This window comes from Xiphias gladius, chromosome 22, assembly GCF_016859285.1.
Source record: "Xiphias gladius isolate SHS-SW01 ecotype Sanya breed wild chromosome 22, ASM1685928v1, whole genome shotgun sequence".
NCBI lineage: Eukaryota > Metazoa > Chordata > Actinopteri > Istiophoriformes > Xiphiidae > Xiphias > Xiphias gladius.
The window spans coordinates 7,419,203-7,563,381 of record NC_053421.1 but is presented as its reverse complement, the minus strand read 5'-3'; the positions used below and the strand labels follow the sequence as shown (position 1 = coordinate 7,563,381).

Here is a 144,179-nt window from a genome sequence, read left to right as displayed (position 1 = left end):
GTGTTTTCCGTTGACTTTGCAAGTCAAAGTATGCATTTTGGGCCTAATTTGTCCTCCAGCGGGCCAAGTGTCCAGACCAGTGAATGCCATTGTCCAGCCAATAGTGGTCAACGACCCTCCCTCTCCTCTCCACAAGCCTCTGCGGATGTGAATTGGCAGCGAGGTCATGTCCTTGCCTTGCTCCCAAACATAAGCATTGTCAGTGTTAACTGAGTAAATTTACTTTTGACTCAGGCTCTTTCAGACCCTCGCACGAACACAAAGATACACTTGACAAAAAAAAAAAAGATGGACTACAAGCATACAAAAAGACAATCTTCCTTTCTGCAGAGATTTGCAGGAGAATCTGAAGGTGTGCTTGTTAATCAGGGGCGGCGAGGACCCGGGTCACCATCTGTAACATAGACCAGGGGCAGTAAATGGATGAGGAGGGGTGAAAGGGCAGCCTCAGACATTCCTTTAGAAAATAAACAGAAGAAAAACGGGCTTCTCTAGACAGGTATTCCAAGCAGATATATCAAGTTGACTTAAGTTTTTGCTGTTTTCTGACTTTAAATGCATTTAATGCCAATTCTGTAGAGTTTCTAAGATACAAAAACCATAAATGACATTTCTACGGCAAAGCACATGAAAGAATAGTTTCTACCACAGTTGTAATAAGCTACACTGGCTTCATCCTCATCTTTCAAAAGCTCAGTTGGGAGTGAGTTTAATGTAATTAGCAGGTTATCTGTAGTGAAGTGGAGGTGTCTGCTGTCTTCCTGTTACCGTATGGTCTGACAGGAGGGAGGGAAGGCTTTCTCTAGGGCCACAGAGGAAGAAGCAAAGGAAAAGACAGACAGATGCTTAGAGGAAAACACCCCACTCTTTTGTTACACTTTGGGTACTCTGTCTGGAATTTATTATCTGTCTCTGCTTCCACAACAGCACCAAGCGCGACCACCATTTTTACAGTTTCTGTTCTCGTCTGGCAAATTATTTCAAAAATTTCCACAAAAGACGTTTTAATTCTTCAAAAAGAGTTGAAGAAAAAGAATCCCAGGGGGGAAAAAAGTAGTGACCTCTGGCATTAAGGCACAAGCAAGTGTATTTAATGTTTGGGTCCGCCCCTGCCTTTGTGTTGAAGCCAGTGGTTCAATGAAAGGCAGCAGTAGGGGTCACTTCAGGCATCTGCTGCTCTCCTGCACCACTCATCTGTCCATCTGTGTTCGCTGCTGCCCTTCTGTCCACTGATACACACTAACAGACACGCAAATACATACAGAAGTCCACACTGCATCGACTTAGTGCGGAGAAGCAAAATCCTTGCCATGGCCCTATTCTCGGCCGAAGAAAAAGGTGTCGAGCTTTGCTGTAGAGGGAACCACGGTATCTGCGAAGCTCAGTGGGGCAAGAGGAAACCAGAGAAGGAGAGACCCCTCTAGAGGCAAAATTAAAATCTGTGAGCAGAGAAACGGTCATTGACAAACAATAAGTTGGATAAAAAATAAGCTGGATTTTATCAGTAGCAGTTTGAAAGTCAGGCCTTGGCAGTTGCCAAGCTCCTCTTTTCTCTTTCCCTTTCTAAATTTAAATTGTATCCATTCACCGAATCAAAGGACAAGATCTAAGTCTCTACGATAAATTTTCTAATGCTCCTCAACAAATTTCTGCTTACTTAGAGGTCCTTGCTGTCTGAAAGATCAGTATGATTTATGCCTTTCCTGTCACTGATGAGGACATCACTGATACTGGAGAGGTTAAGTATGAGAACATTTATGTCTCTATACGAGCCAAGATGTTTTTTTGTTTTTTTTATCTTGGAGGCGCTCCCGGGCTTTCCACTCAGAGCAACACCTACTAGATCTTCACTATGCAGCCTTACAGATCTCTAAAGAGGAGCCTCCACACACAGATGTGGGGTGTCAAGACTATTTGTGTTATACATTCTCCACATTTCTGATGAAAAGGACCCGTCGCTTAGCCATTTTCGGTTTGCTTAGACTAATATATTAGGACCAAGTTTCAAATAAACACAACTCTTTTTCCTGGGTCTCTCTTCCTCAGTGTGGAGTGGAGGGACAATAAGGCGGTTGTGATGAAGAACTTTATTGGAACATTTAACTTGAGAGTGAGGGATTGAAGCGGGTAAACAAAGCATTCCTTTCCCTTTCATCACCATTTAACTGTTCCCTTAACATTCAGTCTCACCTCTAAGCCAGTGCCCACCAGACCGGGGAACTTGTCAAATAAATATAAATCAAAAAGTAAAGCTCTATCTCGCTAGTTACTGTGCAGCTGCTTTTCTAATCCAGAATCAGCTGCAGAGCCCTCATCTCTGGCACTGAAGAGAGACTCATGCTGGTGCATAGTATCTCCCAAAGTGCACTTGTGAGCAGGAGGCATAGCACGGCTCGTAGTGGCATCCCGGCGATGATGTTCCAGACATATAGCCTGGAGGGCCATTTGGTTATACTCAAGGGAATGGTTGTTGTGTCAGTCATTTGCGGTGACCGCTAAAGAGTGCACTTAGCATCCTCTGTTTCCCCCTAGCAAATATGTGGGGAGTGACATGATACTGTACAAGAGCCTTGACAACATATAACATTTCAAAGCAATTTCCTAATTGTTTCCAGGCCAAGGTCGATAGCCTATATGGAAGCAATCCTTTCTTTCAAACTTCTTCTTTTTTTTTTTTGCATCCACAGATTGGGAAACATTAAAGTGTTAAGTAAACTTGACCCAGGCGGGGCTAATTCATTGGGAAATAGCTGGGGTTCGTACATTCGGTGCCATATCAGTGACAGTCACTCAGTGCATTTCCTTCTACTTGGATGGTCACCATATGTTTACAGGTTTTTTTGTGGTGCAATCCTGAGCCAGCCAGTCACTGAATAGTCACATTTGTTGTCTATGATGAGAGACTGTTTATAAAGAGGATTAGCTAGCATACCTGAAGGCAAAGGTATATGTGCTCCATATGCACTGTACACATCTTGTTGGGGTATTCTAGAGTTGATTTGGATTTTGAAAAAAAAAAAGTTTTAAGCTTAGAAAGTCACCATCAATGCAATAGTCTAAAATTGTCACAATATAGTATTTCCTTCATTTTCATCATTCTGTATCATCTTAAAACCAACAGGCAATGTGTTATCGAAGCTAGTTGTGTGACTTCAGCATGTTTAATCACTGGGAAAAAACATATTATACATATATTATACATATTATAAGTTTGAGTGAGTATGGTTGTAGGCTTGAGATCCAGTCTTTAGAAAGTTATTCATGCCTTCATAAGTTAAAAAAAACAAAACAAAAACAAAACACCAGTAATGTGATCACCTTTTTCATTTGAATGATCAATGGATGAAATTTAAAAAAAAAAAATCACTGGCTTCTTATTTCAGACATAAAGAAATACTCTACAATGTTCCTATTTGATGAGTTTACTTTAGTTTTACAGGAAAGTCAAACCCTCTTAAAAACACTTGAAATGGAGGAAATGAATGAAAATAGGGTGGAATTAATCATCAGAAGTACCAGGCTGGTGAACTTTGTTTTGAATTTTATTTGTACAGTAATGGTGTGGAATATTATCCAGTAATATATGTATATAAATGATCTTATATATCATTGTAAAAGCTCTTTACACTCTAACTGAATGCACCTCAAAACTCAGATCCTATATGCAATTATGAGGTAGACATTAATAATGGTATTTTCCACCCTCTGCGAAAAAAAAAAAAAAAAAATATCGAATACACCTTAAATTACTCTTATCAATGTAAGAAATATATGATTATCATGAAACTCTGTACATCACAAATAATAAAATAATTATAGAATAGAAATTATACCGATTTGAGTGCATTTTGTATATTTACAAAGAAATGCCTTTTTGTCATTTCTTCATTCGTTGCACTTTACAAAGTTTTCGACTGTACAAATATTTACAGCTCAAACAAAATAATGAACAGCAGTGCATTCAAAGCTAATGTGCATTTAAATATCGTCTCGTTTCGCGAGTCTTTTTTGAATATTTTCGTCGTCGGAGAGGACAAACTTTCTCGCTGACCGCGTGTCCTTGGCGCAGTCAGTTGTGGAAGTGCATTTCGTAAAGATGCAGACTTTTGAGCAAAGAGTTCGCCTCAGTAATGTGTGCTTTTTATACTTTTTTTCTTTTTTTTTCTTTTTTTTGGTTTGTTTTTTTGTTTGTTTGTTTGTTTGTTTGTTTGTTTTTTTACAACAGACCCCCGACTCAGGCACAAGTCTGGTTTTGTGTCCTTCTCTGTCCGCAAAGGCGCACGACGCATCTCCCAGCGCCTCTCAGCTGGTCTCCAGTAAGGCAAAAAAAAAAAAAAAAAAAAAAAATCTCTTGAGGGCATTGCGACCACCATCTTATCTCCTCCCATCAGACCAGTCTCTATGTGTGTGTGTGTGTGTGTGTGTGTTTAGTAGAGTAGACATTCACCCCCTTTATTTATTTATTATTGAACTTTTTTTTTCCTTTTTTTGTCCATCCATTTTTTTTTTTTTTTTTTTTTTTTTTACGTAATTTGCTAAAACAGGCACTTGGTCGGGCCTGTAATGACTCCAGCTGGACAGTGGCAATTACAGCCTGGATGCACATACCCAAAAGAATCCGGCCTGGCAGGCAGGATCACACGGCAGAGTTGCGACAAAGCGCTGACAGGCAAAGCCCACTGTCCTCTGGCCTCGGCACGAACAGGTGCACAGCCGGACTCAATGGGCTCCCGTCTCGCCTTCAGTCAGATCACACACACACACACCATGGACCCAATCCTTGCGCCATATGGACACGTCTCACTCGGGGAAACAAAAGCCTGTTTGTTGAGTGACAACTTGTTGCATGGATGGGAATGTATGTGCGTTAACACTTTAAGGCAGAGAGCGTAGATTAATGTGACCGTACTGAGTCGAAATAAATAGCAGACATCGCCTCTTGTGTGCATCCCTTTTGAACAAAGACAAGGCGCGTCATGCGTCAAAGCATTTCAGACCTGTGACCTGGGACCCATCAAGACATATCTTTGATTTTTCTGTCTCTGAAAGTTCGTTCGTTCGTTCGTTCGTTCGTCCGTTCGTTTGTTTTTGCCTCGACAAAGAGTGGCCGCTACCTGCACCCACACTGCTCCACCACCATGTCCTCGTACTGTTTGTACACCACGTTATTGCCCGAGTCTATGTACAGGATGCTGATGGGGCTGAGTTTGGTGGGGACGCAGCAGCTGGGCGGGGTGCTGTTGGGGTCCATGGAGTTCATGAGTGTCTGTATGATGGCGTGGTTGGTCGGCTCCAGGTGCGACCGCAGGGGGAAGTCACACACCCCCTCGCAGTGGTACGCCTCGTAATCCAGGGGAGCGATGATCCAGTCGTCCCAGCCCAGCTCTTTGAAATTCACGTGCAGCGCCTTTTTGCTGCACCTGGATTTTGACTTCTTCCCGTGCCTCTTCCCGTGCCGGTTGCTCAGCGCGGTCCTCCGCCGACGCCGGGGCCCCTCTCCCCTAACCCCCCTCAGCGGCACCCTGTCCTCCTCTGCACCCTTCGCCGCCGCTTCCTCCTTCTCGCCGACCGACCTCCGCGACTTGATCTTCTCCTTCATCTCGTTGAACAGGTTCTCCCTCTTCTTGGAGCGGGTGTAGGCCACCAGGATGGCCTTCTCCTGCTGGGACCGGGCGCTCCTCTCCAGACCCAGCTGCCTCAGGTCCACCTCGGTGTCCGACTTGCCAAGAGTGACCCTGAGCTGGAGGCAGAGCTGGTTCCCCTGCTGATAGTGACGGTGATGATGGGGGTGGTGGTAATGATGCTGGTGTGCTTTGAACATTTCCCACACGTCCAAAACCTCCCAGCCGGCCTTGGCGGAGTCCAGCGGGTCCAGAGACCTGGAGTCCAGCAGTCGGTCCGAGCGGCAGGGGTAGAGTTGGAGGTCGTAGAGGCCCGTCGTCTGCGGGGAAGTCTGCAAATCCCCGGGCGCTCTCCTGAATATCCTTAATTCCGCCCCGACCAGCTCCTCTCTGTCTGAAAGGGTTGAGACATCAAACAGATACTTTTGTCTTCGCAGAGGAGAGTGCAAAAGATCGTCTGCAAGGATAAGAGAAGAAAATAATTGCAGTCAGATTCACTTAGGGTGTACAGTGTTCAGAGGGATGGAGAGAGGGAGGGGGACTCGCATTCTCCCACAGAGGCCTTCTGCCCCCACCCCACCCCCACCCTCTCTCTCTCTCTCTCTCTCCCTTCCTCTCTTTCTTGTTTTTCAAATGTCCACCCTGAACCTGCCTCAAACAAACTACAGCTGACAAGTCCTCAGCTTGGAGAGGAATGGGAAAACTCGCAGCTAACACCACGTTGGTTGCTAGTAAAGTCTTAGCCTCACCAAGAATGAACAGACTTCCTCGGGCGTGACTACATCCTACTTTCACATTGAGTCATTTGTCACTGTGATTCTAACAGAATTCTCTCGCTAATAAACCCTTGTGCCTCGTGTATAATGCTACAGGTTAAATGAAGGGTTACGTTTACCAAGCCGCCTTTAAGGCTTCCTCCCTAAAACCGTTGCTCCCCAAAGTTTCTTCATTCCATTTCCTGCACGATTTGTAGCACATGAACAATGTGAAATCACATGATGCCAAGCAAACAAACTTCATGTCACATGCGGGAAGTATATAATCTGGCTTGTTCCAAAAGCCTCGTATAATTACATATCTATTTTTTTAATCATCTGTCATATAGGTCAAACTTTCATTCTTGACATTGCAGCAACAATAATCCAATAAAATCTGGCCATGTTCTAATTCCACGCCACTTTTAATCAAATTCAGTGTGTTTTAATGAAAATAGTTCTGCTTTCATTTTACTTGCTGACAGATTGATTATTAATTTCCACCACTTTGGCAGTGGGAGTGGACTTTTCCTTCTTTGCAGCTTCAGAAAAGTCCTAAATCTGAGCAGCAGTCGGGACAGCAGAAACTTGCTCAGCTTTCTTGTTGCAGACCTCTTGCAGAGTAGTAAGGCAAAGAAAGGAAGAAAAAAAAAAAAACAAAAAAAAAAACAAGGGGCCTAGTGATGTGAAGGCCCCTGGGTGCTGCCAGACACAACGTACCAAAGGCGACATACTGTACACTCAACCGAACAATACACAATTAATGCATTATTCCCTGCTGGAGACCCAGGAGGCCTGCAAATATTTCATCAAGGCGAACCAATGAGACTGGAATATAACACTGGCAGACAATGCGTGAAAAGGCGTCAAACAGATAGAAAAAGAACCGGGGCTCTAACAAACAGGGGGTTTCAGCTTCCCCGAGTGTTTGCTGCGTTTCCTAAAAATACATCTTGGATCAGACGGATTTATGTTTAACTTACAGCACTTTAAAATATGGACACGATTAGGTTTCGTCATTCTTTTGCTGCAAAAAAAAAAAAAGTCCACCAGAACAAGTTGTTTTGAATCAGCCTCCGCTTTAAATCAGATTTTTTTTTTTTCATGAACAAGAGGAAATCATTCTGCAAAGAGGGGTGAAATCATTCTCTTACTTCCTTATTTCCTGCAGTTTCCCCCTTTTTTTTTTTCCTTTGACAATTTTCCCAAATCGAGTGTCAGTGGTTTGAGTAAAGGCAAAACCCAGGGCAGACGTTTTACGAGGAAAGCACATTTAATTCAAGAAAAGCCCTGAAACAAGTAGCTACATTTGCGTTGAGAGCAAGTGAAATCCTGCCTTTTAAAGGTCAAATTTTCCACTCGCTGTGAAAAAAAAAAAAAGCCTTTAAACCTAAAAACTGAATTTAATTGCTTGTTGTGATGGATGCTTTGTGGTGTGTCTTAAAATATATAAGCTCAGTGCCTCTGCTGATTGTCTCCATTTCTGTCTGAATGGTTTTTTTTTTGTCTGTTTTTTGTTTGAATAAACGTTACATGTCGACATCCAAACATGCCCGCGATGGGCCATAGTTTGTGAAACTTGTCCTAAAGAGACATTTGAATGCAGTTGTCAGTTTCCCTCCCTGAACCCTGCCGAGTCGAACAGTAAAAGCAGATTGAAACCTTGTGCTCGTTTCAGTGACTTTCCGCGTATGGTCCACATTAGCTCTCTGTTTTTTATAAGACCTCAAACAAATCGAATACAAGTTCACCAAATAATTAACAGTTCTCAATTCCCATCATCCTCATTAAAGCACTTCCCCTCTTATATTTCATCTCATCCTGCCAACGACAACATTCCCCTTCATGTGCGCCTGCACGGACTGAACAGACTGTGGATGTTATTAAGAGATAAAAATTCGTGTTGACATTTAAAAATGTACAAAGTTGTCTTAATTTCATTATTATGTAAAACGCCATGTTTTTCCATTACGCTTGGATGCTTGACGGTGGATAATTGGTGGAAAAGGCGGTGGATTTTTTTTATTGCTTGGTTAAAGCAGCATCCTGTGCACTTTTGTTTGACCTTGTTGGTTGTATTTGAAGAAACGCAAAACATGTTTTTGTCATCTATGCCTCTGTTTAGAGACGGGAGGGGGGGGGGGGTTAGGAGAGAGAGGCCGGGCTGCACCATCTGCGCTTTAATGAGTTACCCCAAGTGCCAAAAGTAATTTTCAGATTCGGGTTATTCTTTTCTGATCTTGCCTTTTCTGACCTCCAGGAAACACCCTGCCTCGTTTTATAAGCAAATTTCATTTACCTAAAAAAGGGTATGAGCCAAAAAAAAAAAAAAAAAAAAGGAAAAACAAAGCCGTAGATCACATAGGTGCACTCAGTAAAACCTGTCTCCTCATGGATGGATTATGCGTAAAAGACGCAAAGCCTGTTGGTTTAAGCGTCGAAAGCTGCCCCCGTGTGTATTTTCTTTCCCGGTGGCGGCGATTTAAACAACGAAAACACCCAGCTGAGGCCGCTTCGCCAGGTGAAATGCAACGCAAACACTTAGGGGATGCTGGGAGGAATCCCAAAAGAGAGCAAAGGCGTTTGAGCTGAGAAAACGGCAAGAAAAAGGATTTTCCGCAATTAAAGTAGCGGTGGCAAAGGGAGGTTCGAGCTGTAAAACAAGAAAAAAATTAAATAAATTAAAAAAAAAAAAAAAAACACCAACCACTTCTCAGCAGAGGAAGTGCTCTTTCATTTTTTTCCCCCCTAGTCGTTTTTTTGGTGATGTGCCCATCGTGGCCGAGCTGGGTCATTATGGGAGAATAGACAGTGTTTGATATGTTATGACATGAACACTCAATTAGATCACCGAGTTCAAATACTCCAATCAGCCGTTCGATGCCAAGCAGCTCTCAGAGGGTCCAGCTCGGGGTCAGAGCCAGTGACACATCACATCAAAATCACAGTAGAGAGCGAGGCGTTTCTCCTATCAAATCAGTTCCCACTGCAAGAAGTGGCCGCACGGATGAAGAACTTTAGTTTTATATTCACCGTTCAACAGTCTTTTTCTTTCTTTCTTTCTTTCTTTTTTTTTTGTCTGAAAACGAGCAAATGTGTGGGGGGATGTCGCATATTTTCAGTGCGGTCAAGTTTTTCGAGGAAAAAAAAAAAAAGCAGTTGCAGTTGTAAGTTTTTGTTTGTTTTAATTACACCTCACTGAGCATAAGCCTTGAAAAAAAAAGCTGCTGTGCGCTGGAAAGAGCTGAACCTACACCTCACCGCATCCTGGACTAATAAGAGCAGGTCTTGATCAGCCAACTCTGGACCCCACAGCTCATCACGATGGACATTTTTTGCAGCGCGCACTCCGCGTCCCGGAGCCGAGGCTCGGGAGTGTTTGAGACAGGAGGGAACGCAAACAAAGATAGCTTTTATTTCTCCTGCAAAGATTAACTCGGCTTATGTCCCCTTGTGTGTGTTGGATGTGTTTGTGTTTATCAGATTGTGTTTGTCCGCGCAGGCCGGTCAAATCACTTGGTTACACACGTTAACTGACCCAAACACCTGCTCCTCACACCGAGCAGCTCTGCCCCTGGCCCCCAGCTCCCTTTGTCAGCACAAGTTGGCCATAACGGGCACCGTAACGGCAGCAGATTGAAGTGCTGGTCGTGGGATTAAACTGCGTTTGTATATTTTAAAATGTACGGGCTCATTTCGGAATGTTTGGGTTTGGAGACCAGTGAAAAATCGAAAATGAAACATCCGCAGCAAGTGCTTTAATACCCTAACTGAAAAAAAAAAAAAAAACAACTTTCCTGCCTATTCACGTGGAGGCTGGGAGCCGAATAGTTTTTGCTGCAGCCTGCACTGACAGTGATTTACAGCCTTCATTTAGGGGGCGCCTTAATTAGCGTTTTACTGTCGCGTTACCCGGAGGTTAATTTAAGTGTAATATAACTTATTCGGACAAAAATTGCACGTTTCGGCGACCGCGCGGCAGCACATCCCAAAGAAAACCCCAAAAACACTGCTCACAACTAATCCTGCAGCTTCCGAGATTTTTGCTTTGAACACTTGTGCCTGTGATTTATTGATATTATCTGCTCGTAAAAGGGCATCTGCGCATTCTTTTTTCTCCTGATTTAAAGCGTGCGTAAAGGTAGCTGGGAGCTTGTCGGTTCCTATGCGTAACTGTAGTTTTTTGACCACGCTGTAGCAGGATCTAAGAGGAGAACACTAGACCAGTCAGTCGAGAGAAGAAAAAAAAGTGTGCCACAGAATAATGCGAGACTGGAGGTGGCAGCGGACTGAAACCAACCTGTTCCTCTGTCCACAAAACTTGTTATGGTGTTGGCAGATTTAGAGGAGCGGAAAAAGCTTGCGTTTAGTCCGAGCTTTTCTGCAGCCGAGTATGTCCTGTATATGGAGAGCATGTATTCATGCGGCACAATAGCGTCCTTCAGGTCTTCTTTGTGGTGGCCCGCGGTAGGATGCGAAGATGCGAAGATGTCTTTTAAGAATTTTGATGACCTTTGCCCGTCCTGGTGAGGGACCCTGGCTCCCCTGTTCCGCCTCGGCGCGGAGGGAGAGATGATAGCAGCAGACTGGAAGCACGGTATATTCCCAATGAAAACAAGGAGCAGGCCCAGATATAGCATTACCACTCGAGATGCGTCCATGGCTGGAGGAGTGACCGGGGAGATGTTAAGACACTCTTCTTTTCTTTTCCCCCCGCTCGGTGGAGTCGGATTCCGGGGGAGCCGCCGGAGCCGGAGACGGTGTGCGCGTCAGGGTCGGAGAGCTGCTACTTTTGCGCTCTCTGGTCGCACCAGAAGAAGTGCGTTTTGCGCTCTGGACTCCACACGAGAGCGGAGACTGTTGGGCCGAGAGAAACACGCCCACATGGTCGCTCAGTGCGCGGCTCCCCAGGCCAATTCATGTCACAGACCTGCAAACAGAAGCGCACTAGAGCCAGCGGACCGCCACAGGATAAAGACAAGCGAGTCCATGTGGGGAGGTTGTCGTTGTTGTTGTTGTTGGTTTAGCAGCCAATTTGCTGATCTGTCTTCGCCGCCCACAGAGAGCAATAGTTTCATTTATTTCGGGCGACAATAACTTAAGGTTAATTATGATATTAACCGGTGCATCAAATTAAAGGGGAATGAAACTACTGTCAGTGTTGCCTCCTTCGAGGACTCACAGAGGGAACTGATTTGGGACTACGAGCAACACACACGCTGTGTCTGAGCAAGCAGAAGGGATGTTTCCGTCCCGACCGAGTTTGTTGACCGGAGTAGGTGTACGTCCACACAGCTTCCAGGAAAAAAAAAAAAACGCACACAACAGAGTTGTAGGGCTCCTTATCGCAGAGTCTATGACTGTCTGAAATCTTCCAAGGACACGTCAAATCAGATGAGATTAGACAGACTGAACACACAGGGGGGTCATAAAGTTGTGACATTTTTTTCCCTGAAGAACCATCGTTTTGAAGCTGAATTTCACACGGTATTAGGCGGGAGATTTCCGTGAACCGTATGAGCGATGAAATAACACGGCAGGCGGAATTTCACGGGCTGACTTTGTGTTGAGCGGAGGACACTTGCGCTCGGTTATGGGGGAGAGAGAATCAGCCCTCGAGAAACGTTAAAGTGGTTGAATAAGCTGAAGGCAGAGGCCTCGCGTTTTCAATGTGACTCAGAGGTGTGAACGCAGGAAACCCGAAACATCAAGTCCGGACGCGGAGTCGGCCAAACCGCACCAGAAGCGTCTGAAACAACACCAGTGACCTCTAGTGGCCACCGCCTTTTATTACAACGAGATGGCGCCCGTGTGCAAAGAAACGAGGACAGATGCTGCGTTCAGGTCATCTGGGAAAATCTGGCTTTTTAGCCGGCGGAGGTCAAAAGCGTCGGCCGTACAAAGCAAGCCGGTGCTGCCGCGTTCAGACGGTTTTGAACCTCGCCCGAACGCCAGCCGATGTTAAAGCAGCCCACCGGTCCTGGTAGGGAGAGGTTGGACACTGACTCTTTAGAGTGACCGTAACAAATACAGTCATTCGTCGTTGCAGTCCACGTAGTGTGCATTTATTCTGTTTACTCTTTTAGCCTGAGCAGACTTTTTGTCTGATCTGACGGCCTTGTCGGACCCATAACTCTCAGTGCACCTTGAAACAAGGCACCGTAATGCAGATGCGTAAAAGGCCAGTGTACTTTAAAAAACGGTTGGATATTTTTTTTTTACATTTTTTATCATTGAGAATAAATAATGACTAAATGATTAGACAGGCATGAATATCAGCTCGGTGTGGAGGACTGGGACTGAGACGCTCCAGGCCTAAATGAGCCTGTTCGACGTGAGCTGTGTCAAATTTAGATAATGATGATTGATCCTATTAGCTGCAGGAGGTTGTAAATTGTACATGGAATGAATCACAGTGCAGTGCACGACAGTAGCTCAGGTCAGAGGGATTGGGATTTTTAGGCCCTCGTCAATGCTCCAGCAGAGGGCCCCAGTGATGAAAAGACAAACCGCTGCTCGCAGGTCACATGCCAACGTTTGATTCAGTGCCACCCGGCGTCCATTGCTCCCTCACAGTCCGGCCTGTAAATGATGAGCACCGGTCCAGGCGAGGACAGATCAAACGGGCGTATGGCACTGTTTGATTCTGACTGTCGATCCGGTTTCTGCACTGGGCACCGCAGAGGGGCACAAACACTGTGTTTTTCTTTTTACTGTGTGTGTGTGTGTGTGTGTGTGTGTGTGTGTGTGTGTGTGTGTGTGTGTGTGTGTGTGTGTTTTTCTTTTTCCAATAGAATCTGTAAATGTAATCGTGAGAACCTGACATGACCTGGACAGAAATGAGGCCCGGAGCAGCTGTTACGTCCTCTCCCTGATTTCAGCACCATGGAGAGCCAACCCCTCTCTCGTACTGAGAGCAGTTCGACAGGCTGCGTTCGGCTTCGTGTCGCCGCTGTAGACACGGACCACATGTGTGTGTGTGTGTGTGTGTGTGTGTGTATGTGTGTGTGTCCAACGTGTATTAGGCCTGTACGCCGCGTTGTGCATCGTGGCTGGCCACCGTTATAATGTGAGCCTGTCAACAACATAGCCTTGAGGAAATATCCCATAAATCCATGCGAAGGGGTTGTGCATCATGGTGGGCCGAGTTGTTTAGAAATGTAGAATGTAGTTTGGAGATGAGCACCCATTTATACCTCATATATTCGAATGTGTATTTATGAATAATACATCGAGGGGTATGCCATGTGTTAAATGTCACTCTTTGACGACACATAAAGATGACACATATTTAAAATGGGATCATACGTTGACATTTCAACGTTGAACATGTGCCAGATTTTCCCATTGGCGGCTGCCCACCATGTCAGTACCCGCAGCCCGTGCTATACCACAGGCTGCAGCTTCTGTTCCCATACGCTGGAGGGGGAGCCCGTGGTGAAGTAATGCCTGACGCGTTATGTAACATCCTTGGGAGGGTAGTCATATTGTGCGTGCACAGCCAGCGGTCTCGCTTCTTGTCCAGTCGTGTGTGTGCTCAGCCTGCACGCAGCTCCCCCCCGCCCCCGCCCCCCCCCACACACACATACACACACCACCCCACCCCACCCCCCCTCCCCAGCCGACATCCAAACAGCAGAGCAGCGCGGAGGAGCATCAGCGGCGGAACGACCCTTTGTGCTTCACCGATAAACGCGCATCCTTCGGAGAGGGACCACCATCAGACATCCAGGCAAGGCTTGCATTTATTTTACTTTAAAAAAAACAAACAAAAAAAAAAAAAACAGTAACAGCAACAGTTTCAGCCATTTGGATTAAAGAATGAAACTGAACTATTCGCAGGATGGGAGCAGGTGGCTGGCGCGTTTCTGTTTACAAGTTCAGGAAGGAGTCTTTTTTTTAAATTATCCGAAATTTTGCACAAATCATACGTGTTTTGGGTGGTGCTGGGTGAAATCGGGATTAAAGTTTGATGTTTACATCGGCCTTGGTTACACCCTGTACCCTATTTCGCATGTCTTTATTCTAGAAAAAAAAAAAAAAACAAACATTCCCAGTAACTGTGGGGGCGCCAGATGAAACAAAAACAAAATCCCACGGCTGGATACAACATGATACAATGGAAGATTAGCTATTTGATGGCAGTGTGCAAAGAGATGCTGTCATTGTCAAGAGATATCAGGACACGAAAATCCTTTAGGCCCATGTAATACTCACTGAAAATGGCTTTGAAGTGAGATGTGTTAAACAAAGGAGGCATGTAAACACATGGGAGGGTATTTTCATGGATTCCTTGGTCAGAGCAGGGGTTGTATTCAATGACTGAGCCCAATACAACTTTCCCAAAATGGTTCCCTGATAGTACAGACGATATCTATCAGGATCCTACCCTAAAAAGGCAGAGTTAACTGCTCTGATAATCCCCAGTAGAATCATTGACTATATTGTAGCACCCTATGGTTTTTTATGGTGCTTTTAAAACCCTTTAAAAATGTGTGAAATTCTCACAATAAACTAAAAGTAATACTTCTTAAGAGTTTCAATTTGCTTCATCCTCCCTGGAACGATTGCCGAAAGTGAAAGAGATTACCCAGAATGACATCATGCAGTGATGATGCAGTTTGTCTAAAGGTCAGTGAGCCCAGTGTAAGTGTTGCAGTTGACGTGCTGCTCAGAAGAGAATGAAATTGTTCTATTTTTAGAGTATAATTATTTCCTGCGTGGTGCAATAGCTGGACATATGAACAGCATATGAACATCTGGTGCAGTTGAGGTGACTCCTTCCAGAGCTGTACAACAGTCTGCGGCTCAAGAGTTCGTCATCATGCGGACAATTGTTGTCATCTCTAAAATTACACTTAAAACTTCATTAACAATTGCATCGGAACAGAACAAACGGGCTGAGTGCATCGTGGGGTTAATGTCAAAATGGAATAAAGAGCTTCACATTGGTCCATGAGCATGATCAACATTAGACTGGGATGGATTAAGGGAATTATTATTCACGCCCACTCCGTGCTGTTTGAAAAGTAGGCTATCTGGATGAGGGAAATAGCTCAGGTGGAGGCTTAAAGACTTCTTTACCAGTCATGTACACATTCCCTCAGCATCCCACTGACAGCTTCTTTCAAAGTCTTCCTTTCCCAATTCATGTAGCTTGTGAATACGTGCACTCCCTCCAGGCTTATGTTTGGGTGAGTTTTCAGAGTGACTGTTGACTGCAGGCAGCTTGGCTGTTTGTTATGCTTAAGAGAGCTGAAAATCCCGTGTTTGCAGCTTTGACAATGCTTAGCCTGTTGCTCAGTAGGGAGCCAATCAACATTGTCTAAGGGAGCATATGCACGATCCTACTTTATAGGGTCTAGTGCAGGACGGCTGCAAGGGAAAACACAATAAAAATAAGCAAAGAGTGTAAGATGAAAAAATCAAATGAACTACAGGTACTAGAGCATGCTTGGGCTGGCGTCTGCATCCAAACACCTCACAGGGTGTCAGGTTACAAGCTACTGAGTGATCATTAGCAAAGGAAGATAGTCCCGCACCAGAACAAATAATATGAGATGATTCCAAAATGCTGTTTGAGTGATTTGGCTGTAGGATGCTACAGTCTAGCTGATCTGTGATTCTTCGTGTTTTGTGTTTTGATGTTATGACCCTCCTGAATTTCCTTCACGTGGCTGCTCGCATGAATTTATAAAGTCACTTCCCTAAGCTAGAAAAACCTTCACACCCCTCTCTCCTCTCAACCACACCCTGTTTATTGAATTATTTCTCCCCCAATCATTCGCATCAGCTCTTATTTCTTTTCTAGCACTATAGTACTGTGCTTTATCAATCCAAGTTCATTGGAACATTTTCGTACCATCCGTCATCATCGCCATATGGTTTACAAAACCATAAGCAGAATAAACCATATAAACTCCAAACTATACCAAAATGATATGCTAGAAACAGCTGAAATGTAAGTCAGTAGTACTTGGATAAGTATACAGATTTTCCAGAAGCTTTCCAATGCCGGCTCAGGGACAGAATATTCATTCAGTCTGAGAAAACACTCTGCACAGCTGAATGGTCAACACCCCCTCATCACCTCAGCATACTCCAGGTATTTTCTCAGTGACGGACAGCATCTCAAGATGAAGAGCAGAAGCTACACTCTGTGCAGACTCACACATAATTGGTTCCATCTAGCTGGAGTTTTTCGTGCAGCATTTTCCCTTGGTTGCTAAGACTGTTGCTAGGGCACAGCTCTGGCTGCTCTGCCCTTCTTGGTGCCTATAATCCGATTCCAACATGCCAGTGCAGCAGGCAGCTGTGTATGGCTACAGTATGATGATTCTGTGGATGGGTGCGGGAATGCAGAAACTCGAAAGAAAAGTGAAACTGTAGGCGAGGTGGTGCAGATCTATTTTTGAGTCTGATGGCAGGAGGTGGAGTTTGATTCCCATGACACTCTGTTCTATTTTTGCAATCCTCTTTGGTCCTAGGTGGTGCGATGAAAGAGGATTTTGCAGAAGTCTCGGCTCTCTCACACAAGGACGTGGCTTATATTAGGTCATGAAGTGGTGATATTATTACCTCCACCAAGGAGGTTATGTGAACACACATGTCTGTTTGTTTTTTTGTTTCTTTTGTTTTTTTGTTTCTTTTGTTTGTCAGCAGGATAACCCAAAAACTACTGGACCGATTTGCACCGAAATCGGTGGGGGGATGGGGAATGTGCCAGGGAACAACCCATTCAATTTTGGGGCAGATCCAGACTATTTACTATGAATTTGAATTTTTTCCTATGAGGTCTGATGTATGTTGCTCGCTATTGTCCTTGGCGGAGGTCTGCACTCTACTGAGCTCATTTTCTAGTTCTGTTTGTGATGGAGGATTGTAACGAGAAACCAGGTGATCAAGGTAAGACTGACATTCATCCAGCCAAATTTTAAAAAAGGTACCATCTGGATGAAGCTAGGAAAGGCAGGTTCGGATTCATTCATGCGACAGCAACGCACAAGCCGTCAGGTCAATTACATCATTCTTAATGCAAAAAAAAAGAAAAACACGTATGCGCTTACGCAACTGAACCTCTTAGGCGATGATACTAAAATGCCATCAACGGGAGAGAGGAAGTGAAGTGATTATATGAAGTTTATTCAAGCATGAGGGGAAATCTGCATTATTTAGCATTGAAACATCAATAAAAAATGTTTCTTTTCTTGTTCAAACTTTGGTTTCAACACCGAACCAATTTTTTAAAAGAGGATATAATATTGCTCCATCATCCATTGTATCTCACTGAAAGAAGCACTCTGTAGTTTTTGGCAGGCAGCTGCACAGTCTTGGCACAGAGGGCTGATAAGGAGAGTCAGTGTAGTTTTTCTTAGCAGAAATACATAGTGAAACTGGACACCTTTGATCTATTACTGTGCTTCATATCTGATCATCTTAATCAGTTGTGACTGTAATGAAAAGCCAAAATATGAAAAGAACATTAGTGATTTTTCTCCCTTACCGGTGTATCTGAACAGACTCAGAACTCTCTATTCTTCTAAAAACAGAAGCAGATGAGTTAACAGAGTTATTTTAAATCTATTCATATATTTGCTTTTTAGCCACTCTAGCAGCATGTGTCTCGGGGTAGCAATGCCAGTCTGTCCGTCCATCACTTAGGTCTAGACTGAACAATCTCAACAATGATTAGATGTCTTACCAGGAAATTTTGTACAGACACTCATGGTCCCCTGACGATGTGTTCTAATTATTTTGTTGATTCCACGACTTTTCCTCTTGCGCTACCACGAGGTTGGCATTTGCGATTCAGGGTGAAATATCTCAACAACTGTTGGATGGACTGTCATGAAATTTGGTACAGACATTCAAGATCCCTTGGGGATAAATTCTACTGACTTGGTAATCCTCTGAGTTTTCCTCTTGCGACACCAGCAAGTCAAACGATTCACTGATTCAGTGATATAGCTCAACATCTTCTTGATGGATTGCCATGAAATTTTTGGACAAATATTTAGTTTTTGCTCTTAAACTCATTTGCCTCCATTTGATTGTTTATTTTTAGTTGGGACATATAGAATGTTTTTCATAAGGTCTTAAATTCAGTGTGTGTTGGTCATGGCTGGCTCGGGGCTTGTGCCATCTGTACCAGGCAGAGTGTGTGTGTTTGTGTTTGCGTGTGTGTGTGTGTGTGTGGGGGTTGGATTTACTGGCGTAACACAGTTCAGACAGAGGTCCCTTGTCCCTTGTTGAGGGTTTGAGCGCCACGTCAAAACGCTGCCACATACAGAGTCCACAGAAGAATGACTCACCTGATTTTTCTCCTCTTTTCCACTCATCAGGGGAGAACGCTACGTGAAGCACAATGGGACCGTTCCAAGAGTATGAGGTGAGTGTACAGGTCATTGCTGTCATTGCTACAAGTCTGGGGTGATAGATTTATGCATGCTAACTGCTTTGCTAATATATGTTGTATCAATATATGACTGTTTTTTTTTTTTTCAAATATATGGTAAAGAATCTTTTAGGAATTTAAAAATGAAACCAAGCTAAGGTGTGTTTCCTTGAGACTATATCCCTGCCTTTAGCTCTGACAGATGTTGCTTTGAACAGGAAAAGAAGTCACCAGAGAAAGGAAGCCCCCGTAGTCGCATCCCACGCTTGGTCCTCCATCCCTTCCGGCCAAAGGACAAAGGATCACCTCTGTCCGATTCACCGTTTTCAGAGGAGGAGGGCAAGGAGTGTGACATCAGCTCAGACCACTCCAAGAGAACCATCAGCACCAACAGCTTTTGCTCTGGTAAGAAGTTCAGGTCCAGTCCAAGGACTGAGTTCACACCTGCTATGAACCTCAGATCCGATGAACAAGCAGCACTATTTACAGGCTGTGAGGTGCAAGATTGTATCGCATTGCTGTTGGTTGGCTGGGTAAACATAAAATCCTTATGTGATGAAAGGAGAACCTTTGATTCACATAGTATTTTGTCTCTTGTTTTTTTTTAGCAAAGCATGCAGGATTATGCAAGCTCAAACAGAAATGCATCTATGTTTATTTCATGTTCACCCAAATTGAATTGATAACAAGCAGAGCACATACTACACTGCAAAAATGTCTGTGTGTGTGTGTGTGTGTGTGTGTGTGTGTGTGTGTGTGTGTGTGTGTGTGTGTGTGTGTGTGTGTGTGTACAGTGCATGTGCATGTGTGTGTGTACACTGTGTAAACCACAACCCACTTGATAACTGCTTTATGAAAGTGATGAGCCATTGTGAAAGCTGTTAGGCTATCTGTCAGATAACACCCTGGCTGAACCTTGAGCTCTGACTGACTGCTTGTGTTCACTGCCTGCCCTGCACTGCCTGTTTGTGGCTATTACCGTGTGTGTACCTGTCTACAATAGATGACACCGGCTGCCCAACTAGTCAGTCTGTGTCCCCCTCCAAAACCCCGTCAGGCTCAGAGCAGAGTGCCCACGGATCGCCGACGCTCCCCGAGCGCAAGGCCAAAGTGAAGAGGGTGAGGGTGATGGCCGAGTGGAGCAGCGAGCCACGGAGCGCGCCGAGGCACAAGAGGGAGCTGAGGTCGGCCCTGAAAGCCAGAGGTAGCGAAGGATAGAGAGATAAAGATAAAAAAGATGAAAAAGATAGAGACAGAAAGAGGATCAACAGCATTTGAAATCTTAACTCTAGGCCTGCACTTTCATGATCTTATCCTATACTGTATGGGAATAATCTGCATTTGTGTATCTTTTTTGTTCATGAAACACATATATATAATACAATGCATACATATACTTATATACTATACATATACTTCTGCATGCCAGTGGTTCCCTGAAGACCAAAGTACAATAACAGGGTTTTTGTCACATCTCATCAGCTGACAGATTCCCAGGCATGTTGACTTGAACAAACACTGACAGGGAAGCAGCTGCTTGACTAAAAAGAGGATAGTTAATTAGACTGGAGTGAAATGTGGTCTGTACATCTGTGCTCCGTTAACATATATCAGAGACACAACACTCCAGTCCTTATGCCAAAATGAAATTTTCTCCCCTTTGATCTGTCTAAATCTGGGGGGTATGAGAGAAAACTGCTTGATCTTGAGTCAAAATGAGGCAGAAAGCTGATTGGTTGAGGAAAAGGTTTGGGAGCTTAGCCAATTAGGCTGATAAGCAGGAGGTTTCTACACTGATTGACTATGTTCAGACCCTCAGTTGATTCACGAAGGGGTGGAGGATCACTTAGTTTTGACCCGTTTTATTTCTTACAGTCATCACTGGATACAATACTATGGTTTTGTTTGATGGCAAGAGATGCTTCTCAGGTATGACTTGAATATAATCGTGAGTTACTTCAACAAAATATTTAGTGACCAGTTTTTCTCTGTTTAAACAATTAAATGGGCTGTTGTTCAAGGCTTCAGTAATGTGCCGAGGCCCCTTATATATAAAGAGTCTGTGTTGCAACATTTGAGCAGATATGTGTTGTACATATTGGCTGGATGTCATTGGCCAATTATGTGTTCATGGCATTCGTAATCACGTGAAGTGGTTTATCTGTATATTGCACTCTTCAAACTCACATCAGATTAACACAGGGTTATGGGGAGTAGCCCATCCAAAAAGCTGTTGTATGAAAGTATCTGTCTGAGGCTGTGTGCCCTGGTTGGCCCCTCCATTAGTGAGAATTGATGGAAGCCCTGCTTACGGAAACATGATAGTCCTAATTGATGCTGCACTTCATCCTAACAGTAGATAATGGTGCTGCTAGAAGATGCTAAGATGGACTAACATGACAGGAAATGGGGAAAATTGGACACAAACACCCCATGTGTTTTCATGGTGACAGAGTAAGAGTGTATTTGTGGCCCTGCTACACTAAATATGGTGGTTTGAGGCTTAAAGCAAGACTGCAACTTTTTCACAACAGCGACCACTGAGAGTGAGAACTGAGGCGGCAAACAACAAATTTTTACTTTTGAGGTAAAACCAGTGAAAAAGTTTACAGAGAGAGAGACTTACAGTTGTGCAAGTACAGAGGAATCATAGTCAGTAAACTCAATCTAATCAGTTTTGTTTGTTTTTTTTAATTTATTTTATTTTTTTAAATTAACATTAGCAAATGTTTGCTAACATTGTCCTCAAAACGTACATGCTTTAAGTCTGTTAGCATGATAACGTTATGGTGCTTTTCCCTGCAGGTAGTGAGGCAGACTTCAGCTCTTCCAGCAGCACAGGCAGCCTAAAGACCAGGGAGAGCCTCATTTCTAACTCAGCTGGAAAGAAAGCTCCGCCACGGAAGTATGAAGTCTAACATTTTCATTTCTATCATCTGTAAGCTTTGCTAGGTCACTACTAGACTTAAAAAAAAAAAAAAATGTTTTAAAAGCTTAACTAAAAGGGAATTATTCATTATGCATACAAGTATTTTTGTTAATTCTACTTTTTTGGAATTAATGGTTGAATAATTTCTGTGTGTGCTTTGTTTAAATCCTTTTTATGAAGTCGCAGCACCCACATCAGACCCCTCCCAGTGTTCAAACCAGCTGGAAGCCTGACAGCCAACCGTGACGCAGAGCTCTACGCTCCCTACAGGACTCCTCCCAGAGCTGCCTCCTCAAGCAACAGCAGCAGCTGCAACTCCAGCCCCACCTACAGGTACCAAACATTGCTTTCATATCATGAATTATTGATAATCTCAGAACAAGGTTTGTGGTTTTTAAAGTAAAATATTCTGATCTCTTGTTGCGACCTCCTGGACATGTCTAACCCTTCCACATTTCTCCAATTGGATTCATTATAAATCCAACCTGCCTCTCTGTCTGAGGGAGAAGTTAGTAGATTTTGGAGACGGAGATTTGGATTGTGGCTCAGGCAATGTGCAGCATAATGATGAGTGAGTGGGTGGCTGGATTAAGCTCAGACTGTTTTATCATTTCCTCTCTGGCAGCTGGCTGGGATTATATAGGTCATGATTTGGCTGGGGCTGGGATTAATGAGGATTCAATAAAGCAAATGTCTGAATATGGTACCCAGACAGTGACCCTACTGGCTGCAGCCAACTCGTAGCTGGATTAGAGCAAATGCACCTTGGTTTGGAGGAGAGAGGAGGGTCATAAATATTTCAGACTAGCAGAACTGATGTGTGAACTGAACAGCCTGAAGCTCAAAAGTGTGGACCACCATGAATTTCTGACATGTCGCTACAGGCTCTGTGTTACTAGGAGGCTTTACTTAGTAGGCTTTATGTTTTTTGGCTGCTCAGCGTGGCATAAGGTTTAACCTAAAAATCCTCTGTCAGCAGTATAAACATTCAGCCCACAATATTGAGTTTTTATGCAGTAGCAAAATCTGCCCTGTGCATTATAACCCCCCCCACTCCTGTCACTTTAAGACATCCAGCTGTCAGCGTTCCTCTGCCTGGCTAAGTGTCATGTGACATCTTTGCCTTTCACATGCTACCTTCTCCTGGGTTTTTTTTTTTTTTTTTTTTCTATTTCTGGCAGGGATGCATAGCACTTGCATCAAACCCTCAAGTATCACAGGTTGCTAGGATGTTGTGCTAGTGGAAGAGAGGGGCTTACATGCTGCTTTGCATACTGTCCAAATCCACCCACTCAATCCTCTACAGAAAAAAAACACAAATCCTTTATCAGTTGTCTTTGAGCATGATAAAACACTGATCACAGGACATGCAGAGGGCATTAGAATGCTAATGCAATTAGCCTGTAGATTAAGGCTTTTGTAGTAAGGTGATTTCCTTCCTTCTAACTCTGCTTATATTTAGATAAACCAGTCTTTTGAGGTTGTTTTTTTTTTTTTTTTTTTGTTGCCTTTAGTCTGCATGCCAGTAATCCTTTTGTCAGACAGTAATTCCAGGCTTCACAGAGCATCTGCCCTGACAGTGCTCTCTCAGCCAGAATAAATTACCTTCTGCAGGGAGCGATTTTACTTTGAAATGTCAATTTAGTTTGTTCTTTGCTGTTGCTTCAAAATGTCTACTTGGGGACTGATGGATACGGTGGTTCTAGAGGGGTAAACATGTCCTTTCACCAATATTATATCCCTGGCCAAAAGAAGAGCGAACCTGGTCCGCTACCAGTCCTGTGGAGACAACCATGGTGTCAGACCCCCAAACCCTGAGCAGTACCTCACGCCTTTGCAGCAGAAGGAAGTGGCCATCAGACACCTGAAGACCAAACTGATGGAGTCTGAGAACAGAGTCCATGACAGGTTAGTTAAGATTTGGCAGCACAGTAGCTGCTGTGATCGTATCTGTAGCTTTTTATGGTTTTAAGGCATAATGATAGCGGTCGTATTAGGGGAAAAAGTGATACTGTGGCTGTGACGTAATCCTACTTATTGGAGCTCTGCTCAACTATTAATATATTCTGAAGGGCGAACCCACAGGGAAAGTACTATTACATAAGATTAAAAAAAAAAAAAAAAGAGCATGATGCGACAAGTTGTATCTTGCATGAAATTTGCATGATACACAAGACAAAGTAATTTCTTTAAACAATATCTTTTAAAGAAATAGAAATGTGACTTTTGCTGACATCACATACTTATTAACATTTATGCCGAGTGAGATGAGACAGAATTAGATGAAGATTGATACCAATTACATCTATTAAAAATAAAGCTACAACCAGTTAGCTTAGCTTAGCATAAAGACCAGAAACTGGGAGAAATGGATAGCCTAGGTAACAAAATCCACCTACGGGCACTTTTAAAGCACACCAACAACCACAACATGCCCTCTTAACACGTTGGTTTTTGTATGGATCAAACAAAGATAAAACATGTAAATTATCTTTTTAAGGTACAGTCAGACTGGATTTCACCTGGCAAAGTTTACTTGTGTTTTTAGGCAAAAAGTAGGCGTGATAGGAAACTGGTGTGGGTAGGGTTATTAGCATAAACCGCAGGAGCTGGTAGGATTAGTAGGCCAACCACAACATTCCACAAGTTGTGAACAGCGTATTAACACTTTCTTACCTCAGTCTGTGTGTCAAAGTTAAATCTGATTTGAACTCTACTTGAAGCAAACGAGACAGTGTCAATTTGGAACTGGACACATGTATGTCTTGCTCCATTCTCATAAAAATTAATGCAGAGAGAAATCTGGTCTGAACGCAGACCAGATTTTTTTGTTAGCAGGTGGATTTTGTCACCTTTTTGGACAGAGCCAAGCTAGGTGTTTACCCCTGTTTCAAGTCTTTGCGCCAAGTTAAGCTAAATAGCTGCTGGCTGTAGCTTCATATTTGGCATACAGATATGAGAGTGGTATTGCTCTTCTCATCTCTCAGAATATTTCTCCCTAAATGTTGAACAGTTTAAGTAACTGTACATTTTCTTTTTCTCATTTGTTCTTCTCTTTTTTTAGAGAAACAGAGATTGAGGAGCTTAAGGCCCAGCTCTGCAGAATGAGGGAAGACTGGATTGAAGAGGAGTGTCACCGGGTGGAGGCTCAGCTATCTCTGAAAGAGGCTCGCAAAGAGATCAAACAGCTGCGTCAGGTGGTGGAGACCATGAAGAGCAGCCTGATGGAGAAGGATAAGGGAATACAGAAGTATTTCATTGATATCAACATTCAAAACAGGAAGTTGGAGTCCCTGCTGCAAAGCATGGAGCTCGCCCAGAGTGGTGCAAACCTCCAAGATGAAAACACCTTAGACTTCATCTGTGACAACCCTGACAGTGGTGGGAAGAAGATGGTAGGAGAGGAAGAGGGTGGGATGGAGCTGGGAGACCAAGGGGCAGAGGCGATGGCAGACAGTGGGCTGCTGATAAATGATGAGATGGCTAACAGAGCGGACATTTTGGAGCAGGTCTTCATGTCAACTGCGGTGGACTTCAGTCAGGACGCTAGTGGCAAGCTGAGGGCAGAGGCAGAGTCTGGACCTGGGGTGTCTTCGCTGTCAGAGGAACAGTTTATTGATAAATCTTCTGCACCCACACCAGCTCTACCAAACACAGTTCCCACCACCTTCACCATCTCCTCAACCTCACCCTCCCAGCAGACCACAGAAGATAAAGGAATCCAGACCGACACAATGCCCATATCTCCAGACCTGCAGGCGCTACTCCTCCAGCTGCTGAAGTTCCATGGGGCTGCAGTGGGTGACAGAGCTCTGTCTGCCTCCAGCAGTCTTTTGGGCTTCCCAAACCTGCCCTCTTCCACTTCGACCACTGCCATTCTCCCTGACTCGACACCTCCTCCACCCAGCGTGCCCAGTCCTGTTCACCCAGAGAGCCCCGACACCTCCACTGATTCCGGCATGTGCTGCTCGGAGCCTGCACAGAGCCGACGGTTCATGGAGGAGCTGGACTTTGGTGTCAGTGACGAAGAACCTTGTCTGTCACCAGAACTGGATGTGGTTGGCAAACAGTACTGGAGCAACAGCTTCCTGGTGGATCTGGTCGCAGTGGCAGCCCCGGTGTTACCCACGGTGGCCTGGCTGTACTCACGACACGGTGTGGATGGAAGCTCTCCAGTGTACAACATTGCTGCTCTTATCAGGGGCTGTTGCATCATGGGATTGCAGTCTCTTCGTCATGTCACTCACAGGCCAGAAGCATAATGGATCCCAATCTGCATGCACACACCTAACCTTGAACTAAAAGCACTTAAGCATCTTTTCGAGAGTATTTGAGACTTGTTTTTGTTTGACACCTGATATCAATGCAGTTATTTTGGTTCCAACACTGTTAATTTGCACTGTATAGTTACCATGAGTTGAAGCAAAAATGGTGACACGAAAGGGATTATTTATAATAGGGGATATATATATATATATATAATATATATTTATTTAACATTGACATGTACAAGCTGATCATCTGGGTAGATGGTTGTGTGTTATCATTGTCCTGTGGTGTCCCTAGCTGTCCTCGAGTTTTAAAAAAAAAAAAAAAAAAAAAAGTTCTTTATGTTTAGGGGGAAATTTTTAGAAAGTGAAAGATTGAATGTTAGTTTCTGTTTGACAGGTTCTGAAATTTCAACTGTTTTGAGTTATTGTTCAAAAAGAAACCTTAAGCCTTGAGCCAAAGCTTTAATGTGAGTTCACTTTTATTGTTTCGTGAAGGGTTTGTTTTTTTTTTTTTTCTTCTCCTCCTCTTCCCTCCCTGGGAGTACAGCTTTATTCAGTACAGTCTGTGTATTGTTCATAGAAAATAAGCTGATGCTTCAAAGCAACTGACACTTGTTATGTGCCTGCGCTATGTGCAATACTGGTGGTTTACATCAAATGTCCTTGTATCTTTATTATTAAAGCATGATAATTCTGGCCACGTTTGGAGTCCTGACATTTTTAATTTTTCAAGTATGTTATGGGGCAGAAAGGACTGAACAGGGATGATTGTTAAAGTTTGACTTATGTAAGAGTCCTGTTCAAAATTCTGGTGATGACTGGGAGAGCCCAAGTTTTTCTCTCATTTGTTCAAGATGTTCACATAAATTAATAAAAGGGAAAATGTCTAGTCGGATCCCGAGCGCAACCAAGCAGTGTCCTCACGACAGCTCATCTTACGTAAAAGCTTTCCTGGCCTGTATTTTCAGACATCCCTTGGGTTGTGGAACTGACAATGTAAAGTGCATTAGATTCACTTTACTGGGATCTATCAGAAGCTGTAAAATGCTGTATGTACCCTTACACCAGTTAAAAAGTCCACCCGCAAAAACTACCAATGCTTTCTTTAGTCATTTATATAACATCTACCCATATTAAATGAAAGAGAGAGAAAAAGCTGATTAATTCTAAATGAACTAACACTGGGCATCTTTGCTATGATTACTTTTTTTTTTTTCCACTCTGCCATATGGCGATGTATCTTAAGTTGCATAACCATGATCTCTCACTTTATAAGGCATTAGACTAATGAGTCATCAGATTGTGTAACCCCCACACAAGTCTGTGCATTCTAGATTAATATGAGTGAGCAGCAATAGTATTAAGTCTGTTAACACACCAGTCTCATAAAGCCCCTATATACTGCATGATTCTCAAGCCTTTCAGGACAAGTATTCAGTCTTATAGCTTGTTGCTGAAGAAGACTGAGAGCATGCATTTTGCCTTTTTGAAACTGGGTCAGTCTCTTAAGAGGTTCTGGCAGGCAGGCAGTGCCCCCGGAAGGATGGGAGTGACATCATTATGAAGGGGGACAAATGACATCCGTCTTTCAATCCAGGTTAAGGGCCATCTTAGTGTCAGACATTATAATGTTGTGATACTAACAGTACTATGCTAGCAGGTCTGTGAGGTTGTGATTAGGTACAGCAGTGTCTCCAGCTAAATGCTAACATCAGCATGCTAGCATGCTCACAATGACAATGCTAACATGCTAAAGTTTAGCAGGTATCACGTATATCATTCACCATCTTAGTTTAACATGTTATCATGCTAATATTCACTAATTAGTATTAAATACTATAGCTGAGGCTACTGGGAATGTTATAGGTTTTCAGGTATTTCGTCCTAAAAGAAGCTGTCCTGTACAAAGGTGTTGGACAAATTTAGATCTTAACCCAATGGAAGACAAGGCAGAATCAACAAAGTTATAACAGTTCATTCTGAAGGGGCCGCAAATGTGTAACAAATTTCATGGCAATCCACCCAAGTCTTTGAGACATTTCAGTCAAAAACAAAAATATCAGCCTCTTGGTGCTGGAGAAAAAGTCAGATAATGACCAAAGTCAGTAGCATTCATCCTCTTGTGACCATGAATGTCTGGATTTATTGTCAATAATTTTGTACAAAAAGCTTTTGAGACATTTCAGTCTGGACCAAAATGATGGAATGACTGAACAATATTGCCGTCCCTAGAGCCCCACCCCGAGAGCGGCTAATAAAGGGGGCCAAACCTGTATGCTGTACCTATAGCAAAGATAATGTGATGATAATGTAATAAATGATCCAACTGTAATGATAGCTCTACCACAGTAATGTAACTTCAGGTAGTGTTTCCTAAACCACAGATCAGCAGCAGACTCATGTCCAAAGTTATACACCTCTAAAGGTATGAATCAGATTATTTTTATTAAAAACCTGTGTAGGACTAATACAGCAGGTATACAATCTGCCACACCTTCCGGATTGAGCTTGTGGACTCATTATGTCAATGTAAGTGCCGGTTAAACTCAAACTCCACAATGACAATTCTTACAACATGAAGTCATACACATCAATGTGAAAAAAAATATGGGAAACAAGGGGTTCTCTGTGATTCATTTTTTGAAAATTAAAAGCGCAAAATGAAAAAACAGAAAAACGGGCAGCTTTTCTCAATAGTAACTTTTGGGAAAAGAGCATTTCCAAAGAAAACGCAAATCTATAGATAGTTTTCTGAATTCCCTTAAAATAAACACCTGCTTTCAATTAAACTCTTAAACCTGATCATGCACTAATCAGCCATGTTATTATCAAAGTTTTAACAGAATCAGCACCTCTGAGCGAGTCATTTAATCATTTGATAGAGAACATTAACTGAGTATTTCATTAGAAGCATGAGATCACACTGCTTGCAAAGCTTTTCTAATTTTAACATCCAGTACAGAAATTTTCCTTCCTCACCGCCTTTCAAACCATTTCTCATAAGTCTTGGACCAAAGGCATACTCTATCATGTATGCACATTTCAATTTATAAAGCCCTTTCTCCATCTACCATTGTTTCCATGACAACAGCGTGTCGATCGGAAGTGGTACCAATTTATCCAACACTGACTTCTACTGATAGCCTCGCATTTTCCTTCAATATCAAAAGCTGATCAAGGAAGAGAATGACTGGTAAATCAGTAGCTATGAGATTACCATAGGAATCTAGATAGGCTAGATTCCAGTCTATGGTCATTTACCCACGCTCATATTGAAAATCTTCAGCCTTCAGTTTAATGCATATTTCCAGTGTAATAAGGGCTGCACAGCACAGGGAGAAAAGATGAAATATCAAGCAACATTCATTGGAAAAAAAAGAAGCTTTCAGACAATGACAGACATAAATATAAAAAACACAATAATCAAGCAAACCAAGGGATGTCACTGGTATACAGTGATGCTTTAAATTAATTACACTCCTTTGTCTTTTGAGGTTAGAAATAAGACAAAGAAAAGGAATTTTATTCCAAAGCTGAGTTTCAAAAGGTAGCACAGGTACCATTTTATTCACAAATGTTCCTGGGAAAAACCAAAATAGAACATTTTTTTCTATGCTACCTTACAGATTTAATCAGAATTGAAATGGAGCCTTCTTATGCTGCTTCTAACCTTTAATCTATGATGAACTGGATTTTATAAATACAACTCTCCCTTGAAGACCAAATTGACCCTGCCACATGAACAGTGAGTATACCAGGTACGTTATCTGTCCTGAAGAATGATATGTTTTACACTTCTGCAGCTGGAAAAACAGACTAAAATCTCTGCTGGTGGAAACAGGGTGTAGGAGGAATTTGCTAACAGATAAGTAGTGTATGGTGATAATCCTGCTTGGTTTGATGACTTTAAAGATAGATTAACGATTGATTCAGTGTCTTTTTCACGCCTTATCCCTTTGGCTCAAAACTGAGCATTTCTAAAATGTTACGAGAGCTTGACAGCAATCTTCTGCTCCTTTTTCATCATTCTCTGAGCCTCTTTCTCCATCTTCTTTCTTTGCTGCTCCATGGATCGCTTTTCTCTCTCCGCCATCTTCTGTTGTCTGTTAAATGAAGGCAAAACAAACACATGATTGCAAGCAAGGTCATTACAGAGTACATAGACAGAACCCAGGTCAGTTGGGAGAGGGGAAAACAAAATCTTATTCCTTGTGCTGCTGGCGCTGTAAAAATGGTACATACTGTCACCTGCTGGTCATGGCGTGAATCTACACTACTCAAATAGAAAATGCCACTGTGAGCAGATAATGCTCAGTTGTATTTAACCTGTTAACATTCTGACTATTATGCTTTCATCTGTTCACAGTGATATGTTTAATAGACATTTGCCCTACTTACGACAACTAAGGTGGCCAGGAAGCCTATTGTATGTATTCTTTATTTTTTTTTCCTACAAAACCTCCCAGTCCATTACAAGAAGCGCAGATCAAGTCCTGGGTGTCACAATCATATTACACCAACTGGGAATCCACGTTAAAAACGAGAAGAGAATGACATGAAGTGTTCTGTTCCTTCAGTCCACACCGACCTCTGACCTCTGTTGAGCTCTTGCTGTTGTCAGAACCAGCTGTCTGTCAGCAGCACAGCTACTGAGGTGGCTGGCAAAACAGTCTTCACCGGGATAGCTGATATCAGAAATTTACTGAACAAAATTTGTTTTAAAGTGGGCTCCATGTGGATTATACAGGGGAAAAATAATTTTGTTTTTACTGTATCGATTAATTTATTTTGATCCACCTGCCCACCGCAGCAGGGGAATATGCCTGCACTGAATCTGGAACGCTTATAGCAAATCTTTGGGTCTTGATCAATCATTACAGATACCGTCAATAGGGTCACCACGTTAGTCTGAATTAAACAGGAGATTATGCTTCAGTAAGTGCCTCAGAGAATAAAAGAATAGACTCGGAGCATTAAAAATGTGGAGGGTCCCGGGGTGTCTCACGTCACACGTGCATGTTTCAGAGTCAGTGTGAATTGGTACCTTTGATAACATGGAAGCAAATCTGTTGGGTGAGATGGGGGAGTGACAGACATTAAACGCTTTATGTGTGGATTGCCGATAATGCAAATACTGTATGTTTGCAGACTGGTTTATGTGAGGTTTATATTTGACTGGTGCTTTATTTAGGATGAATGATGAACTTGGTCAACTGAATAATCCAGACAAACAGGTATAGGGCACATTATCTACTGTATATAGGCACAGATGCATTCTTGACACATTACCTGAGCACCTCTTCTGCTTCCCAGGTAGCATCAGACTCGTCCTCCCAGGCATTTGTGTCCTCTTGCCAATTATCCATTTCTCCAAGCTCAGCCTGTAGAAAAGTAAAGTGTCCAATTATAGCCCTGAAGATGCGACTATAAGAATAACATTTCTGTTGCGAGAGCTATAATTCCTGAATAAGACCAAAAAGCAAACTATGTATTTTACATTGCCTATTACCTCTTTACTGGACAGTCATTTTGGATGTCTCCTTTAGCTCTACCAGAGATATACTGTTTGTAAGAGACTGTACTGTCCACACTGTTGCATTTCTACTAGTTAACATTTTGTGTGCTAGTTGTGTTAATTATGCGGTAACTGCAAGGACAATCTAAAAAGTACTTTCAACACACCTTTCACTGGCTAGTTTCTCCTGAAAGTTAAAGTAAAATTCATTGTGTTTATGCAACTGGTTAAAAATGTAATTTTCAGATAGTTTGCATTAAACTGAAAAAGTTTTTTGTCTTTGCCACTTTTTACTCGCTCACAAATACCCATACATAACAAAAGAATTTAATGTTGACATGATGAATTCAAAGTGATCAGATGATCTTTGTTGAAGGCCCACGTAGTCATTTAAACTGATAGTATGTTTGAATACTTACATTTAAGTCTTGCCTCGTGTAGCTTTAAAAAAACTTTCTGTGCAAGCCTAACAAATTACACAGGAACTTTTACCTTCCCTTTCCATTCCAGCACCCTCTCACATATTACATTTTCGACTGATATCTCTTACATCTGCTGTTTTAAAGTAGCCTATAGAGAGTGTATAACCTATAGTCTACATACATACGTAACAAATCTGCTTGTTTATTTCAGTCTTTTACTGTTTCTTTCATTTTGTTATTGATGATTTTTCACGTAATAATTGTGTGAAAAATTTGTGTATATATTTTGACAGAGCTGCATTTCGTTTTATACTACTCTACACCAGAAACTCTGCTTGGTTCTAAACCTTCCAACGATCAAATAACAAAGACCCTGGATGTGTGAGGAGCATGAAAATCTGCCTGAAGCACCAGATGGTGTAAAACTGTAACTCACAGAGGGTGGATTGAAGGTCATCATATCCTGAGAGGCTGCCAGTCTGCTGGAGAATCCTGCTGAGCCATCAGGCACCAGGTAGTTCAAAGGCTCCCTTTTCTTCAGCACTATCTGCAATGTGGAAACCAGAGAGACAGGAGAGGAGCTCAGACTTTAACTGAGGCACTTGATGCATCACAATCCCATAACAGGCATAGATGTCAGTAGTTTTTCTATCTAAATTAGGCAAAACTCAAGAAAATTACAATGTCATTTGTTATTAAACATGCAGATGTCCTATTCTGTGCATTAGGGCATGTTTTCATGTATTTACATTATATCTAAATAATGTTCATATACATTATAAGCATCTCAAGGAAATTATTACTAGGAAATACAAGGAAATCGTGAGGAAATCAGCATTTCAATCAGTCAGCCGATACATTCCTATTAGTGGAGATTTTATATACTGGTATAACCTGATATTTCAATCAAGGTTTAATAAAAGATGAAACCACATTATTATATAATCTATCCTAGCAGGCATCATTTTAGTTTACCATTTACCTGTTTATTGATTTTATTAAAAAGGAATGACCACCAATTTGGGAAATTTTATCATTTTCTAGATTATCGAGACGTACATGTGTGGGTTGAAATTTATTTCATCGTTGCATGTCCACTACAGTGGTTGATCAGAGGCGTGCTTTGTCTATTTCTGCACAAAAAAAGGAGAGAGGTTGTTGCTCTGTCAAAGATGCCTTACAACAAGTCAAAAAAACTTGTTTACACATCTTAGTGTGTGTTTGTATTTACTGTAACATATCTAGGAATAGAAAATGACGCTGTGTTTTCCCTTTGGGATCAATAAAGTAATCTACCTATCTATCTATCTATCTGAACAAGTGGTTAGCTTATATACTGCAGCTTTCCATGACCAACAACTGGAAGCAGTGGCTGAACACAGTATCTCAGAGCTTCTGTCCACATGGTTAACTTCCCGGCTTTGAATACTTTCTTAAGTCAAAAGAAAATCCATCTGAATCATGGATATAGAGGTGACAGGCTTGCCAGCTAGTAAGATACAGAGCGTACAGAGTTGCAAGGTTTCTTGTCATGTTTGAGAGCAGAGATGGGCTACCTCACCTGACACAAAGACCAACTCTCCCAACAGCATAAAAATAAGTACACTTTTATGAAAAAAAATACATTTACCTTTAGAGAGCACTTTTGTTTATGCTGTCACCTATTAACTAAAGTGATCACAAGACAACATGTGTCAGGTGGTTTACCAGCTTGGCTACAGAATTTCATCCCGGAAACCCTGAGCTGCTACAGTATTACGCTTAACCTGTCTTTGTGAAAGGCTAGGGCAAACGCATCATGGAGCTATGTCGTTATTGAATGCACAGAGATTAAATTTATATGACCTTTGCTAAAAAAACAAAAAAAAACAAAAAAAAAAAACAAAAGACATTTTCAAAATGCCTAAGTATTCTTTTAACTAAATAATTAATATAATTGAAGCTGCAATACAATATGGATGAGCTGCCCTTCCTGTGGACATACCTTCTGTGTTTTCCTGATGGTGGGAGCCATGTCTTTGAAGTAGTCAGGCTCTTCATCGACATCGTTGGGTGGAGGGGAAACGTTTCCGTTGCCACCTTCAATCTTAATACTTGTAGGAGCCTCTTCATCCCACGAGCTCCATTCTTCAATCTCTGGCTGCGCAGACTAGAACATAAAATTCAATTTGAAGCCAAATTTGTCAGTGGAATTCAAGAGCAGGAGTCTGTGTAGGAGTTTATGAGTATAAGCAAATATATGCAAAATTAGAAAGTTTGTCCAGTAGTTACATCAGTTTTCCTTTCCAAATACTGATGGCAAGGCTCTGAATTTGTCAGGGCTCGTGCTGTTCCTTGATGTATTACTGACCTGCTTTGGCACTGATGATGAAAAATCCACTGTTGTTGGGAGAGTTATTTGATCACCACTGAGCTTACGCCCCCTTCCAGTCCTGCAGAGTAACACAATAAGATAAAATGTCAAGAGGAACTAAATCAATATTTTCAAAAGCAACAACTGATAGGACATTGTTATCAAGCGCTAAGGTCAGATGTCCTCAGTGTGAAGAGATTGTTCTGCCAACCATGGTTAAAAATGTTGCCAATTTAATGTTCTTTAAACGAATGAAGAGAGATTTAGTTGTGGATCAGATAAATGCACATTTCACCAGAAGATCCTGTCACTTTCTAAAGGGTATAAAGTTAACATTTTTTTCATGTATTTATGTTTTCAAATAAAGAAAGCAGAGTGACATTGGCAAGACTTCCATAAAGGGAAGAGCGTTTATCGGGGTACTGGACATGGCATCCGTGAAGCGTTCAGTTGTGCTCACCTGCATATCAACCTTTTAAAGAAAGAAAGCAAGCTGGCTAGACATGTGCAGATCTTGAAGAGACGGAACTGAGTGATGGCCATGATGAAACTGAACTGGTGGGAAAGAACAGAGATAATATCAGCATCTGGGTTTACAATGATGCACATGCGTGTCTCGTTTTGCTCCAGAGTATCAGGATGTGTAGTAAAGCAAGTCTCCAGCTGATCAATATTTATGCAGGGTAGAATAAAATTGAGAACAGCTGACCAGGAGTCAGTCCTTGTAAAGAAATGTGTTGGCGTACACGAACATAATGTACCACCGACCGGTCCCATTATTCATAATCTGGACAGCTGTGATTCTAGCCTCTTACTAAAATGCTACCCTGCTTGTGTGTAATTATAATTATACTACCAGATTTATACTTTTGTTAAATACGTAAATCTCACCGTAGAACAAAAAGATCGAACTGAGGTTCACGACAGATATAATACAAGCACTACCAGTATTTTAGCTAAATTAACGACACTAAATTTTCTACACATTGGATTTTTGCACCTTTGATATCATACACACTGTTAGCGTTACTCGCCTTGTAAGATGTTAATGCACCGTACGCAGAGCAGCTGCTTTCTTTTTGTGTGGCAGAAGAGACAAGTTCATTTATTTGCTAACCGTTGCTTGCTAGCTTCGCCCACAGGAAAACATGATATTTCTGAACCCTTTAATTGTCTTCGTAAGACGACACATTGGGAGTGAAAAATTATATCACTGTCATGTCAAAACCATGCATGTAACAGCTGCACACCCCAATGCGATTTCATGACAAAACTCCTAAATTTGTGTCGTCGCTCATCTCTGTCCCGTGGCTGCCATCTTTGAGCTGGGAGGAGCAGGAACAGGGAAGTGCAGCGTGGTGCTGCTGCATTCATGTGTTTGAGGAAATTGGACCACTAACAAATACCATTTTCATTTCCGTACACGAATTCCTCATTGAATTGGAGTTTGAACCATAGATTGTACATAAAGATAAGGTATATACATAGAAATGTAGGTACATACAGTTCTAAATTAACTGTCACAACACATGCAAGAGGGAAGGTGCTTAGTTTTGTATATTTCACCTCACACAGATTCAGGTGACATATTAGTAGACAGCACATACGAGAGACGTGTATCGCCCCTACACACATTGTATAAGAACATGCATCATATGTGGTGAGCGACAGACTGTTTTTTTAATCGTAACTTCAAAAGATTTATTTTTCTTCCAGCATGTTTTTCACAGAACTTATTTCCATTCATTTTTTCCCGCTAATTATGGCTAGGAACGTAATATTGTCCTTTTGTTCCAGACAAACAGGAAGCCTTACTGCTGTCATCTTTGTATTTGAAAATGAATTCTGTTGATGGAAATATAAATCCTGTCGAATGAAACAAACTCCCTTACGTAACTACTGAAGTATAAAATACACAATGGTAAATTAATTCTGTGTGATTTATTACACATTTTCATTAAATGTAGGAAAAGTTGCCCCCGTGACTGAAGGCCCTCAATAGTTTGAAACCCGAACGCACCCCGTCGTCACCACAAACTACCCAATCAACACACGACTTGGACGGAAGTGGCATATTTGAAAACTGGCAGTTGAACCCGACCTTTTTTCAATGCTCCGTAAGTGAAAAGGGATTAATGACAGCATAAACAAGGTGAGGCGTTTTCCACTGGAAATGCATTATTTTAATGTTATTGCAGATACACTTATTTATAAATGTTTAACTTCAACTGAGTTTGCGGGACCTACAGGGTAAACTATTCGCTAAGCTAGTTGTCGTTGACAACAGCGCTACATGATGGCTAACTAGCTAACCGAGCTAACTCAATTTGTAAACACGAAAGGAAATACTTTTGTAAATGAAGAACGGTGTGCAATTAGTTATTTATCATACATATTTCGTTTAAACTTTTAATATAAATATTGTTATGTCAACAAAACAACATACCAGGTATCGTCAGGTAAATTAATTATTACAGTAACGCTATTATGAAGAACAAACGACCCACAAAGCTGCAATTCGTTGTGGTAAATTAACGGTACAGATATTTTTTTGGAGTTCTTAACTATGGTCTCTATTGATACGTGAAATGGTATAACGTTACCGAATTAGAAGAGTGACCTGCAAGAGCTTTTAAAAGGTTTGAAATCTTGTGTATGACTAATCCACATTTCATACAATGAAAGAAACATTAAATTCCGATAGTTTTTAAAGGTATTTGGTGTTTTGGTGAATATTGTCATGCAAGAGTGCTCCCCGTTGTTATCCGGGCAACGTTTTGTATTTACATGCTCTTCAATTTCAGATGGAGGAAGAAGAGCATACAGACAGAAAGCAGCAGCTTGCCATGCTTCACCAAAAGCTCAACAAAATTAAAAAGTATCTCAATGAAGGTAATGATAATCCATGTAATCTTGTTACTGTAAAATCCATATACATCAGTATCCATACCGTATGTCTGTACTTTATCAAGTCACGGCACTTTGCTCTTGTTACAGATGACACAGACAATATTAACCAGGTCATCGGCTCAAACTCACCTGAATCGTGTCTCTCATATTTAATGGACCTGGAGAAGAAAGGGGACCCTCACTTGAATCATAACCACCTCACCAGACTCATTGACTTTTATACCAGAGTTTTCTCCAATATGCCACTGGGCAAACACTGTCAGAATGAGAGCTATGCCAGGATGTTGGTCAGATTTGCAGAACTAAAAGCGTAAGTAATCAGAATTTTTACTTGTGTCTCAAGACCTTTGTCCCCTTTCTAGTTTTAATTACACTAGGCATGATTTTTATGAAAGCAGCAATAATAACTTAAAAAATGCTTTACCATTCATTTCACTGTACAAATATCTATACAATGTAATGTTTTTATGAAGTCTCTTTGAGTTTTATGAAAAGCCCCATATTAAGGAAGTGATTTTGAATTTTTTGTAAAAATAGTAGTGTTGGCATTTAGTCTGTCTTTGTCTTTTTCTCTTTTTATTAGTATTCAAGATGTCAATGAGGCAGAAGCCAACTTCAACGTGGCAAGAGCTCACAGCCAGAACTTTGCATTTGTTCACATTGCACACGCAAAGTTTGAGCATTCTCAAGGTAGAGAGATGTGCTTTTTGTTCTCCTTGTGCGAATGAATACATTCTCAAGTCATGTTATCTGGTTTGTTACAGTGTCTGCTCTTTCATCTTACCAGGCAACACAAAGAGAAGCATTTACATATTGCAGAATGCTATTGAACTGGGTGCCAAACCGAAGGAATTGCTGGAGGCTGCCTTGCAAACCATGCAGAAAGGGAAAACACACCACCTCTGTTCAGAGGACAAGGAAAATGTACCATGTGGGTATTTATTCATGTTTTATTCCATGACATATGGTTAAATTATTTGACTAGTGTACAGCAATTGAGAAGGTCAGAGTTTACAGTTACAGTGCAGTATTATCAAATATTATATTAACTTAACATTGTCTTTATGCTTGTTATGCTTTCCAATCTGATTTTCATATTTTGCTGTGTTTCTTTCTGTCAGTATTGCCCAACAGTAATGTGCACGATTCTGTCAAAAAAGGCTCAGAATTCCAAAAAGTAAGCAGAATATCAGATGGGACAGGCGACTTACAACTCCCCAGTATTTTTGGTTCAGGGTAAGAATAAAAATACAGCTTTCAGTGTTTAATAAGGCCTCTGTTTGATTTACAGAATGTGAAATCTTATGTTGATTTCTGCACTTCAGGACTGAGCCCTTTGGTGGATCATCAGATGACCAACTACCAGGCTGGAGAGCTGGATCTCAACGCAAGAGAGCAGTTGGCATGGTGAGAGTTACATTTCATCCTTGCGTGTGTTATTACAAATTACTGTACCATACTTTTTTTTTTTTTCAAAGACTCAATGAAACTAATTACCAAAAAGTCCTTGAAGTTTTGAAGTTTTGTTCTCACCTTTTGATTTAAAGCCAGGGAGAGTTCCTGTGGTACCCTTCTCTATCCCAGAAAAGGATGATGATGACTACTTCCATGGGATGCCCTCAAAGAGAAGTGATCCATCAATCCCCCCCAGTTTGTCCAGGTAACTTTTTATAACATTTATTTACAAATGGCTTTAATTTGATTGACTGCGATGCAATATGGAACAGTTTTGTTAAATTAAACTAAATATAATACTGCTTACACTGAAGACAAGTTAACATTACTTTTACTGTTGTCCCTTGCAAGGAATGCAGGGGTTACCCAAATGTTACTTTAGAAACCTGCAATGGAGAAAACAGACTTTTTTTGTGTGTTTTTTGGTTTGTGTTATTGTTGAATTAAAGAATTCACCACACATTTTAAAACATCTGTTTAAAAAAAAAAAAAAAAAGCAGCGCTTTGGTTGGCTGAAGTATTATCTCCTTTCTCATATGCACTGCTTTTGTTTCATTATACGTATATACTGCTGAAAAACCATGTGGCAACCCTTGAAAAAGTATTGAGTCATGACACCGATGTAATGTATGAAATAGAATTTTGTGATTTGTGTTATTTCCCTCATTCACTTTGCATACTAGTTCTTGACTGTGTAAATCAAATGTTTAATAATAGGTTTCTTTTCAAGTGTTTCATATTTTGTTGATACTTGTTTAATTTTGTCACAGGCAAACATCTGGTTCAAACATGAACCCATTATTTGGGCTATCGTCCTCGAAGAAAAATGCTAGCGATGGAGATTTAGTTACAGTGAGTATAAACATCTTACAGTAGTTTGGATCTACACAATTTCAGAATCAACTCTCAGCTGTTTACATTATCAATGCTCTTTTCAGCAAAGATTTTCAGTCTAAGCTGGAAAAAGAAGTGTTATATATTTCTCTTATAATGCTTTCACACATGCACTGTAAAGGCCAATTCATACCTTCTGTCCACGAAGGTCCACTTTGGTGTGCGTCGCGTAAATGTCGTGATCCACGCAGAACCCTATGTGGACATCCGGGTGCAGCCCAAAATTTGTGACCACGTGGCTTGTATGCATAGCAAGTGCGCTGACTGCACATGCTCCAAATAACAAAATGGAGTCTTGTTTTGAAGAGAGGTTGTACAAGGAGCTCCAGCGTTACGCACATTTACATGATTCGTCTTTGAAACTAGTGTTAATTTCATCAGCTATTTTTAGATTTAGTCTTTGGCTTACTTCTGAAAAAAAAAAAAAAATTCGGACATTTTAGTCTTGTATTAGTCAAAGAAAAACCTTCCAGTCTAGTTTGACCCACTTTAGTAAAACTAAAGCAAACTGCTTTCAAATAAGTTTTCATCCAACTGATTTTAGTAATTAACTCTGGAAAGATGCAAAAATATTAGACAATCCAATCCTGTTCCTTTTTCATCAACAATAATGCATGTTGATATAGTAACATAGATATAGACGCCAAATTGCTTCGAACCCCTGGCGAGAAATCCCACAGACGCTTGGGAGAGAAAAATGTTTGTCATCAAAAATGGATATATAATGCGCATGCATCACAGCAAGTGAGTGGATGTGATGATAGGGTTTCTATCATAGAACTGGTACGAAACCTGATGAATACAAACACCTGAGGGTTGAGTACAGATGAGTCAGTAGCACCGTCCGCCATCTTTAATGTGCTGTAAACGACACACTGCGATTTTCGCAGGGTACTTTTAGCATCATGTCCTGCGTCCTGCACGCTCTACCCAGGCACCTCCCCTCGCCTGAACTAAACAGAATATTTTCAGTGAGTGAGAACATATTTGACACAGACAATCTGCTGTTGCGTGCTACATGTGTGAAAAGGCAACTCTGTACAATGTCCGGGCCGAACATTGTCCGGAGTTCATATGAGAGCAATACAACAGCTCTGTATTGCTGTGTTCTCAGCCACCAGCTCTCAGTCCAGAGCATTGCCCTTGGGAGGACCATGCAGCTGTGGACACCACCACCACACTCCTTCACACACATGACACACGGGACTCCTCGAGAATGGAAGGTACTGTATGACCTTGAAAATATGCTACACCGAATGCTCTGCTGTTTGTTGATTAGTCAGTGACACCTTTATAACTGTGTGAACGATGTGCATTTAGTGTACTGACTGTTTTCATATGTTGTTTCTCTCTGGCAGATGTAACTTACAGTTTTGACCAGGTCATCAAAACAAATTCCCCCGAGTCCTGTTGGACATATCTGATGAACCTGGAGAAAAGCGGCAACCCTCACACAGACATCAGCCTCCTCAACAAACTCAAGGATTGTTATTCTAAAATCTTCTCCAGGCTGCCAATCAGACAATATAGCAAAAACGCCTGCTATGCCAGAATACTGGTCAGATATGCAGAACTCAAGGGGTAAGTGGATGACAATACTATATCTGCATTACAGCCTGGGATTTTTTGGTGTGGGCTGGTGACTTTTCATTGTAGGTGTGGTTAGGGTTGGGCAATATGGATAGAATATACATAAACACAAAAATCTGTATGTTCTAAGAATTCAGTTGGTAAAAGGTTCACCTGTTTCTGAAATGCTTTTTCAATTCCTTACTTGAATGCAATTTAAATTAGATAGATAGATAGAGAGATAGATAGATATCTATAAGACACACACGATATCTTGATTTGATTTGAGAATTTTGTCGCATTGTAATTCTGTGAATGGATGATAAGTATTTTTGTATGACATCTATTAGATGGTAAAACCCTAAAAAGGTTATGTCATGTGCTAATTATGTATAACCACATTTCTTTTTCTGCAGGATTGAAGATCCAGATGAAGCACAGGACCACTTCATAGTTGCAAGATCCAATTGCAAAGGCTTTGCCTTTGTCCACATAGCACACGCCCAGTTTGAGGTCTCTCAAGGTATTATGGATCATTACTTATTTTCATTTCCCAGAAATCTGATATATGGAAGAGATAAACACAAACAAAATGCATGCAATTTGAGTACATGGTAATTAATGGAATACATGAGGAATTACTATTTGCAGCAATGATCATAGCAACTCTAAAATTGATAGCATGTAGCTTAAGGTTAGCCAGTGTCCAGTACTCTTACAACTGTGTAATGCTTCAAACTTTGCTCAGTCAGTGAAGTGAGTACTTGTCTAGACAGCCTTTCTGCACAACATATTTAAAGTGCCATTTTTCCTACCTCATTCCTGTTAAGGTAATGTGATCAAAGCAACTTCAATTCTACACAAAGCCCAAGCATTAAATGCCAGGCCAGCTGGGCTCCTGGAGGTGGCCATACGTAACCTTAAAGCTGGGAACAAACAGCTTTTGAATACCAAGGAGGAGGAACATCCCACAGGTAGAAGGAGAGTTTTTAATTGCAAATGGCAAAACACTGGAATGGACATGGTTTGCAACTTGAGTTTTTTTTGTTTTTGTTTTTTTAATTTCTCCTGTTTTTTTCTTTGAGATTTGCAATCAGTTGTTCCGGTAAGCATTTCTACTTATGGTGGGAACCACGAACTTCAGCTTCCTGCTCGGGTCCCTGTGAACCGCTCAGTGGAACAGCCTAAACCTGCCAGCAAAGAGCCCATATCAGAGTGGAAGATGCCAACTCTCGCCAACCGGCATGTTTCTCCAGAGGTCTGGTAACATTCTTTATCTACTGCTAGTGTCGGTGCAATGCATTTTTACCAAACTTTTGAAATGTTTAATTTAAAGAGGAAAAAAAAAAAAGACCAAATGTTATTTTAGAATCATTATTTATTTTGGAAAGCCATTTTGGAGTGTCAGCTACTGCTAGTTTATTTAGTCATCAGCCCAGGAAAATATACCAGGTAGGGAAATCTGCACACAAGACAACATAATAATTTTGTCCAACTTTGGGTTTCCGTGCATTGTCTTCATACTCAAAAACATTGATTCTTTTTTTATGACAATTTCAAATCATTTTCAAATGAACAAGGTTGTGTTTTAGTCTCAAAATCTTACCCTAGTGCCATTCACATCATTCCAAATTATTTTATTCTTAGGATAAACGTACAACCCCACCTGACCCAAGACCTGTTCCTCGTTTGCCGGAGTCGTTTCCCACTCCATCCCTCCAGCTTCCGTCCAGACTGAACCCACAAACAGTCTGCCAGACACCAAACAGCTACAAAACCCCCTGTGCTAGCAGGTAATATATTGACTTGGGTGTCTGCTGGTCTAGAATATTACCAGTGGCACTTCATTTGCTTTAAAGGTCATAGAAATTATCTCGTTTCTGTATTTCTGTACCATCAGAAAATCTGCCCAGTCACACTTACTCCATTTTTTTTTTTTTCCCCTCTCAGCTTTATTACTCCTATTGTAAAGAGAGGTACTGAGGTGTTTTCCTCTGCAGTAGCAGCACACAGAGCTGGATCTGTTCAGCAGCCATGCACACCTCTAAACCAAGCAGCCTGTTTCCAAACTCCACAGGTACAACATGTTCACGCCCTACCTTTGCCATATAATTTTTAGCCTCAAATGTGTATCCCCTGGAATATTGTATTCCACCAGAAACACAGTTTTTAACGTCTGTTGTAACAAAGGGCAACAATCACTTAACAGTGTCAAGTAGACTAAGTAACTTCTAATGAATTGGAAAGGTGTTACCGCCAGACAGGGATTGATGTTTGTGTACAGCTACAGCAACACCCCTAGCAACCCCTCAGTCACATGATCAGAGGAGATCTTGGCCTTTTATTTTCTAGTGCATTAAAAATATTACAGCAGAAATGAAACAGAAAAACCTGGACAAAGACATCAATGTAGCTTGTCTTGGAGTAAAAAATGCTTTGTAGGGGACCTTTTCTGTTTTCCGGTTGTTACACAAGGAATCCTTCCAAACTGTAATGGCAGGATGCGTCTGTTTGAATCTCATTCTAGGCTTCCCTTACGGCGTTGTCAAATGAATCCATTACCATTAAGGGCAAGCAGTTCTTCATCCTCAAGATGATTGGACGTGGTGGATCAAGCAAGGTCAAACATTATTTGTGAATTTCTATGATGTATGGGGGAATTTTATGTATATATGTTCTAACATTTTATTTTCATTGATGTTTTAACTACAATAAAATTAGTTGTACTTGGTTGACTGACAGGTTTGTCTTGTTTTTCCAGGTCTACCAGGTCCTCGATCACAAAAAGCAGCTGTTTGCTGTGAAATACGTCGACCTCGAGGAGGCTGACGCTCAGACAGTAGAGAGTTATAAAAATGAGATTGAACATCTGAACCACTTGCAGCAATACAGTGATCAAATTATAAAGCTCTATGACTAGTGAGTACATGGCCTATCCAACAATATCAATGAATTGTATAGGAATCACCATGAACCTTTGTGTCTGTTTAAAGATTTAATTATAAGGCTGCAAACTACCAATTATTTTCAGTATCGTCATTAATGTCTATAAAATGCCATGAAAAATTTAAAAAAAGATGTCTTTAGATGTCTTGTTTTGTCCTATCAACAGTCCCATACACATAGATATTCAGTGAACTATCATTTATGACAAAGGCAAATATCAAATCTTCATATTGAGAAGCAGCAAACAGTAAATGTTTGGCATTTTTGTCCAAATAAATATCTGAAATATTTAATCAATTATCAAAAATAATTGACAATTTTCTGTTGATCAACTAATTGATTAATCAAATAATTGTTGCAGCTGTATTGAAATATTTTGTAAAGTTGCACTGTAGCAGCAGTAAAATGCTACTTATAAAAATAGAGCAAATAGGGGACATGAAATAGGATACCACTGTAATGTGACATTACAGCAATTCACGAAAATAGAGCAATTGTAGAACATAGATGAAGAAAATACGACTCTTATGTATGATATGAAAACACTAGGGATATGGAATATAGTTATGTGGTATTATATATAAATAAATAAATGGCCGAAAAGGATTAATATGTATTAAGCCCAGACAAAAGGAGAGGAGAGAAATGGGGATTAAGTTTGGATACCCAGTAGAAGATGTGAAGAATATGTTGTTTCTCATGAAACACGATCGCGATGATGATTTTGTGTGTGTGTGTGTGTTTGCAGTGAAATGACCAACAGCTACATCTACATGCTGATGGAGTGTGGAAACTTGGATCTGAACACATGGTTGCGAAACCGCAAGACAGTGAATCCGCTTGAGAGGAAGTTCTACTGGAAGAACATGCTGGAGGCCGTCCATACCATCCACAAACATGGTTGTCTTTCTATTAAAGCTCTTGGTGCTGTTTATTAAATGGTACACTAAAATGATCTTGATTCCTAACCGTTCCAGATATCTATTTCTGATATGTCATCTATGTAGGAATAGTCCACAGTGACTTGAAGCCAGCTAACTTTGTGATAGTGAATGCCTCACTGAAGTTGATTGACTTTGGCATCGCAAACAGAATCCAACCAGATGTAACAAGCATCATGAAGGATTCACAAGTAAGATTTTTGTTACATGTCATACACTGAATGTACACTGAGCCTCATACATGGCGCATTAACATGGAGCCCGGCTGACTGGTTTATGGTTGTTTGTAAAATACAGGTAGGCACCCTGAACTATATGCCTCCCGAGGCCATCAAAGACACGTCATCCCAGCCAGGAAAAGCACGCTCAAAGGTACTTTTCTTTTTTCTTTTTTCTTTTCTTTTTTTTTTTTTGTACTCACTGTTTCCGATTCATCAATCTGCATTAACCTGTGATTGCAGTGGAGATGTTTAAAACATTGTCGGATTTTGTTCCACAGATCAGCCCCAAAGGTGACGTGTGGTCCCTTGGATGTATCCTGTACTGTATGACTTATGGGAAGACTCCATTCCAAAGCATCACCAATCAGATTACCAAGCTGCACGCCATCATTGATCCGTCCCATCAGATTGAATTTCCTGACATCTCAGAGAAGGATTTGCTGGATGTGTTGAAGGTGAGAGATCACGACTACACTTTATTAGTGATTATGTGAAAACAAAAGATACAAATAGATCTTACATGCCTTACATAATTGGTTACCAGTACCTGGAGATATCCAGTATTTAGTTCTATAAAGGGCATTTGAAATGATAGTGGTGAAGCTGATTGACCCTTAAAACTTTGTGTTTGACTGATAAATTAGTCTTTACACTTGGAATATATTGGCCTTTTCTTAAAAATGAGAGGCTGAGGCCAACTACAGTATAGGATGTAATTCTCTTTCTTTTTTATCAGTAGAAAAGGATGAATGTCAAAGTGACAATAAATCTCTACAAATATGTCTGTGTTAAGTACAAATACGATGCAAAATAATGTTTGCATAGGTTCATTATTTTGGGGAAGGCGTGTAGGTCAATTATTTTCATTTTTATCCAACTTATATCAATTAGATTTTTTTAAATCATTTCCCATCAAAGGTTTTCAGTTGATCGGTGACAAAAATCCTGGGAAAATAATTTACTACAAGCACTTTATACAGGACATGCACTTTAATAATTAGTTTGTTAAGGAAATAAACAGCATAATAGCTTTAATGGGCTTTTAGCATTTGTTCCCAATCCTTAGCAGATGTTTCACATAACAAATTCATAGATTTAACAGTGTCATATCTTAAAGGTGTAGTTGACGCAATGTAAAATTCAATAAGCCGTGTTTGTCTGGTTGTTCCAGAGGTGCTTGGTACGAAACCCCAGAGAGCGAATCTCTATTGCAGAGTTGCTGGAGCATCCATACCTGCAGCTGAGGCCACAAGCATCATCTGAGCCAGGTATAGACAGAGAGACAGACACTCTCACTCGTCAGTAAAAAGTCTTTGTACTTGGAAGTTCTGCTGTTCACCATGTGACCCTGACCTGTACTCATTTTACTTGTTTCAGAAGGCCCATGTAACAGTGATCTCAAGAAGATCCTAACAGACCTCGCCGCCCTCCAGTCTCCAAACAGCATCATACGAGCTGCAAATGTAAATTTCACTCACTAGAACTTGTAACTTTTTCTCTATCTCCGGGTTTTTTAAATAATAATTGTGCTTCGGCTTTTCACAGAATCTGGCCAAAATGTGCAGCAGTGGCAGGAAGTTGGATGTTGCAGAGTGTGCAAAGTCATCAACCTAACTATCCTGGAAAATGTGATTGTGGATATTTCCTCCTTTTTTTTTTTTTTTTTTTTTTTTTTTAAATAATGACCCTTAACCCCTGTACGTAACCAGTACAGAAACAATATTTTCTGTTGTAGTTACTAAGTAATCTATATTTGTATGTTTATCTCCTTTAAACAAATGTATTACTTCATTCTTTTCTTTTTTTACCTATGTTCTCTGATAATAAATGCAAGCATACAGCAGAGTCAGATACACATACTATACACTTAAGAGTTGTTTTATTTGTCTCATCTGATATAAGGGGTGTCATTTTAACACACTTATTTGTGCTGGATATATTAGATTGCTCAAAATATTTACTAAATAAAAATAACAGTAAAACAAAACAGTAAAATAAACATGATGGGGATATTTTTTTCTGCAAGAAGCATCTTTTCAGTTGTCAGTAAGTAAATAATTGTTTTCTTTTTAAAATTTCAATCCTCCCCAGAATAATTAAATATGTACGTTAATCCCCTATGAGAAGTAGCCTCTAGTGACAGTAACACAAAAGGGAAATAAAACTCAACTTTCATCGCTTCCCTGAATTCTGTTTGATTCTCACATTGATAATTGATGATGATGATGATGTTGACGCTTATGCTGGAAGATGGATGCTCATAGAAATGTGCTTTCATGCATTCAGAAATGAAGTAGTTTTTTTCCACTCTCTCTCATTATAGCGATTAAATGCTAATAGCGATTAGCATTTTGAAAAAAAACTTATAGGTGTTTTAAATCTACAGAGTTCAAAAACTTGAATTGGTCTTTGGGGAGATAGATTTTAAAGAACTGACAAGGAGCAAAAATGTTTCTGAAGTGCTTGTAGTTTCATGTGGTTTTCCTATTATGAAATTAGGTGGAGAACAGCACCGTCTTCTGACCTATCGGTGTTTCTAAAACCCATCTAAATAAAGACAAGCCATTGCTCGCCAATGAGAAAGCTTCTGTAAAACCCCATTTTCCGAAGTTACGTCAACTGTTATTTTACAAAAAAGGTACATAAGACTGGCAAATAAATAGCTGCATAGCCTTGATTTATATAATTTCTTTTCTAACATTATGTTATATAATGTGACTTTGAGACAGGCCCACAGGAATAAGTATGCAGCAGCTGCCTTGGCTTATGTACTTTAGTGCCGTGGATTCAGTCAAAATACCCCAAATCATTCATCTTCTACCCGCTTTGCCATAATAGGTAATCCATCTTAATCCAGCCTTGATTATATAGAAACCTTTTCATAGTTTCATCTTAAAATAGAGAGATGGCACTTATTGAAAAAATATATACTATAGTGAGGAGAATATTCTTATTAATAATGAAACTTTTATTTATTGCTTTATTACTATTGACAGTCAGGTGCTGTTAAGCAGAGGTGAAAAGTACATTCACTAAAGTAGAATTTCTGCATTTTCAAAAACTGTCTGCTGATTAACATCAGTATGATGTTGATATGCAAAACTGTATTCTGTTCATTCAGGCTGTATCAGTGCTGACAATTTACCTGAGGTTTTGTTTGGTGATACTAAAAGAAACATTGTCCATGTGTCACTGAAACACATTGCATACTTTTATTCAAGATATTTAAAAATATATATATTTGGCTATACTTGTGTAGACTCTAATTTGTGATTTTTACTTTCAATTGAGTGTTATTGGGTTGCGGGTTGGATTACTTAAATTCAAGGACCTAAAGACTTTTTCAATAAGATGTGTTTTGGTAATGTTTTGGTGTTTTGTTCATGTGACATGGAGCAGTAGTTCGAAGATTGGCTTTGTTTCTGTCTTTGGATCCATCAGCGCTCCACTTGGACAGCTGTCCTTGTGCCAAAACCCAGCCGGACTACTTCTTTTATTTATTTGGACCTCTGCACTGGTCCACACTGGGGAAAATAAATAAAAGAATAGAGTAAGGGTGAAAAGCATCGCTGGCCTTAGTAGCAGAGTCTAGGGGATTGTCCTCATACAGCCATATAAATAAAAAGGCTGTTGACACAGCGGACATGACGTAAGTGACATTTACCATCCGCATGGAGCTTATCACTCAACAGGTAAGAGTGTCACCTTCAGTATTTCACCTGACTGAGTATGAAAACGTGAGCTTGGTATATGCTGAATGTATACATTTTGTTGTTTACGCTCTTTTTTCTTCTCTAGTTGCTTTTAACATTTGCTGTCAAAAAATGCTATAGCCGACAGAAGCTGTGAATGGGATTCTGTTGAGTCTTTTTTTCCCTTCAATGCAAACTTTGGACAACTCCAGGACCCAAAATGAAAAGAGGTACAGCATAAACGTAATTTAATTGTATTATGTTACAGTACAATTTTACATTTACAGTTAATGGATAACCACATATAGTAAAAATGGGCCTATACTTACTCTTTATTTACAAATGTATACATTAATCCTGTCTGTTGCTGCTCTAGTTTTTGTCATTGTTTTTTCCCCACCTTTACGGTCATTTTGGATGAGTCTGAGACCTCGGAGGAGCCCAAGACCCAACAATGAGATGAGGGAAGGACCCAGAGATGAGAAACAAGATAATGAACAGCCCCAGGAGGAGAAAAGAGATAAGGAAAGCAACATTTCCACAGTCCATGATTGTCTGGGCAGTGTCTACAGTATCTAAGGTAACCACCAATTGTAAAAATGGCCCTACAGATAGTGTATGTTGACATAAGGAGACAGTGCTGTGTAAGAAACTGATTTCTCATGACAAGTTTTAGGTTCTCTGTTACGCTTGCCGAGCTGCAGAGATGATTCTCTCATCCAGAGAACTTGCTCAACACCATGGTTTCCGGTCTGATGAAAGTGAAATCCAAAAGACTCACAGAGATGCAGTTTGGAGTTGCAGGTATCCGGCCACGCGGGCAACACCATGCCTTGGACCAAGTGAGTGGAAGTTAGAACTGAGCTGTACGCTGTGTCTAAGTTTATTTTTCTCACCTTTTTTAAACTTTACAGCCTTCGTCAAACCCAAAGCCTTTGCCCACCTTGTTAAGGTCATTTGTTGATGCCAATAGCTTATGATCAGAATTGTAAAGTCACATTTAAATATCAGACTCTACCATCTCTGTGTGAACTTGTCCGGTTAATCTTTGTGATGAGGCCGCTGTCGGAGGTACTGAACTACCCTGAAGAAACACCTTCCATGTAACAATACTGGGGATGAGCTGGTACAGAACACTCAGGGCAGCGCAGCTGAAGATTTTCCAGAAGGATATTCGACATGATCAGAGACTTCAAATAAAAAGTCAAAACAAGAAGAATCGTTTCAGTTGGGTTTTAAGGTTTACATTCTGACCTCTTCATTAATGTCCTGTATATGTTGTAATTAAACTTTCCTTGTATAACCCCGAAGGGTCATTTTGAAACCTTTGGGTATACTCAAATGGGTAACGGTGCACATAAAGAGTTCCATATTGACCCCTGCCCAGAGAAGACACTTGTGATACTGTATATCATTTATATATTAGGTACAGTACCACTGTGACATTCCGTTGACGATACAAGAGCTGTTTGAGTCTCGTTATTCACAAAAAGAGTTTGTAAATGGAATTGAATGATTACTTTTTTGTTAATTCGGAATTTCATCCACAGTTTGTTCCGCATTTCTAAAACTAACAGGTTGTCCTCTCTCTCTATGTATAGTTGTAGACATGTTTGCAGAAAACACATACTAAATTCCACCTGGTCACATTTTTTATTTAGCATCATTCGACCCCAAACATACATTATAGTATATTCTCTCCTTTTTATTTTATGCATTCTTAATGAGGAGTTGGATATCAAAGGAAATATGTCTGTTGTCCTTAAGTGAAACAAAAATCTTTTATAACCTAAGTGGAGAAAAGAGAGGGTTTCTGTCTCCTGAATTATATCTGATACAAAGATGCACTGATTCAACTTCCCACACTGATGTTGCAGTTGACATCGGTAAACGCTCTGGTTTGTACTCTTTGTTATGTATCTAATATGATCAGGGGTCGCGACATGTCTTATCAGAGGCGGAGCACTTTAAGCTGATACACACTTCAACAAATGTCAGTAGGTCAGGATCAAAGCTGGCTCAGCGACCGGGCAAAGCGGGAAACCGACCACGAGCCCCAGACCGGCAGAGGCCCTAAAAGCACTGGGTTCACTATATATCAAGTGGTTGTGCCATTTATGAATTGGAACCACTGAAGTGCAACACCAGCTAAGATGGGCCGTTAATTGCTGAATTTTGTGGGCCTGGTTCTTGTAGAGAGGCCCTGTGTCGGTGTGCTTTCATTTTTAACATCGTTATTCTATTTTTTTTTCCACTTTTGCTTTACAAAGACTTAAATGATTAACCAGTAATTGAAATTCCCAATTAATTGGTTCATCAACTTACATCATTTCAGCTCTAGAGTACTGGGTGGTCTCTGGTCGCCTAAGGAAGCGATGAAACAGCTATGTATAGTGAGGATCAGTCGGAGGCCTAACAACTAATTTTTGCCCTGGGGCCCCCCAGGTTAGTCCACTGGCGCAAAATGAATACTGTTCTACGGACTGAGAAGACCTCAAGTGAGCTTTCTGGCTTTCATGCTGAACGCTGTTTTGGAGTAACAGAACACACTGCCTGAAATGTGGCCAAATCAAAGTATAGACCTCAGTAGCGTCAGGTGTGTCGGGACTTGAAAAACGGTTAGCTCGGTCATCCGGCGGCCTGCCTGGGCGGTTTTTGTCGAGCAGCGTCGGGTAAACTTGCATTGCCCGCTGGTGCAAAGAAGACACGCCGGTCCACGCAGACCTGGAACGGGGGATGTTGCCCCTGAACAAAGCGAATTTGGCCTCTTGCATAAGCGTGCGCTCCGGCTTTATCCGAAATCTGCCCCCCCCCCCGCCGCAACACGCCCTCCCTTTCGACCAATCACAACCTTTCTCTTCTCGTGGAGGCTGGCATGTGGTGGAAGTGACGAGAGTTCTCACTCTGCCACGAATCCCGGGTACCACCGAACCACCGACAGCCTAGGAATCACTCACTTCTACAAGATGAAAAGGATTTTCTCTCTATATTCTAACATAAATTGCAGTAGCTTTTAAAATTGTAACACAAAGACATATTACTGAACATATTATTCAAAACTCCATGGGATATCATCGTTAAATGTAAATATAATCCTTATTTTATCTTGACTCTACCGAAAAATCACGAACCAATACACTATTGAAGAGTACCGACAAGTAACCCGGAAGTGGCTCGGGATTTTGGCAGTGTTCCTCCGCCGAGTGCTTGTATCCTTATGGCACTAGACGATCTTCACACTTTAACTCATCTTGCCCTTCCTGGTCAGGCATAACAACAGTGATGGCGGCTGCAGCACGGTTCTTCGTCCGAGGTGCCAACTCGAAACTTTCCATCGCTCACAGCTCTTTCGGAGCCACTCTGCTGAAAGTGTCGCCGAGCTGCAACTCCCGTACAAAAACACAACGGCGACATGCAGCGCACTTTACCTTCCAGCCTGACCCCGTCCCGACACAGTACGGTGAGTGGCTGGCTAGCCGGCTAACCTTAGCTCCATCAACAGGACCGAATTGTGTAGCCCTGGAAGTTTCTGCAGTTGAGCTGTTTTAGACAAGTGACTTACCGGCATTATAACACTTTGTGGTTAGGCGATATGAAAAAGTTGGCAAATCTGAATAGATAACGATAAGAGGACCAACTACCTTCGGCATTCAAAAATGACCGTTTAAAAATGTCACTTTCAGTAACTGAACTATAGCTGGGTTTAAACATCTCGTTTTGTTTCACACTGTCGGCTTGCAGATTGTACCTGGTTGGTGTAGCATGAGCATGACAGCACTGAAGGACTTTTGGTATCTAGAGTTGCAATCAGAAAATAGTCAACCCCCCAAAGATTTTAAGGATTTATTCATTAAAGTCTTCTCAAAGAGCAGGATTCTGCTTCGGGTGACCTTCTTTATGAGCTGAGTGGTACATAAACTCAACACAGAAAATGCATGATGTAGTATTTGTGTGTAACAGTACATTTTGTAATGATAGCAGAGTCACAATTATTCAAGCCCTATATAATATTGTTGTTTTCAAAGCTGTCTGTCAGTTTTTATGGCCTAAAGTGGAGTTGAAACATAATCAAGCCTTTGGGAACTCAATAATGATCCTTCATTTGCTTCAGCTGTGATGCATATATAAACCCCACTCATGAAGGTATTCAAGGTGAGTTGCAATAGTGGGAAAGACAAAGGAGCTTCCACAGGAGCTGAGAGGAGATTATTTCATCACACCTGAAGGGCCGTGGTTATAAGAAGATTTCCAAAAAAAATGATATTCTAAAAGACACCATTGGGAGCATTATAAGGAAGTTTCAAACTTATGGAACAGCTGCAAACCTGCCTGGCCGTGGAAGAAAGCCCAATATCTCGTCAAGGGACATTAGCAGCTTAGGACAGCTAAGAGAAAACTCCAGTGTGACTGCGAGACACCTACAGGATGACCTGATGAAGGCTGGTACAAGTGCTTCAGTGGCAACTATAAGACGTGCAAAGAATGAGCAAGGACTTCATGGCCGGACTCCAAGACGCACTCCACTCTTGACCACAAGGAACATCAAAAGTCGACTAGAATATGCAAGGAGGAGTTCTACGGACTGCTAAAACCAAACTGGACCTGTTTGGACATATGGACGAGCGGCGTGTCTGGCGTGCGGAAGACCAGGCTTATGACCAGAAGAATACCATCCCCACGGTCAAGCGTCGAGGCGGGTCACTGATGATGTGGGACTATTTTTCTGCGGCAGGAACTGGCAATCTTGTTCATGTACCTGACATCATGGATTCCCAGAAATACCAGGCCATTTTAAAGAGGAGCGTGATGCCTTCTGTTGACAAATTAAACCTTGGTGATCATTGGACTTTCCAGCACGACAATGATCCCAAGCACACCTCCAAGTCAACCAAAGCTTGGTTGAGAAAAAGATCCTGGAACGTCCTGGAGTGGCCGCCTCAGTCGCCAGATTTAATTCGGATTGAAAATGTTTGGTGGGATGTAAAGAAGGCGGTTGCAGCACGGCAGCCATCAAACATCACTGAGCTAGAGGCTTTTGCACGTGAAGAATGGGCTGGGCAAAGATTCCGATCGAGAGGTGTAAGAAGCTTGTCAGCACTTACCGAAAACATTTGTTAGAAGTTATAAAAGCTAAAGGATACGCCACAAAGTACTGAAGCTGGGGGTTGAATAATACTGCACGTGTTAAAAGTTACATTTTTCATTTGAACTTCAAATTTGTTTACTTCTGTTGTCAACATAACTCCTGTATTAATAGATATTTTTTGCTGTTCGAGGTTTTTTGTCATTTATTGTCATTATCTTTCATCCACATCACTATAATGTCTTTTTGAGGTGACGGGGTTGACTATTTCTGATTGCAACCTTATATGATATCTCATAGTGTGAGACAGTTCCTAATTGGTTGTGAGCTCACTGTTTATCCTGCAGTACATCTGACCAGGATGTTGGCACTCACACAAGGTGCTAAAATTTGTAATGGATCTAAAAAGACAACCCAGTATGGAGACATTACTAGTATCATTTGTTCCTTTACTCTAACAATGAAGCTTGTGTCCCATTGATTGAAATCAGTGAATCATTGCCAGGTTTCAGTAATGTCATTTATGTCATGAAATAACTGGTTTGGTCACTTATGTTTGTGACTGTGTGTGTGTGTGTGTGTGTGTGTGTGTGTGTGTGTGTGTGTGTGTGTTTGTTTGTTTGTTTGTTTGTTTTAAACCCCCTTTTTAAAAAACAAAAACCTTTTAGGTCCCACACAGAAGATGAACTTGTTCCAGTCAGTTACAAGTGCCTTGGACAACACTCTCGCCAGTGATCCTACAGCAGGTAGGATGCCAAAACAAGAAATGGAATTTTATAATCGTTAAATGAAAATCTTTAAAACATCTACTCTGTTACCTCACTAACTGCAGTTTTTTTGAAAGTATGCATTGACCTACAGTCGGACTCTGGTCCAAGTCCATCATGATGAGTAAATGGAAATCTTAGTTAGTTACACATGCTCTTCCTTGTTAGGTTGTTATTCCAAGTCAATGCATTTTTAAGAACTACATAACATGGTGACAATAGCATAGAATCATAATTGATGGAATCTGCCAGTCTTGGCGACATGTGGGTTCAGGAAATTGAAATCTAAGTTGTGTCTTCATTGTGAGTCCTTGATTTTGGAAGTAAAAATCCCAGTCATTTTTCCCACAGGCAGTGTTATGTAGGGCTTCAGCAAACAGTTATTTCCATTGTCCACTAATCTGACAGTAATTTTTTTGATTAGCCATTTAGTCTGTAATGAAATCTCAAAATATTGTGGAAAATGCCTCTCACATTTTCCCCACAAGTCACAGATGAGAACACCAAATGTCTTGTTTTGTCTGACCATGACTCCAAAGCCCAAAGATATGCAGGTTACTGTCGGGCCACTTGAACCTGAAAAAATGCTTGTTATTTTTGCTTGTAAATGGACTGAAATGGTTAATTGATTATCAAAACAGTTGAAGATTAATTTTCTGGTGATCAAGTAATTAATCAGCAAATTAATGCAGCTTTAATGTTATGTGGCTCACAGCTCTTCATACGGCATTAAACTCTCCCAGTGAAATCATCAGTACAAAAGGAGAACAACTGCATTAGAAATGATCTGGTTCTTTGATTAAAAAATGAAGGTAAGAGGCTGTGTACATGAAATCTTAACGGCATTTGTTAACTTCTCCCCTTAACTGTGGGTGAAAGCTAAAGATTACGATACTGAGAAATGTGACAATACAATACAGCTTAAATAAATTAACTTTTGGATTCTGGGTTACATTTATATAAATTAAACTGTTAAGACATTACGTTGCGTTCACAAATTCGACAACGAGGCATTTCATTGCTGCTCTTATTCGTGCCTCTGGCTTCTTCTCCATAGCAACGGCAACCAGATCATGGACATTGTAGTATCGACAGCCGTCCACCATGCCAAAATGATAGGCAAAACGTGATTGGTCCAAAAACGAAGGTGAACTCATTAGAACTGGTGGTCATAACATAAACCTGCATGATTGTTACATTATCCGGGAGAAGTCTGTGTTTCTAAATTAAGTATCATTTTAGGATATTGCTTAAAGAAAAATTTTAACTGGAATACGGCGTTAGGTAAAAACCTTCCACACCTTCCAAGCGGCCCCTCTCTCTCAAAATATTTGTAGAAGGTAAGAAACAACCAGTTGATCAGTTCTCTTTAGAAGGACGGTCAAACCCCAATCAGAGAGCTGTAGGCGGGGCTACCGGTATGCTATTATTGTTTTTCCCCTATCAGGTTCTGATTTTCGCTTTGGATCCTTACCTTGTGTTTTTTGCCGATTCGGTTCTGGTGTGTTGAGGAACACGCACTTTCATCACTGACTGACTGTGTTTTGTGTTTATCTACAGTCATCTTTGGGGAAGATGTTGCCTTTGGTGGAGTATTCCGATGCACAGTGGGTCTGAGAGACAAATATGGTAAGAGATTTTATTCCCCTTCAACCCCGCCCACCCACTCAAAAGTCACCATTTCTGAATCTGCTGAAACTGTCAGCAACCTGCTCTCCGGTCTGCTTTACGTGATTTCTCCACTAGATAGCAGCATAGGACTGAGAAGAATGTCACCACCCTCTCACACACAAGGTCCTATTACTGTTCATTCACCTAGAGGACCAGAAGGATCTGTTTGCACATATTTGTCCACTGTAGCCGGGTGGCTTTACACAGTTGATACAGTGAGCTGGTATAGTGTGACAGTGCCCATTGCTCTGAGTTCCTTTTGCATTTTTTCTCAAATATTGCTAGTGAAATGTTACATTCAAAATCTTACAGGTTGATGATCATCATCTTTCTAAAGAGGTCTACCCAAAATGATAGGTAATATCAGTTTGTTTTGGGGTCAAAATAGTATTTTAGGGCCAGTGTGTTAGTTTGCTTTATATTGTAATATGTTCTTTTTATTTTTTTTCATTCTTTTGAATATTTGTGCCTTAAAGGGCTGAATTACATCAGGCAACAACTGTTGCAGTTCTGCTCTCTTTTTCACAGAAGACAATTCACTAGTCATAGTAGGAAAAGCACAGGTGTTACTAATAACATTAACAATGGCTCTGTTCTATTCATGTGTATCTGTAAGCCATGACAGTGTGACAGTGAGCCAGCATGAATAATACCAGGACCCTGAAACCGAGGCCACTAAATGGAATTAATTATTTATACCTGTTTCTCTCCGAGAAATGTCAAAATGTCAAATGTCTGCCATGAAAAAAAGGTTATTGGGATGTAGCCACTCCTGCAACTAGCTTTTAAGTATGGACCCATTAAAAGCAATGCATCTGCAGTTTACTTAACTATTAATTTATGCATTTATTATTCACTGATGATTTACCCTTTAAAACAAGCTGACACCTCCAGTTTGGTTCCACAGTTGACAATTTTAGACATAAACCTCTGTGGGGAGAGAAATTACTGATGACATAAAATAGGCTATGGGCATGTACAAGATTGGTGCTGGGAGGAAGAGCAGTCAGTTGTTGAAACTAATAACTCCTAGATGTATTGAAATATATACAACCTTTTTATCAACTGTCATTTTTAAGTAGATCAGGGAACAAACAAATTGCAAGCTAAAAACAGGTCCTCCAAAACAGGTTGACTCAACATAATAGGGAAACCGAGCAATTATAGTACTTACTTGTTGTTCTTGTTTATCATAGTATAAAGTAGTATAAACTAATTGGATGTCATTAGATTTTCTTGTTTCAAGTTCGTTTTCAGTTTGTTTTGTTAAATTTTAATAGCGAGGAGTCTCAAATGCGTCCTACAGTAGCTGGCTTTGCCTTTTTGTTTTCATTGACGTCAGAAGTGTTGACCTTTTGGAGAGGGATCATTATTTTCCATCTCATCCTTGTGTACAGTGGTGGGCGCAAAGCTGTTTTTATCCCTCTCACTATTGAAAGGGATGGTGCACACCACTGCCACCCGCAGCCATTATACAGAACAGAGGTTAATGCAGGGTGTACGATATATGAGTGGCTTTTTACAAGGCGGATGCATCCACCTCGGCGATCCGGCTCTGCCGCCACTGGTCACTGGCTACTTCTGAGTGCTGTTTCCCTGAAAACAGCAGCACACATTGACTCTGTGCTTTGACTAGCTCTCCGTCTCACTAATGTGTTTAGCCTTTTTCACTGAAAGCAGCGGTGGTGTCAGACAGCACCAACATTTAAAGTTACCAAAACATGTTGTCTATTTAAAATTGCATTTTAGACTCATCGGAACAACTGAGGCACAAACTTAACGATGCATTTGATAGTCACACATTGTGTTATTTTTAACATTTCTTGGTTGTATTATTCATCATTAGTTGACTTACTACTCATTGCCTTGATGAAACACAGAAGCACACACACACACACACACTTTATTGTCACTTTGACATGAAGCTGCATATTTATGATTGGTTCAGTTTGAGCACTTAATTTTGATCGCTTAATTGTTCATTTCTCCAAGGGTTTGTGTTGCTGTGGTTGCTAATTGAACTATGTGAGCACAGCGGGGCACATAAGGGCAGAGTTTCACTGCTGAGAAACACACTTCCCAGCAAAACAGAGAGCGACCGGATTAGCAAATACACAAAGATGAGAACAAAAATAACACACTCAGTCCAAATTTAGATACCAACTCCTGCGGCTCTTTGCCATATTATAGGGTGGAGAATGAAAAATAGTTTTGTTTTTTGTTGTTTTTTTTTTACTTCATGGGGGTTGTGTTAACATCACAGGCTTGGTTAGCTACAGCTGAGGAGGAGTCATCAGCTTGTCACTTTATTTATTTATGGACCTCATGGCATTTTAAGTGAGTGTATTCTTTGCAATCTCCTCACTCAAGTGTGCAGCATACACCTTGCTCTGTTATCAGAAAAGCCCTGCTGCTCCTTAGAAAACCTCTACAATTGGTGGTCAGCGGTCCCAAATAAATAATTAGATTCAGTGGACCACACCTTAAACTTTCAACCTCTGTGTGAACTTTTCTGTCTGTGGAAATCGAAACAACGATCAGTCCTCCCACCCAGTAACCACTGGTTTCTTTCCTCTACTAGTAGCCCAGCTTCTCAGTCTTTTTTGTCTCCTCTTTTCTACTGTCTCCCCAGGTAAGGACAGAGTATTTAACACTCCCCTTTGTGAGCAGGGGATTGTGGGATTTGGTATTGGTGTAGCTACTGCTGGTGCCACAGCCATCGCTGAGATCCAGTTTGCTGACTACATCTTTCCTGCTTTTGACCAGGTAAGCCAGACTCCCTTGCTCAGTAGACTTTTTTTTTTTCCCCACCAGAGATCTTGGTTTGTCATAGCAGGAAAAGCACAAGTGTATTTGATAACATTTAAAACAACTGCATTCCATTTAGGTTAGCTCTTTCTGTTTTTGTCAGTGAAATTTGTTTCACCTGTGCTTTTCCTGCCATGACATGCCAAGATGTTTGGTATGAAGTCAAAATGTTCTTCGGTAGAAAAGGCAATTGAGATACTATCGCACACTACTACAGTGTCAGCATAAGACAAGAACTATTGATATTTTAAGAACTTATTTTTTAATGTTAATGTGGTCCAGGAGCGACAAAGGTGGAAAAGTATCCATGTTTTTTTTGGTTTTTTTTGTTTTAGTTTTGAAATGATATTCCATCAACATGGTTTTTAGATATAGTGACGGCATATCTAAGTGACCTAACTATTCCTATAACAGTGTATGCCAACAAAAACAGGTAGCGAATATGCCAAAAAACTGAGCAAAAATCAGCCTTGTAAAGGTTTAAAAAAAAGCTGTCAACAGAAAAATGCTGTGGAAGATGTCTCTAATCTAAAATTGTATTATGCGCAACTTTAGAAAATACAGTTTGAAATCATTATGCTAATCCCTGATACTAAATTGATTATAACTTGCACAAATGCAGAGTATTGAAGTTGTACTTGTTGTACTTGCCTGGTGTACAAGCACATTCTGTTTCACTACTGCAGGGCTCTGCTCTTTGTCCAGCTAAGAGTCCATACCACCATTTTTGTACACAAGTAAACGATGCGTAATCACTGAACCTGAACGTCATTATCCCGGTTAGCAAAATGACAAGTCTGTCCAACAGTCGAGGATATCATTCTGTAATATATCTTTGGTTTGCATCCATGCGCTCGTCCTAGTGTAAATGTGGTAGTACCCTGTGCATATGCAGTTTAATTTTTGTAGAAGTGATGAGGTCTCCTGGCAAAAGATACAAATTTCAGTATCTTCAGTAATAACTAGCAAAGAAAGAAAGAGAATTGGGGGGGTGGATTAGATGCCATTTGCTAGCCTGGTAGCCACTAATATAAGTGATTTCATTGTTTCTTCTTACTGTATTATCTGATTGTGTATTGTCTCATATTCTACAATCTAGTTCAGAAAAACCAGTTGAACAAAGGGAAGCCCCTTACCATGCCTTCCTGCTTTGAACCTTCCCTGAGCAAGATTAATGTAGCATTACCAGGCTGAGCCGGACAGTGGGCAGTTGTGCTGTTTTACTATGCATACTTGTTGACATGTGAATGTGAGTCCCAGCAATGTCAAGGCAACATCAGACAGAATTTGTGATACTACAGCTGGTTTCTAACAGGCTCCTGTTTTGATGCAGAGATACAGTAGATTTAAACTGGTGTCAGGCCTTGAGTGGGCTCCCTCTCTCTCCTTCTGTGCTCTCACTTAAAATGATGCAGTCCAAACTGACCGTGGAGAGACATAAAAGCTGAATTAACAGCCCACCTGAGTTTCATCGAGGAAAACCTTTTCGGAGGAAGCCCAGTATCAGAAACTGTACAAGTAGGTAAAAGAAACCAGACACTTGAGGTGATTGTGCTCGTTAAAAATAAAAGTAGTTTTTTGAAAGCTTTAAGAGAAATAGCAGAGCGACTTGCCAAGCACATGTAGCCCAAGGATGATGTCCACTGGTGTGTTCTTTTCTCATAAAAACAGAAGAAGATTCTCCTTTTACCAACTGTCTTTTTGCTTAATAATTCCACTTGACAAGTGGTTAAATCAATATACACTCCTAAAACCTGATTGCGTTATGTCACAATGTATTAATTGTCTTTTTACATACTGAAACTTAATGCTTTGGTTGGTGCAACAACTCAGGTGTTCCACAAGGTTCAGAGGAGTTGTATCATCTTATAACGTCTGTGGTTGTATTAACCTGAATCATAATGGTCTTTTTCCAGATAGTCAATGAGGCAGCCAAGTACCGCTACCGTTCTGGCAACTTGTTTGACTGCGGCAACCTCACCATTCGGGCTCCGTGGGGATGTGTTGGACACGGATCACTTTACCACTCTCAAAGCCCAGAGGCCTTCTTTGCTCACTGCCCTGGCATCAAGGTCAGCCATGTAGTTCATCACAGATGCTGATTTGTTCCTTGTTCTGACTTGACTTCTTTCCCTGCCTTTCTATAGTGTTTTTTGGTTTGTGCAATGTTGAAATGTTACGTCTTGCCCCAAAACATATTCAAAAGTATTCTGGCAGAACATTCCGGTTTATGAAATGGGCCGAATACATCGGTGTAGTCCAAGTTTACAGTCATTAGTGATATTCATACTAATACAACAATAATACTGAAAGTAAATACCGAAAGAAAGCGCAGAATGTGAGAAATAAGTACAATAAATACACATTTTTTTGAAGGTTAGTGTCAAGTCAAAACAAGTTAGGATTGTCTCTAAACTGAAAAAACAAAATCCTGGTTTCTTATATCTTCCAGCATTGCTTGAATATTGTCGGCACACAAAGACAGAAGTTTGTGAGAGGTGCTGAAAAAGTAGCAGGAGGACTACTTTAATTGAATGATCATGGTACTATTATTATTATAAATCATAGCCAAGCCTGCCCCCTCATATGTGATGAATTGTATTCTAGTGTTACAAGGCCCAAAGTGTATTATTAAACAGTTTTATTCCCCCTGCATCATTATGCACAAAACAATGCAGGTAAAAAAAAAAAAGAAAACTGGGGCTTCAGAGTTTTACGAGTCTCTTATCTCAAAGATGTACTGAACAACAGTAAATCCACAGGCACTTAAAGCATCTTGGATATGACATACACCAACCCATATCTAGAATAATGCCATAGTGTGGGGAAATGTAAATCTCAACAGTCAGTGCCACCGGAGGAGATAAGATAATGGTGGAGGAACAGGTGACAAAGGGGGTGGGTTAGATGAAAACCAAGGATCAAACTACTCTCTGATCTTAAAGGAGTGGAGTTATTCTCACAATTCCACTTCCTCCACAACTTCTTTCTTTGTTGGGTAGCAATAGTTTGGTTTTTCTCTACCCCAAAGAAGATGCAGTGTATAAACAAACTTAAAATAGAAAGGGTTTTTAGGCTTTTGCTGAGATATTCTTAATTGTTGAACTATGCTTTTCTGAGGAATGTAGTGATGCAGTTTTCACTACAACTTCTTGTTAATATTGTCAACTCGACCATCCCTTCCAAACTACTCATCTTGCCTGTAGAAGTGTGCCCAGTACTGTTCTACTCCCCAGACTCAGACTCCATCTACACCATGCGATTTAATTTTAAAACACTCTTTTGAAGTGAAAATGATTTGGGTCCACATTAGAGTTTCCAGGTTGTTAAAGTAGAAATTTTTGTCCACTGTGAAGCACCTGAACAATATAAAAATTTCTAAATCTCTTCTTTACCCTCTTTTCAGTGGGCACAGATAACTGCATCACAGCCCAAATCTGGGCAGCAGTGGGACGGACGTCCAGCTGAGCAAATGATTATTTATGATTGCAATGTCGTTTGACGAAATCCATATAAATTCAGGTTAATGACAACAGCTGGGCTGTATCATCGGCTATATCAACTTTTAAAATGAAAGTTAGAAATTTAAAGCACGTTCACATTAAGCCTGTTAAATTTTTAAATGCTTTCACAAAACCATGATGTAAGCCAGTCGTCTCTAGGGCTGTCACTTTTTCGAAAAGTCAACTTTGGACAAATTTGAACTAGCACATAATTCATTGGAACTACTTTGAATGCAACCAATATAGTGTATTGCAACCCCCAGCCTTCAGTATAATCTTTATATTTTCTGGTGTCTCTATGTGAGTTTGCTATCTTATCGGTGATGGCCTTTTTACAAGCTTCTGGGAAGGGTCCTTAGGATGAGTGTGGGGAGAAGTAGGCCTACACACAAAGTTGTACGTTTGACTCTACGCCGCGTGTTTCCACTTGGGTCGCAAGTTAGCAGATGGGTCCTCAGACTTGTTGTCATTGTAGAGTAAGGCACGAGCTTTTTAGAAACAACTTCATCTTTGTTGGTAATTTTGCCATCTGTAGCGAAGAACCCAGAATACTTTGATACACTGCATACATCCGTACTGTGATTATCTGATTAGCATGGCTTTGCTTGCTGCTGTCCTCCATTTTTATTTAGTAGCTTAGCTTGGAGTGAATTTTAAGAGTGCCCTCCACTGGATCACAAGGAAAATTACTCCAACGGTGTCATGCACTCATAGAGAGTAAATTTTGAATTTGTTATTACAGTTATTACAGTTTGAATATTTAATTTTTTTCCCTACCTTCAAAAGTTTAGTTTTTTAAATTAAAAGTGACAGCCCTGGTCACCTCTAACTTCGTCTGTGATACCCCCTTTTAAATGTCAGTGTAACCGATTGCGCAGTGTTCGGATGTTCTCTCAACACGGCCCTTGAACGTACTCTCAAACGCTGGAGGCGCGCCAGACCGTTCATTGTGAAAGCAATGTCCAAATAACATCCTGACACCACCCAACGTTATTTAAGACTCAATAGACACCCAACCGACGAACCAAAAGGTTTAACTTTATGTCCTCTAGCGCACAGGATCAGTAACTTGGAGACAACCAATCACGTGTTTAGACTCCTTCAGGAAGTAGAATCACGGCTGTTTTTTACTCCATGTCAACAAAGTAAAAGTACTTCAAACATACCGGGAGAAACACGGATTTTTGCGGACAACGTCTTCGGTCTTCAGTATAATATAATTCTGACGAGCTACTGGGACATGAATAAGAAAACTGATGTGTAGAAACAACAACCAGTGTAAATTTAACGTAGGAGTAGTATAAACTTTGTGCTCATCGCCAAATTCACCTACAAGCTTTAAGCTTGCGAGACACGAGAGAGAACCTAATACTTTGAGTTTGTATGTGTGAAAACTTCCTGAGGAAAGTAATTCTCTCACACACAACTCCTCACTCCTCACAGATGTATGACCCCGAGTGCTGTATGCTCCAAACACTGATAGTGTCACTGAGATGGAATTAACAGCATTTGCTCAAAGTAAACAAGTCTAAGTTAAAATGTCAAATATGAAGTCCATTCCTGTTTTTTTTTTTTTTTTTGGTCCTAATTATCATCATGAAAGTTCCTCATAATCCACAGACTGAGGATGACTGTATGGTTTACAGACACAGTTCACACACTGTGAGTAACCACTGCTGAGAGCAATAAACATGTTGTCTCTCAGCAAAGGTCAGCCTGATAAATGTTAATCTTTGTGCGTACTAACATCACTGTTTGCTCCATCTGAGGTCCAGTGTTGTCATGATACCCCAATTTTGAACTAAATACCATTCAGAGGTTTAATATCTAATCATCTGACATATTTACAATGCCAGGGGGTAGAAGAGATGAGAGATATTATTGCAGTACAGTTGAGGAGTTGATATTTAGAGTTTGCAGTCACTCTTGTGGTTTTTTATTGTTAATCTTTGTTGAATTGTGGCTTCAGCTGTCTCTGATATAACAGTACATATTCTTCTGTTCAATATTGATAGTCATAGGACTCATCATGGGACTGGATATTTGTCTGCAGTATGGAAATAGTAGCCTAATGAAGTGCGTCTTGTGCTCCTCAGGTTGTAATACCTCGTGGCCCAGTGCAAGCCAAGGGGCTACTCCTCTCCTGCATTGCTGACAAGAATCCGTGCATATTCTTTGAGCCCAAGATCCTGTATAGAGCAGCAGGTAAGATGAATTGTGTGAGAATAGTCAACATGTATCTGGAGCCTTGTTATCTTTGTTCAGTTGCCCCCCCTCCGATGTTCAGCTTCCTCCAGCTTCGTGCCTTGCTCGTCCGCTATCTGCTAGCTAGGTTTCCTTATTGCAAGCAAATGTTTTTGCCTTTAAGAGTTGTGAGGCAAGACAAGCAAACAATATGCCTGACAGCAAGCAAATTGAGATCAGCAGGATCACAAGTGTGAAGCAGACCGTCTAAATGGGCTGTGAAGTGTTGACAGTGCCGAGCTGAATCCTCTCTCCCTCCACTCCTTGTGAGGAGGGAGCATAGTGTTCTGGGTAGCATAGTTAAACTTATAGCCAGCATGGCTTTGGGCTGGCTGCCGTGCAAAAGGGTCTCCAACAAAATCATAATAAACTCTTAACAGCTGTTGGCAGCTTTTACAAAACAGTGCTGCCTGGGTTACATGATAATAATTTGATATCTTTGATTAAGACTGCGTTGGAGGCTTGAAGGTGATGTTTGAGCGCATTATAGTAATGAAAGACAGAACTGGAACAGATTGGTACTACCAGCCTCAAAGCAAAGCCTCCATTTTTTACAGGTTTTGTTAGTTTCCCACTTTGATAAGAGCCAGATGAGATTGTGAAATGTTTCGGCTAACAGCTGATTTAGTTTGAGTTAAGGCAGTAGGTTAGTGATCGTTGTCCAAAACATTTTTCATGTTACCAAGCAGTCTGATATTAAAACCACTCATCAGCTCATAGAGTGGGACTCCATTCATGACATGTCCAATATTGAGTTTTTAAAGAGCAACAACATTTACACGTTTTAAGGCCCGGAGCAAAATTCATCCACACATCTTCATGAGATATTTGGTTCTTGCAGAAGCTTGATGACTACTCACAAAAACCAACAAACAAACAAAAAAGACTCTAGCTAGTGAACTAACTGCAAACACTAACACGTTTGGAAATACTTTTGAAATAAAATTGAGGAACATCAAGATAAAGTTGTATGCAAGCTATGTAAGCTATAGTTAACTGTTTTATACTGTAACCTAATTTTTTTATTTGGTTTTTTTTATTGTTATATTTTCATATGTATCTCTTTACAAGACATGTTTATGTTGAAATAAATATACCTATACAAGTAGTTATGTCTCTTGTTGCATCGGTTTTTGCCTTCTTATGGACATAATGCTGAAAACAGATATTCGAATGTTTCAAACCTATGTGTATTTTTAGAAGGGATAATCGAACGTCATCTTTGGCCAATTATGACAGATCTAGCTAATGTTAACTCTAGAGTTTAGCTGAGAATAATCAAATTTTCACTTTTTTTTCAGTATCAAGATAATTCAGTGGTAGTTTTCTGTACATCAGTGGGTGCAGTGCAAATGGGAACTGCTAATGGCTAATTCGGCACAATGTTAAAGGTGCCAGTTTTCCAAAATGTAAACAAATGTAGGCTAGAAAAACGGAGTCCAAGCTGTAGCCCACAGCTAACTAACTGACTTCACTGCAAACATACTTAATGTTTACATCCCCCAAAGTCTTCAAATTATGGGACTGTATGATTATGCCCCCAATAGAAATAAGACAAAGAATAATAATTGTGGACGTTGGGGCCTGCAGTCAATTTTGTTTGGGGGTGGGTGCCCTAATAATATGAAAGGTCTTGCCAGATTTCACTGTTTTGAAACACACATTGTTGACATTGAATATATTATATAACAAAACATAAAGACAGGCTTACTTGTATAATTGTTGATGTCTGTAACACCTCACAGCTGTGGCCTAATAATCTTCAAAACTACGTTGGCTTCAGCGGCTGTGAAAGAATTGATAATGTTTGTTTGAAAAGTATAGCACTGTGGCAGTGCAAATCATTGTGAATATAATAATATGATACAAGCATCATTTCTCCAATTGATATCGTTCGGCTGTGCAGACAAGCAGGTGTCTTAGTTCTTGGCAGTGGTTTTGTTTGCATTGTTGCTCAGTTGGCCCTCATTGGTTTAGTAGCCCTTTGGAGAGTGATGAGATAGTACATCAGTAATATGCTGTATGTAAGAGAAGTCTTGCTCACTGCGTAATTTCTTGCAGCATTTCCATTTGGAATATTTGAAAATATATTAGATACATTTTTAAGAGGCCGTGGCAAGATATGGGTAAGTCGATCAGGTCCAGGTCCTGGTTTTTTCACTTTAAAGTGAACGCATTACTTTACCATTCCACTCTCATTAACACATAGTCCCCCTTTTGTCTCTGGGTATCTTCTTTTTAATTCTCTATGATTTGACAGCTGTATGAAAAATCACTCATCCATCTCAAACAGGGGGTTTAGTTGTGGTAGTGTTTCAGAGGTTATTTTGATTTCCTACAGGGGCAGAACGAGCCAGCTCTTGTGCCAGGTCAGCATTTCTCTAATGATGTCTGCCTGGATTATGAAGTCATGTTTTTAATTGTAGCGGCCTCTCTCTTCTTGTGCAGAAGGGGATAAAAACCACACATTCGTGTCATCCAGGCCGTACTCTTTTGTAGAGATTCCACTAATTAAATCATAACCTAATTTTCATAATTCAGTTTTAACATTCTGCGAAATGCTATTATTCCAGTCATATGGCGTATTTTCTGTCTGAAAGCCTAAACCAGGAGTTGCATATGATTCACACAAGCCCTTAATGTTGTTTTAGCACAGTAAGTCATTGAGATGGGCAATTTTTCTTTCCTTTACAGCTTCTTGAAGGCTTGAAGGGATCCTGGAAGTCATTCAAGGTTTCCAGAAAGGTCTCCACATTTCTGCGGAGTATAATTACTCTGCCTAATTGTAATTTTGACTTCATGTGTTGCCATGTAGGAATGCTTTTAGCCGTTCAATTCCCCCAAAATCCATTTCAAATTTTAAGCTCCTGTGCTCTGCATGTTTTGTAGCCAAAGGCGTAAGGATGATTGAGATTCAAAGATAATAAAAAATGCTACATTGTTATTATATGTTGTGTCCTTGCAGTATAAATAGTGCTAATAAGCTAAATGTTTAAAAGTGATAGTTTCAGTTTATGATCTTTTTTTTTTCATTGTAATGATTTCCATGACTCTGCTTCAGTTTTCCGAGACATTATTAAATATTATTCAAACCATATACTTACATGCACTTTGTCTTGGACTTTGGTTCAAAGAGAAGCTGGCTACGAGGCACCACTTTTTGGACTGATGTCCCGTTTATGTGGCCCCTATTCTGATTGATATCCCATCCCACCAATGTTTTGTTGTCAGGATTATTCAGGGTTATGAGCTTGTAGCTGGCAGAAGTTATCATTAGGTCATGCATTAGATTGTGCAGATAAAAGCGCACTCGGCCTCTGGTGGGAGATGAAACTCTGGAAAAAGCACGAAGAAGCATTTCAAATGGGCCAGTTAAAATGTTGTAGAGTCTGAATTTTTGTCCTTTGACAGTCTGTCATTTCACTAGTTTGTCATGTAGTCTATCATTTAGAGGTACGTTCAGTTGGAAATCAAAGTATTTTACATGAAAACCACAGGGTTCATGGTAAAATGATGAATGAATGTGTTCAGAATTGACCCTTGATGATTTTGTGAGTGAGCTTGCATACAATGCGTGTGCACATAAGCACTTGATATGAATATTAATGAATATTAATCTGTTATTGAATATGCGTGTGATTCTTAAGTGGAGCAGGTTCCTGTGGAGCCTTACACCATCCCACTGTCGCAGGCCGAGATCCTACAGGAAGGAAGTGATGTCACTCTGGTTGCCTGGGGGACACAGGTAGGTGATCTCATGCATCAGTGGAAAAACTCTCAGCAGGTGACCTGAGCACTTGTAAATTGTCATCTATCTTTGCATCATTTTCCATGTCCACAGTAAAAAAGAAGCCCAGTCTCATCTCCAGTAAAAGACATTTAAAGCCGCAGAGGCAAGCAGTGGATTAGCTTTAATTCTATCACAAGCCCCCTCTGTCCCAGCAGGGTCTCTCAGCCAGCAGTCTGCGGCTGTTTCGTCCTAGACATCTCCACAAAATCAAGGCTGTTCTTGGCTCTCCACACTTTCCATTATTGTCTTTCTTTTCATCCAAGAGATTTTATTTTCTGGAGCTCCTTATAAAGGTGCCTGTAACACACCAGGAGTCATCCCCAACTACGATTGTACTCAGGCACTTTAACAGGCTTATCCAGGTTGTAATGTACCTGCAGCATGGGAGGAGTGTCAGAGGGCGTTAAGGGGAAAACGTCTCTGTTAAAGCCAGTATTATAAAGGGCAGACAGAGGAGAAAGAGGATCCAGTAAAGTACTGCAAAGCATGGCTCTCCTTTTTGAAGTGCCACTCTTCTTTCCCACCTCATTACTCCCCTCGTCTATCAGGCCTGTGCAGATGAGAGTAAAGAAAACAACTTGCACAGGGTGGAGTGAAGGGAGCAGTGCTGAGTCCTCTCAGTGAAAATTTCTGATCAATCAAGCAGGAAGTTTTTTCCCCCTTCCGTAAATGTTTGCCCCCTAAAAAAGGTTCATTGTATTTGAAGATAATATTGTAATGGCACCATCATTCAAAAATAAATACTTGGCATTATTGAGCGTATTTGTTAGGTTGAGGCAAGGCCTGTATCTTTGAAAGTGGCTTGACTGCTAACAACTCTTATAGTTGTGGTGTTATTGATTTATTACAGCAATTCTTCTTTAGAAGCAGCCAGTAATGCCTGCCACTAAACACGGACTTGGTGATTTCCAGTGCTTTATTAGTGAAATGATGAATTAATGGGACGAACTTCGCCACTATGTTTTGAGCTTTACAGTGCTGTTTTCAACTTTCTGTTTATTAGGCAGTGATGGATCACATGCTGTGGTTTCTGTAGTAGAACACAATGCTTAAGTTATTATTACTACTATTATTATCATTATTGTTGTTGCTGTTAGTATTAAATTACTTTTTTTTTTGCATCCTGCATGCCAGAGTAGCGCTTAAAAGGTCGATAATGTGGATGCTACGAAATACCAGTTTGAACACTGAGTTTTGATTACATGTAAAGTTACATGTGTATACACTAACCAAGCACTTTATTAGGACCACCATATTAATATTGGGTAGGGGCTCCCTTTTCTCTAAAAAATGGCATCAGCTCTTCGTGCATGGATTCCACAAGGTATTGGAAACATTCATTTGAGATTCTGGTCAATGTTGACATGATTGCATCACATCATTTCTGCAGATTTGTCAGCTTCACATTCATGCTGCCAATCTCCTGTTCTACCACATCCCCAAGGTGTTCTACTGGATTCAGATCTGGTGACTGGGGAGGCCACTGAAGTACAAAGGACTCACTGTCATGTTCATGAAACCAGCTTGAGACAACTTTTGCTTTGTGACACAGTGCATTATCATGCTGGAAGTAGCCTTTAGAAGATGGTAAACTGTGGCCATAAATGGAAGCACGTGGTCAGCAACAATACTCAGATAGGCTGTGGCCTTCTAACCATGATTGATTGGTATTAAGGGGCCCAAAGTCTGTCAAGAAAACATTCACCACACCATTACACCACCACCACCACCACCAGCCTGGACTATTGACACAAGGCAGGTTGGGTCCATGGACTCATGTTGCTGATGCCATATTCTGACCCTACCATCTGCGTGCTACAACAGAAATCCAGATCCATCAGACCACCTTAAGTTTTTCCAGTCTTCAACTGGCCAGTTTTGGTGAGCCTGTTCCCACTGCAGCCTCAGACTTGTTCTTGGCTGGCAGGAGTGGAACCCGACGTGGTCTTCTGCTGTTTTAGTCCATCCACCTCAAGTTTGGACGTTTTGTTAATTCTGAGATTCTTTTCTGCTCATCACAGTTGTACAGAGTGTTTATCTGAGTTACTGTAGCCTTTCAGTCAGCTCCAACCAGTCTGTCGATTCTCCTCTGAACTCTCTCATCAACGAGGAGTTTCTGCCCACAGAACTGCCAGTCACTGGATGTTTTTGGTTTTTGGCACCATTCTGAGTAAACTCTAGAGACTGCTGTGTGTGAAAATCCCAGGAGATCAGCAGTTTCAGAAATACTCAAACCAGCCCGTCTGGCACCAACGATCATGCCACGGTCAAACTTACTCAGATCACAGTTTTTTCCCCCATTCTCATGTTTGGTATGAACATTAACTCAAGCTACTGACCTGTATCTGCAGGATGTTATGAATTGCACTGCTGCCACATGATTGGCTGATTGGATAATTGCATTAATACGCAGATATATAGGTGTTCCTAACAAAGTGCTCGGTGTGTGTATGTTTTATGTAATATATCTTGGTGCTGCGAACCAATTCTAATAAATGACACATTGTTGAAATAGCAAATCCAAAGCAAATGGATCAAATTTGTCATTAAAATCTGACGTTTTTTTCCCTGTACTGAGTTGCAGTTTATGTTGCAACTGTAATAGCCTACTTAATATAATGCAGTAGCAATCTTGTGCAGTGAATATTTAGAACAATTTTGTAGTAATTCTGCATTTCAGTGATGCATTTACATGATATGATATTGTATAATTACATAATTGTTTGTTTATTGAACATTTTACAACATCTTTGAAATTGTATTTAACACTCAGAAGCTAAGACTGGAACAAGTCTGCTTGTGTTACAATAAATATTGCAGCTCTGCAGCTTCTGGAAGTAATATGAAAATGTACATGTTTATTATCCATCACCTTAGATTTTTAAGTGAAGCCTACAAGAATGTAAACACATATAGTGCTTAACCGATGTAAGAAAGAGTTCATGTTCTAGCAGAGAATAAAGCCAAGCCAAACTATAAACTGCACTAGCTCATTAGATTTAAAGACATTCTTCCCTTTCTTTTTCCACTTAGATCCATGTGATGAGGGAGGTGGCTAACATGGCTCAAGAGAAACTCGGAGTGTCATGCGAGGTCATCGATCTACAGACCATCCTGCCCTGGGATGTTGAAACTGTTTGCAAGGTAACACGGTCACGCACTCAAAAAAAGACATGAAGCAAGGTGTCTCATTCTCTGCTGAAGAAAATATTTATTTATTTTGGTTCTGGGATGTATTAACAAGTATTCTGTAATTCTTTAAAAAAAAAAAAACGTGTGCCAGTCTGAATCTTTGGGGATTGGTACTGTATCCGCATTCTGAATTCACAAGTGATTACTTTGACAATAAGATCATCATTTGGCATAAATATTGTTGCCACTGAAGAGCTGTTGTTCAATAGACTCATCTTCCTGCTGTATAATGTGTGTATTGTGGTGCAATTTGAGGCAGTATTCCTCTGGCCAATGTGGTTCTCTTTGGTGCTTGATAAACAGGATTCCTTCCACAGCTGGTGAGACTCGACTACTAGTTTAAGGAGTTGCTTTCCAGTGGGTATTCAATCTTTATTTATTTTCAAATGGGGGAAGGAGCAAGATGTGAGACAGTTTGGGGAATAGTGGCAGAGAGAGGTTCTTTCCTGGTCACCAAGGGTGAGTGTCAGTAGACTAAACCAGCAGGAGAGAGTCTGATGTTTTGAAACACTCTTTGAAAATGAAAATCAAAGGTGTGTAAAGCAGACCTCAAGGAGCTTCACCGCAGGAGTTTAACCATGTGTATGCATCCTCTCCGCTCTCGGAACACTGCTTTTTAAACAGCCCTTGAATGTGTCACATGCTTGTTTTTCACCAGATACATTTTAATTTTGCATATTTATTGTCCAATTTTCGTGCTCCTCTAGTTAACATACAAATTTGTCAGTGAGCACCGTGCTGTGACTGCCGCCAAGCAAATCTTATAACAAACACTTAAAGCACAGGATGAAATTGCAGTCGGAGGGTAGTAATTTAATAGGGAGTCTACTGGAACTGATGGCAGAGACTGTAGTATTGTTCTGGCACTGAAGACTTTCAACTCAAAGTGAGCAGTAGTTAGCTACAGATTTTGTTCAAAGAGGGGACTTCTGAAGTGGATGTGTTTTCATTTTTTCTTTTTTTTTTTTATTAAGTAGCAGCCCATTAAAATAACTGCCATGGAATTGAATAGTGTGTTAATGTGCTGCTTAGTGGGCCTAATGCCAGGCCCGCCACCTCATGCTTGTCAACATCTCTTCTTGTCATTTCCTCCAACCAAATCCCCCCCCTTAAATGCCTGTCAAACCCATAAACCAGTTTCCCCACAACCCCAAACACACACACACACACACACACACACACACACACACACACACACACACACACACACACACACACACACACACAGAAAGAGCCTGTTCCTTCTTTCATATTTGGGAGTAAAGTCACTCTTGCATTTCACTGATACACTGGTATCCCTTGAGTGTTTTTGCTCCCCTCTACGTCTCCATTGAGAACATATTTTCTGGTGTGTTCTGCTGGCTGAGCACAGAAAGAGCCTTATAATCAAACTATTATCAAATTTCAGTGATGGCACAGAATTAATTCCAGGCTAAATCAAGATTATTATCACCCAGAGTAATGCATGGGAATACACGTTAAGAGATTTTATTTGATCTCCTAATTAATCTGAACCACATAGGCAAATATCTAGATGTGCATAAGTCAGAATGAAAACGAATGGAGACTGTTCTATAGTGCTCTTAAGCTTATATAAGACTTGTCAATGTAAATAAAAGGTGGTGGAATCAGACTGGTGGGATGCACGAAGCATCAATACACTATCTTGTCCTGTTCCTTTTGATTTATAAAAGGTGCCAAAGGCATAATGCTGAGATAACCTTTAGTTTCCAAACGGAGACATGTCTGCCACTGTTTATTTTTAGCACTGGATATGAATGTTGCCTTGTGTTGCTGCCACCTCTTGAGAATTAATCTACAAATGTTACAGATGCATTTTGACTTGCAGAAAAACAGTCTGTTTGTGTGTTCTTTGTGTTTACAGTTAACCTATTTACCATATGATTGAATGAGTTAAAACTGAAACAATCAGCTGATTAACTAACTTATTGATCAACAGACACTTAAATAAATTGGTTTTCAAGCAGAACCGGTCCAAAAAATTTCCTGGTTTTCTATGTTTTATATCATTGTAAACTATATACCTTTGTCTTTTGCACTGTAGGTTACACAACAAGCAAACTGAAGATGTCACTTTGGGTTTCGGGACATTTCGGTGGGCATTTTTGTCAGTGTTTTCTGACAATATTTAAATCAAATGATTAATCATTAGGGGGAAAAAAGGGCAAGCTAACTATATACTGTCATTGGCAATAAAATTATACAGAGATTATAACCATTGTACTACTGATCTCTACAATACACTTCAAAATGGACAGTGAAGTCACAGTCTGTTTATACTACATTGAGTGTCAGCTAGAGATGCAAATTTTAAGCAATTTCGTTAATGAATAGTAAGCCACATTTAAATTCAAGTTGGTTATTTTTTTAACAATTTATAAAATACAGTGGTCTTTTTCATTATAAAACTGTTTTTTAACCATTGACATGACCTATATTCGTTACAGTATTAGAGTAAATTGGGAAATTAAAGAACAGATAAAATAAACGCCAAGCTACTTGAATTATAAATTAAACGGCACAAAATAATGACTTAATTTAAAATTACAGAGCTTCCACTCCCATCTATCACTATTCAACGACTGGCCAGAAAAAATCCAAAGTATTAAACAGAGCAAACAATGCTGCGCAATTTCAAGGTTTGAAGGGAAAACATACACCAAATTGGACTAAATGGGTTGGACATATCTAACAAAGTCTGGCCCTTTTTTCCTTTATCAAAAGGGCTGTGGCCTTAAACAGTAAATAATCTGTAACGTTATCAAATAAACATCAAATTGCTTACCCCAGTCTTCCCACACCGGACACCGATTTTACTGGTTGTATATAAGATATTACACAGACCTTATCTACATAATTTCCAGCTGCTGTTCTAACATTAGCTACAGTAGCGGGAAACATCTGCTCTACTGAGACAGATTTACCAGGGATACACACATACTGTCACGCAAACTTTCTTTCCAGCAAGTCTTTCAACATTTACTGCCACCAGTAAAATGCATCTACACTAAAAGCAGGGAAACGCTGTTTATACAGTTCATCACTTCTTTGTTGATTATGTGTGAAGCATGCTTAATTAGAGTACTGCTTGTGCCAAACATTAACACCGCAGCTACAGCAGTGCTCTCTGCGGTCTGACACTCGGCTCCCAGCATGCGTTATCCCAGCTGCTGCTCGTTGCTTCTGTTAGTATGGTAGTTTGGCATTAGCATGAGCCTGAGATAGCTAGCTATACTGGACAGCTGCCAACTTTTACCTACTTTATGCAGCAGTGTTCATCAACACAACTGCCACAGTGGACACAGGAAGCCACGTGTCTCCCTTGTTTGGTAAGGAGGTGTGTTCATTTTTATAATTTGTTTGTAATTCAGCAAACACGTGTAACTCCATGTTATTGGACAGTAAGAGTAACCACCTGGTGGTGCAACTGGGCACTACAACAAAGTACTGTGCATTTTCTGACAGTAACACTGCACATTTTTAATCAATTCAATAATTAATGGCAATTAGTGGATAATAAAGATTTCAGTCCTTGTCTATTGGACGACACCTGTAGTTACTGGTGGTATCACTACAGGTCATAGAATTCTGGGGGCAGCAAAAACAAGCTATTTTCGTTCTAATAAAGAAGTAAGGCAATAATTGGCCTTTTTCCATCATTCTGTGAGTAGCTGATCTGATTTTATGCTGCACATGGCATGAGTCTGCAAACAGCAGGGCACAGTGACAGGAGTTGGTTACCTCACTGAGAAGTTGGAGGTGTGCCTGCAGCCCTTCATCTAACAGCTCAGAGTGATGTTTCCATTACTCCCTGTCATATTACCAACTTATCTGCCGTCACAACGTGCCGTCAGTGACCGTTGTCTTATTTTGTAGACGTATTTTTAATGGACAATAGCGGTAAGTGCAAACATCACTGACAAACACATTGCATTGCCTGTGACTACTTCATAATAAAAGCAACTCATGTTTCACCAGTTGATTGTTCTTAATGTGACGCTGCTGCAGTAGGAAATGTTGGGTTTGCATTAGCAGTAACTTAATACAGTGTTTTTTTTCTGGGAATGTCGCCACAGTCACCCAGTTTGTAATACTGCAAATATATAAATATTGCAGTACCTCCATCAGTGGGCCGTAGTCTCAGTCACCTAATTTGGCGATTAGATACTGACTTAACAGACATTCATGAAAATCTTCAAGACTGCCTCTTTAAATACACTGTGCAAAATACTTGTTTGAATCTTTCAGAAAAACAAAATCCCTATTAAAATTCATATGACAACAAAAAAACACCAAGAGGTTTAATACTGACTTTTCTGCAACAATGAAGAGAATTGACACAAATGCATAAAATGAGAAACACGGCCCTGTTTGTCCTCAGTAACCCTGTGCAGTGGTGGCCTAACTACTGGGTGCTGCACAGCTGCTCTGGGCTGGCATGACATCTGGATGGTTCTGTGGCTGCAGCTCTGCTGGTGCTCAGACATTACGGGTTTTGTCACACTGGAACCCACCCATGCAGAAGTTTAAATTATGTATGAAGCACCATTTCAGGGCTGAACCTAAAATTATTTTCATTACTGATTTATCTGTCCTTTATTTTTATTATGAATTTATTAACGGTTAGGCCAAAAATGTCACAAAATAGTGAAAAGTGCACATTGTAAGTTCATTGAGCTCAGGGTGTTCGACTTATTTGCTTTTATCGGACCAGCAGTTCAAGTGATATAAAACAGATAAAAGTGTTAAATCCTCACTGAGGCAGGAAAAAGCAAATGTTAGGGATTTTTGATTCTCACCTTTTTCACAGATTGAGAAGTCATGTAATATACGTGATTCCAGATCAAGCAATCACACAGAGAAGAAATCTACTGCATTAGCCCAAATATTAGACAACCTTCGTTATAAGATAAACTTTAAACATGAAATAATACCGTTAAAGCAGAACCCACATTTGTGTGTCTTGTCTGCCAGTCAAATACCCACACACTCGCCTGTAAGACTGTTGGAACAGGAAGGGGTCAAAATTATGTTCTCCAGCATCTCCATATTTTTTAGCCCCTTATCATCTGTGCTATGACTGTAGTTATTCTTGACTGTTTGACAGACGATTTGGTCCCTGGTGTGTTTCAGGAGATCTGGTAAATAAAGAATTGGTGGAGCCCTTTGTAGGTGGTGTTATCCTCTGATAAACAGAGTTTGGGGTCCAGTGCTATCCTTAGCTTTGGAAAGGGAGTTGCCAAGACTTTGTGTCAACTTCTTAATTCAAAAGATTGTACACCTGGTCTCTAGCTTTTCCGGCATGCACACATCCCTCTAAAGCCTTTTGTAGTGCTTATTAACTGGCCGTCAGATGCAGTGAGTGTGCAGACAGTGAGTTTGGCAGTAGACTCGCATCCGGCTGCTGGCAGCCAATTAAAATTTTTCATGTCCCATGAGTCACACTTACCTTGCGTATCTTTCAGCCATGGATGTGTGAACATGTGTATGTGATTTGTGGTGAGCGGATTTATATGTAGCCTGCATGTTGTTTTTGAGCATGGAGGTATAAAATAAATGAAGAATGATGTGTCTTTCAGCATGAGAGATCATTAAGCCAGCGTTCTGGGGGAACATGCCATCTTTGTTTCCTCAGGGATCCATTCTGGCAGACACCAGCTATACTTGGATCTAAATATATTCAACCCTTTTGTTGACAAAGGGAATCATGGGCAGAAATTTCTGTAAAAGTACAGAAAAAGTGAATGTATTTTATTTTGTCGCGCTGTCTCGAGCGGTCCGGTAAATGTAATAGTCGTTCTTTAAGGGATAAACAAAAATGGCTGGTTTACCTCTGCCAGACCCATAGCTCAGAGGATATGCTGCTGAAAGATCAACAGAAACTGTCACATTTGGTCAGAGTATGAGTGAAGATGTAGTTGTCTAAAGATGCTCCTGTTAGGAGCACATGCTGCAGAAGAACTATTGTTAAATGGCTTTTATTGTCCTTCAGATGGCAGTTTAGCTAACATTTCCATCCGTTCTTACATGCATCCACATTTGTTTTACTTGGCTTTGAGTTGGCCAGTCAGCAGTATTAAAAAAAAATCCCCGCTCCCATTATTGTATTAGTCCATCACTGGTGATTCAGCCTTATTCTCAGGTTTTCCAGACTCCAGATCTGGCCAGTGAAGAATTGGACTGGCTCTCCAGAGACGGTCCATAATGCAGTCATCGGTTCTTTAACTGTGATTGGAGACGATGCTTCCCACAGCACTGCACACAGTTCTTTTTGGACAGATGCTTGTGTACATGGGATACCTCATGGACCTCTACAATGGGCCTGTTTTTCCTTGTTGTCCTTAACTGAGCCTCTGCTTCATCCGCCATCATGCAGAACTGTCTTTCCACACAGGCCTGTCTGGGGCGGGGCAGTATATTTTAAAATGAGATATAGGATGAGACAATACCATTTATATCGCTAAAGTTAGATGTTGCATTACATAACCCATTTCTTCTGTAAAACCGTGCCAGTGTTTGCATCTCTCCTCTCTCGTGTTCTCTGCGCATCCCCGCGCCCCCCACTCTCCCTCTGCGTCTGTGAGGAAACCCAGCCCCACTCACTCACAAGTTTTCCTGCAACATGGAGGGAAACACGACTTCAGTCCACACTGCTGAAGATAATAGTAATTGTACTGTATTTTGATCAGTCTCTTATTGTTGTTGAAAGCAACCGAAGGAACATTCTCAGAGATATCAGAGTTTCCCCATACATAGTGTATATTGCCCAGCCCTAGGCCTGTCCAATATAATCCTGTTTGCATCAATTGGCTGATGTTGCCAAAATGTAGCCACATCACTCAGTAAAACCCAACTGAGGGGCTCCAACCTCCTTTGCACTTGTCATTAATAAATGGTTTCAAGAAAAAGTCGTGTCAATTTACATAATTTCTATTTTACCAGAGACTCACTCAGAATAATTAGACTGTTTCCCTCCTTTGTGCCTCCTTATCAGTGTTTTACAGTGCTGAAAGAAAGAGTTGAAAGTGCACTTTTTTTCTCCTTTTTGTGGTCAGTGTCTTCAAAAATATCATCTGGGAAGAAAGCTGTTTTTATAACCTCTGTTGTGTTGTTATCTCTTAGTTACTCACTGACCACAAAGCTCGGTCTGTCATTTTTCTGCCTGTCTCTATTATTTTCCTTTTGATATTCTCTCAGTATTATTGGAATCATTCCACAGATAAATTTTTTTTTTTTTTTTTTAATTTTCAACCACAGGGAGTAAGTTAGTCCGGGCATGTCCTTCTTATCAAGTCTGTGCTAGCCTATGAGTTTGCAAGTTCCATCTGCTCCCAGAAAAGACCTAAAGTGATACTCCGTCCAAAATCTGTCTTATGAGTATCAAACACTCAGCCCTAATCGCAACAATCTTTCACAAGCTGTAAAAAATATGAACTCCATAAAATTCCTCCAGCATAATTCACATCTCTGCTGTCCGCTTGTATGCTTAGTGTGTGGCCTTGTTTACCCGGCATGCAACTCTCTGTCAGCGTGAATGCAGGGAGTGCTGAATTTTTTTTGAGGTATTGAGACTTTCATGAGAAATTTTCATGCAAATAAGATGGTTTAAAATGTGAATTCATGCATTAAAATTGCTGTATAACTGAATGTGTTTTTCAGTTACATTTCCCCTAAGCAGTGGGCAGGGTGAAAGCGCAGAGGATCTCTATGTTAGGAACACTTTGGCTATGTGACTTCCAGCAAGTATCCCTGCACCACAGTACAGCAATGAATGTGGTCTGCAGAAACAAAGAGAAATTTTGGTTCTGTGGAGACAGTAAGTTCGAATTTGCAACTTAAGATGCAGAAAAATCTTATTATTCACACTTTATAAATAATAGGTTAATATAATGCACATAGACTCAGTCCTTATGACCAGAATGGGATGCAACAAGAATTGCCAAGCCTAATATTTTTAAACAATAGCCTCTTTGAGTGTGGGTTTGAAGCTATTGTTCAAACCTGCCAGGATTATGGCATATCAATGCAGTTTTAAGCTCATCAGACAAGTTGTGTAAAATCTTGCCATAGTGCTTTTGATAATAGGACATCTTGATTGCAGAGCCAACTTCAGTGTATGAATATTAGGGAGCAGTGCCGATTCTGATGCTATGCTAACTAGACTTGAGATGGCCTGTGGGTCCCTGGTGTGCCTGGTAACAGTTTTCCCCAGTTCATTGTTTTCTCTTAAATGTGTGTAAACTTTCTCCCTCAATAGATGTGTCTCTTGGCCTGTGTTCCAGTTGAAGTCTGTGTGACTGCAGCACTGCCTGGATCTCCGCCCTCGTAGTGATGCAACCAATTTGGCTGAACCTGTTCAACCCTCAAAAACACATGCAGGAGGAGTCACATAAGGACTTGCGGTGCACAAATGCACCAATATTTCAAGTCTTACGACGTATAGATAAAATTATGTCAGTCAAAAAGAAACATCAAATTTAATGGAAGATTAAAAGAGGAGGAAGAGAGGGGTGTGTGTGTGTGTGTCTGTGTGTGTGTGTGTGTGTGCGCGCTAGTGAGTGGGGGGCGGTTGCTCAAGCTGGAATTTGCAGCAGCATTCTGATTCTTGGAAGTGATGCATGTTGCTGTGTCTGCATGTTCTGAGTACTCTGGAGTCTGTTGACTCACTGTACAGATAAGACATCCTTATCAAGGCTCTGCTCACCCCCTCACTCTCTCTTAATGGTTCCAAGCTGTAATGTGTGTCCCGAGTCAAAGCAGGTAAATATTGAGTAGGCAGACAGGACACAGTACCCTCAGATATGTTTGTTTGTCATTCCTTGAGGTGGAAAATACCATGAAGCAAATGGACTCGGAGCCACCGGTGTTTTCTGTTCAATGTCAAGTTCAGCGTGTTTTTCTCGTCTTGACAGCTGCGGTTATTGTTTTAAAAACTACCTAACATAATAATATGGCCTGAATAATCTGTTATTTGAAGTTGCAATTAAGAGATGTATGCAGATCAGTGCACCATGGACTGATGGAAGATATTCCAGAATTGCCACCATTCATTAATATGAAACGTTATCATTAAAAAGATGATACTTTAAAAATAATTGTCTGTATTTAGGCAAAACAGAGCCTTACCGCCTAAAGTGGAAACATTCTTTTGATAATGAACAAAACCTTGACTTTAATACACCACAGGAGTCTGGCTGTTGCTTTTATTTGGAAATCCAAACAAGCAATATCAACGCTCTGATTTTTACCCAAAGCCCAGTCTCCTCAACCTCTTCAGAACAGGTTTTGGAAAGTTTGACCTAATGTCAAAATGTCTGAGCATTAGAATAGTTGTGGTTAAGTCAGCTTTCAATTTGATGATCAGCTTTATTTATGGCAAGAATCTGCCAGGGGTATTTTCCGTTTCCCCAGTTCTTACACAGGATTGTTATGCCACATCTGGCAGCAGAGCTTTCATAACTCAATTACAAACATTAAGAGTTTTACTCCATTCACAATAGACCCCTGAGCTCAATTACAGAATAAATAATGATGTCAACTTATTAACCATTCCACAACTCGAAGCATTTATTTTTTTCAGGTGGTCAGTGGAAAAAATTCACTTTATTTTTTTTTTATTTAAAATTTTTAAGAAACCAGAGAAAAGTGAAAAGTTTATATTTTACAAGGACTGGACACATTCGCTATCCCGCCACTTAAGAAGTCTGCTTTGACATCTAACACTCATAACATAGCAGCCTCATTATCCTTTTGCTTCAGCCTTAATCATGTTGAGCTATGAAAATGTGAAGAGTCTGTCCAACAAAGCCAGGTTTCTGAGCGGCTACACGGAAATTTGTTGAAGCTGGCAAAAGCTGATTCAGAGCATGCTTACTTGATCCTAATTTGCCTGTCACATGTCAACATGGCACAGCAGGATTTATTTAAATTGTCACTACACTGATGATGCTTAATCCCAACCTTGAAACTTGTTCACTCGTTCATTGTGCCACGCCACATGAATCTCTATGGCAGCATCTCACAATATAATCTCAACCAGGGGACATCACTTTTCATTTGCAGTAGATCCCCCTGGCCTTGTCTCAAGAGCTCGTGTGTGCGTTGCATTTCCATGAAAGCTAACTGCTGAACTAACAACAGAAATGGTGGCCCATCCTCTTTGCTTTATTTCTCTATTTGAAAGATGAGCCTTGAGCTTGCCATTATAATGATGTAGAGCAGCAAATCACAGTTACCAACAGGGGGGCTCCATTATTATCAAGAAGGGCATGTTTCCACTGTATTTTAGATTACTGTTATTCAAATAAGAGCAAGGCTATGGGAGAAGCTATCTGCAAAGCTATGTGGACAGTAGTACTGGCACATAAGCAGGGTAAATCAGCTTTTCTAATTCTTGTTACTTTTTAGTTTAGACATGATGTTTTCTTGCAATAATAATAATAATAATCGATGAGTATGATGAAGTAATAACAGACAATATCTACCAATAACAACAAAAAATAATAGCGTTATAGCAATAAAAATATACAAACAACAAAATAAATCACTTATTTATTTATGTCTTTGACCCTCTGCCTAGTAAGAAGGTCAAAGACATTATAAATAAGTGATGTTTTTTTCCCTTTGCTTTTGTTATTTTCTTCTTTTACCCACAGTGTGAGCATGAAACTCAAGCTTAGAGTTGTAGGTTTTATGTTTCTTTTCTTAAAGTTACTGTAGCTGTTGCAGATATACAATAAATGGAATGTTAGGTCTCCACTGCTAACAGTTGCCATTTTAGCCTTATTTTATCAAACTTAAACATTTTTGGTTTACAATAAAATAAAGCACCAAGAAGCGGTATATACACATTTTGAGGAGCAGAAACCATTGTTTGTCATTTTTGTCAATTACTAGAACAATTCATCAATTTTCAAAATAGCTGCTGATTAATTTTTATTGATCGACCGATAAATTTACTAATCCTTGCATCTACAGACAGAAGGGAAAAGATAAAAGAGTAAGCAGTATCATAAAGGTAAGCACTAACCACCTGCAAGCACGCTCGTGTGTCTAGCATCCCAAGACACTCAATGGTGACTGGCCATAATGTCTGTGCATGAAACAACAGCTCTCAGAGCTAGCTATTAGCATGTCAAATTTTTGCAGATTCAACAATTAAAAATTCCTGTATTAATGAACAGTATTAATCTATAGCATGTAGGAAATGTGCAGGGAAAATAACTTTTTGAAAAGCTGGAACAGCAGATGTCAAACCTTTGATGAATTGGTTGTTCAGTGTTCAGTGGCGTTCAGTGTTATAATATCAATTAGTTAGAAAATCTTGAAATGGGGTTTTCTTCAAATTAAAATGTCATTGAATATTATTTTGAGTCAAGATATTGTATGTATTCCAGTCTGGATTAATTATAGTGCCTTGGTGTCCTTACCTTGGTGGTACCTCTCCATATTTGACACCCAGCTTAATGGTGAGAAGACTCTGCCTTTATCTAACTCTGGTCTGGAGCAGGGCCAGGACGGATCAGGCTCGTTCCTGTGTCTCCCTTTCAGCCAAGGGGTCTCAGCCAGTCTGTGCTCGCTGGCCCACCACAGCACTCCTAATATCTTTGGCCCGCTGTCACACACACGCACACACACACACACACACACACACTGGAAACAATCAAAGTAAAATAAAATGGCAAAGGAAGAAAGTGGCCAGAGGTTTGGGCCCCACTCCCTGCATTCTTATTAGTGTAGCCCCCATCTGTAATTACAATGTTAACACGGAGCTCTGCAGGTCCAACCAGCAGGACTTTGTGGAGAGAAAGAAAGAAAACATGTGGGGCCAGAGAGAGCCAGATAAAGATTGGAGTTAGAGGTTGGGGGTTTCGAGGTAAGGGGGGTCATATGTGCCTTTTGGCCGATGTGTGTGTGTATCATAACTCTGTCATGTGTTGTACTGCAGCAGTGTTTCAGTGGTTATATCAGTGGAAAATTACTCATGGTTGTTTTGTCAATGATGGATCCAGCTCCTGTTTCTCTCTCCCGTTATGGCCTAATGCAACACTGCAAAAAGAATAAATCCTTGACCATCACTTCAGTTTACAGAATTTGGGTAATTTATCTCAATTAGATTTGTACATCACAGAATTTGTGGTTGATGAAACCTATTTGTGGTTTACCAGAAAGGTGTAGTAATCTCCCCTCTGTGTCACCTCAAACCCCCCCCCCACTTGTCTGTCTGCTACTGACTTCTTTTCCATTCTTCCTCCTGGCAGTAGCGCCTGCTCACATTCCCCAGCTAGGCACTGGAGATTTCTCAAATTCTTCCCAGTGTCACTCATTGGAGAAATGTGGCCTTAAATCTGGCAAATCCACTCATAGATGCACTGAAAAATCATATACGCTCACAGTTCTGATAGACACTCAGCATAAAGACGCTTTGTGAATATTAGCCATGGTTACTCTGTAGTTTTTGAAAGAGCTGGACTAACCAGTCATTGCCACAGATAAGTGTACTGTCACTCACCCCCAGGCTGTCTCCCATACAAATCAAGCAGATGAGATTATTTACCAAAGACTGTTCAAAATAGGCACAAAAATCAAAATGAGGCAGGGAAATTTTCTGTTCTGTTTCCCTCATGCAGTGATTATTGGATAAACATGATTTTGGTACCCGATGATGATGATGACAGTGACAATTTTTGTTATGAAACAAATCCTCTAAAAGCATAAGGCACTTTAGATTGGACCGGTTGTTACTTTGTGGGCCAGGTCGTCGGTTTTCCACTGGAGAAGGCCGGTTTAGTTAAAGAGCCTTGGCCAGAGGTGTGGGCAGATTGAGATCATCTAGGCTGGGCTGTAGGCTGATAGCATCGCAGAGTGGAAAAGCCAGAGCATCTGAAGTCACAAGGACCGAGAGACATCAAAGAGATACGCTCTCATACAACACACGATTATATAGTCTGTTGCCCACGGATGCTCCAGGTCCTTTTTAGAAATCATGTCAAATCAAGTCAGTAACATAAACTGAAACTGACCTAAAAATTAATTAAAACATTTTTTTCATCAATCTTAAATAGATGTTTTTATGTTTTTCTTTTCATATCAGCTCTTAAGATAAATTTACTAATGCGTTATGCTATTTTTTCTTTGAAACATTTTGAAATTCACCATGAAACTTGTTTCGGAATTATTAACAAATATTTAAACTTTTAATTATTTTCATGTTTTTCTTTTCCTTTTCTTTTTTCTTTTTCTGAACTTTCACTGGCTGTGTTGTGTTTCAAAGTTTGGACAACTTTTTGACTGCACTTCACAGAGTTTACCGTTTGGCACTTGGTTTGTTTTTACTAAAGTTGCTAAACTGAGAGTTTTCCTAAAGTCAAACAGAATTTTCACATCTCCTCACTTTAAGTGTAAACAGTGCCTAAACTTCGGGTCTCTGGGTGTATACTGCAATCGTATAAGCCTCTGTGGTGTACTTAAATCAAATGCACAACAACGAGTAGTGCTATAACTCTAGCACTCCGTACATTACTCATTGATTCGAATGATGACACAGAGAAACGTACAGTCATGAAGAACACAGGGAGCGCTGATGGAACTAAGCAACAGCTAAGAACGTCGGCGTCCTGTTTAACTGCCTGTGTTACTTTTGGGACTCAAGTGATAGTAAAAATTCATTCTGCCCAGGACAACACTAAATGTAGGAGTGGCTGTCACTGCAGAAAATACATAAAAAATGTTAAATTTCTTTTTTTTTTTAGTTATTATAATTTTGACCAAATAAGCACACAAGCCCAAACAAACACCAGGGAGATACTGTGTTTCTGTGACTATTCAGCAATGACTGATCATACATACTACATTGTTGTTTTCTACTTATTCAAACAAGTCTTCTGGTGAAAACCACTGTTTATAAAGAGGATTTTTCCAAGGAAAGATCTGCCTGATTTTGGGTTTGAAAGCTTTTGTGGATTGAGTGTAGTTTGACCCATTTTGTACTGGTCAACGATAAAATCTCAGATCTGGCCCATATAAAACAGCAGTTAATAATCCTCTGAATCTTTAAGCCACTGTATGTCCTTGGCAGTCTTGGCTGGAACTATGCACTGGTATCCCAGCCTATATACTGTAATGGAGGTTAAACGTGCAATAAATCAGTTTCTTTGCACTTACTCAGGATTTTTTAGTCACAATTCTTGCATCCACAAGTAAAGTAAAAAACAAAAGTAAAGTAAAAACAAAAAAAAACAATACATGTATTCATTTTTAGCATGTTATATAAGCATCATAGCAATTGATTTAAAAAAAACCCCTAAATTATTCCAAAAAAAGATTTGGTAAAGGATATTTACTGGTGTGTGACTGTCACATTTACCTGTACCAAACAAAACAAGTTAGTCACTGTTTGTTAAAGAGACAATAAATTTGGGACATGGATTTTTTTTTTCTTTTTTTCTTTTTTTCAAACTCTTTATTTTACACAATATTGATGGGAGTCAGATGAAGTTGCCTTGTGCTGCTATCGGAATGTTATGGGTACTGGGACATATTAAACAAGCCTCCTCTTGTGGAGTTTTGTAAAGGGCTGCAGCAGGGGGTTTGTTTTAGTTTACTTCTTTTATAGTTTCCTCCTTCCTTTTTTTTTTCTATCTTGTGGTGACTTTTAAGGTGGTTCAATGCAATTGTGGTTTTGTGTTGTGATGCTGCTACCACCACAAAGCACCATTGTTTTAACAGTATTTGTTTTTGATCATCATTGTCTTTGAATACATAAAAGTTGAACGCAATGGAACAAACCCTTTTTTTTTTTTCTTGATTCAATACTTTACGATTACATGGGCAGGGGACATTTCTTTCCTCATCTTAGTTATTAGGATGGTTTGACTCTTACATTTTACCGGGCGATCATTCATATCAGGAATGTAAAACCGTACTAGTGTTCTCCTTTATAAGAACTGAAGTTCTTTTTTGTTGTATTTATGAAGCATAATGTTATTGTGAGACTGCCATTTTGGAGGAGTCTTTAAATGAAAATGCTACGAATTAATAAAGTTTATGTGGTGAAAATTATATATTATAAGGACTAATAAAGACCTGCTTTCTTAGGATTTTTACACCGATGTGATTTCCCCCACAAGATTGCCAAATATTAGTTGTCAGCTTTTTAAATATCCCTCAGGCAAAGAAAATTGGCTGACAGGGAAACATACGTTTTAAATACAAAAAGGAAAAATTACAACAACTACAGTTTAATAGTTTAGTAGTAGAAAAAAATTTACAACAACATGGATGCCCCAGGTCTGATAACTAATAGTGATGTCACGATACCAGAAATGTAGTAGGATCATAGGATATTGGGTATTTTGCTTGAAGAATGACTGAAATGATTGATTATTAAAATAGCTATCAAGGAATTTTTCTTTCAGTCAACTAATTGCTTAATTAGTTTGGCCTTTCACCTCTGGTAACCAAATCAACACTGTCACGTGATTTGACAAAAACTCAGCACTGTAACCTCAGCACATAGCTTCGCAGTGATAGTTTTATTGTGAGGCTTTGGCATTGATTTTGTCATAGTGTATGTTCCTGTTTTTCAGACTGCTCCTTGTAGTGTGCCTGTCAATCATAATGATAGACAAGTCGCATGGCCTAACCAGATAGGTCACTGTAGACTAGGGTGGTGCCTTCATAATGACTGGCTTTGTGTTTAAAATTATTTCCATCCAAGTCAAAATTCCACTCTATTTACTTCAAACACTATTTCATTTCACTTTATACCAGGTATCCTGCTGAGTAAAAATCCCCCTTACAAGACGTAGTTGGGATGTTACATCCAAAGAAACCACCCCTTTGTTATGTTATACATTGTTTACAAAGCCTTTAAAATTGTTGATTTCTACTGCCTTACTGTCTGCTCATATATGAAGCAGTCTGTGGGATATTCACAAAGAGCACTCATCCGCTGGAGTCTGTAAAATAGTAGTCGTGTCTGTGTGTATACACTGATGCACGGTCGGAGATACAGTGTGAATTTGGGCGGAAAGGTACTAACCGTGTGTGTGTGTGTGTGTGTGTGTGTGTGTGTGTGTGTGTGTGTGTGTGTGTGTGTGTGTGTGTGTGTGTGTGTGTGTGTGTGTGTGTGTGTGTGTGTGTGTGTGTGTGTGTGTGTGGCAGGGAGTAATTGAGTTGAATTTGAGTTGAGTTTTAATGAGTCTTTATGGGATGTTTGGAGTTATTTCTGTCTGAGGTCTCCTCTGGCGTCCTAGCTCCTCTGGTGGACGGCTTGAGCCTCCGCCCAGTGCCGAAGCTGTTCTACACGTTCTCTGTTCTTTCATTCTTGTGCTCTCTTACCCCCTCGCTCTTTCTGTGTGGTTTTTTTTTTTTTTTCTGTCTCACTTTCTCTCTCTCTGTCGTGAGAGAGGATGCAAGTGATTGTATGGCACCGAAAGAGTGAGAGAGTGTTGTTTCCTCCCACTCTGCTTCTCTCTCAGAGCTGTGATTTAAAGGGGCCTCCAGTTCGCTGAGCACTCACCCCTCTCCGCTAATCGCAGAGCACAACTTTAAAGGCCCGAGCAAGTAGTCAAGCTTCATCCCGACTCTCATTTGTCATGGAGATCACATGGTGGTGCATGAGTTAGGACCCTGTGGTGGCCACGCAATTACAGGGTCGGCAGGAGGGAGCAAAGCCAGCGGGTCCTGTGGCAAGGATGACTCCTCGGTGGCGGCAGAGAACTAAACTTTCGCTTCCTGTCGCATTTTGATGGACGGCCTGAGGGAAGAGGAGGCATACTATATGAGAAGATGTGGAGTCACTTAAATACTAGTGTGTGTGTGTGTGTCTGTGTCTGTGTCTGTGTCTGTGTGTGTGTCTGTGTGTTTGTCTGTGCGTGCGCATGCATATAGTACAAGCACAGCAGATTTTGTTTTTGTCATCACCACTATTTTTAAATAATTGTCAACCGACTTAGTGGCGTAAAAATATAGATCCAACTAATAAGTGTTGGCAACCTCCTCTGGAAAGACTTTCGCATGTGTTTTGAAAACTTTAAAAGCACATTATGTGATTCCACACCAGTCAAACCGCATCCCAGTTTAGCTCCAAGTGTCGACTGTTTTTATTCACTTCTCATCCTCATAGTCTGTACTATCCTTTTAGAATGAGTTATAGCTCTGTGATACTACTGTATATACTGTACAGATATGCCACTGTTTTTCTGGATCTCAGTTTTCTTATATGCATGAGTATCTCCTTTTCACTAAGATGAGCCATTTGATGCCAAAATACCACAGCAGCATCAGCAGCAGGAGGTAACCTGTGAAAAGTAAATCACTGTCATTGTCAGAAAATGTGATTCAATCAATCCTGAATAAGCAGTGTTTGAAAAGCCATGTTTGTCTGCATGTTTGGGTGTGTACTTGCACATACTATATACACATGCATATTGTATGTGGGGCCCCCTATCTACCGATGTGTGTGTGAGTGAGTAAATATGCCACGGGAGAGTGGCAGCTCTAACCTTAGCCTTCTGAGGCCATGCCAGGTCATTGGCCGCCAGCCTCTGAGTAGTGAGGTAGTGGTGGGGAGCACTGGGACTGAGAGCACAGGCTTCATGAAAGCAGAGTAGGATAAATGGATGGTTTGAGGGAATGATGTAGGGAGGAGCGGAAGGACAGGAAGGAAGGAGTCCGATGTAGGAAGAGACAGATTGAAGCAGTAGTGAGGATGGAGTGAATGCAGGAGGATGAGCTCCATGCTGCTCATTAGGTTTGGGTGTGTATGGGAATGGCAGTAAACATGACATTTCCCCTGCAGCCAGCGGAACGACTCCGGCATCTAATGACGGTCCTACAGCACAATGAGTAGTAAAGCTGCAGACACCAGATCTGTCGCCCAGCCCAGCTACCACCAGCTGCCACCAACCAGGAGCCCTTGTTTTGACTCGGGGCCAGGGCAGGGAGCAGGATGTATCAAGCAAGTATCTGTACAATTGTACAGAAGTGAGACGCTGGCTTTATGAATACAGTACAGTAATCTAATACACCTCAACTATTCCAAAAATTAGGAAAAGGGTCCAATCTGATGTTGGTGTGGTCTCTACCCAACTGCTAAATTATGCCCCCAAATATTCATCATAAAGTCAGACGGTGTATGGAGCAATTACAAGTTTATCTACCCAGCCCTACGTTTGGCAAGTGTCCACACTCCGCTGTAACGAAACTGTTGTCACTGAGATGATGCCACAGTGTCCTAGCTGGCACGTAAATCAAACAAAGCTCCAGGCATGTTTCCTTGTTCTGTTGTGTAATTATTGTCTGGGAAATTTTAGTAGTAAAGGACAATTTGACTAATTTATAGCGTGACTCCCTTGGCGATTTTTGGCTTTTCTCAGAAGCTAGACACTTTTAGCGAACATTCAAAATTGAATTATGCCATAAAGCATCTACACCACTTTCTATTCACCCGTTTCATCTATCAGTTTACAATTCCCAATTGTCATTACTCACTACCCTACATCATTTGTTTGACAGTAAAAATTCTCTTTGACTTTTGTTGGTCTTTGAAAGAGCTCAGCCTCACTAGCAAACAGGATCATTTTCAAACTGTACCCACAATCGGGACCTGTTCGGCCTCACACTCAGATCCAGCCCATATCCTCAACTCACCTCCTCTGTTTTTTGCCACTGGTGTCTCTGTCTAGATTGGCTACCATTTTCCACTGTCATTTTTCAACTTAATGTTGGTGTATAGTCTGTGAGTTTCTCACAGTTCTTATTTTGGTAAGAAAATGTTCTTTGATTCACAGGATACGAGCCGTGAGTAATAAACTCATCAGGCACGTGTCCAGGGTGTAACCATAACAAAGAGATCCCCCTGCCAGCATGTCTTCCTGAGGTTGGATGGAAAAATTCATGACATGTTTAACTGTCCTGTGCTTACTCAAAGCATATGATTGGATGCATCTAACTGATCATCTCCCTACAGTGTCCAAAGTACTTCTGTGACTCCACCACTGTTTTAAAGGTAATGGTTTTACCCCTGTTTCAAGTCCCAATTTTACTGACATGAAAGGTGGTTGTCATTGGTAAATAAAGGACTGGATTACTTTGGAGAAAAGGGTCAAACCACACAATGAGAGTGACTGGTTCTGTCTCCTGAAAACCCATCCAGCAACCGGAAGCAACTGGGTTAAAGGCTACAGCCACAATTACTATGTAGAAGCTGGAGTGCTGTCACAGTCTCCTGTCAGAGATGTAAAAACAACTTTGTGTGTGTTTGCCAGTGTGTGCTTGTATGGCTATACATTGTGGGAACCAGTTAAATTATAAGACTACTGGAGTGTGGACATTCTAGGAAAGCAAGGACATTTTTGCTGGGTTTACTTTCTGACACACCTTCAAAGAGCTGTGTGGGGGTTAAGACTTGGGGTTATGGTTAGAATAGGGTTTAGGTTAGGGTTAGGGTAAGGCATTCTGCTGTGATGGTTGAGGTTAGGGGCTGGGGAATGTATTATGTCACTGAGCGTCCTCCCAAAGATAGAAGTAAAAATGTGTGTGTGTGTGTGTGTGTCTTATGTGTGTAATTAAACCTTAGGCAGTGAGGTGAGATGAATGAGTTGGAAAGTTGATGTGTAACACCTCATCCTAACATGCAGCGAGCAAGCGACTCTAGCGGAAGAAGTGTGAAAAATTGTCCAGATATACTACAAACTTTTTTGCTCCGCTTGTGATCTGTCCCTCTGAAAACGAGTAAGTTTTAATCATTTACGCACCTAGAATTATTTTTTGTGTGTGATTTGTACTCTGTTATATTTTATATAGGCTAATTATATAGGCTGTAATTAAGAGTGATGTTGATTAACTGTCAGTTACTGTCATTTAGGCTACTGTCAGAGGATCCCCAGACTTCCTCTAGCGCCACCATGATGTCAACATTTGTGGTTTTATGTGAAGTATCTTGACAACTGTTGAATTGATTGCCATAACATTTTTATATTTATATATTTTATATATTTATATTTAAATTAATGTTAGCAGGTTAACATGCTGAACAAAAATAGTAAATGTGATAAGCCTTACACCTGGCAATATAATCAGCAAGTAGGCATCGTCATTGTGAACATGTTAGCATTTACCTCAAATCATCATCAAATCACTGTGTCTAAGTATAGCCTCATAAAGCTGCTAGTATGTCTGTAGACTGTAGACTGCATTTATTCTTCAAGAGAGACAGATCTATAGTCAAATTCAGATCTACAGAGATACCACATGGGACCCCAAGAATTCTGATTGGTCAGCATGAGCTACTTGTGATTTCTCCTACAACTTTCCCATGCAAGTAGAAATTGTGTGATGGTAGTATGGGGCAAGTTGAAATAAGGCTCAGTAATCTGCAATTACACAATGTGTTTGATAGCACACATCTATTAAAGCCATATCCGATGCAAACCTTGTGCTCACCATGCTCACCACTACAGTGGTAACACCTTAAATATGACTGCACAGAATAGTCTTCTTTTCATTACTGAAACTAGGCAGACCTTCCCACTGTTGCTTGAATCACTAAGTCAATGAAAAAACACAGCTTCTCTGTGGAATATGATTAAAGCATGATACAGAATAATCATGTATGATACACGCATCTAATGTTGTCACTATTAATAAATCTGTCTTTAGTCTTGTCCAGCAAAGAAAGTTGTTATATCAAAATATGAAGGGATCAAACCAAATATCTCTGGACATATACCCTTCTAAATTCATAGGACAATATGTAATTTCATAGAATAACAATGGGAAAATGTTATTGATTTAATGGAACTATGTGTATTTTCCCCCAATCCTCTGTGACTACAATACAGTGACTTCAATTCATCATATGAACTGCATTTCCTACTGTACCAGTCTACCCAGAGCCTTTGCTGTCCCAGACATTACTCCAGTAATTGCCATTTTTTTTTAACATATTGTCATATTATGCGCATGGCATCCAGCACTCCTTCTGGAAAAGCCTACTGAACTAGCTCATGCCAGCTAGTGGACACTTTCCCAGTAACTGTCACTTGTGTTTAAGCAGCATGGATTTGGGACAAGTCTATTAAGTGGGTCACGAGTTTTCCGCAGGCCGTAGAGTCTGATATTCTATCCCACAGTATTGTAAAAACAGTGGCAGGCTCCTTTTGTGTCAAAAGCATCTGAAGAATGCACTCCTGATGCAGCAAGTACTGTGATGGGTCTCCCCTCAAAGAGACAACCAACAGGGAGATCAGGGCAAGGCTGGTGTAACAGTGTAAATTGGAAGTTATGTCAACTCAGAATTGAAGTGTGTTTGTGTGTAGAGTGTGTGTGTGTAAAATGAGGGATGGGTTTAGCATTAGGGTGGGGTAGCAGATTGGGCAGCAGCTCTGTTTATTCACAGGACTTGTATGAGTCATTGTGCTAAAGCGAAGCTAACAGCAACATGTCATATCAAGACATCGCCCTACTCTCAACCCATCGCTTGATTCCTCCTCACTGTGCAGATTGCCAACTGTTGTTATTGTCTTCCAGTGTTGCTATTAACTTCCACATTCCTGAAGATAGTGTCATGTAATCAGTGAATTTTGCGCACTAAACTCTTTCACCTCAACTGGTTAAAGATAGCTAAATATGCAGGCTCTACTGACACAAGTACTGAATTTTGCTTTTTTGTTGTATATTAAAGTTAAAATGTAACAACTTTAAGAATGTTTGAATCCCAACCTCTAAATATCTCCCTACACAATGCAGTGCCTTTCCATGTGCCCTACCAAGTATTAGTGTTACAGTGCTTACTCCTTCAGCCCCGGGTACCAGTGAGTGATAGTGGTACAATTTGACAGTTATTTAGTGCTTTACAGCCAAACCCAGGACCTCAGCAATGTAAACATTTGCCTGTTTAGCATCAGCATGAAACCCAAGGATATGCCCCTGTGTTTGATACTATATGGTCCTGTTGAAGGGAAAAAATGTCAGGCCTAATTTACAGTGCCATATGGACATGCGATGCTTATTTTCAGCAGGTTAATTAGTTACAATGGCTGTTTGGTTTATTTTACGGTTTGATTTTTGGCTTTGAGGTTGATATAACCCCCCCCCCTTGTGTTTCAATGCAGAGTGTGTTCTGTAGTGTCCTTATTTCAGTGGTAAATGAACACACATTCATAACCATGGACCAGGGATTCCACTCACGCATATGTCCTTACACATTTATTTTAAATCCAATTGAAAGTTTGAAATTCTCAAAATAATGAAGACAACATGTGCATCGCTATTGGCAATGTTTCAGAGTTTAATTTCAGAGGTGTTTACACAATTTATTGCTTGAAACCAATAGAAATAAAACAACTGGGTAGAGAAGAGAAAAGGTTTGCTGAGGTAGCAGAGAACAGACATAGCTTTGGTCTGGACCAGTGGCAAGTTTGATGAGATTATAGTATAGTATTGGTTTTATGCTGTGGTAGATAACGGGTGGAGCGGAGGCATCCTTCTGCAGTAATGTCAGGTTACAGAAAACCCAAATGTAAATGCCTGGGAGGCTTAGACCTCTAATGTCCATGATTGTCCCGTTGGCCCTGTGTACCAGCCTAAATCAGCCCTCAAGCCTCATACTGTTGTGTCATATCCATTTTATACATGCGCGCACACACACATACACCCACGCACGCACGCAGGCACGCACACACACGCACACACACATACACACACACAAACACACACAAAAACAAACACACTCACACACACAAATGTTGATCGAGGCACTTTTGGGGACACACGCACACACACAGACAGAGCGACACAGCCAGACACACATGCATCCTGAGGGTAGTAAGCAGATATAGCATACCACAGCAGGCAGTATGTGAACCAGTCTTAGTTGGTAACACCCTGTTCCCAGGCCACATGCAGAATCACCAGTGGCACCTCCAGTAGTTAAGCTCTCACCTCTACAGTGTATCTCTAACACACACAAATACATTCACAATATACATAAAAACACACACAGACCTTTATGTCTAAGCTGCTATAATTGTTGTGCAACTGGAAGCAGGTACTTGTGTGAATATTATAAAAAGGTTAGTGATATTAGGTTCTACAGAAGATTTATTTTTTGCAGATAATATCAACCACAGTTTTCAGACACACTGCTGGTTTGACACTATAAGGGAGTCAGATTTCGAGACCTCTGTAGTCATCTGTATGTGTCTTTGTTTTTCAGTCTGTGGTGAAAACTGGACGTTTACTCATCAGTCATGAAGCTCCAGTAACCGGAGGCTTTGCTGCTGAAATCAGCTCCGCAGTACAGGTGAGTGTTTGCTGTCTGTGTATGTAAACACACTGTATTTGATGAGATTTTATTGTGCTCTGTAGCTCCAAGGGGTAGGAGGTTGTCTTCAAAGGTACCGGTCTTAATAGGTTGCAAGGGTTTTGTCAATAAAAGCCCCACTTCCTAATAAATCTAAAATAGCCTTTCACTGAATGCCCCAGAGTAGCAGAGGAGGCTTTATCAATCTGTATTCAGCTACAGTAGTGTTTGTCAAGGTTGGACAGTGGGACTTAGATGGAGGTAGGTGGTGATCCCCAAAAAAAGAGCAACAATTCACTATAAATTTTATGTATAAATATAAATGTATTCAATAAAATTTCTGAGTTAGAGAAGTATAAGAATTACTTTTGTCATGAAATTCACTTTGATTACCATTAATCCCTTTTGTACAATGTAAACAAGTCAACAATACTAAACCAGTAGGACATCTTTTTGTATGCTTCCTAAAGATGAAATATTCATAAAATTGGGTCTGTTTTAGGAGTGGGTGTGACATGAAAACACTGACAACACCTAATATGCCACAGAGAAATTATATGAATTGTACGAATAATGTTAGATTTCGTATGACTTACCGAGGATAAAGGGTCTCACTTAGCAATCGAAGAAAAAGCTGCTTATAACTTCAGATCTTGCATCATAACCATCTCATTAAGAAGCTCTCTTCAGAGTCAAAAGTAATTTATTGGTTTTATCTATACAATCCATGGTAATGCAAACAGAAACTGCTAATAGCCAATTCAGCATGGCTTTTGATGTTCCAAACTGGCCAAAATGTGAACAAATATACACGACCTTTCAAAAGTTTTAGAAAAGGTTTTCCAGTTGTTAATGAGATTTCACATTTCACATTTCACACATAGTGTAATGTAAATATGAATAAAGGTTTTTTTTTTTTTTTTTTTTTTGTTGTTGTTTAATTTTTGTTTTTTAAGTGATAATGGAATCCTAAACCCTAAATTTAATCAAAATGTCTGATTCAGCAGCAGAACACACTCGTGGCGTTCTTTCTACAATGGAAATCAAGTACTGATCAGTAAGTTCGTCCCAACACTGTTGCAGAAGTTCCCAGAAATTTTTTGCACTCATATGTTGCTTTGCTTTCCTTTTCTGTCCAGTTTGTCCCAAACCAGCTCCATGGGGTTTAAGCCTGGAGACTGTGCTGGTCTTCCATCATATGAAGCCACTGTGTAGTTCTTTTTTTTTAATATTTTGGGTCATTATCTTGTAGGATGAACCCCTGACAAACCAGTCTTTCTTCTTTTGTTACTTGCCTTTTTCTCACCATTCTGATAGCAATATACAGTACTACCTCCTGCAGTATAGTATTGTCCTAATAATGCATCAGAGGGTGTAGGAACACAGTTTGTTCCAATACTGCCTATGTGCAGACAGAGGGATTGTAAGTAACCAACAGGAATTGTTTGCATTAACTTTCTAGGCTTCATTTACATCCATTGCTGCAGGAAAGCTCTAAATAAACCGATTTCTTACTCCCCGAAAAGCATGATTTTTAAGTTTTTGTTGACCTTAACTATTTCTTTTTTTTTTTTTTTTTACCTTGGGCAGTTTACCACTAACCTTAGTACCATTTCAAGTTATTCACTTGACTTGAACTGCTGAAATTTCAATAAAAACTGGAAAATGGGGGTGTTGACTGGTAGTGTATGCATAAAAAAACGGGGTTCAAGGTAGAGCCCACAGCTAACTCACTGACTGGCAGTGAGCATGGCAACATTATTATAATAATTCCTGCAGGATTAGACTTTGGGGAGATTCTTACAACCCCTAAAGTATTATGGTTACTATAGTTTCAAAACTTGTGACATGATTATTCCAAACAGAAGTAAATATTAATAGGATGGAAAAAATCCATTAATATAAGCTTTATTGTCTTGCATCAGTATATGTTTTGACATTGTGAAGGTTGGGAATGTATCATCAACATGGTTCTTATGTCCCTTGAACAGTGACACTCTCCTCTTTCCATTTATATACAAATATTTGCCCTGTGTTGAAAACCTGTAGACATAAAGGCAAAATAAAAATAACAATTTTAAATTTCATAAAAATAAATATTTTTTGATAAACACTGTCATAGAACATATACATGGTACCACTGACATTCATATTAATGGGAATTCAGAGCACTGCTGATACAATCAGTCTAACTACTTATATAAAGTTTACAAAATATTGCTTTTTGCTGACAATAGAAAAGGTCTGGACACTGTAACAAAGACATGCCAGAGACAGTGAAAGCCAAATTCCAAGCCATGTATGACGCATGTCGAGATGAAAAACCCTCCCCTTCCCATCATCCTAATTACATCTATTTTTGTGTGGTGAGATAATTTTCTCAAATATGTGGGGTGTTTTCTCCCTGTGAGGCTCTTAGCAGTGAGTTACACTGTCCTGATTTACTGTCGGTGAGATGTTGCTTTCTCCCTGTGTCAGTGAGGGCTCAAATGGCCAATGAGTCATCCCCCTCATTTCCATGTTTCCATGTTTTCACATTGTGCACGGGTGATGTAAGATGTTGGTGTGTTCACTGATTGCATTGATCTGCAGTTTTCACATGGCCTCGAGTGAGTTGGACGCTCTTGTTCGAAAGAAACAATTGGAATTGGAGTTGCTGGTCGTGTTTTAAATGGATACAGCTTCTCGTACATGCCTCTGTCACACTGTTAAAATCTGCATTATAGTATAGTTAATCGTAAAGAGAAATTGATATACTTGCTTTGAACACACACAAAGTCTTTCCCACTAATAAAAGGCATGATGGCCTCCAGTAGCCTATAATAGTCAATAAGTCATTCCTCTTAGTGGATGTGTCTGGTGAAATCAACACTTAACAAATTTCAGCCAGTTACCAGCGCATGAGACTGTAGCATCTCTTATTAATAAACCCTCTGCCTCACCTAGCTTATTTATCTTTTAATTATCGATCTTGAAAGGACTGCAAGTTAAGACTCCAATGTGAGTTGTGTACACAGCCATATTTTGACAAATAATACAGATGTTTGGTAATGTATATACCAAGCATATGGGTGGGCAACAGAGAAGTGGATTATGCCGCTTGAGTGGTTTGAGAGGATTTCATGGCTGTTTTGAATGTTTTTCACTCACCATGAATCTGGGTCACCCTTGGAATCCATTATAACCGCTGTGAATCCAAGCTGACTACAGCCGCCATAGCTTGCAAAAGAGAAAGCGAAATCAAACTTTTGAAAAACACCTTTCACATCTACAGTGGATGAATGGTTGATACTCAAGATGATGGATGATGAAATTTTTAATTATTACATTTATTGAATAACCTTTTTTTATGCAGATAGAAGCATAATGTCATCCGGAAGTATTTCTAACGTTTTGTCCTCAACCATTTTAACGAGGTAAGAATATCTTACAATGCCTTTTTAACAACGAATTCAATTTAACACCAGGGCAAACTGCTGCCTCAAAACTTACCATAGAGATTAATCAACTAGGGCTGAAACTTAGTTATTTTCATTTTTAATTAATCTGCTGATGCCCAAGTTGACATTTTCAAATTGGCTGTTCTGTCCGTCCAGCAGTCCTAAACCTAAAAAAGATATTTAGCTTACCATTGCATAAGACAAGGGAAAGCAGCAAATCCCTACAACTGAGCAGCTAGATCTAGGGAACATGAGGCATTTTTGCTTAAAATATGACTTCAGTGATTAGTTGATGATCAAAATAGTTGCCAGTGAAGTTTCTGTTTATTCTCCTCAACTAATTGATTAATCAACTGATAGTTTCAGGCCTGGAATCCACTCCTCCTTGGCATAGTTTCAACTAAAACTGAATATGAGTGAGCGTTTAAAATGTATAATGTTACGTGACTGTTGAATTGTACTCAAGGATTTCTATTTGTCCAGTCACTTGCTGTAATTTATATAATGTAATTGATATTCTTAATCCTCTTTATACACACCTGTCAACACACATAGTACGTTAAAACCACAGGCGTAAAAGCATTTACTGTCATTTATTAAGGTAGGTTGCACAATGTTTTTGCCACTGTCTGTAATATATGCCACTCTATTTTGTGGGGAACTTTCAGGTGATAATGTATATTTCTGGTTTTATCCTTATTTTGAAACATTGCTTCCCCTGTGTATGTGTATGTTTGACTGTCTATTGCCTAAGAATCTGAAACCAGAAAAAAAAACAATGTGACCCTTTTCATGTTTTATGATTTTTGCATGTTTTTGTCAAAACAGTTAAGTTTGTTTTTTCTCTGGAGGTTCTTCTTGTAGAGTTTTTACTCTTCCATCTGTCTTACACACATTAAGTTGCCAGTATGCTTCCTCAGGATTACTTGTCAAATGCTTGAGTATCTTCGGAAGCCCCCTCCCCCTCAAAATCTGACAGTATAACTTTCATACCCATTTTACACCATTATTGCCCAATTGTAGAGTAAGTCTTTTTAATGCCCCCCAAGGCCAATTTTCTTATAGACAGCAGTTGATGATAAATGCAAAAAAAGAAATGCATACATGTATGCATGTATTCATAAATAAATACATGCATACATAAACACAATTACACAGATTAATGCCAGCATCACTGTTGTCACAAAAAACCATCAGAGAGGAAAGAAAGAAAGCAGCAAGAGAAAAGAAGAGAACACCATATCACAACTCCAGCTAGTAACAGGCCAAATCACATTTTATTTAAAAAGCCAATAGCTGATGAAATAAAAGCCTTCATATATCTGCTTGTGTCACTAAGGAGATAAAACCGTCAATCTGCAAATTAAACTCACTGTGTAAAGGATGTTGAGAGTCCAGTAAAATGGTTTATATTTTTCACACTGATGTTACTAAACCACCAGATGATAGCAAAAGTCAGAATAGATTCAATAAAAGAAGTATAAAACACTTTCAACAGAGATTTGTCAACATTAAAACTTCTGAGCTTTCTTTAAAAAAAAACCTTAGTTTTCCTTTTTAGAAATAAAATCAATGTTGGCATCAAAGGTACGTTTATCATCCAGTATGGTTCCGAAATTGGACTGCAGTCACAGGCTCTCCTGTGGTAGGGGGGAGGTCAATGAACATCTCTTTGGATTTGGACATATTTAGTTGTAAAAAAGACCATTTGTACCAACTGACAAATTCCTCTACCACCGGGCCATGACTCTGTTCTTCATTATGAATATATATCTGAGACTATTACGGAGTCATCTACAAACTTGAGAACATACCTGTATTCGTATTAAGTCCCGATAAAAATTTGTGTACAAGACAAGTGGATAAAGAAGCTGAGTGAGGGGAGAAAGTAAACTGGATTTGAACTTCTCTCTCTAGCCCTCTTTTTTGATTTGTTAAAAAACAGTTTGTGGCACTTTCTTTGTGTACAACTAAGTGCAAAACTAAGAACGTAGTCCTGGAGAGACTGCCTGGAAATGTGCTCCGTAATCCCCATATTTAATCAATGTAGCCTTCTCATTTGTTGTTGCAGCTTGAGGTGAAATCATGAGATCCTTGGTTTGATCAAACTTATGTTGTGCTAACTCAAATGCAGCAGAGATGTTGAGTGAGATTTCTTTGAGGCATTAAAAACATGCAGTTTTTATTTAATATATTGTGCAGTCCTACTTCACCTTGATAATGAGATGATAAGCTACTAAGAATTCAGCTTTTTCAGACTTTTTTGAGTCACAAGTCCTCAGCAACTATAATAACATCCTGGCTTTCAGGATAATGGAGTGAGACTAATACAAATCAACAGCAGTGTGGATTTTTAAGGTCCTAAATCGTACCACACCTCCTTGTATACTAGTGAGGCCTTGTAGGCAGGCAAGGGACAAAAAGATAAACTGGTTGTCAGTAATGCTTGTATAGTCCAGCCAGTGTTGTTTGGGAGTGTTGTTTAAACTTCAGTCTGTTATTTCTGGAGAGAGGGGCTTCCAACACTACCTATCTACCGCAGGCCGTTCCAGAAAGATCCATTTATCGATTTGATTTTCTCTTGGGTATTAAGAACAGAGGGGAGTTTGGAAGGGCCTGGTAAGTTTCCTTAATCAGGATTTGGCTGCAGTCTTTATGATTTAATAATGTGTCATTGGCTGGCTAGGGTGTTTGGCTGATGACTGAATAGGACAGAGTAGGGCAGAAGGAGATGTGGCTAAAGACAATGCTTTTGTGGACCTCAGGGATGCACAGAGGGAAGTGGTGAATCACACTCCTCCCATTAACTCTAACAAACCACTTGACCATAGTTGATTCCAGAAAGTCCAAGCTTCTGCTGATCAGACTGATTTCTGAGAAATATAATAATTTTTCCACTGGTTGCGAAAGAAATAATGAAATGCTGTATAATTGTGAGCACTGTATTATAAGAACTATTGACTGCTCAGAACAATTAGAAAGAAGTGTAGTAACATACCAGATTTACAATAGAGTAGTACGATGGTAGCTTTGTAGCTTTTAAAGTCTATTCTCCACACAACCATACATCACGCTGCAGTGGATCCTTGGGGACCCTTGGATTGTCTGCTTCTAGTTCCCCTGGTAGTGCTTTCCATTATTTGTGTGTAATTTGAACTAACAGAATCCAACATCCAGCCCGGCATTTCCTGCCAGGTTGTGGTACTATTCTGGGACATGGTTCAAAGACTGACTCCACTCCACGTCCAGTTGGTGTTAGCTGAGGATGAAGGCTTGCACATTTTCCACCATAAATGCCTTCTGAATCAGAATCAGACCACTTGTTGTCTGTCAGACTTTACTGAATGAGAATCAGAGTACCAAGCCCTGGGGAATCAGGTTCCACTTTAAAAGTCATGGTAGCCCCCCATGTCGTTGTCTTTGCCATCAAAGGACAGTGTTTGTACAGAAGGCTCCTATAAAAGGCTTGTGAATTGGATACAGTTACCACCACGTTAGGTAAGGAGGTTATGGAGGTTATATAATGTTGGACTGCTGCTGCTTGTTCCTATCAGTTGCTTAATAGCCTAAAGCCCACTCTCTTATTAGCCCTTTCACTAATTAGCCCTTTCTTCCCTTCATGTAACTGCAGGGTGTTGTGCAGTCATTTGTCAACTTCTGAACTAAAATCACTAATACCAGTCAATGACAGGTTATCTGTTTAGCTAAATGTCAATGTAACTTATTCACTAGCAGCACCATGAGAGCTTATCACAAACCAGAAAATTTTATTGAATGGATGAGGAATGTAGAAACAGCTTTAATAGTCTTAAAGTTCTAATCCTTAAGATTTTCACGAAATACTATACTATTTATGGTTGTATTTTTTCAGCAAAAGCCAGTCAGTGAATTTGCATTCAGTAATTACTTCTCTGAATAGTAGTTTTCAATGTTAGTGGTGGAGCCTGCCATTGAAATTGTCCTCACTTGCCCAAGGGATTCACAGAAAACAATGCGTGTATGTAACCGTGTGACTAGGCATAATTTTATTTCATTGATACTAGCCTCACTGTTAATATATTTGATTGCATTTTAGTAAAATGCCTAAATTTTTCCAGTGAAACAATTAGAAGCATTGTAGAAAATAAAATCCCTCTTTTTTACTTAAAAATCTTTTCTGTTTAATAACACATTGAGGGGGTTGGCATTGTGCGCAATTAAAAACAACTTTCCACGTACAATTAAATTCTTCCATTGCCGTCCACTCCCAATGCCGTTTATCAATAAGGAAAAATGGGGTATAAAAATAAAAATAAAATAAATAAATAAAATATCAGAAGAACATTATGTGTACTGTATACTGTACAAAGTAGTATTAGGAAAGAGATATCTGTGCAAGAAGTAATCTTCTACAAAAGCTCTAATGGAAAATTTTGTATAATGTACATTTCCACAACACGAGTTCCATTAGTAGAAGTAGTCATGATATACTCATCTACTCTTGTGCTCTGAGTTTCTCCTTTTTAACATATATATAGTTTTTATACTCTAATTAATTCCACTTTTTTTTGCTTGTTTTTCACATTAAAATCCTAGCTAAAAAGGGAAAGCTGAAAGACCTTTAATGTGAAAACTGTGGAGGAAATGTTGAGTTTCATTCATGGTAGCTTAACATCGTTCAGGGAAAAGTGGAACACTATTATGAACGACATTTTGATTGCTGTACTGATGAAATTATTGCTGTGACATTATACTGCATTTATTAACTTGAGAACTGAATATACATTTTTAAAATATATATATGTTATGTTGTTTATGTTTTGCCTTTGCCTCCATTTGGGACCAGCCTTTATTTGTTTGTACAGACAGCACTCCTGGCTATTACGTCCCGGGCTGAGACTTGGCCATAATTCACACCTGGTATTATTTGAAGATGTATGTCTATGGTATCCTCTGTAGGTTTCACTGTAAATGATAGTTGTTTTTGGGAAAGTACATAGTCAACTTGTCAGGCTTGGCTTGACACAGTCAGAGTAAGCTGTATATTGTCACACTTGGCTCATCTAACATCAAGGATGAGCTATCGAAGCTGCACTTTGTCAGCATCACCTGTGCTGATATTACATTCTGATACTTAGAAGGTTATAATGCATACACTTGGCATAGTACCGCTTTATTATTTAGCTTTTTGGTGTAGATTGTATGAATTTAAGAAGAAATAAATTAGCTGACAACTCTGAGAGGCTGTACAGTACAGACTATAAGTAATGGATTTTCTTTGACCTGAACATCAGGAGAGGTATAGACACATGTTGAAGAGTTAAAACCAGTTTCAGCATGTGCTCAGTTGAAATCAAGCTGGTTTGGAGGCTTTTTTAGCTGATATAGCCTGTGATATTGGCACTTTACTGCCTCTGGCTGCAGCCAGTTTCAGCATCTGCAAGTGTTTCTGACAAATTTTTGTTTGACAGGACGCACAATATCATCACTGAAACTCTAAGCCCCCACTTTTCTGTATTTTTAAATTTTGCACTACTGCAGGATGCAAACTTTTTGGTACTGCCATGTTGACATATTTTTATTCTGACATTTTAGTATATTACCTATAATGATGCACTTCCCAAAAGATAAACACTGATTTGAATGAAATCTGAGTTGTGTGGCCATCCTCCGTCCAGCTGTGGTGGCAGGGAGGCAGTCAGACTACTGTACTTTTCTCCCACTTCCAGTATATGCATTTAGAGGAGATTACAGATGTGATCTAGACAAAAGACCAAACTCCCTGGTAATGTCTGACTGGTTGTTTGTAGTTGTGCAGAGAATAGATCTTGAGGTTGTAATCTCAGTGGACACGGGTAATCACATTGTCACTTCAATCAATACACAGAGATGAAAAGAAAGCATGATACCTTGTGGTGTTATTTTGGGTCCCTGGTAGGGAAAGTTCTTTTCCTCTTCAGTGCCTGCAGACATGCACCATTTCATAAATACCTTTGACAAGGCTTCAGTCAATTTGCGGGCCACAAAATAAATCAATTCTAGGTCAGAAGATCTTCCTTTGGGTGGTCTTTGTGATGTTTGCCCCCCTGTATCTTGCCCATTTAGGTGGGGACCGTAGGGCTTTGCATATTTGGGAATAGTGATAAACCTCAGTGCTTCATTAATTATACAGAGCTAATTTTATACCCTTGTTGAAGCGTATATGTAAGGATCTTGAAAGATGGATTTCCTTACCACTATCTACAGTATGTTAGGAAGGATCTCATCCCTTAAAATGAGTATTCTGCCTAAACTTCTCTGTGTGTTTCAGATGCTTCCAATCTTGTTTCCAAGGAAATTAATTAAAGAAATAGTTGGTTCAGTGCTTTTGTATGGAATGGGAAAAACCATTGTACGACTCTGGCTAGACTTAAGAACCCACGGGAAAAAGGTGGACTATCAATTCCTGATGTTAATTCTTACCAGTTGGCTTCACAGCTACGCTACATTGCTGATGGAATTAAAAATGAAAGTGAATCTGTATGGCTTGACTTAGAATCTGCTCAGGTTAGTCAGTTCTTAAGTGGCCTCTTGTTAACTTCTGAACAAAAGAAGATTAAAACTTTTATTGGTGACAATATGATTATAAACACAACTATTAAAGCCTGGTTGGGTATAAAAAGATTGGAAAGGCCTAGTGGGAAAGCTGTCCTCCCTCTCACCAGTACGGGGCAACATACGGTAGACTTCTCTCCTAGTACCATAAATAGGGGCTTAGAGTTGTGGGACAGTAAAGGAATTGTTACTGTTGGGCATTCATATGAAAAGAAAATACAGCTTTAATTTGATCAAATGTGTAAGAAATATAAAATACCATGAAATGAGTTTTATAGATATCTCCAGATCCAAAGTTTTTTAATTAGCTGAAAAGACACTGGCCTTTGTCATTGGCCTTTTCTACTGGAAAAGAAAGTTACTGTTGGAAAGAAGAAAGTCATTCTGGGGCTTGGGTATAGACCACTTTCTAAGTTCGATAAAGGGGAAACCTGCATTCATGCCCAAAGATTGGAATAATGACCTAAATATAGACACTGATGAAGCAACCTGGATACAAATATGGAAATTGGCAAATAACATTTCAGTTTATTATAGGACAAAGGAAACTCTATTTAGTCTACTACACCGTCTGCAGATTACTCTCCATCTTAGACATAATATGGATTACAATAAATCTGAACTGTTTACGAAGCAGATAGCATATGTCTAATTCTTGCCATTAAATTGAACAAGGAACCTATGTGTCTGTTGTTCGGGCTGCCAGGACACACATTACAAAAACTTGTATGTATCCTTACTTTCTGTGCATGAAAAAATATATTGCTGAAATAACTAGACTGCAAACCTCCAACAATAGCCGTGTGGCATAAGGTTATTTTTGCTATAATACATATGGAATATTTGACATAAAGGGTCTAAGTGTATGATTAAATGTATTCTATAAGATTAGGCCCCCATTCGATATATAATATATTGTGCTTAAGTCTTAGGGATGTTGTACTGTACAGGAATGGAAGATTTGGATGGGCTCCCCACCCCCCTTTTTAAAATTTATTGATATTATTTTATAATATTTTTGTCTGTTTGTTTTTGATCTTTGTTTTTGTTTTGTGTTATGCCCCCCCCCCCTTTTTGTTACTGTTTAATTTGTTGGTTTATTTTTTGTTTTTCTTTTTACTGTTCTGACGCTGTCTTTGTGATTTCCCCCTAAATTTCTTTAGTGTATGACGTACCCTTCCCATTTTATACTGTTTGGTCTGTTGGCCTGTTGTGTACTTGTTTGTATATGAGAAATTTCAATGAAGATTGACCAAAGTAAAAAGTAAAAAAAAAATGGATAAAAGCCCATGTACTGCATATAATGCTGTCAAATCAATACTGGAAAAAATAGAGCTTTTCAGTCAAGTGTGTACAGAAGCAAATATTGGGGAATTCTGTTATTTTGTTAATCTCAATCTGACAAGACAAAAGCCTTTTATGTCTGTCTTTCAAATCAAAGAGGATGACATCCGGATCCAGATTTTCACCAGGCCCAATCTATTCAAGTACCCTCCTGTTTAATTGTGAAATTCCAAAGTTTGTATGCTTCCAGTGAATGAGACTTAACTTTGCCCAAGAAAACACCAGTTACCTTTGTGAGCAGAGTGCCAGTTATGGAATGCATTGATGATGTTTAAATGATCTTTAAAACAAGACTGAACTGTTAAGGAGGAAAAAATTTTAAAATACCAAGATTAAGCTTTCATGCCACCAGTAGTACAGGGGCGGTTCTCAGGATCTGCCACAGCCTGTTGGAAAGAATCCGTCTCAGGCCGTTCTGAAATCTACGAGGAAGGAGGAAACAGAGCAGTGAAAAGGAAAGGAGGATTTGTTGAACTAGTTGTCTCCATTCAGTGTACATTCATTAAAGCTAATCACAGTTAATTAGCCGGGTGGAGCAGACTGCCAGTCCTATGGTGCAGGAGTCCAGCTGCCAGGCAGATAACACTGCCAGCAGCACTGAGCCCTACAAAGGAAATCAGTTGGGGCTCCCCCTGGTTCTGAGTTTCACTCTTACTGGCACCAAAATGAGAGACCCCATGACTGCTGGGCTGGCCCTTATTCACTAGCTTTACTGACTTACTGATTGTAACATACTAGATGGCTGGTCCCTTCTGAGGCTGTCACTTTATTTAAAAAGTCAAGTTTAAACGTATTCGAATTAACACTTAATTTGTTCAGATTAATTCAAACACGACCCATATAAGCCACTGTTGGCTGTTACTCCGTCAAGGTTGAAGAACAGGGGGATCTTGTCTTTGCTGTTGTTCACAGCATGGCATCAGATTTGCCCCCACAATTGACACTTTTAAATCCCACGTCTGAGGGAAACGGCATTTAAAGCATCGTAAGATTCTGTAAGACGACGTATTTGCGAGTTAAACAGAATTTCTTTTTCTTTTTTTTCTTTTGTCATATTTAAAAAAAACTAGTACTAGTAACTTATTTAGGCTACACTCTCTCTAAACATGCTAGTAGAGAGAGTTCTGGGCTTTTTTTTTTTTTTTTTTCCAATAAAATTATTTCTTTCATTCAGCTACCTGCTACCGATTGTTTGCAGACGGTTTGGGCAGATAGGATGGAATGTTTCTGCAGCCCAGACATTGAGCTGTTAGCTGTCGGGCTGTATCCATACTACATATCCTGAGAGTTCTTACACTCCATCTTGGCTGTTGTTTACATCCACCCCTCAGTTAACACGGCAACAGGGTTTGATGTCATTCACCCTCTTACCACGAGACTCCAGACTTCTTCATGATCCCTGGGGACTTCAGCTAGACAAGACTCTCCCCACTTTCACTCAGTTTGTGAACTGCACTACCATTGGAGTTAGGACCATGGTCCTGCTCTATGCTAATGTTAACAGGTTTGGAGATTCTACCTTACACATAAACTTTTGCATATTTGCATTTGTACATTTTTCTGTTCGCTTACTGTGTATTTATTATTTTTACTATTTATAGTAGTTTTTACTTATTACTTCCTCTTTCCTAACTGCTTGTTGTGCAATTGTTACAAAGCAATTTCCCTGCAGGGATCATTGAAGTCTTTCTGATTCTGAATATGTTGGTGGCATATTGTGTTGAGAGCCATTTGATCAAATCATTCAGGGATTTGACTGGATCACTAAAAGGTGCTTGTGACTCAAAATCATAGGACTGTTGGCCTCCACTCACACCTCTCTTTCCTGTGTTGTTAGCATAGGAGGTGGAGGATGTGGGGAAAATATATAAATCAGACCCTACCTTGCTAATTGATATCTAAACAACTATGAGCAACTATGATACTGCTGTTACCTACAATGTATTTTAATGTACTGTATGTATTTATACTATGTAAATGCTGTTACATTAACTGCGTCATACATTCAGTCTCGTTAATTGTGGATTTGTCCAGTCTGGAAAGCTCCCTCTGTACTATGTCAGCTCCACAGGCATACAGAGCAGCTTCTGTCTCTGTTTCTCTTGTTGTTTTGTATTTTTACGAGCTGGAAAAGCACCAAAGCAGAAAAGACACTTGATTCTGCCAGATGTTTTATAAGAAATGAAAAACAAAGTGTGAAACGTACGATGGCATCAAAAAGTGTCTGAACAACAACATTTCTGTTGTGTAATAGTTAAGTGAGTAGAATATGAACTGATCTCCAAAGGGCAAAAAGTTAAAGGTGAAAAATTATTTTCAACATTTTAAGCAAGAGTAATGTATTAATTTTGTTTTGTACAAGTTTAGAGTGAAAAAGAGAGTACAATAGAGATTTGAGCTCTCAGATAACTTTTACCAAGGTCGCAGACCTTAATTCGCTTGTTATTGCTTTGGCTTGTTCATTGTTAGGAAAGGCCAAGTGATGCAAATTTCAAAGCTTTATAAATACTCTGACTCCTCAGACCTTGTTCCAGCACTCTGAAAATTAAAATCGTTGCTGCCCAAAAAGCAGGAAAGGGCTGTTAGGAGATAGCAAAGCGTTTTCAAGTAGCCGTTTCCTCAGTTCCTAATGTAATTAAGAAATGGCAGAGACCTTCAGGAAGACATAACAGGCTCTGGAGTGATGGTGCACTGTTCTACTGTGCAGCGACACCTGCACAAATATGACCTTCATGGAAGAGTCATCAGAAGAAAACCTGTCCTGCATCTTGACCACAAAATTCAGTGTCAGAAGTTTGCAAAGGAACACAAAGCAAGCCTGATGCATTTGAAACGAGTCCTGTGGACTGATGAAGTTAAAATACAACTTTTCTGGTTGCAATGAGCATATATATGTTTGGAGAAAAAAGGGTGTAGAATTTTATGAAAAGAACACCTCTCTACTGTTAAACACGTGGGTGGATCGTTCATGCTTTGGACTTGTGTTGCAGCCAGTGGCACAGGGAACATTTCACTGGTAGAGGGAAGAATGGATTCAATTAAGTTCTGGGAGCAAACATCACAGTCTGTAAAAAAGCTAAAGATGAAAAGAGGATGGTTTCTACCACAGGATAATAATCCTAAACGCACCTCTTCACAATAGACTACCTCAAGCGGCGCAATTTCAAGAATCTGAAGCCTTTTGCAGGAAGAATGGGAGAAAATCCCCCAAACAAGAACTGAAAGACTGGCAGCAAAAAGCGTTTACAAGCTGTGATACTTGTCAAAGGGGGTTTTAATAAATACTGACCACGCAGCATGCCCAAACTTTTGATTTAGGACCTTTTTATTTTGAAACAGTGAAAGATGGAAATAAGAGTAATCTTTCTTAAAACATTGAAGAAATGTGCAATCTTTAACTTTATGTCTCCGATCATCGTTTACTCACTTAGCGATTCCCAGAAATCTTAATCAGGGGTACCCAAACCTTTTTATGCCACTGTACAGTGAAAGTCCTGCTCTGCCAAATGCCATACTGCTCCATGACAACCAATTGGTGGGTTCATAATGTGGGATTACAGGGATGGCTGAGTTTGTGATGCTGTCAGTATCACAAGAAACAGGTCAAAGTGTGTTCTGTGTCAGATGCACAAACAGGCAATACACACAGAGGGGGTTGTGCAACTTTTAGTTGCTTAAGTTGTTTGCAGGTCAGCATAATCTGAAAGAGGGTAGTTCAGGTTTGTTTCTGTAAATCTGTGTGCATGCGTCCAAGTGTGTTCATTTAACTCATCAGGGGGTTATTCTCATTTGGAGTGTTTTGGCCAACTTCATTCTGCTTTGTCTCCGTGGGAAGGGGTCAAAAGCCAATATAGAGACACGAGTCATGGCTTGTTTTGCACTCAGGCTGAATTGCCTGAGAACTATCCTTCTTTGAGGAGCCAGAATGAACCATTTTTGCTTGTAATATATGTCAGGTATAGTATAAAAAAAAATAAATAAAATGAAGCTGTCAAGTTGTTAAACCAATTATAAAATAACTATTCTACACTTGATGTTCCAGTTAGGGCTGGGCGATATGGACCAAAAATAATATCTCAGTACTTCTAGGCTGAATGGTGATACACAATATATATCTCAGTATTTTCTACAAAGTGAGTTAAATATTCAGTTGTAAGTCAAAGCCATATGTGACATGTCACAAGCACTTTTATTAAAAGAGACTGTGATCAAAATAAAATTTAAAGACAGGATTTCCTTCCCTGTTTGAAAATATACAGTTGCAAAACATGTAAATGAAAATTGTATAAAATAAATAGCCTATATTAAATAAAAACAGGCCTATCTCTCAGAATGCTCCTTCAGTTTTTTTTTTTTTCAACAACAATATCTGATTAAAATTGCGTACAAATACAGACTTTTCTCTCTTGCTTAACCATATACAAAGCTGTGCAAATAACAATAAAAATGTAAACAGAACTCTGACAAAATAGTTGGATTTTTCTAAAGAGGTAGTTCTTTACCAGACAAAATATTTCCTCCTATGTAGCTCTGTACGTTTCCTTTTTATAGACCAGGTCTTCTTTGGATGGACCGTTGACCATGTTGCAGCCTTGTGAGCAAGTGGGACCAGGTTTGCGTGCAGACGCAGAGGGAAATTGTGGTTGTGTTGTGTGGAGTGTCTGAGAGAGGAGAGATGGAAAAATTGCCATGGTTTTATGGAAGAAACGAGTTATGTAAGGCAACATCAAACTATCGATATATACTCAAGTAGTGAACATGCACCTGCGCCTGTTGAAAAAAATTTCCCAAGTTCATTTGGCTATGTCCTCATTGGCTTTGCACACAAGGCAGTGATTTACCTGGCTGTTGCAACGGTGCAATGAAAATGGGGCTCAATCTTTTTATCATCCTGTCCAATGTATTGAGAGGGGTCAGGATTGTGCTCCTTCTGCTAACCTACCATTAGAGATTCAACCCATGTCTCAACAGAGCATAATGGTGACATGCTGCAGCCCATATCGAGTCCCTCCTAACTGTCAGCCAAATATGTTTAACAGAGTCATCAGACACAGGGATCAGAACAGTTGGGGTCTGAACATGTTAGCTTGGCTTCCCTGCCTGAATGAATCTGGTTTGAGCACTGACAACGTTAGACAAATAATGAGGGTATTTGTAGTCATCTGTGTTTTTTTTTTTTTTTTTTTCTTCTGGCAGGAGGAGTGCTTCCTTAACCTGGAGGCTCCCATCAGTAGGGTCTGTGGTTATGACACACCCTTCCCCCACATCTTTGAACCCTTCTACATCCCAGACAAGTGGAAGTGCTTTGATGCGATCAAGAGGATGATCAACTACTGAACCCGTCAGGTAGAAATGTCTGTCAGCTTCCTTTAGAAGCAAATTTATGAACGGACATTATGTAATTTTCACTCATTTAGTGTGTACTTAAACCTGTCAGGACTGCCCTATAATCTGCATTATTCATTCCAGTGATGTAGTTATGAAGACATGAAAAGATGACTTTTCATGTCTACGACCTCCCATCAGTAACGAGGAACCATCATTAGAGAGAAAACTTAATTCTATTTAAATTTAGTTTTCCTACCCTGCCATTAGACATTTACTTTATTCTTATGCAGCCATCAAAGGCTAATTCGCATTCAAGGGCCCTTTTCAAACATAGTATCACATACATCTGAAATGGAACTCAAGTAACCAAGTGGGATTACATTTTATTTCCCTGCTCACATTGGTTTTTATCTGTCCAAAGGAGTAAGTACTATATAGAAAGAAAAAACCATTTGCATTTGGCGATAAAGTTAAAGAAGATGGTTTTTTATTGGCGGTTTATATACAGCATAAAACTACTTAGAAAACTCTTTGGGAGCATTAAAACATGCATCCTACAGATTTGAGGTGCTGTTGCTACTCTGGCCAATTACTGACACTGACATTTCATTTAGCCATAATATAATAGTCATTTTCGTTTTTGTGAGTCAAACAACATGTTGCCATTTAAGCAAGAGCTTAGCTTAATTCCATTAAAGGATATTATCATGATGGAAAAGTCAAATGCAGTTGAAAAAAACAAAAAAAAAACAAAAACTGAACAAAAAATTAAGGCAACACTCCAGAAATTAAATACTGTAGGAAGTTAGTGGACTTGAGGGAGAGATGAAAAATAGAATGGTCAGAATCAATGCAATAGAGATTGAGATGTCCTTTTAGTCCCAAGTGTGGGCCAAGTTCCAAAAACACTGGAGCCTTCATTTCCCATAACGCAACTTGATGGAGTTTTTCGTTTGACCCTATCTGACTATTAAATGCTCACATCATTCAAACTCCAAACCCCCAGTTTTTAAATTTGTAGTCTTGTCCCGAAACATCCATGCATTTAATAGTTTCTGGATAATTCATGTGTGCAGACTTAAGTTCATCTTGTGTAAAAATTTGTAGTCTCTAATCTCAAACTGATGACAACATCATCAAAGTACTCTCCATAGCAACTAAATTCCTTTTTATGTGTAAAATCAGTGGAGTGCCCCCTTAAAGCTTCAGTACACATATTCAAATAATATCCATCGAACAAATCTTTCCATCTTTTTTTCTGCACCGCATGATTACCTTTCCTTATCAAAACTGATACTGATTAATTTTGTCAATCAGCTCATCAGTTAATCGATTTATAGTTTGGTCTCTAAATTTCTACAAGTTTCATACCTAATATACAATTGCACCCGTACTGATTTTCTATTGCCATTCATGCAGTGGCAGCATTTTATTGTGCATTCAACAACGCAGTGACTCCAGTTTTGTTGATGGCATTAAGTAGCAGCCACATCTGTCCAGCTACTCCAGCCAAAGTGAAACAGCCAACAGTACTTAAACTCTATAGTCCTGAATGGAAATAAATTTGGTGCATTAAAATGTTAGAATTGCAAAAAAAAAAGAAAGAAAGAAAGTTTTGTATTCCTAAAGTGTTTGTGCAGCAGCAACATCCAGAAATGAAAAATGTGTTGAATTATATATCGATGTATAGATCTTTCATTACACATTGGGGAAACACTGAAGCCACATTCCTCATAAGCCTGTTGAATTGTCCTAACAATGCAATGCACATATTCTGTGTCTTGTTGTGTACAACAGCAGTGGGCCGCAACCTGAATGCATTTGAAAATTCCTGTAGAAAGGGTAACAGTGGCCAGTAGCATAATGTTGATATATCACTCAACCCTACTAGCCTTCGATGTGCTCAGGGATGTGTGTACTCTATGTGAACATGCTTCCTTGACACTAAAGCCCCTCGACGTGAAGCTCAAGTGTTTTGAGGATTCCAAAGCATTTCTTTTGATTGCAGTCACGCCTGTATTTAAAGCTGCTGACTTGTAATCAGACCATCCAAGACTGATTTTAATGCCAAGTGTTAACAGAGCCTACATTTCATGGATATGCCCCATTGAGTTGCCTGACCTTAGGCTACTATCTCATTGTTTGTTGGACTATTGGCTATTGTCTTTCATTAGTTGCAGTAGCTCTGAGTAGTTCTTTGAGATTCTTTGGACAGTCAGGCTGCCAGACTGTTTCATAATCCCCTTTTAATTGACAGTGACATCTTGAGTCATAACCATCAAAATGTTGGCCTCAATGAATAAGGAGGAAGAAGCCATCAATAAAATACTAATTTGAATCCAACTTGTCACCTCTCATCCTCACTGTTCACCATCTCCATTCAGCTCCACTTTTCCTCCTCATCTGCCATCAACTGTGGGTTTCCAATTTATTCACTTTAATTTACTGAGTTTCTCTTTCTTTTCCAGAGCCAACTTCTGGTAGTCCTGAACTCCACGCTCTCCTCCTTTTCCTCTCCAATCAGTGGAGAGCAGCCAGGAAAAGACACTTTGTTGACCATCCAATCAGGAAGCAGTATCCAGATGGGCTCCATCTCTAGCTAAAAGACTGTTACAGAACCTCTGGATTAGGGAACCTCACTCTGTTGCAAGGGAAAATGACTTTATCCAGTCTATATGATGAAACTCTACGTTGGCTTCAACAAAATGCGCATAATTTAATTTCCTCTTAAATAAAAGTTGGATACTGCAGGGGAACTCCAATTGGTTGCATTTGTGACTGCCTTTCTGTGCTGTTACTTTTGATTTAATGTGTCCAATGCTGCTCTAATCTTTATTTAGTTTGACATGAACTGAACCTCACTGTACTAATATAATGGATCTGTGGTTTTTAAGGAAAATAAAATGATCAGAATTAGTGGAAACATTTGGTATGGAGATTTTCATTGCTTTGACTTTGTTGGGATTTTACTGTGTCATTTCGGAAGCAAAAAGCAAACGAGTTACTCATCCTATACTTGTGATTAAGAGAAATATATAGCAAACTGGCAAAGTCTGAAATGGATAAATCTTTTGATGAAAAATTTGAATAGTAAAATGCCAGATTTATTTTACATCTTGCTGAACACATTTATTGCATAATTTAGTAATTTTTCAGCCAGCTGCTCATTCCATTCGGTCCATAGGGAAAAACATTTCTCAGTTACAGTAGTACTGTAGTCATTTTATTTAAATCAAAGTACTACTGTAACATTTTTCAGTTACAGTAGTACTTTAATTTAAATATTTAAAATTCTAAAACTGCGGAAAAGGGCATAGAATTTTACATCACGCAACTGTCTTTTGTATCTCTTGTCTCTTAGCATTTAAAATTTCAGTATGAGAGTCATTGAATCAATCAGGGCCATTGTTGGAACCTTCTGTCCTCCTGCTGCATGTGTTTCTGAGAAATCCTGAATCACGGGTAAACTATTATTTAAACAACTATGACTATAACTGCCCATGCCTCCATTAGGAGATGCTCGTGAAAAACAGATGGTCTCCACATCCGCTCTGCCGCTCTTACAGCTATTGTGTGCAGTGAACAAAAAATGTGTTAGGAAAATGAAGTCAAAATGTAAAACCCGTTAAACTCCTTAGAAGAAGCAGTGTTTATAACTGTGGCAGAAAAAGCATTTTTCGGATCAGATGGAGTGATTGTTTTGCCGACAGTTACAGAATTCTTTGAGGTGGGTAAAAATGTTAAGTCTGACCACAAAGTGACAAATTTGAAAGAACTACTCTCTTGCAGACTATGAACATGCTCAGCAAATGTCTTGGCAAGCCTTTTTGGACTATGATCATTTACAGCAAATCTTAAGCCATATGAGCCATTGTAAACTCTTAGTTACCTGCCTGGTATAGAAAGTTAATAATTTGGCCTTATCACCAAACTGGACCAAGATGTTCTGGGGAGCTTGAAAAATGTATATTAAAACTAATTTGTAATTTACCCAATAAATTTAGAGACATGAGCCATGTATAAGCAGAATTTTAGGACCAAGGGTCAGCACAGTTATTAGGGTTTATCATCTGGGGTCAATGAACAATTACAAAAGATTTTTTTCCAAGCCATTATAAAATTTGTGTACAAACTTGACAATTTGATCTCAGGATGGTCAAAACTAGATCAAAACAATGAGCTAACAGAGGTTACCAGCTGTTTGGAGCTGGGTTTTATTTCACACAGTCGTTTGATTCAGTGTTAATATGAAGAATATTGTTTAAAGCAGTATTAATTGATTAATTCACCTTTTAGGGTCAGCTAAACAAGCGTTTTTGTATTATCACCTTATAATTTTGTTATGGTGTGTTAGCAAACTATTGCCTGATTATACATCCAGCGTAAACATAGCAATATTAGCATTCATTTGGAGTTGTGTTTCTGTGCCACATGGCAAAGTCAAATTTTCACTCTCCTTTTAGCTCTGTTTTGGTCTCCAAAGTCGCCTGAGAGAAACAACTGACTCTCTAGTGGCTAAATGCTCCTATATATATATTTACCAGCTAGCTTACTTTGTCTGTTTGTCCTTTTAGTACAGGATAGGTAGTGTACAACCAGTTCACATTAAACACAGTCATTTCATCCCTTGTTAATATAAATTATTATATTATTAGTGCAGCTTTAATACAGGTGTAATGGGGCTGAACTGGCATCAGATGACAATTGCATCCAAAGCAGTTTAATTTTATAGTTTCAGCTCTGAATCAGAAAATCTGCTGTCACTGTATCCAAGGTGTTGTTCAGTTACTCAGAATCTGTGGAGCAGCTGCATTTCTCTCCGGATTACATCATGGCCACAGTCTAACCTAAACTAAAGACTCCAAATTGAGAAATGTAATTAAGATGTTCAATGTTGAAACAACTTTAAGGATATTTCCAGGTGGATTTCCCTATCAACTCTAAATTTCACAAGAAATTATCACCAATACCACCTTTTGTCGACTCTTCCAGGCACACAGACATTCAGGCACTTGCTGATTCCTTAGTCCACACCCATGTGAGTCTTTTTTTATATTCATGTCATTCATCCCATCTGAACAGCATGTTAAGACAGAGCACCTCGATTCACACAGTCCTGCAGCCATCTCACTCTTCTGTGGTCTCCTGCATTTTTTCACCCACACACTGACTACATAAAATAAAAAATAAACATGTGGAAACTGCCATTTTGTGATATGTAAACCTAAAAGGACTTAATTATTCCTTATTGTTGTATTGCATATATTCTTCATGCAGCAAATTTTTTTTTTTTCACAAGCTTTCAGTTTACGATCCACAAACCAACATGCTGGTTGTTGATGTTGTTTTGACAGCTCTCTCATTGCTTGCCCTCACTGTGTACATCATTGCTGCCTTATGGTCATTTACTTCTCATTTTAAGCCTGTGGGAAAAGAATAATCAACATGCTAATGAAACGTTTACAGTGGAGGCACATAAGACGGAACAGCTAAACCAGATGGCTTCACGCCTTAAGGTCTTTGCTTTTAATTTGTCTTGTCTTAAGTACAGAACTCAACCCATCATTGGAGTTTAGAAGAAAGGTGAGAATGACCTCAAAGTGTGACGAATAAATAAGCAGAGCAATGTTTTCCCTATGACACAGGGATTGTGAAAGAAAGGGGTATATAGCACAAATGCCTTGACAAAATGGCTTACAGTCAAACCCGAACACCAGGGAGGGTCGCATGGTTTTAATGTAAAACAGGCAGGCATCTGGCGAGTCTTCTGATAAAATCATGAACATTACTCAGTTTGTACTTTTGGCTATTTCTTTGTATTATTTGGAAATATTTTTATAGTGAGTACAGCAATCAAGATGTGTTCTGCAGTGCCCTCGATTTGCCTGTTTTTTGGAGTAATTGCTTCCAGTATGTCACTTTGCAAACAATTTGTGATAGTAATGGGAACGGGTTTGTGTGCAATACTAGAAAACTGCCTCCCGGATGTTTTTTGGGTATCCAAGTAGTACATTATGCTGCTAAACAAAACCAGTTGGCAGTGTGTATTTTGAATTGTGGTTTGTAAAAATAAATACATTTGGAATGGTTGTGACAGAACTGTTGTATTTCACGGTAACAATGACCAGACTCTTGCCACAGTGCATACACAGCCTCACCATCTGAACTTTCAAATGGAGACATCAGTAAATGTCTTCTTTGATTGGCTCAAAGTTGGAATGTGACAGATTGTTGCTACTGTGCCAAATGATCTCTCCCTGTTTCTCAGCTGCTGAGATACATGTTTTATTCCCTTTCACCTTGCTAGTGTGACACCTATCGTAACATCTGGGCAGTTTGCAGCCTCTGGACCCAAGGAAGTGCAGCGTCGACTCTTTTTTTGGATGAGCGGATAAATATCCAATATTTTGGATAAATATAAAAACAGATGGTTAGGTCTGGGGCAACTCCTCCACGCAGCCAACGTCATAACGGCGCGTCTCAAAGATGGTTGCGCTCGGTCAAAGCATGGATTCCCTGGACGAGAAGCTGCAGCTAAAAAACCTCACACAGAATCATCTAAAGTGTGGGACTGTTTTAGCTCTGCAAATTGGAAATGGCTTATAACAGCAGTACAATGGTTACCCACCGTCACTTGAAGCGAAAGCATCCCAAACCGCTTTGTTTGAGATGCAGCGACAGCAAGACAACGTCGTTTTGTTTACTTTTTTAACTGATGTTAAATCATTTCACATATTTTCCTTACTGATGCAAAAATACATTTGCCGGTGATTTTCTCAACTGCATATTTCTCCAGTGATTAAATAAATCCATGTCACTTTAAGTTTTAAGTCAAGCTCTTCGGTAAAAATACTGATTCTCCTCCAGGAAAGGGTTGCTATAACACAAAGTGATTAAATTAATCTACACTCACTCGCCAATTAATTAGGTACAACTAGATAAAACTGTCTTCCAAATATTTTGTCAGCCTTAATTCACATAAATGGGAAGGACCAAATATTCGGAACACCTCTCAGTATAAACCAGTACAGTTCAACAGCACCACAAATCACAGCCTCCAAGATGACCACTCAAATGAATCAACACCTCTTTCAAACAGATTCAATAAAAACTGAACATTCTAACCCTCATGAAAGGAGGATTTATTGCAGGCCTGTTGTATTACACTGCATTGGTTTTATCTAGGTGTACCTAGAAGTGAGTGCATGTGTCACAGTAATACTTTTGAATTGGTGGTCCAGTATTTTCTGATCAGGTATCTGAAAAATAGGGTCTATTATTATTATTAATATCATAACACAACGGTGACGTGGAAATTAGATGATGATGATTAGATGATTGAATGAAGTATTGAACTATTAATGAGATAAGAAGCACCTTTTGAATTGACACCGCATCAGTCTAAAAAAAAACTGAAACAAGTATCAGCAAGTATCTGCTAAATCCTTGTAAAGTTTCAGATAGGATTCTCAGCACTCTACACCACAAACCCAGGTCAAAATGTAAAGATAAAATCACATCTGTCATTTTGGTTTGGGTGAAGCAGGGCCTTTAACCATGGTGGTGAGGCGGCCCCTCCTTTGGGCGGGGCGGCAAAGATGACCTCTGCTTGGTAGGAAGGCCATAATAGCATCTGTGTGCTGACAGTGTGTCATTACACACTATATTTACACGAAACGCAAAAACCAGGGGTGGTAGGTCATGATGCGAAGCTACGGGGGGTGAGGATGTTCTGGTGCATGTCGAACCGTAAAACCAGAAATTACTGCAGATCATGGAAACATTTAGCCTGTAATGTGGCCTGCTGTGCATTTTATTGGTTGCCGGGGCATGTTTTACAACATCATTACACATTCATGGGATTGTTTTGATTGTATTTACCCAACAATCATTGGATATTTTATTTTGATAGTACAGCCTGGGATAGTTTGTCATGTGGTTGAAGTGGAAAATGATAATGATGGTAAAATAAATTACGTGTATCCGGACAGAAAAATGCTTTTTGGACTCCGAATCAGTTCATTTCAGTTCAGCATCACTGAGGCTTGTTTACTATTTTCTTACATTTTTGCAATAATTGAACTAATTCCTGAGAACAATGTTCCTTTTCACTGATAGGAAAAACACTACTGGCTTTATTGAAAACAGCAAATGAGCAGTACACCATATCGCACCCACAGCTTTTGATAGTCACATTGACATTACCGAATCTGTGTTCAACATACCTGCAGTAATGACTGCTGGCACTGCCTCTGTCATTCATTTCAAATCAAACGTCTGACAGTCTCACAAACCAGTTCTTACATAGAGACTAGTTGTTACTAAATATTTTTACACTTAACAACTGTCAGGTTTAACTGTTGTACAGCTATCTGGACCAAATGGCAAAAACTCACGTCAGCTTGTTAATTAATACATGACCCAGCGTTGAGAGAAAAAGAGACATTATGGAATCTGGTCAACACATTTGATATATCTGTCACTCGCTGAAAGGCCGTTCAAAATTGATGTGAACTGAGATGATTTTATATTTCATTTCATGAAAATACCTGAAATTACAAAACATCATGCTACTAACATTTTGCTAAATTCCATAATAACGTTAGCTAGGTTACCATAATCGGATATTTCCCACTCATTCTGAACTGCATTGATACTAACTCTGAAACACAATCATACTTACATTTACAAAGTCCTTTCCTCAATAAAATTATTTTTTGGAAGTTTTGCAGTTTTTGATGCTACAGTGGTTACCTGTTTACATGGTCGATTGCCTTTGGTTGCACAGCCCCTTCATTTGTTCCCTAGCAAAAATTATATACATTATGAAAGAATTTACTAAGACATAAGATTTACATTTACTTGAATCAGTAAGTGTGAAGCTACTAAGAATTTAGTAGCAAGCTTTTTGCTTGTTCTCAAGCAAAAAGGAAACAACTTTATTTCTTATATAGCCATATTTATGGAACAGGCAGAGTACTATGCTATTTATCCTCTCAGGGAGACTTTGTGGCTACCATGTCTGGGTTCCCATTTTTCCCACTGCAGTTCAGAGCTGAACTGAATTCAGAGGTTCAAGGAACACAGAGTTAGGGCATGCTAGTGCTAAACAGGATGTAAATTTTATTAGATCCTGGATATATGATGCTAAGCCTGTTTCTGTACATTGTGTTTTATAGACAAGAAGGTGTGTTAGTAATAAAAGTCCTACCCTTGAGGGCAAACCTGAAACTTCTACGAACCTACACATATTATATAATGTTGAATAATAAGGCATACCTTCAGTTTACTGCCTATAAACTACTGCTCTTATGTGATATCTATATTTGCCTTCAAAAGCACAGATTCCGGTGTTTACCTACTGGAATCACAAGGGAACGATAGAAAACACCGGCTGTTTCTGTTCCGTTTATCCAAAGCTTCATTACCCCATCAAACATTTACCTATAAGCAATGTGCTTTCAAGAGTTCACACACACATAGGCACACATAAAGCATGTACAGTACATTAGTTCACTGATGCCATAAGACTCAAAGAGTTCACTGCACAGCATACACTGTTTGGGTTTCCACGCTGTGGTCCAGTGCTTTTTTAAACCCAAACAGAGCAGTCACAACAGCACCAACATACAGGCCATATGTACATATCCCTGTCTAACCATCAGACCGTTCCCTCACATACAAATGAGCTGCATATTATTAATTTCTCTTTCTTCATCATCATCAACCATTTCTTAAAAGAAAAAAAACAAACAAACAGAGAGGATTGGTTTTCATTCTGGCTGTTGGGCCGACAAATGGTTGCTAAGGAAAAAGGGGGGAGGGACAGACAAAAGCACTCTTGGTCCAGCGGAGGTAATTTTGCATGGCTGTCGGCTTGACTGGGTATTTGTGTACCAATGAAATCCTGTTAGACATAGAGGGTAGATCAGTTTCATCTGACGTAAGTGTTGCTTATTTATGTGGCAACAAAATAATTTCCAGCTCTAATTGAAGGAGCATTGCATGTCAGGCTCACATGCTTAGACCCTCCATGGCAAACTGGGAGTGTGTTTCCAAGTCAGGAATAATACTTTGTTCTCCGCTAAACAAGGGGAGCATTTTTATCCTCTAGCTCTGTTGGAGCAACACATTGTCTGTGAAAGTTGATATGACACAAATGCATTCCATCTGTCCAAGTCTGACCATGAAAGGAACATGATGTTTTTAAAGTTCCAGCTTGGAGTTGACTTTTGTAGACCCAAAACGCTTTTCGTGAGGAAAACATCATAGTTATTGGTTAGATTATGTCATCTTAGCATTGGTTGTAATGGAAACAGATTCAGTTCAATGTTTGAACTGGGTTCTTTGGGACACATAATTGAAACCCTGATAGATGAGTGCCAGTATACTACTTGTCAACTGTACCCTACAAAGGAAAACACTCTGAGCCTCTGCCTGCTTTACCTTTTCATGCAAAGCTTCTTGAGGTTATTTTCAACCTTAATATCATCTCCTTTCCCCTGAATTTTCTACTGGCTTCGTCTTTTGAATAGTATTATAGAAGAAAGAAAAATAATACTCATGCTTTAAGGTGGAGTAAACAATTCTGGAGAAAGACTGTTGATATTTGAACTCAAGAGCAAAACAAATACACCCCTCCCTTCAGTGCTCCTTCAGAAGCTCCAACACCAAATTAAATGACGCACTTGACCAAGGCAACGACACAGTGGCGGAATCCAGAGCGTCTTATACATTACAGCGTAGAAGTGGATACTGTTTCTCACAGCTGAAAGAAAAACAAACCTTATAATGTAAAAGGTCATCAAACAAATGCAGCATCCAAAACACAAGAGAGTAAAGACTAGCAAAAGTTAGTCATTTGGATTGCTTTTAGAAAACTGCAGTGACAGAAGAGAGGACAGTAGGTTTGTAGCTAAGCTAACAAGGAAGGTAACGTTACCTGGCATGGCATTTCAAATTATGCATTAATTCATAGAAAGCTAGCATGCAGAGAAGACAAGACAGTTTCCCAGAGCCAGCACATCAGCTGCAGGCAGCGAAACTCACAACTCACCTACTAATATCACACCAACAACATATGCTGGCAAACTAGAAAGTAGGCTGAATGTCTGTGGGCAACTAATTTAACTTTACCGGACACACAAATGTGACACAAACTATCACAAACATTATTGAATGGGACAAAACAATACTGACCTATTGGCTCTGTGAGACATAGCGGAATTAATGTTACCCACTTGTCAAGCAGAAACAGAGCAACCTCCGATTCCATCTTCATGCCCTTCAACTCTTGGAGGTCTAACCACCATAGTTGAGCTGGACATCTTAGATTACCAGGACAAATTCAAGTGAACCATCAATGGGGCTGCTGAGTCAGTGGGCCAGTGAACCATTAAAAGATCCATAAAGTTCTTAAAGGTTTTAAAGTTTTTACTAGCCCCGTCAGTCTCTCTACTGGCCCTCTCTGTGTGCCTTTCATTTGGGGTGCGGGCCGGTCAAGCGGATAAATCCGGGGCCTAATTTCTTTCCCAGTCCGACCATGTAGTCTCCCCCGTTGGAAAGCCTCACTGATGTTGACGCGGGTCTAGCCCCTCGCCTGATCATAGCCCTTCTTTTTAAACTTTTGTTCCTCAGACCTTTTCTCTTAGGCTGTTTCTCAGCCATCTCTGCTTCTCTGTTGTGTAGCACATTAGCTTGCACCAGAATTGCTGTCTCTCTCACTCCCACTACCCCCTTTTAATCCCCTTTCCCCTCCTGTGGCTGAGCACAATTGCCCCCAGGTGCTGATTGGCTGGAATTGTCGGTCCGAACCACTTCATTTATATCCAATTGACAGAGCCAGGGCTGTGTAGGAACACAAGCAGAACAGAAGGCCGGCAGACCATGAAGAGGTATTTGCTGAATTTTTGACAAAATGTGTATTGGATTAGAATCGCTTAGTCTACCTTTAAATCTAATCAGTGTTGTTGGGAGTTTTGGAGAAAAAGTCATCACAAGTATGGTAAGGCCTGTGAAACCTCCCCATCAGAGGTGGCATGCAACAGTATTTGCAACTTTGAGACAGTCTGACAAAAATGCTCACTGTATGCAGTAAAGCAGGGCTTTAACTTCTCTCTCAAGCCCTCTCTCTTTTCATTCTTCGCACAGCTCCTTCCGTCACTTTTCGTGGGTGCAAACACTAATGAGGAAAAAGTGTCCAAAAGTATGCGCCTTTATCCTTATTTGAATGATTAATGTTTCTCGGCCCTCCCTGTGAAGGCTGGCTTTTCATCCCACCTTTGAGTGTGACCGTTGACAACAGCTATACACACACTTCATATGTTTAGGTGATTTGTTTCAAGCATTGCCTGGACTTAAGTCAGGATAAGAACTTTTTTGTAGGTACAATGAGTGTTTTCACACATGACATAGTTTGCTTTGCAGTTTTCACTTAGCATAGTGTAGCATAACTTTTGTCTGCCTATGGCAATAGGAGTGGTGTCCGATATAACATCATAAAATATGTCATAATGATCAAGAATCAAGATCAAGAATGTGTCTCTATATAGAGCTGCCATGCCATAATTTTGGGATCAGAAAGGGTTGGCCAGTTTAATTTTGGAGACCAGTTTTTGGAAAATACCTAGATTTGGTAAGTTCTGAAGCCATCAAATCCCTTATCAAATTTTTATCTGTGCTTTTATTAGCCAGGAGCAATGTATAAAACGTTAAGTTAATGCTAGCAGGTTTCTAATTTTTAGCCGTTGTTGGCTACCAATTTTGCCAACTCAAATGAAAAACATCACCGATAGCAGATTGTATCAACAATAGATAATTTACGTGATCTCCCTGTGTAGTTTGGCCAAAGGCTAAAATGAATCTTTGGCTGTTGTCTGCTTGCTGCTCTCTGAAAGCTTGGCCGAGTATTATTTTTTAAGGAAACATAGTGACACTCTAACATCACTCTACATTGACGAGTGGTTTGTGTTTTTGCAGTTCAACAAGACCAACATAGTAATGAGTTGTAAGATCTGAAACAATGTTGCTGATAGTGTAAAGTCAATTTCAGGAGTAGTCTCCCAGTTAAAAATTTCTTATCATTACATCAATATTTTTAAGCTTGTCAGCACATTAGTGTGGAATGGGACACAAGCATATGTAGAGCAAGTTGCTCACGAAAAATGGTAGGTTACATTTGTTATTTCAGCAAATGTCAACATTTCATATCTTGTGTTGTCCACCTCATTTTCAGGTTGTAGGTACAAGTTATGAACAAATATTAAGTTACAACTACAAAGTGTCTCTGCCTCCTCCCAAAAAAAGGGGATTTAAGATTAAATTGAATATTTTATCAGCTGCAACAGTGTGGCAGGTATTGTTCTCACCTTGTGATTCTCTGTGTGTGTGTGTGTCTGTGTGCTTCTGTGTGTGTGTGTGTGTGTGTGTGTGTGTGTGTGTGTGTGTGTGTGTGTGTGTGTGTGTGTGTGTGTGTGTGTGTGTGTGTGTGTGTGTGCGTGTGTGTGTGTCATCCTGGCAAGACGTGGTCCTGGAGACACCCACTGTAGCGAGAACTACCACAGGTGGTTTTGAGTACTTTGGCAGGTGTTTATATGTCTGTCTTTCTGTCTGTCTATAGACAGATATTGTCACCAAACCGTGCAAGATAAAGTCACAAAACTTTACAGGTGTGTAGTTGAGATTAAATTGAAGGCTGAATCTGAAGATAAGTGTGGTCTGACCCATTGCTACTGAGTACTCAAGTAATAATATAGGGATAACTACTGAGTACTCAAGGGTCGGAACGCAACGTCAACATGTTGACAGGCATTGTGGCTGGTGTGATCCCATCACAAGATGGGTCTAGTTTCTCTGAGTTTTTGTTATTCATGAATTCAGAAAATGTTGAAAACTAAACTGAGATAGATTTGATAAGGAAATGGTAAAGATTGTGATTCAAAAAACGTATACTATATTCAGATTTGATAAGATGTAATTGAACTTTGACTATCGAAACAGGGCCACAGGACAAAGTACCTTAGCAAGTTGAAAATCATGCTGTTTAAAGCCACTCTGTGACATGAATTTTATCTGACTGTAGCATCTTTCAAATGATCCTGACAAACAACACTTGTATTTACAGAAAAATGAGACAATCCTGTGAAAGATGGTATAGTCTGTGTGTTACTTTAAGCCCCTTCATTTCAGTGCTTTGGGCCTGATCTTTTCTCTAATACTACCACTGGGAGGAGTCAGAGTTGGAATTTTTCTAAATTCTACACATGGTAGCTTTAAATCTAAAGCTGTCACAGTCACTTTTTCCTACATTTTCTTTTCCATCCTGTTGTTTACTCTGTTTCAGCTTTGAGTGACTGATGAGCTGAACTCTGTAAAATGTTTGTGTAGGTATTCCATTCTATGAAATACCGCTTGGGGTTGAACTATTAAGTGTTAAGTGAATGATTGTGGTCGTGTCTGTGAATAATGTGCTGCCAGGTTTTAAGTATTTTATTGTATGTGTGTATACAGTCCCATTCAGTATACTATCTGCCGTGTGTGGTCATATGGTGCTCACTCTGCTCGGCAGCTGGTTGGAGGAGAGTTCTAGATAGGAGTGTGGATGTCCTTGATCAACTGGATACATTGTGCTTTATCTCAATCCAACACTTTGATGTCCAGCTGTGATAATACTCGCGCTGAGAAGGAAAAGTGTAAACTACTCATATCACCCTTCACAAAATGCTGTTTTGATTTCAGTTGCATGTCGGAGATTTATACTTGCAGATGAACAAAACTGCATCTTTCTGCATTCCAGTAGATAAAGAGCTTCCCCAGGGAACATGACTCATTTCAAGAGTGCTGTTAATCAGTTCAGACATTATCTACAAAAGGGGAAAAGGTGGAGTGGGAAAGTTCAGTTTACATTAGTATTCAAACAATCAGTCTTATTTTATGCTATCTGCTGTAATGCATGTGCAGCTGTAGTAGCTCCAGACAGCAGCACTCTCACAATGTGGATTTTTTGTGAGGAAACTGAACAATTCCCAGTACTTAGCACTACTCTGAATTTATTAGAGTAACATTTTGTTATAATAATAATAATCAATAAGTAGCTTGCAATGGCAGCTTTACCAAACCATTAACACAGCTGGATGTCAACATGACTCTTGGTTAGCCATCCAGTCAAGCTCATAAATATGCTGTTACGCTTCGAATTTTTTCCTTGTCACATTTTTCCACAGTTTGAACATGCCAGCCGGGGCTTGTGGCATGGCTTCCATTTGTCAGTCCTTGACGCACTCTCACTGTTCTAAAACAATTGTCGACACAGATCATTTAATCCACTCTTGGTTCCCAGATGTGTCAATTGTGCCGTAGAGCGGCGGTGCTGAAGGATCTCAAGGAACACTATTTTGCAGGGAGGGAAGAAAGGAGTCATTTGAGGTCGGTGAGGGGAAATGTGTGAACAGTAAAACATTTCACCTTCCTGGAGGCTGAGTCAGAGCACTTCTATCCTAGCTGGGAGTGGGGCAGGAGTGAGAGGATCTGGTGACATAACGGTCAGGTTATGTCACTAGATGTCCGTTGTTACGAAAGCAATCGACTGACCTGGACACCCCTGAAGTTGCACTGGAAGAGTAAAACAGATTATTATCCTTCTGCTACTACTCAGAGACAAAAAGTATGAGAACGACTTTTGGAGAAAAACAGCAGACTAACATGCCTTTACTGTCCGAGATGTCAGGATTATTGCTGTATTTTGGGTGTAGCAGAGACATCCATACATAGCATATGTCGTTTGGGTGAGAAGACATCCAAAGGTTTGCACAGATATTTAATTAAGAAATTTGAAGAATTTCTAGGGTTTTGAGTTTCAGTTGAATAATTTGATAGATTGGAGATTCAATTTAGTTGAACAAAATTTTAGACCCCAGACATGCTTTTGGTATGCTCCTGCTAAGAATGTCTTTAACACGCATCGCCAACTTTCCTCAGAGGTATGTCATATGAATTTGAATCTGGCGCTGATTTGGAGTGATAAATCCATCATGAAGGAATTTCAAAGACATCATTTTCCTCATAATTTCCTTATGAAGTATCTCATAATACAGGATAGGGTAAGAATTCTTTCCTTTGTCAGGAAATGTGACAGGGAAAGCTCTCCTCAGTAATCTCACTGAAAAGGAAAGGTCATGTTTAGATGAATTTAGCAAAGACAGACAATAAGTATAACTATCAAGAAATGTGATAAGGGAAGTGGCGTTGCTATGATGGATACCACAGTTTATATAAAATACTGAAATGGTGGCAGATGGTGATGACCAGGGATAACCAAGGGACCTTATGAATGGTATAAACTGGTATTATTCCTTTGGTTATGACTAAATCTGTGTGATGACAATCAGATGGATCATAAATTATCAAGTATAATTACACAATTTACATTTGTGTAATCAGACACAGTGAGAAGAAACAGAACCCATCAAGGACCATGGTGAATGTTCACTTATTGAGTCTGTGGCTCATTTCCAGCTCAGTAAACTATAGCTAAATGACAATATGACCGAATATTATTACTACCAAGGACTACGCAAAAGATTTATTACAGGGATGTTTCTATTCAGAACAATACTTGAGACTAACAATCCTGTTATAAAAGCCCTTTGAATTCATCACAAAAGGTATTTCATTAAACATTAATTAGCTTTTTTAATCATGCTAATAATGTTACAAAAGACCAACACTGAAATCAGAACATGAACGTATCAGTGAACTTGGTGCCATTGGTCTGGGTGCTCTCTGAGTACCAGCAGTATTATATACTTACAATGCATTATATACTTTACAGTGGAAAGGACTACATCACAATATCAGGCTTTTCAGACTAGATTAGTTAATTGACTGACAGTTAAACAGGAACAATTTTGATCATCGTTTACGTCCAGTTTTTAGCGAAAGTGCCGAAAATTCACTGATCCCCACTCAAATGTGAATATTTGCTGTTTTTCTCAGTATTTCGCAATAGTAAATTTAATATACTTTTGGATTGTTCATCAGACAAAACAACCAGAACAGCAATGGGAAATTGGGAGGTGTCTTTTTTTGCTATTTTCTGACGTTTTATAAGCCAAACAATCAAGATCATGAAAATAATCAACAGAATAATTTAGAATGAACATGAATTTTAGTTGGAGCCTTGGAGAAATGTTTATATTCACTGAGGTGGTTGAGAAAGAGAAACATCACTAAGTCATGTAGTCTGTATTGTTAAAGGACTGATGACAATATGTTTTTATGATCCGTGGGATAATCAGTCTGATACACAACACGGTTCCTATCCTCTTCTCTTCATCCAGACAAGTCTGCAAGTTAAATACTGAGTTCTTACTCATCTTAACAGAAAGGCCAGATTAACCTGTTTAACAGGCAAAACCGAGCTGCTGGGCCTTTTATTAGCCCCTGATCCCTCCCCTCCTCTGTGCATTGTGTACAGCATTTCTAAACTGGAACATTATATAGAGCTCCGGGTGGGCATCCGATTAACCACAGATGTATTTTGGAATCTGTTCCATGTAAGCACAGTATCAGTGGAAATACACAGTGAAGCCCTACTCATGCCCTTTTGAATGTCACTCATAAAACATTTAACTTTGGACACAGACACCCAGTACATGACTCTCTGCCCCCTTATAGTGACAGGGGTGGGGGGCATCTTACTGCGCCAGAAGTCCACCACCAGCCCCTTGATTTTCCTGATGCTGAGTGGAAGGTGGCTGCTGTCTCACAATCCTATGAGGCTCTCGACTAAGTCTCTGTAACTCCTCTTCCTTGTCATCTGTGATACAGCTGAAAATTGAAGAGTCATCTGACAACTTCTGTAAGTGGCATGTTCCGGAGTCAAAGCAGAAGTCAGAGGTGTAAAGGGTGACCAAAATGGTGACAGTACAGTTCCTTGCCAAGGGCCAGTGTTGCTCGTCACCACGTATGACAAGCAGCCTTGCAGCCTAATGTATTGCGTCCCGTCGGCCAGGTAGTCTGTAATCTACTAGGTCCATGTCCACCTACATCACAGTGAGCTTCTCAGCCAGCCGGAGTAACTCGATGGTGTTGAAAGCACTGGAGAAGTCAAAGAACATGATCCTCACAGCGCTTTGTGGCTTCTCCTGGTGTGCGTAAGCTCTGTGAAGCGGGTAGATGATGGCATTCTCCAGACGGATGTCAGCCTGCTACGCAAACTGCAGTGGGTCCTGGCAGTCGTGTACCAGGAGCCTAAGGTGCTGTAGAACCAGCCTTTCAAGGGTCTTCATGACATGTGACGTTAAAGCCACAGGCCTAAAGTCATTTTCATGCAATTATGCCAAGTTATTTATCGGGAAGTTTGAAAATTACTTCATTTACAGTACTGACAATCCATTTAAGCATTATATTCATTTCTATGTATTTCTATTGCCTTCTTTTCTATTTGGAAAGGTACAGAAACATTACACATTTGCATACAGAAGGACCCAGAATTTGAAGGATAGGCTAATGACAGCAAAAGTTCGAGCAAGCAGAAGACAGGTATTTTTTCCAGATTGTTACCCCAGTAGATGCTGCATAGCTTAAAGATACTGTACATAGACCGAACTACAGAATTTACTCATGTAGGACATACATCATTAGCTCATGCATAACCTGCAATTCCTGCAATTTTATTTACATGTAGTCCGGCCCTTGTAAAATGCTCTATCTTGGCAAAAGAAAAAGGAAATTAAGAATTTACCTGACTGACCATAGGAGCTCTATTAGGAGGTGTGATGTCAATTCACCACTAGCACACCATTTCACGGAAAAAAAAAAAAAACATCTGTCACTTTGCTCAGCCCACTAAATTAACGAAGAAAAATAAAAGAGAGAATTCTCAGACATCTTTCAGAGTGTGAAAGCCCTTTTTTGACTTTAGAAATGTGACACACACATGCAGGAATATTAGGCCACTGCAAAAAATATCTATCTAAAAACTAATTTTATTTAGTAAGCCTTTTAAGATTAGTAGGCATTTAAAGCTGCACTTCTCAATATTTTTAAATTAACATTGGATCAAATGACTACATTTAATGTGAACGGGGTACTTGGTAGTGATGATCACACAGAGAATTGTCACCCAACTCTGCAGTTGCCCTCACATCTACAGGGCATTTTTAGCATCTTTCAGCTCATTGTTTTGGTTTTAAGACCCACAACGTAACTGTTTTAGTTCACTCTCATCATTCAAAAAAAGATGTGATCAACAAACTGAACAGTACCAAATGGCAGACAGACAAAGTTAAGAACTAGCTTGTCAAGAAAGTGGAGCATCTCGTAAGTAAAGGGCTAGATATGTCCCTGACAAAAACACAGCTAAAAGTCAAGTCAGTTTTATTTATATAGCATAGCAGAAGTTATCTAAGGGCACTTTTCATATAGAGCAGATCTAGACCGTACTCTTTATAATATAATTTACAGAGACCCAATGAGACCCAACCCATTCCCCCATGAGCAAGCACTTGGCAACAGTGGCAAGGAAAACAACTGAACTGGGCTCTAGGTGGGCGGCCATCTGCCTCAACTGGCTGGGTTGGGAGAGAAAGGAGGAGGGGGGGGGTAAGGAGAGAGAGCAGGAGGAAAGCATAATGCACAGCATAGCATAATGCAAGTTTTGAGCAGGATCATGGGGGCAGTAGGTGGTCTGCAGTTACAGATTCAGAGTCTGCAGCTCTGGAGGTAGAAATACCTGTACAAAGCGACAGGAGGACAGAGGAGAGACGAGAAAGCACAAAACTATGGGAGACAGGAGAAGCCAAGTTAGTAACAAGCATTGATGGGTTATGAATGTGTACAGATGGAGAGGGAGAGAAGGAGAGAGGAACTTGGTGCATCATGGGAAGTCCCCCTGCAGTCTAGGCCAATGGCAGCATAACTAGGGGCTTGTTCAAGCCAAGCCTGAGCCAGCCCTAATAAGTTTTATCAGAAGAGAAGGTTTTAAGCCTACTCTTAAATGTGGAGAGGGTGTCTTCCTCCCAAACTGGAAGATGGTTTCACTGTAGAGGAGCCTGATAACTGAAGACTCTGCCTCCCATTCTACTTTTGGAGACTCTAGGAACCACAACCAAGCCTGCGTTCTGGGAGCACAGTGTTCTAGTGGGGTAATAGGGTACTATGAGCTCTTTAAGATATGATGACCATAAAGGGCTTTTTAGGTGAGGAGGAGGATTTTAAATTCTATTCTGGATTTTACAGGGAGCCAATGCATAGAAGCTAACACAAAAGAAATATGATCTCTTTTCCTAGTTCTTGTCAGTACTCGCTCTGCAGCATTTTGGATCAACTTGAGGTGTTCCACAGAATTATTGGGACATCCTGATAATAAGGACTAACACCTGTCCAGCCAATAAGTAACAAATGAGAATTGTACTTGCATTCATCCAGTGAAACATGACTCAGAATGAATGCAAATGTTGCTCAGTGTCTGCTGGATGTGTACATAGCCAACTGTGTGCTAACACATTTGCAATAGCAGAGGTGATGATATGTCATTGTTATTCTGTTACTCCATCTGTCAAAAAATTAATTTAATTTAAAGAAATGATCCAAATTTACAGACAGGGTGAAATATTTCTTGTACTTTTTTCACTGAAAATGTACTTCATCAATCAAGTGGCATGAAAGGTTAACATGTGAACTGGAACCAGGTCACATTAGGTGTTTTCGGACCAAACAGTTCTGGGGACTCCCTAAGTCAATCAGTGAAGCCTGGACTTCATTGTCTGTCCATCTGTCCATGTTTTGTTCCATTTTTTCGAGTTACGAGCCATGACGAGCTGTTGTTTACACGACTAACATTTTACACAGTTTTCTAAAAAAAATGGCAGTTGCCAGTGGTGCATTGGCTCATGTGGTTGACCAATCAATGTAAACTTACGTCACTCAAAGTTCCTCTTGTGCTGGGAGGGTACCTACTCTGAAGTAGGAGCTAAAACAGTCCCTCAAAATGGCTTTCTAAGAACTTTGATCATTCCTCTGGTCTGAAAACAACTATTGTTGTGCGGCTAAAATCTGAAACTGACCATCTAAATTGAGCCATTTTATAACAATAGGAATGGCTGTTTCTTGTATCTTTTTTCTCCAAACCACTTCCTATGGTTCATTGACAGTTTGACCTTTCCTGCCTTTCAAAATCACTAATAGCTCCTGTTGCACAGTCTTCACTCTCAAAACTTGTGACCAAACCACTTACTCCTGTTGCTGCTGTGCTCTTCCTTCAGTAAAGCAAACACACACACAAAGTCACCTTTCCAGTTATATTTGCAATTTTGTCCATGACTTTCTGTCTAAATGTTTAAAATTTTCCGTTCGGAAGCTTTGTTTTTGTTTTGGTATATTTAGCCATCCCTCGTCCTGGGCTCAGTGCCCGCTTGACAGGCAGTCTCTAATTAGCACTGCAGAAATACATATTTAGAGCTGTGTGGCTTTGGAGACTCTCTTTATTTAAGTCACCAGGGAGAACAATGGAGGAAACAATGGCTGCCTGCAGCAGGCAAAGTCTTCACAGCACTGACTCAGTGCAGATCTTTTCAATGTGACAGTCCAGTTCAAATTGAGATACTGTAAAACAACCCACTCATTGCAGAAGCTGAAAGCTAGTTGATTTTCTCCAGTGACAGGGAGTTGCTTGTTGTATAATGCAAGGTTTTACACACACCATGAATAGATGTGGTACCATGCCTAGAAAGGATTTAGGTAAGCAAATGTTTCTGGCACATTGGTTGCATAAATAACAATGAATCATAGCTTAAATGATGAATATTGTGGCTGCTTGTAATTAAGACAAGTGTTTGTTCCCCCTAATCATGGGTGACACAAATGATTTAAGGCATAATAATAGACATTTTGGGAACAAACTGTTTTAATCTCCCTGCGGCAGTGTTGATAAGAGGAAGCTGTGTCTTCATACTGATAGCTGGGTTTGTGTCCTCCATGGAGGCAGGCTTGAGCAGGAAATGTGGGTGCGGCTGGCAGACATTTCCCATGGCCCCCCGCTGAGACTCCTTTAAAAGTGAAACTTGAATCAAAGCCTCTACACATTAACTTGTCTGAGGTTCACAAATGAGTAAGCAGCAGGGGACTCCACTTATACTACATTATAATTTGGTGAATTAATTCACATCAATTCTAATTTTTACATGAAAACTGAATGGCAGTCACACAGTAAATGATAGAGAACTTAGATTTCACCGTGAAATAAACGGGTGTCAAATTATGACACAAATCTCAAATGCATGACTACATTATCCTTTAATGAGCAGTTTCATATGGGTTTACCACACGAAAAATATATCCATATATAATACCAGATATTACCATATAATCACTCTTTACTCATTTATCTTTTTTTGTTTTGCAGTAGTTTTCCAGGTGTTAGGTCATAACCAAAGCATCTGTCAAATTAACATTTGGACCTGATGATGGTGCTAAATGAAAAGTTACGGGATCACCAAAGTTATACAGTTCATCCCAAAATTTAATGGGAATCCATCCAATAGTTGTCAAGACATTTTACAGAAAGACACAATTGTGAATTTCATGGTGGCACTACATGAAAAGTCAGGGGATCATGAAAGTCAGTAGGTTTCATCATTTGGGAACCATGAATGTTTTATACCAAATATTATGATAGTCCAATGTTTAGTTGCCAAAAAAAAAGTCAGGGATCTGTAGAAGTCATTAGGATTTATCCTCTTGAGACTATGAATGTCTATAAATAATTTCAAGGCAATCCATCCAATAGTTGTTGGGTTATGTCAGTCTGGACCAAAGTGGTGGACTGACCAACCGTTGCTAATAAGAGACCCAAGGGACCCGAGGTCAGTCAGACCTCCCAATCAAGATGAGGATAGTTGGATCTGATTCAAAATGTGGTCAACCCCAACAGAGCCAAACAGAGAGAGAGAACACCAAAACTGGCAGCAGAATGATGCTCCATCATTTACTTAGCAGCCAAGTATCAACATGCCAACTCAGTGGGAGCAACCTAACATGATCTGACTAAATGTAATTTGTACCTGGCCTGTTTCAGGTCCCAGGTCAGGTTTCAGCTACTAGGAACTAACACGACCTTTGAAGACCTCTAGTTAGTGCAACACTTACCCTTGCTGGAAATCTTTCACCTTGGCCCACCCAAGTTTATCTGCTGGTTCCAAATGGACCTGGATGTATATTGTAACATGGTTTTATTCAGCTTAAAAATAAATTGTTGAAGGCAAAAGAAGACACAAGATTATGCCCCATCCACTGAGGAAAAGATTGTGTGTGCTTTAAAAATCGTGAAAGATCAAGGAAATATGATCCTTCATGATAAAATCAAAGAAGGGGTTAATATTCTCAATTGGAGAGTGTCAACAATCCTGTTTGGATCATTCATCTTCCATCTAAGAATGGAATTTTTAAAACAAAAGCTGTGGCAATAGAAATCCATATATATTTCTTTTTTATTATTATTAAAATTAAAACAGCACACTTCATTTTAAAGTCAAGTATCTTTACATAACTTTACCGTTCATCAACTGCCACTAAAACCTCTAGATCTAGATGTGTTTTCAATCCTAATTGAGTGAATTTGTCCATGCTGACCTGCTCCCATTACACTCCATGTTCCCCATCACTCAGCAGATGGCGACAGGGGACAGATGTGTAGGTGTAAACATGCTGTTAATTAGGCCAGAACTTGCTCTGATCTCCTTTCAAAGTCACTGAGTCACTACAGTCACACCCTCTCTCTCTCTCTCTCCATATCCCACAACACTCAGCCACTGACCAGCCCTACACCCAAGGCAAATATTTGGGGAAAAAGCAATGAACCCTGTGTTATAGACACACAAACACACACACACATACATGGGCTTGTATTATTACACTTGTGAGAACCTACTTCTGATCATTCCTTCAACCCAGACTGTAATGTTTTTCTAACCTTCAACCCATAACCCATTAGATCCCTTAAATTGTAATTTGCTAGATCCTCAGTTATAAGACCCATTATTAGTAGATAATTATAAGAAAACTGCGTGGTACAAATTAGAAGTGGAAATGAAAAAAAATCAGAGAATCTGACAACCAGATTTTTGTGTGTAATGATACACTTTTTAAGCTTTCACATAGTGATGGGGCTCTAGGAATGGAAATGGTGGTCTGTTAGTTTATAGATTCCCCTATTCGTCTGTGTGTCTATCCATAGGCCAAACAATTGGCCTAGAGAAGAAAAACCCCACAAATTGGTTTGATTTCCATGAAATGTGACACAGACTCACAACTTCTTTGGTGACTGACTTTTGGAGCATGCATAAGCACACTCGTTGCTATAATAATGTTAACAGTAAGCTCAAAACAATGCTGAGCCTTAAGTACAGCCGAGGAAGAACATGATTTTATTTAAGTAACAACGGGATTGCAGACTCAGACTTGGTTTTTTTTTTTTTTTTTTTTTTTGCACTTTTGTGCCAATACCTCAAAACCCACTGACCACTGTTAGTATTTTAGCATCATGCTACCATATTAAAACTTGCAAGCTAAACCTCAACATTTTAAGATGGTAATCAGCAATTAGCATGCTAATATTGCTTAGCACGAGCGTGTTTACATGGTAATCCTTTTGTCTTTACTCTTGTACCCCCCTCAAGCCGGATTTGAATTTAATTTATTTTATTTATGTATTTACATTGTCCCTGCAAAGGGCAACAATCTTCTATCTTGGGTTTTAATCCAGCCAGTAGTGTTCCAATGTATTGCATTATATCTGATACATATTGGCTACAGTATATTGCTCATATGCTTTCTACATTGGTGGCCTAATCCACATCAGAAGCTAGTCTCATCATCAATCAACACAATACAGAAGAACCAAAATGTTTTGCATCTGCTTTAACAATTAACATACATCTAAGTGTAACTGTAGCAAATATACCTGTCCACTACTTCCTCCAAGTGAGGACAGAATTAGAGCACATACTGTACATACAAGCATGGCCCAACAACCAGCTCCTTGCTGTGGGGAGTTAATCAAGAAATTCAGTGATACCTCAGGGTGTTTCTGTCAGGCTCAAAGGGCAGAAATCTGTAACTAATGAAATTAATTACAATGCTAAAAACCCGACAAAACCCCCTAGTTTGGGTAGTCTGCGATCATCGAAAAAAAAAAATCTTTTTATCGCAGGTTCACCTGGCCTCCACAGGCATTCTGGAGACATGAGTATAATGCCAGTGGAGTACTGTTGATGCCCAAGCTACTCGCACACCATGGAGCTCCACAATCTTCCCATTGTCTGTATCATGCTGCAGAATTCTGGGTACTTTCCTATCCGATGGCTTGTCTGCTTGGTCTGCCTGTCCAACTGATTATCTTCGGTGGTGTGATCCTCCCTACCAGCCATGCCATTGGTCCATCAAAAATGTGCATTCTTCGTGGGTTGGCTAAAAACCATGTCTATCGAAAAGTAAAAACTCAACCAGGTGCAGATAATTAGTTATGAGAATGAGGTCTAATCTCCAGCAGGAGAAAATTAGACACATGCAAGTTAAATACACACATAAAAGCATGCAATAAAACCCATCATAGCAAAACATAAAAGCAGTTTAAAACACTCATAAAATCATGCAATATAAAAATAGCCAATCACTGCAAATATATAAAAATCCAAATACAGAGGCACATATAAACAGAACTAATAATTCTAGCATCTGACATTTCCCTGACAAGACTTAGCTCAGTCTCTCTGGAGATGCCTGCCAGTTGGACTCATTGGTATTAATACCTCTTGAATGAGAACAGCTTGTTTGAGGTCCTACATGGAAGATGAGAAATTGGATGGACCACGCACAGCTGAGCTCGCCTTTTCAAAGTTCTAGGTGTTGAAAGAATGAAAAAAGAACCAAATTTAAACCGAGTCAAACCTCATCATCACATCAGCCAGTTAATTTGGTCTTCTAAACACTGGGTGTTGGTATCTCTCCAAGACAATATTCAACTGATGCACACAAAGTGATGTGGTGTAACAGTAAAAAAAAATGTTGCTTAGAAGAGTGCTTCCCAAACATTTTCTGTCATCCTCCTCTTTTTGTGTTAGTTTACAACTGATTTTGTTTCAAATCAGATCCACTAAACTCTCTTAACCACACAAACTTGTCATAAATCTCTCCTTTCAGACTGAAGAATGCCACCTGTTCATGAGGAGGTGCATGTTCATGAGATTTGTCTACCTGTTCCACTTTGTTTGTGGCAAAGTTTCATTCACAAAAATGTCTTACAAGAGTTAAAGGAAGAATTTCACAATGCAGAAGCTCAAGATTTGCGAACAATCACATAACAAATAGTAGAGTCAGTGGTCGTATTAGAGGACCCATAACCATTAGGTAATGTTAATAGTACTTCTGTTATGGGGTGTTATCAGAGCTGTGCTGTACTGGGACAGAGATAAAAAGGGAATGGTTCAGGCCATATGAAGTTACATGCTAAAAAACATCTTTCTAAAGTAAAGCAGTCCATGACCAAAGAATATTACAGCCCACAGTAGGGGATGTTTCACTATTGGGTATTATAACAAAGAACAATGGTGGACAGTGACCTGCATAAAGACCCTGAGGCAGCTGTCGGAGTGAGAGAATTTTCCTAACAACTACTGAAGTGTATAAGCTGCTGTGATGAAATATTAAAGTAAAAGTTGCATTAGTTTGTTATACAGTATATATTTTTTGGATTATATCAGTTTCAATATATTTAAACTCCAAATTCAATCAGATTAATTCTTAAATCAAATAACTGTTTTTTCCCCGTTGAAGAAAGGCCATTTAACTGTTCATGACTCACATGACAGGTGGGGACAACTCGTGAGTTTTTTTTTTTCAGAAGAGAAAATTGGTGAATGCCTCAGATTCTCTTAATATCATTGTAAATGCTACTTAACAACAAATCTTTTCAAAAAACTGGTTTTTGCATGAGGCCCAGTGTTTTGATTTTTAAATTCTGTACGTTAAATACAGTGGATGCCTCGTGGTCGTCCCAGAGATCTGTCACAGCACCTTGGACAATGTTAGGCTGACTAACAAGCAATATAGCTATTTGATTTAACTGATAAGTAAATAGTGAGTAACTTTCCAGCAATGTGTTAGAAATACTTGACTATATTTTACAGTTAACTTGTGTACTGATACAGTCAATATACAGATGGCACTGTTTACTTTGCATAGCATTACACTGTATGTGAAGATGTGACGCATTCAGCGTGGCCTTTTGAGAATGGCGGTCTCTGTGTATGGTGCAATCATTACATGGTACCAGGAGTAAATCCATAAACATTTGTGGAATGATGAATAAAATTCGTCCACCTGAAAAGTTGAAATTAACAGGCAATGTCAATTAGTAATGGAAAGCCTTCAGGCAAAGTTTTGAGCTTTATTGGTTGGTGATCAGACTGGATGAAAGAAATGATTGTCAGAAGATGGCGTTGTTGCTAACTGTGGCTGGCCGCGCCATGCTGGATGCGTACAACATGTTTGTCTTTTTGGAGGAAGAAAGAGAAAGGTTTCCTGCAGTACTGAGCAAGCTTAGGGACTATTATACGCCAAGGAAAAACTAAACATATGAACCGTATATCTTCAGGAACAGAATGCAAAATGAGACTGAATCAATCAAGCAGCATGTGACAGACGTGCGTCTCAAGAGTCAGTCCTATAACTTTGGCAAACTGTGCTATTTCATGATAAGAGATCAGATAGGAATAGCAGTGGAGGACAAGAGAGTAAGGTTTATTTTACTAAAAGAAACAAACCTTGCCTTGGAAAAGGCCATGAGTATTTGCCGGGCATCTGAAAGCACATGTCCTTTGGCAGTGACAGTGACCCAGCCGCTGTTGATGCAGTGCTGATAAACGGCAGATGCAGAAAACCTAATGGAAACAAAAGTGCAAAGACTGTGAGAAATGTGGGAGTAGACATGCTCCAAAGGAGCGCCCAGCTTTTGACAATGACTGTTGGAAGTGTGGGGTTAAGAAAATCACTTCACTAGGTCCTGTTTTAAAGGGACAAATTTACATGTTGTGGGGCAATGAGGATGAATGGATAGCCCCTTGGAGTGTCAATGATATAACATTCCCAAAGAAAATTGACACCGGCTCAAAGGTAAATATTCTGCCAATTAAATACATCAAGAAACTGAGCGTAAAGCCCAAGATGAGACCTAAGAAAATGAACTTATGAGTGTTTAACAACCAACCAGTACCATCAGAGAGTGTGTTCTTTAAGGAGAAGGATGCTCCTTTAGCCCACTGTTTGTCCTAGTTGAGGAGGATAAACAGCCTATCTTAGGTCTAAGAGCAGGTGAAAGGCTAGGGCTTATGAAGAGAGTCGCTAGCCCTTTTCAAAACCACGCCCTAAACCATCTCCCTACCTACTTCCACTGTGTTTGCACATTCACATGGAGGGTAAGCCACATTATGTGCCATACCAAACCAAATAGTGGGGACTGGAAGTGGATTATAAAAACCTCCAACAGCAAGTCTACATCGATGCTGACTTGCTGACCACCTAAAATACCTGATGTTGTGTTCTTCAAGGAACACGCTCCGTAGAAATGTAAGTTCCATGCGACTATCCGTAGAAACATTTACTCGTAAACTGCTCAAACTAAGATAGACATTTAATCATACAGAAGTTAACAACTTAAAGGTTACATTGTACTTAGGATCAAATATACCCTTCTCTAGTCTAGAAAATGGTAGCCATGTTCATTTGATTGTCGTGAAGTGTTTTATATTTACAGGAACGGTTGCAAAAAACAAGCAGCTTATAAACATCAGTTACATTTACAAAAAGAAAGAAACGCCACCAAAGAAGCTTGGGAGTAAGTTTTATTTTTCCCCATAGGCTTAGGCCTACTGAGGAAGTGAATGTAATGAGCCTGCCACCTCACTGCCCACACTGTCAATTATGTAGCCTATTATTAGTGCTGTGTATTATATGCTGATACAAAACCATGGTTACGAAAGGTTATGACAGTTCTTGTTTCCGCCAAAGAGGTAGAAGTTTGTCCTAAAGCTTGCCGTTGTATTTATAACTTACACCTCAATGAAGGGTGCCTTGTTCCGCTTTGAGTGTGACTACAAACAGAGTTAACCTCTGTGACAGAGTGGGAGTTGGGAGGGTCCAGTTTGAGAAACGCCCCATGTCAATGACAGCGCTCCTGTCACCCCTAGGGGCACTACCGGAAAAGACACAGACAGAGGTGCAGGATCCACTGCTACGATAGCGAGAGAGTACAAGGATGTATTCTAGGATGACGACTGCTTACCAAACTAGTACAAAGTAAAATAGAAAGACAATGCTTAGCCAGTTAAACATACAACAAAGTGAAAAGTGCCAGTGGCTTGGAAAGAAAGGCTTAGAAATCCCTGATAGACAAAAGAGATAGTGAGAAAAGTGGAAGAACCTACAGACTGAGTCAATTCCCTTGTCACTGTGGAAAAAAAGAACAGAGATATGAGACTATGCATCGATCCGAGAGAGGAGCACGCTTTTTTTCCGACTGGATGCATCGTCAGGGCTATTCAACATGCCATTTGGTAGGCATTGCTTTCTTCGTATGCCTTTTGGAATTACCTCAGCTCCTGAAGGTTTTTAGGACATTACAGCAACTGTTCGATGGTATGGAAGGTTCTGGGAGCTTTTCTGGTTGATGTATTTGTTTGGGGAACTAGAATGGAGCGTGAGGAGAGAGACTGAGAAAGGTGATGGCACAAGCACAAAAATCTGGGCTGACGTGGAACAAACATAAGTGTCAGTTTAGGGTCAGTGAAATTACTTAACGTTGCAACAAACTATCTGCTGCATGGACACAGCCAGACCCTGAAAAGATAAGGGCAACAACAAACACGCCATCACCCAAAGACAAAACTGAGTTACAACATGCGCTAGGCTAAGTTAACTACATGGGAAGATTCATTCCCAATCTGTTGCTAACACAAGGGCGTTGCAAAGCTTGCTGGAAAGTAGAGTTGAATGACAGCGGGAGCATGGACATGTGATGGAATGGGAAATGCTCAAGAACAGTCTGGTTAAAGTTCCATTGTTAAAATTCTATTACCCAACGCATCCCGCACGATGACAGAGACAGAACGTAGTTATGCAAAAAGGAGACATTTGCAGCAGTCTTTGGATGTGAGAAGTTCCATGAATACATCTACGGAATAGAGGCGGTGTTAGAGAGTGATCACAAACCACTGATTGCGATCTCAACGAAGGCACTTAGAGATGTGCCACCGCGTATACAGCTCTTGTCTCCAGAAGTACAGTCTGACATTTGAGTTCACACCAGGAAAGCACCTGGTAATGGCAGACACTCACCAGAGCATCACTGAGCAACACAGGCCCAAGTAGTACTGAACATGATGTGCAGATACATGTTGACTGTATACAAAAACACCTGTCTGTGTCTGAGGAGACATTGAAACAGATTGCTGAAGCAACGGCAAACAACCGTGAGCTGCAGGTTGTGATGGAAAGAATTAATCTACCATGAGACCAGAGGTTGTCCCACCCATACCAGAACTTTAAAGAGGAACTGTAAGTGGCCGGTGGTGTTTTCGTGAAAGGTAAACAGATTGTCATACCTATCTCCATGCACTCATAAATGGAAAAACTCACACGAGGGACATTTAAAACTCTGATGTTTTGGCCACATAAACAGAGACATTGAGTTACTTGTGTAGCGCTGTGAGAAATGTCAACGACAAAGGTACCAGCAACCAAAGGAGCCTCTTATGGCCAACAAACCTTTGGAACCATGAAAAAAAGTGGGAACAGACTTGTTCCAGCTGCCCGGGAGAGACTACTTCGTCAACATTGACTAGCAGTCAAACTAACCAGAGAAACAAGTGATAAAACACACCAAAGCCATCTTCATGAGATACCGAATCACACTGACTGTGGTGAGTGATAACAGACCACACTTGCACAGCCAGGAGTACAGAAACTTTCCAGAGACATATGGTACTCTGTTTCCACGGTCAAATGGCTTGGCCGAAAAGGGAGTAAAGATTATAAAACACATTTTATAGAAAGCAGAAGAGATCTATTTAGCCCTGCTAAACTACAGAGCATTACCAGTGGAGTGTGACAATCTCCGGCTGAACTCTTCATGAACAGGAAGCTAAGAAACCAGCTGCCTTCAGCAGGACACTTGTTTGAGAGGAGGGATGGACGCTATAAAGCAAAACAGACAGAGCCAAGCCTACATCAGGACAGCCAAACCATTATGTCCAACGGGACAAGAAGATGTGGTGCATGTCAAATGTGATGGAAAACAGGGACCTATTGTGAGGTAATCAAAGAGACCCTTTTTTTTCATTGTTACACTGTTTACTAAGGTCATGTCTAATGCACATGAACAGTGAGTTCAGGGGGGTGTACTCATACAGCCAATTTACAGATGCATTGCATTGCCTTAAACTGTACGTCTGGATGTGACACATTAAACATTGCCTCTTGTGAATGACTGCTCTGTGTGGACAGTGCAGTCATTTCAACTTGCCCAACACTGTTCACTGCTGCCTATACAGTATAAGAGATGCTCCATAGTTTACCTCAGTAAATTGAGAATTTGAACATTTAGGAATCATCATTTTGCATTGTCATGACTGTAATTCAGCATCTATAAAAAGCGATGCATTGCATTGTGGGTTGCAGATTTTTTTTAAAATTATTGGTATACACCTGCTTCATGGCTTCCTTCATCTGTATGTGGAATTTTTTAGGCTTTTGGTGCTATTACTTCATTTTCTTCATCACTTTATTTCACCTTTATTCATCATTAATTTGACCTTTAAGTCAATAAATATCCCTTTTTGCCCAGGAGAGTTTTTATGGCATTATTTCTCATTATTCCCAGTAATTAAGGTCCTTTCTAGTATACTCACATGTGTATTATGTGTAATGAATGAAACCCTTTGATTTGTTTTCTTTACTTCTTACTTACTTTCTAAATTCTTACTTTCTTTTTATAACCCCCGTCCATCTCCTCTCTCTGACTTTTAATGTATTCATGTTTCTCTGTGTATTCATGTGTTTATCCACCACTCACCAGGGTTACTGTCATTGAAGGCTGTTTCTCATCTCCACGTACCCTGTTTGACACATGGTTATACAGCTGAGCCATTCTGCATTTTTAACAGGTTCTT

The 144,179-nt window shown here is 40.0% G+C and overlaps 5 protein-coding genes across 9 annotated transcripts; 3 read left to right on the top strand and 2 right to left on the bottom strand.

Annotated features, from left to right (window-relative positions):
* Positions 1–5,077: 5,077 nt before the first annotated feature.
* Positions 5,078–11,059, bottom strand: gdf6a (growth differentiation factor 6a). 2 transcript variants are annotated; one of them, XM_040118430.1, is made up of 3 exons: positions 10,677–11,059; positions 5,539–6,078; positions 5,078–5,496 (listed from the first exon to the last, which is right to left on the bottom strand). In XM_040118430.1, exons 1-3 carry the CDS (start codon positions 11,035–11,037, stop codon positions 5,111–5,113), a joined length of 1,287 nt encoding a protein of 428 aa, XP_039974364.1. In that variant the 5' UTR covers positions 11,038–11,059; the 3' UTR covers positions 5,078–5,110. The 2 variants fall into 2 exon arrangements, with proteins under 2 accessions (XP_039974364.1, XP_039974363.1); XM_040118429.1 differs by having other exon boundaries at positions 5,078–6,078.
* Positions 11,060–20,559: 9,500 nt separating this feature from the next.
* sybu (syntabulin (syntaxin-interacting)) lies at positions 20,560–26,670 on the top strand. Of its 3 annotated transcripts, none has more exons than XM_040116665.1 (5): positions 20,560–20,699; positions 21,576–21,675; positions 21,880–22,032; positions 23,455–23,607; positions 24,764–26,670. In XM_040116665.1, the coding sequence occupies exons 1-5, from the start codon at positions 20,666–20,668 to the stop codon at positions 25,959–25,961; spliced, it is 1,638 nt and encodes a 545-aa protein (XP_039972599.1). In that variant the 5' UTR covers positions 20,560–20,665; the 3' UTR covers positions 25,962–26,670. The 3 variants fall into 3 exon arrangements, with proteins under 3 accessions (XP_039972599.1, XP_039972598.1, XP_039972596.1); XM_040116664.1 differs by having other exon boundaries at positions 23,452–23,607; XM_040116662.1 differs by having other exon boundaries at positions 23,437–23,607.
* Positions 26,671–29,242: 2,572 nt separating this feature from the next.
* Positions 29,243–35,632, bottom strand: ebag9 (estrogen receptor binding site associated antigen 9). 2 transcript variants are annotated; one of them, XM_040118303.1, is made up of 7 exons: positions 35,295–35,632; positions 34,721–34,810; positions 34,258–34,339; positions 33,892–34,056; positions 32,344–32,454; positions 31,260–31,351; positions 29,243–30,073 (listed from the first exon to the last, which is right to left on the bottom strand). In XM_040118303.1, the coding sequence occupies exons 2-7, from the start codon at positions 34,801–34,803 to the stop codon at positions 29,956–29,958; spliced, it is 651 nt and encodes a 216-aa protein (XP_039974237.1). In that variant the 5' UTR covers positions 34,804–34,810; positions 35,295–35,632; the 3' UTR covers positions 29,243–29,955. The 2 variants fall into 2 exon arrangements, with proteins under 2 accessions (XP_039974237.1, XP_039974236.1); XM_040118302.1 differs by having other exon boundaries at positions 34,721–34,815; positions 35,295–35,631.
* A 95-nt stretch (positions 35,633–35,727) lies between these two features.
* On the top strand, positions 35,728–46,828 carry ttk (ttk protein kinase). The gene is given in 26 exon segments (XM_040117355.1): positions 35,728–35,920; positions 36,228–36,412; positions 37,065–37,152; positions 37,258–37,480; positions 37,754–37,860; positions 37,958–38,101; positions 38,292–38,406; positions 38,496–38,577; positions 38,718–38,830; positions 39,396–39,471; positions 40,601–40,742; positions 40,878–41,100; positions 41,505–41,611; positions 41,919–42,062; positions 42,174–42,346; positions 42,736–42,881; positions 43,039–43,165; positions 43,616–43,708; positions 43,850–44,007; positions 44,783–44,934; positions 45,042–45,166; positions 45,273–45,347; positions 45,475–45,651; positions 46,368–46,464; positions 46,574–46,659; positions 46,742–46,828. Coding segments are annotated over 24 exon segments (3,060 nt in total). The 5' UTR covers positions 35,728–35,920; positions 36,228–36,412.
* A 5,289-nt stretch (positions 46,829–52,117) lies between these two features.
* Positions 52,118–114,885, top strand: bckdhb (branched chain keto acid dehydrogenase E1 subunit beta). Its single transcript, XM_040118428.1, has 11 exons — positions 52,118–52,348; positions 54,640–54,717; positions 56,299–56,367; positions 59,042–59,175; positions 61,134–61,289; positions 64,817–64,925; positions 68,612–68,709; positions 71,788–71,898; positions 95,189–95,275; positions 111,829–111,978; positions 114,429–114,885. Exons 1-10 carry the CDS (start codon positions 52,171–52,173, stop codon positions 111,967–111,969), a joined length of 1,161 nt encoding a protein of 386 aa, XP_039974362.1. The 5' UTR covers positions 52,118–52,170; the 3' UTR covers positions 111,970–111,978; positions 114,429–114,885.
* The last annotated feature ends 29,294 nt before the right edge of the window (positions 114,886–144,179 follow it).

What these genes read in the sequence shown, in the direction of transcription:
- gdf6a (XM_040118429.1), bottom strand. Translation starts at nt 11,037, where the DNA reads ATGGACGCATCTCGAGTGGTAATGCTATATCTGGGCCTGCTCCTTGTT. An exon ending in TTTTGTGGACAGAGGAACAG is followed by an intron (nt 6,079 to 10,676) that starts GTTGGTTTCAGT and finishes TTATCCTTGCAG; the next exon opens with ACGATCTTTTGCACTCTCCT.
- sybu (XM_040116662.1), top strand. Translation starts at nt 20,666, where the DNA reads ATGGTTTTGTTTGATGGCAAGAGATGCTTCTCAG. An exon ending in AAGAAAGCTCCGCCACGGAA is followed by an intron (nt 21,676 to 21,879) that starts GTATGAAGTCTA and finishes CTTTTTATGAAG; the next exon opens with TCGCAGCACCCACATCAGAC. An exon ending in GAGAACAGAGTCCATGACAG is followed by an intron (nt 23,608 to 24,763) that starts GTTAGTTAAGAT and finishes CTCTTTTTTTAG; the next exon opens with AGAAACAGAGATTGAGGAGC.
- ebag9 (XM_040118303.1), bottom strand. Translation starts at nt 34,803, where the DNA reads ATGGCCATCACTCAGTTCCGTCTCTTCAAGATCTGCACATGTCTAGCC. An exon ending in TTTAAAAGGTTGATATGCAG is followed by an intron (nt 34,340 to 34,720) that starts GTGAGCACAACT and finishes GTTACTCTGCAG; the next exon opens with GACTGGAAGGGGGCGTAAGC. An exon ending in TGACCTTCAATCCACCCTCT is followed by an intron (nt 31,352 to 32,343) that starts GTGAGTTACAGT and finishes ACTTTTCTACAG; the next exon opens with GCTGAGCTTGGAGAAATGGA.
- bckdhb (XM_040118428.1), top strand. Translation starts at nt 52,171, where the DNA reads ATGGCGGCTGCAGCACGGTTCTTCGTCCGAGGTGCCAACTCGAAACTT. An exon ending in CCCCGTCCCGACACAGTACG is followed by an intron (nt 52,349 to 54,639) that starts GTGAGTGGCTGG and finishes AAAACCTTTTAG; the next exon opens with GTCCCACACAGAAGATGAAC. An exon ending in ATGTTGAAACTGTTTGCAAG is followed by an intron (nt 71,899 to 95,188) that starts GTAACACGGTCA and finishes TTTGTTTTTCAG; the next exon opens with TCTGTGGTGAAAACTGGACG.